A 111,774-nucleotide genomic window follows, 5' to 3' on the forward strand; every position below is an offset into this window, starting at 1 on the left:
CATTATTTGCGACTGGCAGGACATTGACTTTCTACCAAAACTTTAACAGGTCACACATGCAAAACAGATACACCAATTGATTGCTCATCTAAAGCAGAACTCGTTTCACACAATGCCACTGCAGCCAATGTGATCTGGAGAGCAACTAAGAAAACCTCAGTAGTGGACATGTGCTACTGCAGAGCGCCTTACAAATTAGCCAACCTGGCAGGTATTACCTCCCATTTTACAGTGACAAGAGCACAGCCTAGAAATAGATGTGTTTAACTCACTTCTCTCTAATGTCAGAGTAAGGCCTGGTGTCCTCATCCAATGATATGCCATGCAATAACCAGCTGCTATTGTCAAATCAACTGTTTTGTACCTCCCTAGCACTATGTAAAACCCTGAAAGAGATGATGAAAAGCATGTGTGTATATATGTACATAAACCCTGACACCTGTCCCTAAGAAATGGTTCTCTCTACCTCACTAACTGTATTTTGAAAACAAACTGAAAAATGTTGAAAGTATGATAAAGAAAAGTTTGCTCTCTGAACACCCCGAAAGAAACCCTCTGGTGTACAAAAAAACCCCAAAACTTTATGTTTATTATAATTTAGGAATATGAGCAGGAGGAAGGTATTTTATAATAGCTTAAAATCCATGGCAATCTCTCCTGTCTTTGTGTCAAAATTTATAGCATATGTGACAGCAGTAGGGTCTGACAGAATTTCTGATTCAATAACAGAGCTGAAGAAATAAACAGCTTGCTTGCAGTGGGGATTCCATTCACAGTTTCCCTACAGGAGAGAGTTAAAAGTGAAAGCAGTCAAAATCTACAATATTATTATTATTATACACTAACAGTGCAGTAAGAGTTCTTGTTCCCAGCTGAGCACACAATGATCAACAGTTATCATTTACACTGCCATCCACTCCACTATGGAACACATAACTTGAAATACCATCTGCTACACAACACACTGAAGTCACAGAGTTAGAAATGGATTTGGTCAAAGAATACTGAGATAGAATACTAAAAATACTTACTCCTTCCCCGCCAAATTTTTACTTTTGTTAAACTGAAGTTATTTGTATGAAAAAACTCTGCTTTGACCTAGCATCCCATTTAAATTCTGAATTTGATTCCAATCTAGGGAGCATTTGGATGCAAATCAGACGCTCCCATTTTAAGGTACATCTCCTGCTCCTCACAAAAACACGAACAGATATTTTTAGTAATTCTGATGACACAATGTTCCAACAGTGTGAGAAGGGGTACTACACAACCCAAGCATGGCCAGCAGAGACCCTCTGCAATCCTACAGACTTTGACATAATGAACTAAAATGAAGATATACCTTTTCATTGGACAGCTGCATCAGTCCTGTACTAATGGAGATATCGGCAGCAAGATGATATTCCATCCACAGAACTGCTCCGTGGCTCTTTCCTTTCCTGGGGAGAGATGCAGGATAAAACTTGTCACTTTACACAATCCTGGCAGCTTAAACCTGGCACTAGTGTTTAAGTGAGAGCTGCAAAAGCATGAACAACTTCCTTCCTTGAAAGAAAGCCGAACAGCTGAGTTGGTAATTGGGAGCAGAAACTTTAAAGTATTTGCAGAGATGAAATCCAAAAAAAGGCAAGGAAGAGAACATGTCATAACTACATCTGCTCAGCAGCACAGCCACTTAGCCAGCACTGAATAACATGGCATGAATTACACAGCATACGCCGAGAACTTCCTTTAGAGACCCCAGTTTCTACTGGCTCTGAATTGAGAGGAAATATTTACCACACACACTGTGTCACTTCAAGTGCCTGCTCCACAAGAAGCAGAGGTCATACCACTGTGCTGCCTGTAAACACAACTGCTGCAAAGGCACAGAGACTCCACACAGATGGCTCTGCAGTCTATGAAAGCTTGAATTTTGTTTAATGAGAAACACAGCAGTGTTTGAGCTATGTAAGCTCTAGATAGTTAAAAAATAAAACTTTCTTGTTTTTAAGTTCTTAACAGTGTTTCAAGTTTGAACAGAATTAAGTACAATCCACAGTTATGGTGGAAAGTATCTCAGAAGATGTGGCAAAATATAAAGAGTGCCAGGATTACAGTTAGAAGGAAGAATAGCATATACATTAAAAGCTATTAACATATATACAACAATTATATGATAATAGCATATAATTTTAAAGCTATTAAACATAATAAGTTATTAATTATTAAACACAATAATTTGACAAGCTATGTAGAAGCTTTTTCTGCAAGAACTCAACAGTAGACAACAAATAGAAACACTAAAAACACACAGGTAATATTTTATTTTCTCTAAACTATAAATTAATCTATTTAAATTTTAAATCATGTTGAAAGCTATTAAAATGGTATTTTTTTAAACAAAGGTATATTATCTAATCTAATAATATCAAACATTATTGTATTATTGTTACAGCCTACTGTGAATATCCACAGGAAGCTTGTGTCAGAACAACTTCCACAATCTTAGGTCACATTATTAAAAACTGCCAAGTACATTTGTACCAGTTAAGTGTAATACACTTAAAGGAGCTCTAAACTCAACTCCTCTAAAGAGCTTGACTAGGAGGTAAAGAAATGGATGATGACCAAGAGTATTGATTGCAGAAAACTGACCGTAAGAGCTTTACAGAGCCCTCTGTGCTGAGACAGTGCTGTGGCACAGTCTTTGTGAAGTCAAATGTCAAAACTTCCTGGGGCTCTGAGAGTGACTTGCAGGGATATTCCCACAGCGGGTGAGGTTCTGCTTCCTTGGATTCCCTAAAATTCAGAGAATCCTGAAAAAAGGAAGGAATAAATTTAATTGAAAATAACAGAAATGCAAACCCAGAGTATTCAAGCAATAAAGCTGCAAGAGGGCAGGACTGCACTTCTAGGGCACAAGGGAGAAAATATCCTACATGCATGAAACCAAATGCTGCGACTGGGGCCCTCAGCCCTGAAACAGAAATGGGCACTCTCAAAATACAATGCATTGAAATTTTCTTTTCCCTCAACACGAATTCCACTCTACAACTGCCTGTACTCCTCCATATTAACCTAGAGCAAAGCTCTAGAAACTGATACAAATGAATCTCAAACAATGGTGTTCTGCCTAATACACAAGTTTTTCAACAGTCACTAAATGCTTTATTAAGCCAAACTGAATTTTTATTTTGCTAAGACTTGTGTCAAAACTGATTTTCTTACTTTAATCATATAATCCATAGTCCGGACATCAAAACCTTCACAGGTGCCACATGGACTCCGGATTCTCCATAAGTCCTGCAAGAAACAACAGGATTTTGTTTGGCTTTATCAAAGGAAATGGGAAATCTTGAAATAATTTTAGCTGTAGCTTAGACATTCAATAGCAAGCCACATACTATGCATAGATTGCTAAACCATTACAACTACTGCAAGAATCAGAGGATAATTCTAGGAAAAGGTTTTTTTAAGTTGGTTAATTCTTTAATCACTGTTTTCAGCTCCTCTAAACAACATTTCTCACAATTTCTGTGTGTTGGTTACTTTAGAGCAGCTATGGATTTGCCAAGATCTAACCCTTACAGCCCCTCCACTTTCACTATCCAGCACAGGTAAGTGCTCCCAGTAGTATCAAACATCTCACAGCCTACCAGAGAACCACACTTCCCTTTAGCCCCACGAAGTGGAGCGAGATCATTTTAGCCACTCCATACCATGCCTGTCATTGACTTTAGCAACCCACTGGACAGACTCAGTTCAACATTTACCTTTTCTTAGACCCCATTAATGGTCTCTTATTAGAACACAAGCATTCATTAGCTGTGGATGTATACATTTTTTTACCTGTTCATTGTCACACTTAATCTCCAACGTTCCTGCTTTACAAGCTGGCAGCAGCACCACTCTACATTTAAACAAATACTGCTATAATTTCTGCCTGACTACAGCATGAACTAGAGGGATTTATCCAGAGTCTCTGAGTGGTACACCCAGCAGAACTACCAAAACAGACAGGCAGCACCCTGCTCCCTAAATGCAATTACAGATGAAACAAGTTTCTTAACTTCCTAACTAATAAGTAATTCCATCAATTTTTTTCTCCTGGATCCAGGTTTTGCTAATTGCTTAACCACAATGACATATCCATTCTGAGAGGACAGAACAGCCTACAGAACAGGTTCTGCAGGAGACCTTGCAACACTGTGTCTGCTCCCTCTGTCTAAACAAGAACTGGTAAATGCAGAGGTTATTTTTAAAATCCCACAGATTCCAGTCTTTGAGTCTAGATTCACCACTGAAAGAAGATAATGTAAAATTAAAACAATAGCTTTGGGGTAGACTACTGCAACAAAATAAAAGTTAAATGTTCTACCAAAAATTTTATGTGGAATCATCTCTGAACAAACCCTGTCCATGAAAGCGTAAAACTGAGGCTTAGGTGACATGAATGTCACTCCACATTCTGCTGATTGCTGAATAATCTTTAGTCATCATTCTGCATGCTTTGGTTTCCTCATCCAGAACATGAGAAGAATAATGCTTACTTCCTTAGAAAACGCTGTGAGTTCTAGGGAAGTAAATACTCTAGATAAGAGAGCATGGAATTATAATTTACTTATTTCAATCTGATTACTCTAAGTATCTGCTCCCTATTACAGGATTCAGATTTACATTATTTACTTAAACTCTGTACATTTTTACAGAAAACTAAAAAAATGTGCAGAACAGTTGATTAGCCCCGGAGGGGAAAAAGAACAAATCCATTCTCACATGCACAAATCAAAGGCAGAAATAAGAGAACAAGGTTAAAGAGCATTCAAATAAAGAAACTTAAGGGAGAGAAGGCTCAGACTCAAAAACTACACAGCTGGTGAGCCAGAAGGGAGAAAAAACTACAAAAACGACCTGGCATTTTTAATAGATAAACTGAAGGCTGTGTTTATGTGAAAACTGATTAGATTATAGGTGTTTTTATTTAAAGTATGTACATTTATTTACACAACGCCAGACTACAGAGTTCACTCAAGCTACTGGACTTTGCATATTAATGATGAAAGTACTTAATTCCTATTTTCATGGCAGGTAAACACTTCACAATCTTTTGTTACGAAGTGCTGAATAAATGAAAAAACTACATTTATAACTTTGTAAAATATCTGAAAGATAAATTTTCGAATTATTTTTAAGATGTGCTCATATTCAGAACTGTGCCCAGCCTCAGGCAGTTTAAAAAATCCACATGCAATTGGGAATACTGTCTACAGTCTTAAAAAGCCTCATTTCAAAACCTGATATGTTGCAGAATATCTACTTTATACAATATATTTATGTATAATATACATAATAAAATAACTAATTTAAAAAATAACCACAACTGTCACATGCTTCACTAATCTCTAATCTAAATAAGTATCTTAAAACATGCATTTTAAATGGCAAAATTACTTGAGTTAATTTCTTGACAAGAGATGGCTGAAATAGCAAAATTCACCCTTCAAGATGGCAAATACTCTTTTCTCATGTGGTAAGTACAGAACATACTGGACAGAATTAAGATGCAGTAAGTTGTAGAGTACTCAGTTTTAAGTGGATTTGTGTAAATATGTGAACAATCTCACCTGGAATTCCACAACCATCATGTGCAAAGAAGCAGACTGAGGTAGGACAGTGACATTGCTGGCAAGGTGAGCGCTCACAGCTGTCCTGGCATACCAGAAATACAGGTTATGCCATGGCAACAAACTTGTTGTGAAAAACGGCTCTCCCACAAGGACAGAAATCTTGGCAAAGGAGGGAAGAGATAAAAAGCATTATAATAAAGAAAAACAACTCACAACACAGGCTGTTTAGATCTTCCAATAGTGCCAGTGCAATACATTAAGTGAAATCATCTAGATTGCTCCATAGGGATTTAATTACTGTACACTGCATGTACAGGACTCTGGACACTGTTGTGTGGGTTTAGCTACCACATTTTAAACTGAATTTTCCTGCAACAAAGTTTGTGAGAAAATATTGCATTTTGAGTTTGGAAGGCTTTGTAATGAGTCACAGAATTCTGAAGTTCTGAAGTATGTTATTACTTCCAAATAGATTGCAGTCTTCTTGAGTGGCCTGTGAAAGAGTTACAGCCTTGTAGAACCAGTTAAACTGCCTTAACTACTGGGGCAATTCTGCAGCAGGGGAAGTCAGACCCATCAAAAACAAAGCAACAACCCTCCCTCAGTCTTTAGTCTCCCTCAGTTTTAGTGGCACACGGTGTGTACCATTTACTTGTTACATTTTAGATTAATTGGGATATAACAGAATTCATTGTGGTTACAATTAATATTTACCTTCTGCTCCCTACCAACCCCTGAAATTCAGTATAATGGACAACTGTAACATACCTTTTTATCTTCCAAATGAGAAGGCTTCAGCAACTCAGGACGAGCTTCTATTATTTTAATTTTATCTTCAAGATTATTTGCTTTAAAAAACTAAAATCAAAAAGTAACACACTGTCTTTATGTAAAGCCACAGTTGAGACCAAAATAACAATTTTATTGAAAAGAAATTAGAAAAAAAACCCAGCAGCCAAAAGAAATTTTAATGAAACTGCCTGCCATAACTCATGAGGATGACACAAGTCTATTCTTGAAGGCTGCATGCACCTAGAGCCAACATGTCACATCTAGGGAACTAAAGCACGTGCCCTCAGTATTCTTTAAATTATCTATATAAAAAGGCAGGTAACAAAAAAGGTGCCTCACCTTCATTAAGCTGTACTTTGAAGCATATGAGAAGGGTAATCAAGAAAGGTAAGAATCACTTCACCTATGAATGAATATTTGGCTTTTCTTTGAGACCAGGTTCCAGTCCTCCCTTGCCCACCATTCCTGGTTTTGCACTTCTGAGCCACAGGCTGAGCCAGATCTCTTTCAAATACACTGTGTCAATGAAAGGAGTCACAGCCAAGTGGTAACTCCAGGAAGCTGCTTCCAGTCACTTCTCAGGCACCAGCTGCCTCTCCTGAACAGCCTCCACTCCACTGGCAGAGCCTCCGTGCCCTTCCCTGAGGCAGAGCAAACAGCAGAGCAGGCATTCCCAACCTGTCTCAGCTGGAAGACAGAACTGCTGGATGCTGCTTGCCAGGTAAGACTGGTGCAAGCTTTGGGATGCTCTCACTAATCCTCAGAAACAAACAGCCTGGCTTTTATCACCAAGGCAATGGCAGCAGCAGAGCAGCAGCTCAAGCAGACAAGCCAAGAGGCATCTGCAAAGGAGAAATCCTGCTTTAACAGAAAATGGAATACTCACTTTTTCCATGACAGAACAGGAGACACCAGAGTTTTCTAATGTAAACACCTAATGAAAATACACAGTTAGTCACACTAGCTTTATAGTTTTTAATTAAAACCATATGTAACTGAAGAATGAAACAACATTTTGATGCCCTACTGAGCACAGTTCATAAGAACCGTGCATATGTATTCCAGAGCCCACTATAATGAACTTTTTAACAACGAAATACTGCTCAAAACTACAGGCTAAATACTTCTGTTTTCACAGCTATACAAGAAAAAAAAAAAACAAAACTCAACAGAATGCAAATACTTATTTTCCATTTTAAGCTGCACACAGCATACTAACATTTGTCCTAAGCACATATTCACTTATGAACAAATGAAAGCATATCACCAGTGTGCCAAATTGTGAATACTGCTTAACATGACCTGACTATCAGCTGGAAAGTGCTCAGAAGCCTTTTGCAGTAAGAAAAAAATTCATCAAAATTGATGAATTGTTAGGCAATATGCAGCAGTCCTCAGGATTATATTATATTACACATTTCCAGATATTCAGTTCAACTTTAACAGATTTTAGTTTAAAGAGCCCCCCATCAAGCAGGGCATTTATGTGTGTGAGACAGCCAGGCAGCTCTCAATTACACACAGACCCAGTATTCTTACTGCTTCCTACTTGGCTCTTATAGATCTTCCACTCCAGATAAGGTAATAAATGTAATTATGGAACTGCAAACAAAAGAAAAATACCCTTCCAGACATTTAGGTCCATAGAGTTTTTTCAAAAAAACAAGATAAAGATGGCAAACAGGAAGCAGTGAGGAATGAGGAAGAGCACTTTCCCTTAAAACTACACATTGATAAATGTCAAATCTGGTAATTATTATCTTCTTAGACTTCAGCTTGACCAGAGGTGAATTTAACCTCCCCTTCAACACAATGTGAGCCTATTCCTCACTTGTCCCTGAAGAGGCACTGCAAATAGTTAAATAACGAGCTGGGAATGAACTACATGAGAGAAAAATACCAAGCTAAAATGCAAAGATCTGAAAAACAGGAAAATGCAAAGATCTGAAAAACAGTACTGTACCTGCTTTGCTCCAAGATAATGAGCCAGCACAGGCAGCAGACTGCCATCACTGATACAAAGGCAAACACTATCTGTTTTCAGAACCTACAGAAAACAAATAGTCATTGTTATTCCAGAGGGAGAAGTTTTCCACACTTTATACATTTTCATATCAAGTAACTGTAAAAAAATTCTCAAGTAATGCCCTTGGCTTAGGTCTGAAAAAGTTTGCTCAAAAATGTAATGGATGTCTTTATTCAACTACCAATGCCATGTCTAACAAACACACAGAGCTACTATAAATTCTATGCAAAATTGGCTGCTTACCATTAAAAAATTTAATACTAAAGTTTTCAAGACAAAACTGTAATTTCCATCTGCCGATGGAAGAAAAATACACTTTGTGAGCAAAGTCCTTTGCAGGGGACAAACAAATTCCATAAATAATTACATAAATAAACCAGTATGAGCATCCATCAGAGAAGCCAATGAAACCTGCAGGCAGCAAGCACTCACTTTCCTCAAGGACTTGATGTACTGGCGAGTTCGGTTCTGGTCATTCAGCTCCCCAAAGCGGGGCCTGTTCCAAAGCACATGGGCACGACACCTACAGACTGGACTCTCCACACGAACATCTGCTTCAAGCTCCTCTTCATCTGCTCCATTCTCCCCTTCTCTGTGAGAAATGTCAATGTAGCATCAACTACAGCATCAGTAAGATGTTTTTGCTAGCAGGCACATTTATGCATTTTGGCTGATATGCACAGTAATGAATACAAACTCTGCTGTCACTTTTTTGAAGTTACTGGTTCTCCAGAGACATTTCTGTAACTCTGCATTTCCAAATGAAGAGAGGTCCAAAACAATTTTCACCTTCTTTAAAAGACAAAACCAAGAACCATCCCACACTTTACCAGTAACTGTGATGATTAGGTACTTTAGGCTTTGCCCTTTCAGCAAACAGTTACTTGTTTGGATTTTGAGTTCCTAAGTAAAAAAGGCACAGCAGATTCAGACATTTTAAGCTAGCACTGGTTTTAAAAATGTTTGCTGCTATTGTCATTACAATCAACATGATTAAGCTCTTTTCAATCTGAGCAAAATGCAATAATTTAAAAAAGACAGTGCTGACTAGAAAAATAGAATATGGAAACAGAATGGCAATTATTTCACTTCTTTACCTGTATGCCACTTCAGCTGTGCTGTATTTTAGGATTTCCAGGAATCAACCATGATTGTTTTATGCTTCTTTGTCAGAGAAAGCAACCAAGTACAGGGCAGGAGCTTGCAGTCCAAGTGAGTTTTTATGCATAATGTGTATTTTCCACTTGTGCATTGCGCATGAAGCAGTCTTTAATATTTTTCTACCCTTTAGGTTCTTATCTTGCTCTTCTACAAAAGGAGATACTCTAAGAGCAGCAAATACTCCAGCTTGGAGTAAGAGAGTAGCCTTTTTCCCACACAGATTTTTACCTGGCTTTCTGCAGGTTGTACCACACAGAGTACTCATCACGACAGGCAGTCAGGTACAACTTCTCAGCCTGCAGAACTGGCTCCTCACGTGGAAGAAAATAAACACACTGCATCCAGTGATCCCTCCACTGAAAAGGGTTGATACACAAACCTCAGGAACTCACTCATAAATAGCAAATGGAAAGTAAGCAAATAGCAGGAAATCAATTAGGAAGAATGGGCACAACTTTGAAAATGCATGATTAATTTAAAGAATCTTGCTCAATTTAGCAAGGCTGAATAAAGACCAATATCACATATTGAATAATATAGATGTCTTGCAACAGAATAAACCTGAGACCACTGGCTTGCTCGCTAGCCAAGCTTCTATTGCAACCAAATGAAAAACAACCCAAAACTGCTTTGCATTTATTGATGCTGTTTACCCTCCACAGTTCTCTTGTGTTAGAAACCTGTATCGAACTGCTGACAGCCTCAGGCACCTAGAATTATGTCACTTAGTGTCACTCTGATCACAGCACAACTACTTTGTGTTTCAAAACGCTGGTTTTTGCACTGCAAATATCCTATGCTGATCAGTCATTCTAAGCTGATTGAACACCTCCAAATTGATAATTTCAAATTTTATTCTCAAACAAGCTAAGAGTAGACAATAATTCTTTAACTTCCTTTTGGCTAAGTTCATTCTACGGGTAAATACATTCACACAAAACCACAGGAATCTGACTTAATAGTGATAGTATTTCTGTAATTATCCATATCAATCCAGCACCTTCCTACACCAGCCTTTTTTTTTTTTATGAGAGTATAAATATACTACCATAAACATAACACTTACTTGGAAATTTAACAGAAGAACTACAAGGAAGCAAACCACAGGCTAATATTTTAACCAGGGATAGAGACTATTTAAAGAAAAAGATATTGAAATCTTTATTTCTTTAACATAAAAGAAATAATAGTATCTGGAAGACAGCTTCAGTCTTTAAGCTTTACATAAAAGATTACTCTTAACATTTAATATTAAAGAAAACCTAAAATGGGCACATACCATAGCTAAAAATTCTACATTTAGCATCTTCTAATACATTAAATATTAGCGAAGTTCCTAAGCAATTTAAGGCAGAGCTGCTTAAACCCCCCAGTACTCCAAAGAGTTGCTCAGTCACCTCACAATGGTATCCGAAGGCTCAGTATTTTACCTGCAAAGCAGAAGTGGGTTTTACCCAGTAGGGAGCCATTGAGCAATTTATCATCCCAGAGGGGTCCATGTCAATATCCCACCAGGAAAGTACAATTTGTGCCTTGCCAGATTTCACAGGCTCCAGCTGCACTCTATAGTAGGTAGAAGCACTCTGTACTGGCTTACTGAAGTCCACACTGCAGGGAAGCATGAAAATTGTAGAAAGAAATATTAGACAGGAAATTGTAAAAAGAATTCTTCAGAAATTCTCACCACTTTCTTAAGCTCAGTACACAGCTTATATCAAAGGCATAACAGGATAACTTTATTTTGAACAAAACAATGTCTCCCTTACCTGAACATTTTTACCACATCACTAAGGGTACTGAAGTCACTTGAAGGCATCTGGTTCAGCTGGATATCACAAACAGAAGGAACACCTGGACAGTTCTCCATTTCTGAAGGTGGAAGAAGTATTTTTTCACCATCCTCTGCTTCAACATGAATAGGAAACAGTTTCTTCCAGGACCACATTCTTCTGGATTCCACTAACTGGACATACACTGTTGCCCTGTGAGGCACTGCCTCACATCCCTCCTGAGTGTTCAAAACAAAGGGTAAACACATTCAACAAGTTTGACTTATTAACATGAGTGAGAATTAAATCAATTGAAATGCAAACCCATTTAAAGAAAAGTTGGACTGGGAGCTTTGAAATCCAAAATGCAAGTTATTTTAGAGACTTTTGTAACATCAGAGCGATTTGTCTCTCTGTGAAATAGAATACACATATCTATCCTGTTCAGTGTGGTTCAGCAAGGCCAGCTTACTCCATTAACCATGCAACATTATCAGTTTACTAGTCCCAATTAACTTGCATTTCCATTCTTGTTCCGAAATAAGAGATCTAGCCTGAGCTTCTCAGGGCAGGAAATTACTAAGCTATCAATAATATAAGAAAGGTGCTGATTGCAATGAGGAAATAAGAAAAATAATGGCTCAAATATTTATGCAAGGACAACTTTGTATCCATGTTTAAGGAGTGGAAAACATCCAAGTTGTCCTAAAAATCCCACTCTGAACTGAGAGCCAACCATGAAGTCCAAAAACAATGCTTTTACAGAGAAGACTAATTTAGAGTTCTATATGGAGAGCAGTACAAAGTTATGGAGTGCTGTTGTCTTTATATGGTGTCTTTTAAACTGGTAAATGGAAATGTGGAAACCGAAATAAAGTTCTCCCATCCACATTTTAATGAAGGGAAAATATTAGAAAATGTAAAAGAGAAAGCGCCAAAATTATACCCATAGATTATAAGTCCAAAATATAGGATATTATTTAAATACGGTGTTTAAAATATTTTCACATGCAAAATACATATGGAGTAGTAAGAGCACAACACAAAAAAAAAAAAAACAACCAAAAATGAACCAATTCATTCACCTGGGAGGTGAAGCTCATCAAATTTAGGAGAATTTTTTTAAATATCTTGGGACAAAGTTGTTATTAAGGAGAGCTTCAAATCAGAACTGGATGCCTTTGTAAAAGACATTTGTTAACCAGCAAGTTATTGGTTTCAACACAAAGTAACTAGATGTCATTTCAGAGCCTGTGACTTACAATATGAACTCAAATAGTTTTATTCTAGGAACCAATGTAGTAAATTATTGACTGAATAAGAAACCAGCAGAGCTGATGGTGTATCTACCAAGGGATACAGAAGCCTAAGTACTGTATAATCTCTATCCTGCTTCAAAAATAGGCAGAAGAATTTCTCTATTGATAGATGTGACACACTTCCTATTTTCTTACCTGTACAAGATATTTGTGTGCGTGCTCATAGGTTGGTAAAGCTCCTTCTCCAATCAGCTCTGTATCAAATAATTCTGTTACCAGGATGTTTGCCCGACACTGCATATCTCCATCTAAAAGACACAAATTAATACTGTAATGTTAAATCTTTATGTAAGTCTTTCAAGAAGATGCTATCCTGAATACACAAATAATTAAAAAACATATTCCTGTTAGAGAGTCTGCTGAAGACTGGAAATTATTTTCCATTTGAAATACAAATGGCTACTGAGATATTACCAGGACACTCTCTTCCAACATAGATTTCCAGTGTTACTTTCTAGAATGTAAAGTATCACAGAATCCTTAAGGCTGGAGAAGATCAAGACCAACCACTAACCCAGCACCACCACCATGTTCACCACTAACCCATGTCCTCATGTGCCATACCAACACATTTTTAACACTTCCAGGATGGTGACTCTACCCTTTCCCTAGGCAGTCTTTTCAATCCTTTACAATCCTTCCTGGGAAAACAAGTTTCCTCATCTCCAGTCTAAACCTTCCCTGGCACAACTTGAGGTCATTGCCTGTCATCCTGTCACTTGTCACCTAGGAGAAGAGGCCAACCCTCATCTGGCTACAACCTCCTTTCAGGCAGTTGAGGTCTCCCCTGAGCCTCCTCTTCTCCAAGTTGAACCTCAGTGTACTCGATGCACTTGTTTTAATCAGAAAATGTATAAGAAATAAGAATAAGACCCATTCCTTCATGGTTTTCAGGTACTTGCCTGTTTTTTTAAGCCTAGCCTATTCTTCTCACCTGGGCCAACTATGACTTCAGTGGAATGCTTGTTGATTACTTTGATCTTGTCAGAAAAACCATTTTTCTCCACTATCTTCACAGCAGCATTAGCCATGGGCTTGAACACCTGTGAATAGCAAGAGTGTAACAGAATGGTACCCCTCAAGTCAGCTTTCAAGAATGGAAGGGCACCAATACAAAATGCAATATATTTAGTTCTGAAAAAAAAATTAACATCTTCTTATTTTTTTCTGTGTTTGAAGTTCACTACCATGAAACAAGGAAACGAGTCTCACTTGAAAAATTCAGAGCTTCACTGTTAAGAGAGTTATCAGCTGCCTCCAAAAGCTACTCCAATTTAACTTGAAACACAAGAATACACATGAATATTGTAGCATTTACATTAAACAAACTAATTTCTTTGTAAAAATAAAGATATATATGTACATGCATCAACAGAAGCCCCTAAAGACTTCCACGTGCTCAAATGAAGCACACTATGTCAATGAAACCAAAACACCCAGCACTGAAATACTCACTGAAGTATGCCAAAAATCTGCTTGTATTAACAGGGTAATTGTGAAGAGAATTTCTGTTTCATTCAGAACAAAAATAACAGAGATAGTACATAATCTGAAAATAAGAGCATCACAAAGAACATGCTGAATATGTGCAACCCCTAACCAATGCTCACCTCAATGGCATAGCAGAAATCTGCCCCAGCTGAAGCTGCCATCATGGACAGGAGTCCTGTGCCAGTCCCTATGTCCAGCACAATTGCCTTCTCACCTCTCTCTTTTACTCTGTTCACTGCAGCACGAATACCTTGGTAGTATTTTACATTCTGTGGAAAAGAAAAAAAAAAAAATCAGCAACCTTTTATCCATTTATGTTTTTAATTTCTGTGCAGAAATCTTGCATTATTTGACTGTGAGTTTATGATCAGAAAAAGGCTTACAGACACTCCTCAAGCCAAACAGTCACACCAAAGCCATCTTCAGCAATAACAACTGTATCAGGCAGAATCAGCCCATTTAAAGTACATCAGTATTTATCACAATGTTCATATTAACATTGGTCAATCAGCTATTCATAACATATGTATGATTTCCAAGTGTGATGTATTTTCCTCAGCAAATAATAATCAGATCCCTGGGAGATACTACAGGTTTTCTGATTAATTTTCCCCTGCGGGACCACTCAAATAATCATATTGTCCCTATAACAGTACAAGAGCTGAAGTATCTTGGTTTAGATTCCTCTCTTCATCTACTCAAAAAGGTTCATACATGAGAATTAACCAGTGGAAATCCTCGTTTTTAGTTACAGGACATTAAATGGAGCTATAAGCACACCAGCACCAACAACAGGAAAAAAATAAATGCTGTCAGCCACAAGATACAGATTGATATATATGCTTTTATTTTCTTTATAACAACCTACTGTAAGACATTCCTTTCCTAATGATTTATCAAGCCTTTCCAAGGAATACATGACTTTTAAACATTATACATTTGGAAGGTCTGCTGGACCCCCTTCTGAACAATTCTAGTCAACAACTATGATACATATAATTCCAGTTGTTGTTTTAATTACTCAGACACAACCTGCTGCCTCTACACAGTTTATTAAATGCCTGATCCCACTAACATGTTTTAATTCAAGATGAATTCAAGATTCATTGTGGAGACGCCACAAAAATCTTTCAAAACATTGTTGATGGAAGGCTGACTTAATGGCTAGAGGAAAAAGAACCTTTAAACTGTTCACTCCAGACTTCATCATGCCTGTACATATGGTAGAAATACCACAGAAAAATAGACTTCACTTATACTCCTATAAAAACTAAGATGCCCAGCTTCACTTTTACAGCCTTTGAAATTTCATCTAATGAGCTCTCTGTCAAAAATGTCAAACACAGAACAGCAAAACTGGCTACTGAATATAAAAATGTTCTGCAGTAAACAATAGAACATTAAAGTCAGATGTAAGAAGGCATCTGTTGATCTAAGAGCAGGTCTGGTACCTTAGAGAATACAAAAATGTGATCATTTAATCTTTCAGATAAAGCCATATAATCACACAGTGACAGCTATTCAAGAGAAATGCAATGGCTCTTTTCCCACCATTCAAAAGGGTTTTGTTTCTGTACTTACTCTGTCCTTATCATGAAGCATATCTGCATAGCGTGACCTGCAATAAAAGATATTCCAGTTAAAATACTCATTCATTCTGCAAAGCAACTGGGCCCTGTGCCCACAAATGCACAAACAACTGACGCACTCCTTGAGGACCTAAAGTGTTTCCCAAATCTAAGGGACAATGTAATTTCAGTGATCTGGCCATCAGCATATAAATCAACTCATGAACCACTGGCACAAATGCTCTGCACAGCAACGGGCCCAAGGCACAGACAGACCTACGGACAAACAGCTGCGAAGCAGCACCTGAGACACACAGAGAGCAACGAATGACAGACTACTAACGACCTATTTTTTACCAAGACTTAAACTTCTTTGGTTGCCATTTCTTCATGGGTTGCACTTCTCAGAAATACCCCAAAATATATCTTCCCACCTTCTCTGGCTATTACACTAAGTTCTTAAAAAGCTAAGACACGAACAGACAACTGGCAGTTACATGTTGCACTGGCATTTAAAAGCAATTTAGTCAATGCATTTTGTCCCAACTCAGTCACTGTCAGTATCAGGATCAGCCCCACAGAAAACATTCTTTAAAGTTAGAAGAAAACTACTTGGAGAATGGTTTACAACATTCTACATTGACAGCTCTGCCCTGTACACCACTGGGCACATTTACTGCCATTTAGACTATTCCACAGTCTGTTCACCTCACACCCTTGGGACTTCGACACAGACCCCCAAACTGCCCTTAAAAAAATGTTGGATTTGCTCATTTTCTGGTGTCCTGTAAGGGAACAAGCTACTTTTCCAAGCATACCTTGCAATCTCCTGGTGGTAGTCATAGTCCTCACCCTCTTCTAGCCACTCCATCGAACCAGTGGTTGGATTGGCTCTTCCACAAAAGGTCTTCATGATCAATCTCAAGTCGTATTGTGTTATTTATATATTATGTGCAGCTTTGCTTTTGCTTCAATACAATACACCAAATCCCGGCTGTGAAAAAAACCAAACCAACCATAAAACTTTTAGTAAACACAAGTATCACTTTAGCTCTTGTACATTCCCCCCGCTACACCTGCCTTGGCCAGAAGTACTGGTGACCACTTTATGCTTTTTTCATAAGGACATTTCAAGCTAAAATCTGTCACCAAGTCCTACACTGAAAAGGGATCCTGAAGATCATCTAGATGTAACCCCTGAGAACACAGCGCAGAAAAGAAACCAAGACCGCACTAAATCCTCACGGAAGAGCATCCCGTAAGTGAGCACATCAGGCCGGCGGCGGCCCGTCTCCCGGAGTCCCCAAAGCCTGCCCCGGGACCGGCACAGACCCGAACCTTCCCCGCCTCAGGAACGAGCTGCGACGGGGCACGGCCAGAGCGTTCTCCGCCATCCCCTGCCCGGAACCAGCGGGCTCGTCCCTCCTCAGAGCCCCAGGCCGGCAGCTCCGCAAGCCTGTGTACCTTTCCCGGATGCCGCGTGTGCCCACCCCGAGCGCCGCGTGTCTCTACCCCGAGCGCCGCGTGTCTCTACCCCGGGCACCGCGTGTCTCTACCCCGAGCGCCGCGTGTCTCTACCCCGAGCACCGCGTGTCTCTACCCCGGGCACCGCGTGTCTCTACCCCGAGCACCGCGTGTCCCTGCCCCGGAGGCCGCGGTCGCTGCCGCCGCTGATCCCGAGCCGCGGGCCCGGCGCGCCCCGCGCGGGGCCGGCGCTGCGCGGGCGCTCCGCCCCTTCCCGCGGGCGCCATGGCGGGCGCGGCCGTGCTGCGCGTGCGGCGGAAGCGCGGCGGCCCCGAGCCGGCCGAGGCGCTGCTCCTGGCCTGCAAGCGGCGCCGGGCCGAGCCCGTGGAGACCAACCTCTTCAAGCTGGTGGTGACCGTGTCCTCCAAGGTACCGGGCCGGGCGGGGCGGAGTGGGCCGGCCGGTGCTCCTGGAGGGGTTTGGAAAGCAGCGGCTCTCTCTGGCTGCTCCTCGCGGGTCTCTCAGGCTCCCCTGTGCATGCGGGGGTCCGGAGAGTAGCCCGGCCCCGGGCAGCGCCGTCCTGTGCCGGTAACCGAGGGCACGGCGGCTCCTCCCGCGCTGTGACAGCCGCGGGCAGGGCAGGAGCCGGGTACGGGCCGCAGCACGCAGTGATCTCCGTGACAAGCTGTGCGCAGCACTCGCTTTTCTGCCCTTAGAGACTGTTCTTCACTTGGAAACTTCAGAACAGTCAATAAGTGAAGCTTGAATTCCTGCTGTGTGAGATGCTGAAGCTCAGCCCTACAAGGATAACAACCACCATCCGCCATTCGGCCTTTTATATTGAATAAGACTGGTCCGTCTTGGGAAATGGTCTTCTTACTATAAAGTAAAGGATATTATGCCCTAAATTTAGGTCCGTTGCAGTCTTCCAAAGGCGTGTGTTTTTGTTTGGACAGCTATTCTGTACCACGAAGTTGTTTAAAAATCAAATTGAAACAGTCTTAGGACTTCTGTTCTATATCTTGTGCTTTCCTCCTCTCATAACAAGAGAATATTATGATTGTTATGTTGCTTAAAGCAATAGTAGAAGTTACTTGAATGTTGTTAGGATTATTGGTACTGCAGTTCTTCATCCCTTCTAGGAAGGAGTATGACTTGCTCTGTTGATGTTATCGTTATATTCCTCCTCCTTTTTGTTCCTTTCCCCCAGCACGAACCAGTTCAGAAGTACGTTAAAGATGCCATCACGCGAGACAAGGCAGCTCAGAGCCTGCGCCCCTCTTTGGGAAGCAGCCAGCGAATCCTCCGGGAGCTGCGTTGTGCCAAGCAGGCGGAAAGGAAGGAGAAGCGGTACCGGGTGATATCCAGCCACCGGCCCGACTGCTCCGACGCAGCTGCACCTGCCACGCACGGCCGGGCTGCACCCCACGGGGACAGCTCCGAGTCTGAAGCACCGCAAGATGCTTCCCCAGAGGAGAGTGCTGCTGTCCATAGCACTTCAGACTGCTGTGGGAAATTCCAGCTGTTTGATATTGTACAAGAAGAGGAGATGATGGGAGATTCCAGTGTAACCACCGCAAACCCACAGGTCAGCTATGAATTTGGTGTACTTGAAGTACTTTGGTATGGCTGTTGAGTGGTACCTGTGGGCAGACTGCAGTGGGAGTTTTCTTGCACTGTAAGCATTCCACTGTTTAATAGGAGCTTTAACCAGATTGCAAGTTGGAATGTTTCAGGAGGATCGTAAATGCACTAATGTTGAAACAGACAGTGTGCAGAGCTGCTGCTTAAGGAAGGGCTTGTACCACCCTATTTTTTCTTTGCCCTGGTCTGATGTATAAGTTCTCTTTTCATCTGAAAACTGTTGGCTGTAAATAAGACTTTACAACTTTGCGTGACTTTAGTAGAAATACTAATTTATTTTTTTTTTCTCAGCAGAAGACTGATCCAGATGCAATTCTCTGCAATGCAGTAGAGATGATCCGTGAGCGTTTAAATGTTTCTGAAGATGGTAAAAAAGAACAGGGTCACAAAGAAGATGAGTATGTTTATGACATCTACTATAAGGAAACATCAGCCCCTGATTGGATTGAAAATATCCTTTCTGTACAGCCCTATAGAGAAGAATATGAATGGGTAAGGGTGTGGAAAAACCAATCTTTCTCAACTAGGAAGATCACAAATAAAAGATGTTTAAAGTCCTGCTCTTAAAAGCTGCCATGCCAAGAAAGGTCCTTTAAGATAGACACTACGTGTATGCTCAGTGACTTCTGTGTTAGGCCTTTTGTAACTGCCAGTCCCACATTCCTGCAGGTTACTGTTGATCCCAGGATATCATATAACAAAATGGAAGGGACGGTGCTCATGCAGTGAGAAGAATCTGTCTGGTTTCAAGCTGACAAGTAAATTTAGCAACACGAAACTTGAGTAATTTACGTCTTGCTTGCAATTAGGAGGCAGCCATTAAAATGTCATTGTAAATATGACTGAATGAAACGAAGAGCAGGGGGGCCACACACAGCTTTTACAGTATTTGAGGACTTGACTTTAATCTTTAGGTATTTTTTCATTAAAAATTCTTCAGTGACTGTGGAGTTAGGAAGTTTAATGTAAGGTTTGGTCTTGGGTTGTATAGTTCTGTGATCAACAGAGTTGTATACTGGGAGCCTGAAACTACTTTCTCTCCTCCCTGATCTATTACACTACTACTGAAGTGAGGAGGATTAAGCTAGACATTAACATTGAAATGCTGGAGTGGAACATATACATGTGTGACTTCACTGATTTTTCACCTAAAGCAGATAACATTGAAGTGTTATGGTGAATGTAGTGAGAACTCAAATTCTTCTGCAGTGTGCCCTGTGTCACTGCAGAATTCCTCCTGCCTGCCATCAGTAAGTATTACCTAGCTCTTTCTGATCTGTACAGTATTGCACAGGTGGATGAAAACCCACTTAACGTTCACTATAAACACAGACACTCAGCATTATGTTTTGCGTTGACATGCAGGTAAATGATGATCCTGGTCCAGAGGAAGTATATGAAGATGAAGATGATGAAAATGATGAAAATAACTGGCGTAATGATTATCCTGAAGAAGATGAATTCTTACCTGAGGAAGATGGAGAAAAAGGTACACCTGTCATAAATGCTGTTTGCTTTCCTGCTGTGCATGTATACATGCCCTCTTTTTTACGTGCTATCCCTAAAAAAGCAACTTAACTGAGCACTGCTGGGGTAGCATTCTGCTCTTACGGTGGTGAAATGTGTGTAGAGGAGGATTATCTTTCTTGGAACTAGAAGATAAATTAGTGGTTTTGAAAAGACAAAATTGAGAAGTCAAATTGAGGCTGCTGGAATTGCAAAGGTTGGCTAGCTTAGAGAAGGAATCCATGACTTGGGTCCACATACTGTCTCTGCCTTCTGAAGTCCCTACCCCAGAGTACTTCAAGCACAATTCAGACCTCAGCTCATACAGAAGTTGTTCAGTCTTCGTTAGTTTCTCAAGAAGCTTAAACTAGTCTGATTCACTTCATTTTTTAAGTAAAAATAAGAGATAATCTAGAAGTGTTGATGCTTTCTCTACAGACTCTGAAGAGAGCTTCAGTGATGAGGACCAATGCTACAGGAGAAGAACATGGGACAAATATCGACAGGAGGTTTTGCAGGAATTTGGATATGATGAGACCGAAGATTTGGGTTCTGACTAACAGCCTGGTTTTGGAAAGTGAACATTTGCTGCTGTAGGAGAATGTACTATCTGAGCAGCCAGCTTCAGCTCGTGGCTATTAAACAGATGGGTGTGACTATGGCCACTTGACAAGACAAATTTTTTTCCAAGCATAAGATGCTCTATGCTTTAAAATAGAATTTTCTGCCCATGGCATATGTTGAGGTTTTGAAGGGACCTTTTATTTATTTTTGTTTTCCCAAAGCTGCATGCCCAAGAGTTTGTACCTGTAGCAAATGTACAGACATGGAGGTATTGTTGGCAGCAGCCCTTCCTGATCATGACTAATACATCAGGTTTCACAAGAAGATCGATGTGTCTGCCCTGATGGCAAGTGGAAGTTCTGGAAGGCACCCTATCCTACTGCTTTCTACTTTATTTGTTCCTAAGTGTCAAGTGACTTTCTTCACAAGTGTTTGAGCATATGAAATGCCTTGAACTGTCCATTACTCTCCTCAGGAGTTTTACTGTTGGAGTAGAACAATGTGCATTTAAATAATAAATAAAATTTTTTTGACCACGTTTTCTTTACTCATTTAAAGATCACAGAAGTTGGTGCAGCTGAATGCAGGTCACCATTTTAATCTGCATTTGTACATCTTTAAACAATTCCACTGTACTTGTTTGGACACATGAAGTATTTCAGCACTCTCCTACTTGAGTCTATAAAAAATAGGTGATAGGATTAGCTCTTAGCTGATCAATGTCATTCATGAACTGGAGGCTACAGCAGTACTTAGGCCAATTAGTCTTGTCTGGTAATGGCAAAGTAGTGGAGGCGAGGTATTTTTGTTTGCTTCAGAGAAAGGTTAACACGGCACTGCAAAAATCCAAATATCCCCACTATTATTCAAGTCACTGATGTAACTATGGTGCACCCTTTGAAGTGTGTATTGCTTCAGCCATAATCTTGTAATTACAAGATTTAGTTCAGCTTAAATGCACAAAACCATACATGTGGCCAAACTCAGGTCAACTGAGACAGACATTCTGAACTAAGGTAAAAATATCAGGTATGTTTTTGAAGTACATCTCACTTTGCCAGACAAACAGGCTGGCTTCTTGTTGCCTTTTGCTGCACCAAAATTCAGTATCAAAACTGTCCTGATTTTAGGCTTACTTTAAGCTTTTACTTCTGTTTTTATTTCTAGCTTTTCCCCCTGCTACTTAGCTGTCAAGATCTAGTATCTGCCACAGAAATTCTGCTATAGAAGGAAAAAAAAAAAAAGTGGTTTCTGGGAGGTTTTAGATGGTCACTTTCTAGTGAATAGCACTGAAATTTATAAGGGGAATTTTTTTGACTGCTGACGTAACTCAGCTACTGTGTCTTCACTGAAACAGTTCACAAACAAATGTTTACAGGCTTCAAACGAACAGTTTAATTTTGGAAGTTTCATAAAACATAGCAGAAATTCAGAAAGTACTAACAAGTTAACAAGAAAAAAATCAACAACCATTAATAAAATCTTCAGTGGCGAGGTGCTTAGCTGATTAAATCCTTGCCACAGTCAGATACATTTCCATGTAGCATACAGAATAAAATCTTTAAGGGAGAAAGGTTGGTTCAGTCTATAAATAATGGAGCAGAACTTAATTTATCATTAGGGGCAGAAAAACAAATGAAGTAGTTTGTTGTGACCAGTTTTCTGGGAAAAGAACCGAGTACAGCAAATAATTTCATGCAAACATCCATCAGAATTAAGCTGGAAATGACTTCATCTTTGGAGTCAAAGTGGGTTTCAGTCTAACATAATAATGCATTATTTCACCACCTGGTTCTGCAGAAATCTAGTTTGATCCATTAGCTCTTACGATTTTCATACCAATTCTGAAGAAGAAACCATATTGACACACAGCTTATGTGAGTAGGTAATCATTATCCAATGAAAACCTGCCCTGAAAACATGCCACAGTTTAGGAGGATGACACAAGGGCATGATTCCAACATTGGAATCCATCTGCAAGTAAGAACATTTTCAGCATTTCTGAAAGACCACCGAAAACAGTTTTTCTGTGTGTTCCAGTTCCAGCTCTTCCCTTTCATTTGTGTAATTGCATTAGCCTCCCTCCTGCTTCTGGTAATGGCTTAAACTTTATTTGGATTTGATTTCTGGTTTCTTTTCTGCATTTGGGTCCATCTCTGTTAAAACACAGTAACAGAGCATCTGCATGTTTCGTGTGACTGCACCTGCAGAGAAATTGGAGATAGATTAGAACAACAGCCACCTATTTCACCTCTAATTACAAAACACATCTAAATGTGTGGCTAATGAAAGCTGTCAGGAATGCTATCTCACTTCTCTTTAGGGAAACAAACAATAAAAGCTAGTACAATAACTGTGTGCCACTCATTTTTAACAGAACCTTAAACTGTTCTGTTGATATCCTAGGGTGTTCTGCTTCTTAGGCACCATGCCAAGTAACTGAAGTAAAATTTTTTTCTCTGTAATGAAGAGTGTAAAACTGGTGGAATAAAGAAAGAAAACTAATAGCACACAGGGAAAGCTACAAGATTACTGAGTATTTACATACTGCAGCACCACATCCTGCTTTCAGGGTAAGGTTATGCTATAAACCTTCCTTACCACATCCCATCATGGCTGTCTCACATAGTAACAATAACAAAAGAGCACCGATGAAGAAAAATTTAAATTTGTGTAATTTAACTGCTGTAATTCAACAGAAGGCAAAATTCCTTTCTTAACTGCCATAAAATCTATCTATTTTCAAATACCTGATTCAGTAAAGCTGGACAGTTTGTGCTACCAAGAATGTTCATACTTTTTACAGTCATCAGTCTTGGTTCAAATAAAGACTTTTTCCTGATGTTTTGGCTATTGCTGAACAGTCTTTGCACAGTATCAAGGCTTCTTTTCTTTCCTTTTACTCAGCTCTTCCTGCAGCCAGCAGCATGGGAGAGGGCAGGGAAGTTAGGCAGGAAGATGGCCAGAACAGCTCACCCAAACTATGCAAAGGGCTATTTCATGCTATCTGATTTCATGCTCAGCAATAGAAACAGGTTGAGCAAGAAGTGTTTGCTTGTGGGAATGTTTTCCCATACAACTACTGCTTGGAGACTGGCTGCACACTGGGCTGCCTGTGAGATGTGTGACAGACTGCTCTTGCAGCAGCAGGGTTTTTTCCCCTCTTCACTTACTAAACTTTCTTTGACTTGACCAGCAGGTCTTCCCACCTTTGTTCTTCCTGTTCTGTCCCTCGTGCTGCTGGGGGTGCTGGTGAGCCAGCCCTGGGTATTCAGCTGGGTCAACCCACCACAACCTTTTCCATCAACAGACCAAGAGTCACCTACTTACTTTTCCTCTTTCCTAACAACATCTCCAGCTAACAAAGAAACTTACCCATAATCTTGTTAATAAATTGAGGTCTCCTTGATGCAGGTAAATAGACTCCCAAGAAAAAGAATGGAATTCCAGATAAAGCAATGGCAATTCCAATCATTGAATTTATAAAGTCACTATAGAGTGGCACTACCACCAGAAATACTGTGCATATACAGAATATTATTGGGAAAGCCAGACTCAGCTGCAGACAGAAAAAAGAGAACACAATGTTAATGAAATATTCACTGTCTATTGTTACAAACAGTATGATACAGACTTTTCTCTCTGAAACCCCCTTTGTGAAATTCTCTGTTCTTCCTCATATATCTGGCTATTTAGGACCATAAACAAATTGCAAAATTATTCTTAATGGAACTGTTGCTAAAAATTGCAAAAGTAATCAAGTATGGTAACCCTGCTGTGCTGAAAGAAATTGCACAGTGGCATGAAGTGTTTTTAGACAAAACCAGTAAAACTTGGGAAACAAGAATTACTGCCTTTTTTCAACAGTGTCAAAGTATGAGGTTATTAGAGGATCACATACCATCAGAGCTAAAGGTGATCCACAGAGTTCCTTAACTTGAGCATTTCCAATCAGAGATTGCTGCTGCTAGATAAAAGGCTAACTACTATGTTAGGCTATTGAGACATTCTCCAGTGGGCAGACAGAAGGGGTACTTACTGAACCAGCATATAATAGAGCATACTGACACAACAACCTCTTGTTCTTACCTAGCAGACAAGCTAACCTTCATGGTACAACATCAAATGGAAACCATGCTTTATGTCCTGATCAATCTGTAACCTTTAGACTTAACATATATGGTCCAGGTTTTAGACAGTACTTTTATATTATATGAAAGGCAGGGATTTTCAGTAATTGTGTAATAAGTATTACCTTAAGAGGTCTTGGCCGATCTGGTTCTTTCCAACGTAGATATAACTGCCCAGCAATAGACAGACCAACAAAAAACCAGTAACTGAAGCTGAAGTAATTTATCAGCTTGAAGACATCTTCCACAGCCAGGTAAATAAGGGTCATAAAACACTGTTAGAAAACAACAAGAGTAAGAATCTAAACCCAAAGGTTTCAAACACTGTTTATCCTGGTTTTTGCCTTTAAGTACCACCTTATACTCCTTAGTGTCTGGCGTAATTTTATGCCTCAAAAAATTACTCTCTCAGCAATCACCTTGATGATAGTATATTTTATCTCGTGAATTTTTTTAAGTTTTCTATAATTCATGTTCTTCTTCTGAAAAAGTTGTCTTAATTCATTGACTGGATCACAGTAAATTACATTGTGCTTCAGGGGACTGGGTTTCTCAGCTGCATTTAGATGCAATAAGGATCTGAGAGAAGCACTTTGGGTCCTAGGAATTATTTAGTCTTGAGCAGCAGAAATCTTTTCTATACAATAATGTAAATTATTAGGTGCAGTTTCAGTTGGCTGAAAAGGCAATAGTCCATTGTAATCCATGGTATACAGAACACATTTCTAATGGCATGGCCATCTGCTAAACTGATGTTCTGATTTCAGCATGAAATAGAATATGTACATGGACTCGTTCTTTTATACTTTTCTCATGTTATTTTTTTAAACATATATATTTGTGTACATTTTTCTAGCCCTGTGTTGAAGCTCCATTTTGAGGGAAGCTGTGCTGTGTGTCCCATCTAATTAGTTGAAAAGAAAAGCAATAACTTGCATTGAAGAGCAGTGCTGGCACAGGTGTGAACCTCTTTATGTGGATCATAGACAACAGATCAGGAAGGTGACCTTCCCGAGATCCTACAAAAAATAGCCTGAAAAAAAGCAGTAAAACACATGTTGAGACCACAGGCAAGAGAGAATATATTACAGAAAATCAAAGAATAACACCAGTCAAAATAAATATTTACAACACTGAATTTCTGTCCTTTAAACTGGAACCTTCTTATAAAGATGTACTGTACAACAACCATTGAAAGGCAGGTAAGCTTTTAGAAACATGCTGTCAACAACCATTTTAAAAAAAATCATCCTACAGGTAAAATAGGCAATACCTACAGTAACTGAAACAAATTTCTATTGTTTCATAAAATTCTACAAGCTAGCACTGAAAACATTCCAGCTTATGGAAGAATAGTTTTCAACCAGAAGAGATTGCCAGGTCCCCAAAATGATGTCACTCAACCACATGCTCAAAAAACAAACACACACAATTTTATTACCAGCTGTTCTATATTGACTACTTCACCAAATGACCATATTTCTTCTCAATAGAGGCATTGCAAATTCAGTGGATAGGAAGAATATTAAAATGCCTGAATAAATCTATTTCAAACTTTTGCTAGTTACATCCACAATCAGTGCTCAAAGAAAAGGTTCTACACAGTATCCTAAGCTTTCTGATTGCAGCTTCATAGTGGTAGCAAGTTTTTTAGGGTTTTTCCAAGTACAAAGTTTTAAAATACTGATTTTAAAAGGTCAGTAAGTTTTAGATAAATACATTTGAAAACAAAAACTTGCTAGAATTATTCTGTCAAGTAAAATGGAAGGTAATGCAAACAATCAGAAGGCCTGAGGACTCACCACACAGACAAAATTCATTTGATATGACAATTTTTCTCTGCATACACTCAGGAATACTTTGGGGAAACAAGGCGGTGTTAAGGGTGTACGTACAGACACACACACAGACACACACAGAGGTTTATTTAAATCTGTGGTTTTATTGTGGTTATTCATTATAGGTTCAGTTTAAAAAGTATTTTTGCCTCTCTCATAACAGATCAGCATAACAGTAACATGTAAAAACATTTACGAACATTTGTCAAACTGAAAGAGATATGCACTACCTTGATGATGCTAGAATTGAAGCATTAAGTCCACCAAAACAAGAAAAGGCTACAGCAATGGGAATTGTCCAGCTGAACACACCAAATATCCTGTCAGCAAATGTCTGATGAAAGGGAAAAGAAAAGGAAACATGAAATCATCTGCAAAAAAAAAAAAAAAAGTAAAATAATGACATCACAGCTTTTGTAATACACTTGTATGGAAAACAATAACATAGTAAGGACAGTCCATAATGCAGCACAAAGAATCACACAGCTGTCTTCTTTATATATGGATTCTAAATAAGCACAAACTTCTTTAGCCAAGCATCTGAAGTCATATTTTCTGCTCACAAAGGAAAAGAAAGTGTTTTGAGAACTTTCTTCCCAATCCTAATATATTTTATTATCTAACTGACCTACAGAACACAAGTGAACATTCTTTGGATTACTAAAAATATTACCTAACCAAACAGGGAAGTGTCATATTGCAGTGAATAACCACTGCCAACATCACAGCTACTCTTTATAGATTCTATTCAAGGAACCTTTAATTTCATTTTTTTGCAGTTCCTAAGCAATATCTTTTCCTTTAGCTTCACTGGCAGGGTCTCTGGACTCTACTCTCACAACTTGGCAAATAACAGAGCAAGTGGTCTTATCACTTGCTCAATACTTGATGTTGTTAGACAATATTGCAAGAAACTGTGGTGACTGTCCATGGTAAAGCTCTGAAACCAAGAAGTCAGGAGCATCAAAGTTTCACAGCAAATGGTAAGAGCCACTGATTGCCAGCAATCTTGGATCTAAAACAAAAATGGGTAATTGCAATATACTTCCTGGTCTATTCTGTTCAACCTCCTGGATGAAGAAAAAAGGGAGAGAGACTTTAAGTATCAGACAACACATTTGAAACATGAAGAAATTTAATTCATGCAGACTGACAGGTATTCCACCTCCCATCTTGGTCTGAGCATGGTACATATCTCGACATTAGCATGAAGTTAGGCAGAAATGCCCTCACGCTGTGTTCAGAGGACATGGGGGGAAGCCTTCCTACCCATCCCAAGTCTACCTACACATAACTAAATCAATTCCATGATTTCTTTTACAGAAGCAAACTAACAGTCATAGCAGCAAAAGAATCATGTCTACATTAGACAGCATGAAGTCACAATTTAAGGAAACAGAAAGGTACATACTCACGTATAAGTAGTATTCAAACAAAGATTTGAACATCTTACATCTTAGCAAGTAGCAGTAAGCTAAACCTTTTATGAACCTTTCTCTAAATCACTTTCTTATCTCTCTCTTGCCTTATAAATTTCAAGACCTTCAGACACAAAAAGCATAGATAGTAATTCAGCTTTCTGCAGGTCTGTCTATTATAAAAATTTTTCTTCGGTTTTTAGTATTTTAATATTTTTAAACACCTTGCCCTTGACCTCCCCTTCAAAGCACTGGTCTTCATCATAACATTTATGAGCTAAGGAGCTCAATCAAAGGTGATAAACACTCAGAGCTGGCCTTTATTTGTACCACATGAACTTATCTCTATTTAACAGTGGTCAAGTTTTGATTTAATTACTCCAGGAACCAGATCATCAATAGCAGGGTACTACAAACTGTTTTCTTAATGTTTTTGTAGGTCAAAAAAGCCTAAAAGACCTAATACAGTTGATTTGGTTTTGTTTTTTTTTTTGTTACATGAGTGCTTGATTTTCATGAGACAAACCTTATAAATAATGTCAATCTTTATGTCACAAGATGCTAAGAAATTCACTGACATAAACCAAGGCTTAGCAAGTTATAGTTTCCTGTTCTTTGTCTGTATGGAAAAAATGCTTTGTCCAGCAGATTATCCAGGTTATGGGTCAGAATCCATCTCTGCTGTGCTCCATCATTAGCACTAAAAAGCAGGATATATTCCATCCTTTTGTGCAATTTAGTTGAGCCTCAAAGGCAGACAGGATTTCCTGCTGCTAAAGTACAATGTAAAATCACATAATCACTTCAAGGTAACTTTGCCTAAAGGCTCAGAGTCAATGCATCAACTGTGTCACCCTGGTTCTCAGAAAGGCACCTCTCTTCCTGAGCTATTTTAGTCTATACATCTTAGCACAGCTTCCCTCAAAATGGAGCTTCAACATGGGTAGAAAAATGCATGCAGATTCCTACAGATATTATATTAAAAAAAAAACATAAGAAAAGTATAAAAGAACTAGTCCATGTACATATTCTATTTCATGCTGAAATCAGAACATCAATTTAGCAGATGGCCATGCCATTAGAAATGTGTTCTGTATACCGTGGATTAAATTTTCAGGCAACTGAAACTACAACTAATAATTTACATTATTGTATAGAAAAGATTTCTGCTGCTCAAGACTAAATAATTCCTAGAACCCAAAGTGCTTCTCTCAGATCCTTACTGCATCTAAATGCAGCTCTAAGAAACCCAGTCCCCTGAAGCAGAATGTAATTTACTGTGATCCAGTCAATGAATTAAGACAACTCCTCTAGAACAAGAATGAGGACAAGATGAAAATTCTAATAAGCAATTGCTGTAATATTTTAAAGGAATATTTAAACCTGAACTGCTGATTTCTGAAGCCAAACAAAGTGAAATTACCAGACACAAAACTCCTGGAGGATTTTTTGGTTTAATATATAAAGTTAAGATACAGAACAAGATGTTAGAGAATTAAGATGTTTAGTAAAATTGCCTAAAGGATAAGCATTTAGATAAGTAATATTAACATCTAAAGCTAAAGAAGAGAGAAAAAAACTATTAATGTAATCTTATGCTGAAGAATGCAAATTAGCCTATATACCATTTGGAGAAATTTTTCCCCCCAAAGATGTTCTTTTCAAACATTTTCTATTTCCTTTTGAAACATCTGGTAATGGGCTAGTGTGGATGACAGGTGCAGAACTAACTCAAAGGCTATTTCCATCCTGTAATGCATATCCAGTTGTTCTAGGAGATGCTAATACTGTTCCACACATCTGGGAAAACAACAATCATTCACATGAACAGTAAAACCCACAAGTTATATACAGACCAAAATGCTACAGATTCAATGTGTTCTGGATGCAGGCTATGTTCTACATCAACTGTTGATCCAGTTCAAAGCCTAAATAAGTGATTTCCCTAGAGCTGTACAAGTCAGACTCTTCAAAAAAGAGAGTAATGGAGTGACAACCTCTACCAAACACTGTCATTTCCAATGTACTTTCTGATGCTGTAGTTGGGATTCCTGACAGAGCAAAGGGTGGAGAAACTTCAAGAGCTAAACTTGAGGTGAGGCAATTCAAAGGACTATTTTAATTGAGAATCATCTAAAAAAAGTTCAGCTTGGTTTGCCAAGTAGATCTATCTGCCTGCAAAATGATCTTTCAGCAAAACAAAGTTGAAAGGTACCTGAAGTTTGCCTAATCTATCTATTGATATTAACCAGCTTAACATGAACATAAAGACCCACCTGCTTTTAGGCAGGTGTTTTGTGACAGTGTTTCACCTTCATTTATAACAAAAATCAGCCAAGTTCATTACTACTACTCAGACACTTGAGTACAAATTCATAAATCTTTCAATACCCTCCTTTCAACAGATGCCAAGAAATGTCTTCTTTAAAGCTCAGCTACAGTCTCTTGTGAACAAAGACAAAACCAAAGATCTCCACAGTGTTTCTTGCTAAAAGAGTTACTGAAGTCTAAGTAAAAGCAGCCATAAGAAACATTCACTGCATGCATATCAGAGGATTATTTTGCATGAGAAGGCAGGGTAGAGAAAAGTACAACATGAAATCAAGTTATCAAGCACGCACACTGAGTGCGCCCCACCAAGAAGGGAAAGGGGGAGGGAAAAGTAGAAGACTTAGTGGTTGCTTTCTGCTAAAACCACAATTGTACAATCATGGATCCTCCACAAATGAGCCAGACCTGGGCTTTGAGCTGAGCTCCTCACAATTCTACTTGAACTACTACTACTTCTGGGAGTTGTGAAGTGTATTTATAAAAACAAATGAGCTGACAATGGAGGAAAGAATAGAGCATTCACAAAGGTATGTGGAGCATGACAGAGGAGCCTACCTGGAGGCAGCTATAAGCAGAAACATTTAGTCCACCATAACAGGAGAAAGCCACCACTATGGGGATGGATATCATCTCAGGATTCTTCTGAGAAAGTCTAAAGAGCAAGAAGGATTAAGAGATTAAATTGTCATCTCTGCTATAGTCTGACAAATCCTGTAGTCCAGACTTGAACTATAACTGCCTCTAACAGCTTGGAAACAAAGAATTCAGAGAAGTGCTTTTGTAACACTTGCAATTACAGATACAGTCCTTTAATGCCCTCCCATCCATTGACTATGTAAGGTATACATAGATACACGCACGCTGTAGGACATGCAGCTGGAATTGTTCCCTTTAGTTTTGATTTTTTTTTTCAAACCAACATCAGAGAATAATAATGAAGGAACAGGCTTTCCAGCCATGCACTTCTCAGTTGAATTGCCCTTATTTAATCATGATTACAATGTCACCTTACTCCCAGGATGGTCAAAAACTGAACTACAGCTTTGTTTCAAGGCATGAATGACTGAATAAACTACATTTTATTTTTGTCTTGGGTTAGTTTGATCTCATGATCATCAGCTGGTAAGTTGTGAATGGTTTGCAAGAACACTTTTTTGTCCTTTTAAAGGTCCAAACAACAGTTCTATACAAACAGGTTGAACTAAAAGCAGCAGAAATTCCAGCATAAAGAGCTGCCACAACAAAATACACAGGATACTGCCTCACACTCAGTAATTCAGGCACACAGATGAGCAGCAAGAGCCACATTCATATTACAAATCACAAGATGAAAAATATTTCATCACACTTAGCTGCACATTAGACATGTACTTAGAGGCACACAAGAAATGTCAGACTACGCTGAGCGCATATGGAGCCAAACGTGAGGCTGGCAAAGCACCACACAGTATTGATTGGAGGGACAAATGGAGAAATGCAAAGAGAATGTAGCCTAACATGGAAAAGAAACTTATGCCAAAAAAATACCCAATGATTATGAGGTGTTTCTATTAGGAAAGTTTAAAAGGCATCTATAGAGCCTCTTCACGTAACTCATTTCAAGATCCTATTGACCAGGAGCTTTTTCAGACCAAGTTCTATTGACATTCTTACATGAAAATCATACAGAGCAGTAAGAGGATATATATATATATATATATATATATGAATAATCTGACTGGGATCTTGGAAACACAATTAATTCTGCTTTAACATTTCTCTTGAGGTGAAGTATAAATACATTCACACATTACAGGAAGATCTGGCAGTCAGAACTACAGCATGTTTTCTTAATTTTGAGCTTCTGAGGACTCAAAGGTGCTATTGCCTAAGAGAAACAAACTCTTAATTTATGGCAATCAGGAAGCTGCACATGCAAAAAAAAAAAAAAAAAAAAAAACAGCACCTGAGCAGAAGAAGTTTTCTCCCACTGCCATAGATTACATTGTCAAGATACTGTATGACATCTCTCCCCACTGACCAAATGAGATTTAATTCCACAAATATTAAAAGAAAGGAAAGAGTGCCCATCAACCAAACCCCAAAAACTGTAAAGGTGCAAAAGAAAACAATTTAAAATGTGTCTCTTGTAATTCTCACTTCAATTACCATGATGTTGATCAATTCTACTCAAACAGACATAATTCTCTCATTGTATTATTGACAACCCCTTTACTGGGAGAAGAAGGTACCAGTGCAGTAAGAAGTCCAGCATAAAATTCCCACTTCATTTTTAGGTCATCGAATACAATCTTATGGCAAGAGAACCAGCACTACTCTGCTGCATTAATACACTGCATTCCTACTTGCATGTAAGATGTCTCTTCTGTACAGCCCACATTAAAATTTCCCATGTCCGCTCCAACACTAAAACAGTTCCATTTATATTTTCATGGAGGTACTGAAGATATTTGAGCTAAACCTTCTTAGGTGTTTATCCTCTTCTTAGCATCTCTCATAGCTAGCTGTAAAACAAGGGTTCAGTGTTTCCCAAGTCTCTTACCTATCTCATACTAAAAATATAATATAGCACTCTCAAGTTTAGCTCAGCTTTTCAGCTTGGACTCCAAAGCCAGAGAACTTCCATGTAGCTGCCATTGGGAATGTTGCACTCGCAGTCAATTACAGCTAGCTCCAAGAAGGCAAATAACTTACTGAACAACTCTCCCTCAAAAAGCAACTGCCTGCCCCTAATGAAGAGTTCTTCACTTTTAAGGTATGGAATGTGCTCTTCGAAGAAACCTTACTGGGAAGTGCCTGTGCAAGCAAAGAAGAGGAACATGGCTAAGGACAAGCAGATTTTCCTTTTCAGAAAAGAAGCTAATGAAGCAAATGAAGGAAGAGAATACCAAAAGGCTAAGAAGAATTTAAAAATTTCTGTCTGAATTCAGTTAGAAAAAAAGATTCGCAACACTTATTAAACTACACCAAATAAGAATAAAACAGCTAAAACACACAGCCTCCCACATTCCAGTTCATTGAGGGAGCATGGCAAAGCAAAGCAAGCCTGCTCTAGAATATAAGAGCACCAGGGTGAACTGATGGATCTACACTGGACTCACAGGATGATATTCAAAGAGGCAACTGAAGTCATCCTCTTTATCCCCAGTTTGCTGACAAAGTTGTACAGCTCCAAGAAAGATGACAGCTGGTTATGCAGGACAACCAACTGTTTGCTTCAACCAGTTTTAGCTCTTCCAAGTAAAAGAAGTAAGCTGCCAAGTATCACCTATTGTAGGAACTCAATCAGGACCCACAGACATGACCAAACACAGGAAGCAGGTACCAAGCTGTGCACTGGCAGCCAGTGTGTCTCCTGTCAGGAGACAAAACAGCCCAGAAAGTGCTTGTGGAGCCAACTGCCACTCTCACAGACAGAAAACACAATAGTAGTCTCAAACAACATAAAAGAGGTTATTCAGTAACAGTGAAAGATGAGATAAAATGTCTGCTCTTCTTTATTTGTGTTTGTACTACAGAGTAATTTTCATCTGCATAAAACTTCACAGTAAAGGTTATGATGGTTTCCATGAGGAGGTAAAACAGAAGTCAACTGTGAAACTCTGACAGGAATCATTGAAAAAGTGAGTTTGACATGATCAGCAACCATCTGAAGAGCATTTGCAGAACTTTTAAACTGGTTGTTGTTGTACCACTTAAATTTCTTCAACAAAAAAGCTTTAAAAATCAGTTTCTTAGCCCCAACACTGGGACTACACCACATGAAGCCAATTGTGTTGAAAAAGGAGGGCATTTCATCATTTCTTTTCCCATATAATCCCTTGGTATGATTCCTTCTGCCTCACAGCCACCAAGAAAAACAGCCCACAATGTGATCTGGAAAGACACATTCATACTCCTTTTACTCAGAATTTTTAGTCCATTCAGAAACCGGAAAGAGCTTCACTCCACCCCTTTACAGTTCAAAGCCTCTTCACTGAAAAGGAGAAAACTACTTCACTTCTTCCCAAAATAGCAACAAGGAGGCTGAAATGTAACTGCTGCTTGATTACACCAGAGACTCTAAAATGCAGCAATGTTACTACCATGTTTCTGTAATAATTCATCTATATAATTTTCAACCTACAGCAACTTTCACCAACTGCATAAAGGGCAATAAGCAATCTGTATCTTGTACCACAAGTAGAATATCTGAGCAGATGAAAGTGCCTCATTTTCATCAGATTTTTCTGAATAGCTTAATTCTCACCTCCTTTCTTCATTCATCCACTGAATACAATGCTCTAAGTCTTCTTAAACATTCTACTGAGGATAAAACTCTCTTACATCACCCAGAGAATCAGGTTTTTGCTCATACCCTTACCAATGATTTTTTAAGCAATCTCAAACACTCGTCTTTAACACTTGGTCAACTTACCACTGCCACAGCATCACTAGAGAGAACAGCATGAGCATCCAGCACTGTATAGTAAGCTATATTGGTCATAATATAGATAATAGTCACAATTGGCATAGACACTGCAATAGCCAGGGGCAAGTTCCTGTAAGACAAAAAAAAACCCAAAACTCCAAAACCCACAACTGCAGATAAAGAAAAATTACATTAGTAACAGATTAAAGTTATTGATTTGTATCATTTACAATACACAGAAAAGTAATGAAGCCAGCATAAAGATTTCCCAAAACTTATCTCTGTAATCAGAGTTTATTTTCTTTTATAACTAGAAATTCTAATATTGAAGACTGGAAAAAAATATTATTTTTATAGTAACTTAAAACCTAAATTATGTGTAAAAATGGATTCTCTGAATGAATCAGAATGATTGCTCTTCAAACACTCTAACTTCAAGGTTTCCAGATCTGTAGTAACAGCCTTCATACTTAAATGCTTTAAATTATTTCCTAATGTCCATGTTAACTACCACATTTAGAACCCAAAGAGGCAGAGCTCTGAGGTACTACATTCCTTCTCCCTGGGGAATGGGGCTGTCCTTTCAGCACTTACTTCTGGAACTGATGCAGGGAGATTTATTAAACCAAACCCCTGTCCTTCTCATCTGCACTCATCACTGCAGAGAACAAACTAACTGGGCTGCACAACAGAGATGCAGAACTAAAATTGCTGAACAGCTATGAGCCCCAGCACGTGGTGTATCTTACTAGCAAACACAGGTCTAGAAAGCTTTACAAAAACAAGTCAAGAGGAACAGGAAACTGATAACCTTTAGATGTGAGCAGGTAAGAGTTAACTGTGAGATAGACTCATAGCTGTGAGCATGCAGCTCCACAGAAAGAAACTACAGACCAGAAACAGATTTTTAATGTCAGGCTTTGGCTTTTCTCAGTCTTAGTCTTCCCTCAAACCTCACAGGAATATTCAAACGTTTCAAAAGAGGAAGCAGAATTGAGAGTGTTACTCTCACATTTGCCCAGTTTGAAATCAAACACAGCAGGGTGACACTGGTGTGTATTTGCTATGAACATTGTTTTCAATAACAAGAACAAAAAATCTGCAAAAAACAAAACCCCAAAGCATAAAAATTATCAGTCTGACTGAAACTTTCCTCAAAAACTTCCTGAGGCCCAGAAGTCCAGCTGTTTCTGTCTGCTGCCATGGAAACAGAAAAACAAACATACTCCACAATCCTCCATATAAATCAGTAAATTAGTAACTGGGAGTTCTGACTCCTCTTTCAGGTTGCATATTCTTAGTAAGAGACCCATGAATCCCAGCACAGAGAAGAAAAATAAGCAGAAAACTGTGAATTTAATTCAGAAATATTTGACAATGTAACAAAAATCTGAAATAGCATTTTAAGGACTTTGCATCATGCAAAATTAAAGCCAAGAGTAAGAGTGTCAAACGTAATTTGTGGATTGCAACTTTTGGGTGGACAAGCATGAAGGCACTGTCAATCAAGTGAACATGAAAAATATGTAATTCTTGCAGTAATTTTGTGGAAGTCTGGAATACCTCATTATTCCCAAGAACTGTCAATGCAGAAAGCTGAAATTTAAAGTTCACTTTACCAGCTACCATTCTACCATGAATGAAGCTTGTATGAGGCAGTGATGCCTATCTAGAGCAAATGATTATGAAGAAATTTTATCAGCTAAATATCCTTTGAGAAAAGTTGTTTTTCAAAACAATGCATCTAATAGAAGAGCTATCAAACTGATAACAGAGAACACTATACTAACTTTAAAAAGAAAAGGCACTGCAACAATACTCAAAAAAGAAGCTTTTCAGCAGAAAAAAAACGCAATTTGAAGGACCAAATGACAAATGTCTGACAAAAATACAAAATGTGTGTCTTCTGAATAAGTGTATAAAATCTTTGCAAGAGGATATTAAGAAACAAACTGTCAATCTGGAATTCAATCTAACTAAAAATAGCTATGTTTTTTTTAAAGTATTTATCCACTATTTTAATAGGTAGCTTTCCTGGTTAGATAAATGCCCAGCATAATACTCAACATCCAACTTAGAAGGGAATAAACTGCAAACATCAAAATCAGTCTAGAGAACTAAAAAAAAAAAAACTTCTCATTCTTCTTTATCATTCAGCTACAGCAATCTGAACTGTTGCTTATAACAGGATGCAAAAATTATCAAAAAATTTATTCTAACATAAAAGTGTCTGCTTACAGACTCACAATTGGGCAAGATTAGCCAGTCACACTCTTAGAGCATAAATTAATGGAAAATATGAAGATTCTTAAATATGAAATCAGAATGACTGCACAGGTAAACACAGACAACATTTAGGTGCCACTGCAACAATTACACCTATTATAATAAATCGTAACAACATCTTGAACTGAAAGCTTATCTAGCACTTAATACAGCATCCTGCAATTGTTCCTTATTTGTTCCTATGTTTTAATTTCTTTTTAACTTTCAATGGAGTTTAGTAAATCTTTGCAAGTGGCCACCCACAGCCTTACCAGTAGAGCAGTTCTACTCATTTCTGTGTAAGCTCAGAATTTATTAGTGAATAATAGCCACAAACCCAGCAACTTGGGAACCATCCACATTTAGAAAGCTCAAATCGTTTACCTTTCAGGGTTTTTGATTTCTTCTGTTACATAATTGAGTGTATCCCATCCAGAGTAAGAAAACAAGGCAGAATATAATGCAAGGGAGATTTCTCCAATATCAGAAGAGGATCCCTCAAAGGAGTTCTTAAAGTGCCATATGTGTCCTGTGTGGAAAAGATGCAGTGAAGGACAGGATAATAAAATACAGTAAGTAATATTTTTCCATGTGCCACACAATTACAAAAACACCTCAGAAACCTAATTCCTTCAAATCTGCTTATTAAGACATTTTTTCCAAATCTACTTCATGTTTTAGACATGAGAATAAGCATGGCATTTGAAACTACTAAAGATTTTTCGCTGTGTATGATACTGTTCTACAATTAAACATCTGGTTTGTCCACAGTAGCACAAGAAGTTCAGGAACATTAAGTTCAGACTAAGCTATAAACAATTGGCAATGATAGTGTGGGGGTTTATAATATATATATATATATTTAGAAAATAACCCACTCTATTCTTCTATATCCTTTTAAATTTTCAAACATGTTGCCTATGCAGAAAACAAAGATTACAAGTGACTTATATAACTATGACAAGAGAACCCCACACAAACACCTACAGGGATGTTTAAGGTTTTGCTACTAATAATAGAAAACTGAGAAAAATGAAAAGATAATAAAGTATTTCTGTTAAGATAAAATTTTCCCAAGCTAAAAGTATGTGTTTTTTTGACCAGTATTTGTGAAAACTTGTGCAATCTTCTGACTGTAAGCAAGTCAAGACAAGTTCATCAATCACAGTTTAATATTCAGATTCTCTACATATAAACACACACAAAACCACCAAAAACAGAAAGGCAAGTTATTGTGTAACTCCAAAACATGCCCTATACTATGTATCCTGAAGTGTTTAGACTCCATTAAAACTGTAATATTTGAAGCCTCTAAAATATCATATTTCTCTTTTCCACTTTTTATCCCAATCAGACATTGCTACTCCTTTGGCACAGGTGGAGTAACTGCTGAGTTAGGAAGCGAAAATGGAGACAATGTCAAGGAAATTAGATGTGAACAAGCATGGTATCTGCGAAACAAGGGATGGGCAGATGTGCTAAGGACTAAACCTGGTGCTCACATATGAATATTCTTTATTGGTTCACAGTAATTATCTTGCTCATGAACTTTCAACAACAACCAGTTAGAGCAAAGGACATAAATTGTCAGGTTGCCAGGGAAAGACAGCCCTTTATGGCAGCTTTGAACACAGGATAATTTTCTTAAGCTAACACACCAACAAATTCTTCCCAAAGGAAGGGTTAAGAACAAAACTAAGTTGAGAATTTCTCTTAACTTGAAGACACAATGCCCAACATACACACACTTTCTAATTCTCAACAGCTATAATAGAATTCAGGCTTTGAGCAAAAACAGAGCTGTAGCTTCACAAATCTACCTACACATTCTTAGCACATTTGTGCCTTAAGTTCAGATGCTTTCAGTCCACAGATTCCTTTTGTAAAAAAATTTCAATTGATCTCACTGTGAAGTACAGATGTTCCTTAGATAAATTTGTAACTTTCACCACTCCCATTGTATTTTGCTGTCTCTGTGTATTGCTGTTTTCACTTCCTTTTTAATTCTGTACTGCAGGCTGTAAATAACACAACATTGCTGAGCAGTCAATTACCTTCTTTTACCAAGTTCAAAGTCAACTGAGATAAGATGGATATCTCATGACACAGTATCATAATAATGCCTGACATTAGTACTACTGGTATTTTCAAGGTGGCTGTATTCTACTTTTTTTACTGAGGGATTTCATAAAACATATAGAGGTAGTTTACAGTCCTTAGATCAGTCACTCAGTTTTAATTGATAAGCACAAACCTTTGCTTCAATTTTACAAGCTTACCCTGGCATATTTTAACAAGTCCAGCGATGATGATGGCAATAAGAGCAGCGACTTTAGCGTAAGTAAATACATCCTGCACACGCGTGCCCCACTTAACATAGGCACAATTTATAAATGTTAAAAGACCTAGAAAAGGAAGAAAAAAGAAAAATTAAAAGACTATTTGAACAATGCTCAGTTTAACTCACTTTTCAAAGCTTTTATTTGTCATCTAAATATGCACTTGTTATACTGATACTTAGGTTAAATTAAGCCAAATACACAGGTACTGAAAACACACTGGTTCCAACAAACCAGCAGGAAACAGATGTTTTAAACACTGTTTCAACAGACAGAAGGAAATACCCTCCTGTTCTCTGACAACATTTTCCTAATGTTACCCCTCATCAGCTGTACTCTGCAACTACCTTGAAACTAAAGAAACTGCTACATGAAATAATTCATTTCAATGTACCAATATTGGTCTAATAAATGAAATATTATTTAGAAATTCCATTGGGCAAACATATTAGAAAAGTGTTTGAAAAGGTTTCTTTATGCTTCATTTTTAGGTTGAGGATGAGTTCAACATCCATGGAGTAGCTGCAATGCCAAGTATGGTTACAGGTACAGTACAATACTCTTTTCCAGTTCTACTGGAAGAAGAGAACATACTGAAGAGAGAACATATTGATTTTACAAGGGCATGTAATGAGAGGACAAGGGGTAATGGCTTTAACCAGAAAGAAGGTAGATTATATTGGATTAGATTAGGTGTCATCAAGAAATTATTCCATGTGAGGACCATGAATCACTGGCATGGGCTGCCCAGAGAAGCTGGGGGTGCCCCATTCCTGGAAGTTTTCAAGGCCAGGTTAGATGGGGCTTGGAGCAACCTTTGATAGTGGAAGGTGTCCCTGCCCATGGCAGGGAGTTGGCATGAGATGATCCTCAAGGTCCCTTCCAATCTAAACCATTCTGTGGTTCTAATGAGCATGTGCCTTACAGCTAATACAACAGTAGTCTGGATTTTTACAAACTGGTAGGAAGTAATGAGTATTCTGAATGTCTTTAGTCCTCTATCCCAAAATAAATTAGTCAGACCTATTTCACAAGATTGCAATGAAACTTGAAGTGAGAATTCCAGATCTCACAAATATTTTGTAGTTGCTGACTAAACTTACTCACATGATCAACTTCCCCAAGACAGTTCTCATGACTCTCAACATTTTGCTTTTGCATTCATTACCTTTCTCTGAAGTGGACAGCCAGACAACCTTTGCCTGAACTCAAGGGCTGTATACTAAATAGGATTCAGTATCTTCAGTATTCTTAATTTAACAAAATCCTAATTTGGTACATATTTTTCTTAGCCAAATTATCACTCTATAGTTGAAACCTCTGTATTGGAAACAGTATTTCCCCCAAATCTGAGTTTTCTCTCTAGCTAGATTATTTCCTTTCCCATAATCCATAAATACCATGATACTATTGAAATAAAAATGATCTTAGCACAGCTACCAAATTGAAAACAATAACTTTTAAAATATAACAAAAGAAAGGTAATGATCGGATAAGTATAGCACTGGTATGTTACTCAGTCTGGATAAGCTGGATGAGGTTCAACTGAGTGTGGCAAGAAGAGGGGGAAAAAAATCCAGTCGTATCAAATTTCAAAAGTCAGGACTGCTGCAACTCCCAAAGAGCCTTCAGGAAAGAAAACAACTCTGCTCTTCAGTATGAGTGACTGGAGTATAAACCCGCTCGCTGGGTTTATTTCAGCCATATTTTTTAAAGCAACTTTCATTGGGATTAATTATTATTAGTGAGTTAGGGCTAGGTCTCTACTTCAGATAAAATGATACTCTGATACTTTTTAAGAGAAAAAAAAAAAGAAAGGTTATCAGTATTCTGAATAAGCTACATCTCTCTTTCTTTTGCTAAAAATACTCTTTTATTCAACTTAATTATTATTTAGCCACTTAAAGTTTCTGAGAACTGTCAAGTTTAGTTCTGTAGCACCATATGACACCCCACTGCCAAAATGACTGTCAAAGTAATGCTGTTCTCACACTAGCTCTAGTATTGCTATTACTAAGATTAAAAAAACCCAACAAATAAAACTAAAAGTAAACCCCACAACAAACCCACCCAGTCTCACATTCAATCTGTACCAAACCAATGTGCAGACTTCCACTCCCAGCAGCTTCATTATTAAGGGATTAATCATATCCAGAGCTAGGGATGTGACAAACAACATCAGCCGTGCCAAGACAGGGAGAAGCTTTAACAGCTAAATGAAGCTGTAGAGCAGGGGTGAGTCTTAGCACTGACACTCAGAGCAGGGCAGAACAAGCATTTAAACCATAAAACAGACTGGTAAAGTAAATTGTTCCACCTGCCTGAGAGTGATCCTGCTGTCATGTGTCTCCACTAAAAAAAGAGGTGCTAAATCCTCTTCATTAGCAGCATACGTAGAGGACATCACACTGTTTTTATATACCTACTATATAATTTTAATTTAATCACTTTGTCTTAATTTTTTGCTTTTTAACAAGCTCCTTTTTATATGGGCTAACTGCCCTCATAGTGAGGGGATACCTTAAATGGAAGAGCAGATTCTCCCACACCCCTTAATTTGTGCCAAGATACCTTGGGACAATACCTGTTTAAGGAATGTGAACATGACACTACAGGCCCTTCACTCATTTGGAAGAAGGAGGAAACAGAAATTATTAAACTGACAGATCTCCTGGAAGAAGTCTGTGATTATTTTTCCCCCTACCTGGTCCTCAACCAGGATGTTAATGCTTCCACAAAAGTAAAAAAATAACAAAAATGGAAGAGGAAGCTGCAATCATCATAACCAGATACAGAGGTCAACTATCCAAAGTACCTGCTACTGCTCTGTCGTTTCCCTTTTCTTATCCTTTATAGACAACTCTAATAAGGAACATTAGAGCTCTTCCAACAGATGCCTCAAAAAGGAACCAGCTAGAAGCAGCACATATACTTGCAGCATATTGTTGGCAGTACAAAAGTCCAAGTTCCGTGTTAGCTTTTTGACACAAAATCGTGTCAATACAGGTGACAGGCTCAGTACATGGATCAGTACATCACAAAGCACTGTCCTACAGACTTGCTGAAATACAGTTTTCACTGTTTACTGGAAATGTAGAATAAGTCTATAAACACTTTTAAGAGGAAACACCTAAAGTTAAATAAGACACACACACAATTCAATCATACAGTTTCATTCTCTTGATGTCCTAGTTTGAAGTGTGTGGGCAGCTGTTCCTCTATATTGACTAACAGAGCTGGCTATATGAATACAAATATTTCAATATTTTATGTGCATGCAAAATTTCCACTTTTCAAAACAGCTTTACCACACATACTGCTGTACTGATCTTACAGTTAATCCCAAGTATAATCTTGAATGAATGATTTTTTGAAACCAGGGTAGTAACTGAACCATGTAACCATTGAGAAATTATTGCAAACCAAATTATATCAGAACTTATAGCATAAGAGCCATTCTGCAATAGCTTTTAAGACCACACCAAGAGTATCCCAAGGTTTGATTTAAAATACCTCTCTCAAGGGAAAACAATTTTTACCCCAGTTTTTACCAGGCAAGTAAGCTTGGAAGAGTTCAATACCTGGTTCTGCTTCCAAATAAGAAACTGGTCGTTCACTGACTTGAACACCTTCAAGTTTCTCATGTGCTGGAATTGTTCTTTCCCCCAGTGTAACTCAAACCATTGCAGATCCAGTATGCACCAACTGTGAGTGTGGGTAAGATGTTTAATAAAACATACCCTGGATAAAAACTTACCATAGTAAATGTCAAGAAATACTTACATTCACAGGCAGCTGCTATGAGACGACAAGCCACATATGGAGGGTCACAAGAAGGGAAGAAAGGCTGAACTATGTAGTTAGCAAAGGTGATGGCAATGATTGCCTGACTAGTTGGTTCAACAATCAGGAGTGATGTCCACAAACGAATAAAAGCAATGAAGCTCCCAAAAGACTCCAAGATATATGCATAGCTGGCTCCTGACTTTGTAATAGTGGTTCCAAGTTCAGCATAGCAGAGAGCTCCAAAGACTGAAAATATCCCTCCAACTGCCCAAATTATTAAAGACAATCCATAAGATCTGCTGTAGATGAGAACTCCTTTGGGCGAGACAAAAATACCTGAACCAATCATGTTGCCTACTATAAGGCTTATACCATTTATTAAAGATATTTCTTTCTTCAGTTGCATTGTATTTTGGTCTCCATCCTGTGCTCCTCTTGGATCTCTCTTGGTCCTCTCTGATTTATTGACGGGGCTGTATTCAGCCAGTGAAATTTGTGATTTTGTATAATCTGTCCTTTCTGCCATTGTGGAAAGACTGTGAATTCTCCACGACTCCAAATCACAATCTAAAACAAAATATAGACAGCTGAAATATTTTTTTTTTTATCCCAGGACTTTCTTGCAAAATTGTCTTTCCACCTTTCTACTCTATGATTTACAAATATAAATTAAGGTATTTCCTTTTGTTGCTTCATGTTTGGTTCTTTTTACACAAAGTCAAATTCATGCACAGTTAAACATCAGAACCAACCCAGACAAACCAAGAGACAAATTCCTATATAACTTAGAATGAAAGAAGAACCGCTACCATCAGGAAATCAAACAAAACTGTAGGAAGGACAGAATTAAAGGACTCCTATCTTGAGAAGACCAGAAGAAAGACCAGAAAGAAGGACAGAAATGTTATAGAAAAGGACGCACCACAAGACCAAGATGGAAGCTCTAAGCATGAACATAGCTGCACTGCAATACTAATAATCCCAATCCAATTACTGGGCTCACACAGGTAATTTATGAGTGATCTAGTAACATCAATGCACTGAGGGCTCTTGCTGAGGGCCACAGGCAGAGGTACTCACTTCACACTGCCCTTGATCCAACCCTTGACTTCTAACTACACCACAGCTCTTCATTCCCTCCGTGAACTCTTTATGCAGATCTCACGCCGCTGTACTCGGTCATCTAAAAGTACAGACTGTACATAAAAACCCACAGTAGTTTCAATCCAAATTCCTCCATTAGGAGTTGTATATAACAGTATCTAAGGACAAAGAAATTAACTTTTTTTCCTCTGCTTCAGAACTGACTGACTGGAAAAGAGCCACCTTCTTCTGAAGTCTCCAGAAAATGCTCCCATGCCTTCCAAAAGCAAGTTATTGCTAATAAAATCACTCAGCTCAAGAAGACATTGATAAATCTGAGTAAGACCCATTAGACCCATTTTACAAAAGTTTAAGATCACTAGCTTATTAGTTGCATAAAAAACCAGGCCCTACATATCTACCAGAATTATTTTCATGAGCTACGTCAGAGAAAAAATACATGTATTAAAATCCCTGATTCTGTTACAAGATCATTATTTCAGTGGAAACAGAAAAGAGGCTTGGAGGAGGAGAAACATACAATAATCCTAATATACTGCAGCTAAAAATACTTTCAGAATAATCTCTAACACTGCCAAAGCCTGTGTGTGTGAGTGCTGTGGCTAATGCAGGGTTCTGCCTCCACACAAGCTAACCAACACGTGGATTTCCTCATCGCTCACCCTTGTGCAACACAGCGTCTTCAACTCTTTTTTTTTTTTTTGCTGATCACTGCAGCTGTGAGGAATGTTTTTGCTGATATATGTAGATTTTTTTTTTACTGAAATGATTCTGCTATTGGTATAGAAAGCTATTATATGAAACCAGGACAGAGTGACCTGAAACTGGGATCACTTCATTTCACCAAAAATGTATCTTCTGGTAAGGCCTATAACACTGCAGCCAGGTACCAGATAGCTGATGAAGGCTAACATGCAATTAGCAATGTACTAACACCGCATTACAGGGTGGCCCTCCTTTAAGGGGAGGGAAAGAGGAACCATCTGCCAAGATCCCTTTTCTCCCACTGAGCAGAACAGTTGTCAGTTGTTCGACCTGGGATGAACTGCAAGTTATTTAATGACCAAGGTGAAGTACCAAACTGCTAAAAGCTGTGTTTGCTGTGCTTTTATACAATACTCGCTCATTAGCAAAGATTTCTGGTCCTCTTGCTTCTGTCTTCCTTAGCTCTTGATTGCACAAAACAACTCTCATTGTAGCACAGCTTTACACACACACTTTGGCTGTTCACATACACCAGATGTAAGACTCCTATTTCTGAACACAATGACTGGCCCTATGAGCAATATTCAAGATTGCTCTATACAGGCAAACAGCATCAAAGTCTTCAGGGAGTTAAGCACCAACAGAGCAAAGGCTGTAAGTCCAGAAATGCTTATTCATGGCAATATATATATTTAGGCACCTCATAGTTTGAACATTTACATGGGAAAGGCTTAGAGTTTATCTAGGTTATGTTTTTCTGGTGAGAGAAGAATCGTTGCCCTACCATACATACGCTTAACAGACAGGAAGCCCATGCAAAAAAAAACAATTCCTACTGTAAAGATCTAATCTGCTCAACCAAGTCTTTTGTGCTTGCATATACATATATACCATCTTTAGCACAATATAAAATAAATCCTATCAACAAACTTTTGATCAAATAGAATTGGTTGTAACATCAGTTAAAAAGTTAAAAAAAAAAAGGACAAGGTATATTTATCATGTAAAAAAGTATGAAAGAGAAGTTACTGTGACCGTTTTTTTCACTTGATAGTTTATCAGTATGGTAGTAAGTCATATTTTCATATTTTTCGTATTTTTAATTATTTTCATATTTCCAAGGAAAAAAAACATAAGTAAGCTCTCAACAGGGACTTTGATCAGTCTTGATTTAGGCTGGGAGTGCACGAAACCACTGCAGTGAGAGGAACATCTGGTGAAATTTATACAATTAGCCCCAGGAAAAGACAGAAGCAACAATCATAGTTTGTCACCTTATTTTTGATGCTGGGGCAGAAAAGCAGAAACCTCTTCAAAGGAGGAAAAATAACGCCAAAAAGGCACCTGCTACACCCATGTGTACTCTTTAGGTGGCACTTACAGCCGCACCTGATCAGATGGTAGTTAATACGCTTCATTTAAAAACACATAAAACAATCAAAATCACTACTAAACCAGACCAGCGAGAAAGGTGTGCTGGCCTGAGGGTCTCGCCAAGCCCACTTCAGTGCCCTGCCACAGCTCGCCAACAGAGCGGTTATAATTCTCTGCACCCACCACCGAAAGGCACGAGAGGAACACGTGGCTTCACAAAGCCACCCTCGAGTCGCCATAAGCGCGACCCCAGGGGCTGCGGCCGCCGGCCTGAGCGCCTGAGGGGTCCCGCCGCAGGAGGGGGGTCATTTGCAGAGGTGTCATTTCTACTCTCGGAGGCCGCTCCGCTACCCGCAAGCGGTGGTGACCCTCTTTCTCCTTATAAAACAAGCGAGGTTCACACAGCCCCGCGAAGGAAGTAGCTGCAGTCACCCGCCTCAGACGGGGGCTGTCAGAGTCGGGGCGCCCTTTAAAGACAATATAGAAACGCACCCGGCATTAATCCTGCTACCACCGCACACTTGCGGCAGCGCGGGTCGCCAAAGCCGCCGCCCCAGATGCTCCGCAGGGCAAGGCGCTGCCGCCGCAGCCTCTGCACTGAGGCCGCTTCTTGCCCGCCTTCCCTCAAGGTGAAGGGAGCTGAAGGAAAGCGAGGAAGGAAGCCGAAACCCCACCCGGGCTGTGTCAGCCGGAACCGCGTTACCTCCGCTCCCGCGGAGCTGTCTCGGGATGCTCTCCGCCCGTTGCCACCCGAGACGCGATGGCGGCCCCTCAACCCCGCCCCCCCACGCCGGCATCGCCGTCGCCGCCTCCCCGCCGCGCCAGCCCGGCATCACCGCCTCCGTCACCGCCTCCCTCGCTTCCTCGCCCTTCCGCGGCAGAAATCCGCTACCTTCCGCGTGGTCTCCCCGAGGGAGAAGCCGCAAGGAGCCCATCAGCTCCGCGGGGGTTGCGCGGGACCGTCCGGCGCCCGCTGGTGCGCAGGGAAGTGTTTGCAGGGCCGCAGCTGCCCCCCGCCCCGCGGGGTTCGCGTCGGCCCCTCCGCTACCGGTGGGTGAGGAGAGCCGCGATCGCCTCCCCCGCCGCAGCCGGAGCGGGGGACCAGCCTCCCGGCTCCCCGCAGGGGCAGGATGGAGAAGAGCCCAAGCGCTGACGGTACGGCACGGCGCCTTTGCCAGCCCGGCCTGGGGGGCCCTCACCCCGCGTTCCCTGAGGGCCTCGGGGGCACGGAGCTCTCGTGGAGCCCCGGCGGACGCCGCACGAAGTTACATCCACATGAGTTACACCCGCATGAGTTACATCTCCTGAAAGACCCTCACGCTTGAGACTGAGGGGCCTGAGAGCGTGGAAACCCTAAAATCTGGTGATCTTTTGGGTTTCTACTGCATAGGTCCTATGCGCCAGTCATAGTGGATATGGAAATGAAAATAAAACGGTACCATCGGTGTGCTCCAGCCTCCAAGAGGCACACAGCTACACCCAAAATTTGGCTTCGTTAAAATAGTAATGGACTTCCCAGGATGATTATTAAAAGTGACCCATGGTGCCTGATCATAATAGCAAGGAATTGGCCATTCAGCAGATTCATCTGGGGTGTAATGAAAGCTTTCTTGTCTTCCACTAGCAGATTAATAGTTCTACCCTGTCTAAGCCAGTGAACCCCAGGCCACAGCCCCCTCTTAATGGTCTTTTATTGCCTTTTTGCTGCTCCCTTCGAGGCAGAGGGATGGTCAGTGCCTGGAAAGACAACAGGGCCCAGAAGACAGGGTAGTCTCACTCTAAATAATTTAATTACTCCTCCCTTCCCTGGTCCATGGTTGTTATCTACCGTCTGACAGAGATAAGTAAGACTTGAAGTTTTTCAAGACAGTAAAAATCTTAGGGGCAAATAAAAATTATAAGGCTGTAACAGAAGAGGGAAAGGAAAACTATGCACTGTAATACGCATAAATGTGCTAGTAAATGCAACAGTGGAGTCCAATTTTGTTGCCACAAAGTTTACATTTCTGATTTCCATTCTGCTTCCTCTCTCAAAGTTTGTGTGTTTCATCAAGGAGTTGTTTTCCTTCGTTGTCACTGAGACAATCAGGCTACCAAGCAACTGCTGCACTCATCTAGATCTCCAGATATTCATTACACTGTGTTTGGATAAAAATGAATTAAGAAAGGGGTTTTTTATTATTAAAAGTTGGCTTTTTAAGTACACATGAAGAAGATAGTAACAGTATCTTTATTTCTAAACCATAACTTTATTTCTAAACCATAAAGCACCATAGCAAACAAACTCCCATTTGCAGGAGCCTGATCATCTCAGCTCTTTAATTATGTTTGTCTCAACTCTTTGTTTGGCTTTTGTCAAATACAAACTATTCTAAATCTATTACCTGCTAAAGCTACTGACAGTGTTGCAAAGCAGCAAACAAAACCAGTCTGCTGCCTTCTGGGATCTTAACAGCCCTGATAGGCGACTCCTTTGTTTTTAAGCCACTTATACAGCACTGACAGAAGATAAAAACATAGATGACATCTCCAGAATATAATCGAATCCTTACAATATGGAACTGATTGTTCTTACAAAGATAATATGAACCAGAAGGCACTCATTTGATGGTAATAGTGCTTAGTGATTCTACAAAAGTGCTAGTGCCCTGTGTTCTGTAGTGCCGGATTTTCAGGTAGATGAGTATTTGCAACAGTCGTCTCACACGTGAATCAAAAGGTGGATTGAGTGTGAATGAAAAACATGCAGCTGATTTCAGTTGTTGCCAGACTGCATTTTTAGCTCTCCCATGATTGAATCTACTGTAGACAGCATTCACTCCTCAAAAAAAACGGACTCATAAAATGTGAGCTAATTATAAACTTGCCTTTAGGAACGAGAAATATTCGAGAACTGACAAGGCATAGGAAACAAATTATTAGGCATATACTGGAAGTATAGAGAATGACATTTTACTTTAGAACTTTGAAAAATATTTATTTGAAAAAGTGCCCATTTGAAGGTTTCAAAATAGAAGTTCAGCACCTGAATTATGAGAACTTAAAACACTGTAGAGGTTGGTATGAGAGATCCAAGTTAGGACAGCATTATAAGGCTAGACAATGCTTCTGAAATGTTTGCATGTGAGCAGAAGCAAACCTCAGAATAATCATCCAGATAGATATTTTTGTTCATTTTGGTAAGGTTCTTATTTTATAAATGACTTTACCCATTTTACTATGGAAGCAAAATGTAAGTGGACTCCTTTATTTCTTCTCTTGTCACAGATTACATAAATTGTGTGGCTCTTCCCTGATGCTCCATAAATGGCCACTGGTAAGTTATGTTTATACAGGAGTGTGTATTCTCTAAGTGCTAGCAGACAAAAAAACAGCTAAAAACATTTTGTTTCCACTAGGGTTTTATCTGATACTAATTTAATCAAGTTAAGATCTTATCTCCTTCAGCTAATGAGAACAAAATGAGACTGAGTTTTGGTTAAGTCTGTGGGTTTTGCCCTATCTGTTTTTTTGTGTCTGACTAATACTGCCACTAGATGCATCTTAGAAAATGTAATTCAACTCAAGAAGCTTGAAGAACAAACCAATTAAATACCCCTGAACAAACCAAATTGAAATAGCATCAGATTATGGGAAACCAAATCAACACAATATTCATTAAATGGTTTTAGAACATGAAACAAAACCAAGGTAAAAATTGCTATTAAATCTGAGTGAATTTGGAACCTTATACATCAGCACTGTGCTTGTTCACAAGGTTATTCTGGTGAATTTAAGCATATCCTTACAGCATAAGTCCTCCAAGAATGTGCTGCTCATGCACTTAATGGAAGAATGAGCATGCCCTGAGCTCCTTAAGGGTCAGCACTGAAGGGGTGCTGTGTAAATGTAAGCAGTACTCCTTGGACCTTGGAGCTTGTGGTGGAAATATTGCTTCCAGCCATGTGTTTGATGGTTTATGCTGGTTCCTTTTGAAATTCTACCATACAGACTGAGTCCTGAGACTACTCTGATGTTCATTTTGAAATGTACATTCTGTGGACACAGAGTTATTCATAAGGGTCATGAAATTATTCAGGACAGTAAATCTGGGAGTTTAGCCAGATCCCAGCAAATGACAATTTTTATAAGTACTTAAAAGCAGACATTATTTTTTGTTAGTTTTTCAGCCTTAATAATTTCAAGAAACAAACACAATATTAGCCATGTATATCAGAAAACAGAATCAGTTCAAAAATAAATGTAAGTGCACCTGTTTCTTTTCTTTGGTTAAAGCTGAGTGACTTTGTTTACATAAACAAACTCACTGATCCTTTGCCCTTTCTTTTTACCTTCATCTTTCTACCACACAAATTTCTGCAGTAGCTGGTTTAAGCAGGGTAACTGTGACTTACAGATGAAGGTGACTATAAGCACCAAAATGCTATGCAATTAAAGGAAAAGGTTTAAATTTAGGCTTCTATATTTACCTTCCCCTGCTTCTAGCTGCCTGTCTCCTCCTACTCCAGTGGCCTTCAGCATTTGACTGGTGCTGGCACTTGCTCAGCCCCCTCTCTAAGGCAATTCTGCTCACTGAGCTGGCAGAAAACAGTGCTTTTATAAAGGTTGGTTTTTTACTATCAAAATCACAGAAGTACAAACATGGAGTAAGCTAGGAGCAGAGGAGGAGGTGGTAGAAAATATCCCTTTAAGGAACAGAAACTGTGGGATGTCTCTGTCTTGTCCAACTGCAGTTATTTAATACTCTGAAGATTAACATTAGTCAACAAAACTTAACATTAGTCAACAAAACTTAACATTAGTCAACAAAACTTAGCTTCTCTATACTGAATTTTTTTAAAACCGACTGTAAAATAAGCTCTGACATCCCATCTTTTAATTTTATTTGTCCTATCTGGTTCTGTTGCCTTTCAGGTACCCTTTTCACTGCCTTATCTACTCTCACCAAAATTTATTCTTTGCTTACACATATCTTTGTTGCACATTATTGAAAGCTGGTTTTGTTCAGTGCAAAGCAGAAGTGGGAATCGATATCTTCTAAAACATGGACCAGTTTTCAAATGTTAACTTAGCTAGGAGGGCAAAAAAACACCAGCAAAAATAGCTCCATCTTCAGGTAAACTTTAAAGGTCTCTAGGACTTTTTTATCACTATTTTGATTAATGTCACAAACTTTGTATTTTAATTTTACATTTATCTTGCTTATATAATATTCTCCATTAAAAGGGGAAGGTGCAATACGTAAAGTTTTTCCCAGTCAATTTTGGGAGTTTATTTGGAAAAAATAGTCCCTTGTACATATACTTGTTTTAAAACAGATGGTTTGACTTAATGTTTTAGACAACTAAATCATTCAGCTTTGAGACTCTATCTTTTGATTGTACAAATTGTCTTATCTTTGTTGAATTAACTTCATAAGCATCTAGCTATTTATTAATGAGAGTGAATGAATCACAGTCTTTGTTTTCCTGGAAAACAACATGGGAGTTAGAATCATTGTTTCACAAGTCTTATAACACTGCAGGGATTTTTAAAGATAATGCTCTTTGTCCATGTCTAATTTGAAGACTATTAAAAGTGATTATGTATAAAAACAAACTAAGGAGGATTTGTAGATGTAAAAAATAGCATCTTAAGGATAAGTATTTTTTTTCTTTCTTGTTTCAGGTCCCAAATTAGCATGTGGGTACTATGACTGAAGAATATGAAGTCCTTAGTTATAACTGTAACAGAGTTCCACAGCATTTAAATAAATTTCTTCTGGGTGAGACAGTTTTAAAGACATCTGTTGGGTTGGGTTGTTCTTTCATCTTAAGTAACTCTGGCCTTCTAATACAACTGCTCAGACTTTCTTCAAAATAGTAAAGTTCCTCTCTGTTATAAATTCCCCTGTATTATTGTCAGTCCTTTGTTGATATACTTGTGGTATCTGTCTCTCTCTCTCTCTCTCTCTCTCTCTCTCTCTGATTAAAAGCAGGAGTATTCTTAGTTTCTGATCATACTCAGCAGTAGTTACATTGACACTCTGTTTGCAAGCAGCTGGTTACTAGAGGCTGAAGCCAATGTCATCATTTGGTTTGTATTATCATGCTGAGTCCAAACTTTGCCATTGAAATACAGCCAGAGGTTCCTTAGCAGAGCCACTTTGAATGCAGCATATTACAGTGCAACTGCATCAGTGCTGATCCTACTCTTCCATCTTTGCTTTTAGTGCACTCCTGTTACTTTTCTCTTTAATTACTGAATTACCCTGAAATGTTTGTACAATACAAATAAACTTGGACCTTTAATTAAAGTTCTCTGCTATTTTATTTAGGGAACTTATTACAACACAATACTTTACAGTGTAGGAACAGTTGTTGCATGAACAGAAGTAAGGACACCCTTTATTCCCTAAACTTTCAGACTTCTGGGGGATTCTGTAGTTGTATTTGATCCAAATTTAGGTTGCCTTTAAAAGTAAAGTTTTCAAAAAATAATCTCAAAGACCTTTCGTATAGATTCTACACAGTGTGTGCTAATCAAATATGCCAATGCATGTTGATCTCATTCATTATGCCTCTAAGGGGAACAGACTAGTGTACATGTGGTAAGAGTGACAAATAAGGTCTCATTAGCATGCCTTGTAAAAGAAAGAAAACCATGTTGTTTCACAAATATAACATCAGAACACCTTTGAAGTTTTCACTCAAGTTCTTTCCCAGGACTCCATGTTCCATGAGCAAAATTTTCAGAATGTCTCACTATTTAAAAGTACACCTTAACAGCTGAGATGTAAAATATCTTAATGCTAAAATAGTCTTTAAGAGTGGGGATTTATTGCCAGTCCATTTGCCTTTGCAGTAAATAGGATAGCCCTATTAATGGGTTTATTAGTCTTTTGTCTGCCAGCATAGTTGTTCCAATTTCAAATCCATTCTTTGCTATTATTAGAAGGCATCCAGCCCCAAAATAAAAATTATAGTTGACTTTGCTAACTTTTCAGAAATGATTTCTCAGCAGGCTACTTGTGAGTGTTTTGCACTTTGCTCCTTTGTTCCCCACTTGGCTCTTGATTACTTGGTGTGTACAGTGTCCCACAGAGCAAATTGTAGTGGACTAATTAAGAGCTACCAAGGGTTTCTCAAGTTATGCAAGATCCCCAGAACTATGAAAAGCCTTTTCAGATTCCCAGTCACATACTGTGAAGTGCCATAAATCAAACTTTAGAAAACGCTGAAAGCTGTGCTTCAGTGACTTACAGGTATACTTTAGTTCCAGAAGAAAGTATTTACTTTTGTTAAAGTTTACTGCTAGGTTTTTTAGCACTGTTTTTTCTCAGTTGAAATCCCACAGGCTATGAACATTCTGAATACCAGTAACATTGATTTAATGACACATGATCACTTATTGGTGACATTGGTGACATTGTTGTCTCTACTTTTACATGCGTCTGGAAGACTAAGTGAAATGAGAGCAAACACTTGGGCTTTACTGTTAGAGCTTAGGCAGGAGGACAAAGGAAACTAAACCTCATGTGTCACATTACACTCTGGAGGTCAGGGAGTTATTTTTACCTCACTGTCACTAGTATGGGAAAATGTGGAAGACCTCAGCTTATGTGGAAGCTATAGGAGATGGCCGAGTTCTTTGTTAAGATGGGTCATCAGTGTCATCTCATGCAACAAACCTTATGGCTGGAGTCCTGCACCCCGCACATCAGTCACTTGGTCACTTAGGTTGCTCAGAGACACACTACATGAACAACTCTGTATTTGTCCTTACTACAAAGGACAAATTTTATTACTGAAGTGTTGTATCATTAGGGAAATTGTTATTTTGGATTATTCTATGCTGGAATGACATACATTGTAGATAACCATGAGGTTGTGTCATTAAAACAAAACCCAAAGATTTAGATTAGGTGATTGTACTGAAACAATTGGGAGGCAGCTACACTGCGTGCTGTTGGAGTTAAATCCAATGCCTAGCATACGGTAAAATTACAGCTGTGAAATCCTGAAAATTGCCTTTTATTTTGTTTCTTAATAAGGGTTCCTTTGTCCAAGAAGAACATCTGTGATTAAATACTCAGCTGTAAAAACAAACAAGAAAAATCCTGTCTACATGCCCAAGCATATCTTGAAGTCCCAAACGCAGAGTGCACCTTTCCCTCTGCAGCTGTGTCTGTGCAAAGTGACTGGTGCAGCTCATTGGCACTGTTACGAGCAGGAGAGGCCTGGCCACAGGCCAGGTGCTCCTTCTCTTGCTACTGAGGATGGACATAACACTGAACAAGAAATGACAGCTTTCACTAATGGGGTCTAATTTGGGTGAAGAAGCTGACAGTTACCATAAGATTTAAACCAAAATAAATAGTCTCAGACCACCTAAGAATGCAGTGGACTTGGCAGTGTTAGGTTTACAGTTAGACTCAATGATCTTAAAGGTCTTTTCAATCTAAATGCTTCTCTGATTTTAAGAATTAATTAAATTGCTATATTGATATGCTAGTAAATGGAATACAGGAAAACATTCTTACTAAACACATTCAACAGCTGAGGAGTTAAAATGCCATTATATATCTCACAGAAAATTAAATTAATTTGAGTTTTGAAAGACATAATATAAAACAGCATCAAAATCTCTCCTCTCTTGTTCATTTCATAAATTGTTTACATAAGTGAGAGTTTTCTGTAAACAAATAAATCTGCAGGTTTGAATACCAGTACATGATCGATTGCAGTGGAGAGAAAAGGTTTTAGCCAGAGTTGCCAGACTGCATTTGAACCAGCTCTGCAGGAGTCAGAGCAGAAGGGAGGAGAGCAGAGCAATGCCTTGTTTTGCAGAAAGCCTCCCTGAGTTGAACTATTTCTTTGGCTGTACATCTTTTAGTCTCATACAGTGTTTAATAAAACCTGTCTGAGACAGGCAGTCTATCAGAAAAACAACTGAATTTCTGTGTGAGGTCATACCTGTTCAGCACAAGTAACAACCTATTTTTTTCCTGTTACTTTGTTTGCATTTTAACATAGTATGTCATAATGGGTTCTTTTTTACTGTTCCTGTAGCTTCATGTGAAAAGAGGGAAGAAAATACATGAATGTGAAGTAGCTCTCTCACATTTAATGGACTGGACAGAAATCTTGCTGGATAAAGATTGCATTTTAATAAAAATGGAAACATTTTCATTGTATTTGAGAGAAGATGACCAACCATGATCTTCTGAGAAGCAAAAAATGTAGGAGAGCCTTCTTTTCTTTTAAGAATTTATAGCAACACTGTAAAGGGTGGAAATAATCTCCAGGGCTCTTTAATTATCTCTATTCCATTGTCCCAACAGCTGACTTGATAACAGACCCATGCCTTCACAGGTGGGTGTTAGTGGAATAAATAGTGATTGAGTTACAGGGCAGTTATAAATATCCATGTTATTTAGCTCCAAGCAAAAACAGGTTAAATCACTTCAAATGTTTATAGCTTGCATAAATAAACTGAAAGGCTGAGGGAAAAGGCTTAGTAAATCACTGTTGTTTGCATGAATTTTGACAACTAAAGAACTCTCTCTCAGGTAAAAGAATGTTCCATGAATATTGCTCATTTCTCTGGGTATGGGGAAGGAGCCTGTCTTCATGATGGCCTTTAAATCTTTTTTAAGCCCCTGCTTGAAAGCCAGTCCAGAAGGACAAAGCACAAGAACAGACCAGGTACTCTGTTTCCTCACTGCATGTTCAGCGCCTCCACTCCAGACTCTTTTGTGTGCCCTTCATCTCCTGTTTGCTAGACCAAACACACACAGTTTTATCAGCCTGTCCCGAACCTGAGGTTTCCTCACTGCTTATCAAGCTTTCCTCTCTTCTGGCTTGTCCTCAGTCCATGCTCAGAGCTGAGCGCTGTTCTCTGACAGCTACAGCACTGCCTGCAGGGAATGGCAAACAAGGGCTCCTTTGGCACCTGGCACACACAGGTGAGCACATCGTGCTCTCCTTCCACTTCCCTGCTCTTCTGACATAAGCCTATCACAGCACATGGAAGTGGCATAAAAACAACTTTCTTGGGAACATATTTTGCAGCTGTTACCAGGTCAAAATTCTCATACAATTGGGTTTTTTTTAGTATTTTCCAGGTGTATTCCTTAGTAATTTTTCTTATTTTTTCCCCCACCAGGTAATGTTCTAATGAACTGGAAAAAAACCTTTGAGCCCTTTTTGGCCAAAGGACAGCAAATTTAATGTTAGTAGTCATTCTATTACCTAATATGGCACTTTTTTCTTGGTATCTAAAGAAATAAGTAACTGTACAGCACTTTCTAAAGTACAGCCAGGTTACTTCTGAAAGGGTAAAATTCAGGCATGCTTTCTGCTTGTATGAATATTGCTTTTTGTTTGTGGAAGGTTCAAGTACAGCAGTTAGAAATAGGTGTTGAGATACTTTGGCATATTACCACATTTTCAGGGGTAAGTTCTTATTCTAAATTACTGCCATTTAATTCATCCAGATTGAAGGAGTCCAGAAGTTCTTTAACTGATGCATGTCTTCTCTGAAAGAAGAAAGGTCATTCTTAAAGCCCAGAAAAAATGGCAGTTTGAGGCTACAGAATTCTGTAGTATTACTTGACATGTATTCTTGGCAAAGAGAAATAAAGGCAGGAAATAAAATACTGATCACAAATCATATCAGCACAAGAGCTGGAAATAGTATGTCTAAGCTTCTGATCTACCATTTTTGTGGGGTTAGCAAAATTCTTTCAATTAACATGTTCTTGCAGCTGTGCTGAATTTAATGTAACCCAATTAAATCATTAACTATGTTATTTTCAGACCTTGTCAGATAGTTTAATTTATGGTGGATTTACCTTCAAAATCCATGAGTTTTGTTTAACTCAGCTGCATACCATCTGTCAAGTCAACCATGTGCTCAGTTAATGGAATGTAGTTCCAGACGGGCAATGAAGGAATTGCTTTTCTAGGAAAGGAACAAAATCAAACTGTGCTAGGGCCTTTTGAGCACCAGTAAAGTATTTTGCAAAGTGGGGGAGGGTTGGGCACGGCTGTGTGGAGGAAAAGAATGAAAGGGAATATAGTGCAAGGCAAGATTTCCTGAGGCATAAAAGACCCCAGCAATCCTGGAGACAATATGTATTACTGGAGGAGAGCATAGTTAAGAGCTGTATAGCTCTGAAATCAATAAATAGCAATAATGAAATCTAAATTTTCTGTGCGTGTCTTGATGATGTGTGGGTCCTTCCCTAACATACCAGGCCCACAAGTATTTATTTATGCACTTAACCTTCCTTAAAAATCTTCACATGTGATGCTCAAGTGACTAAGCCCGGGCAAGCATGAGAATTTTACAAGGTTATGTAGGATTCAGACTTCAAACAATAAAATGAGAACCCTTGAGGTTTAGTATGTTTTCATTAGTGCTTTAGGCTTTGTGCATTTTAGACCACTTATGTGGTGTAAAATTCTTCTGTATATGTTAGCAGTCCATTAATGCATTTTTTTTAAATTTTGTAGATTAGTATTTTATGAATATGCACTTGTTATCTTCCTCTGATGTTCTCTGGAACTGTTTTTAACAGTCACTGGTAACAACATTTGAGTGGTATTTACAGCTTTATTTGCCTTGCTCTCTACTGGAAGGACTAATTTCTTAAACATTTAATTCCAGTACCTCAGATTAATTTTCCACAAATCAACTTCAAATAAATTCTAGTGCAGACATTCTTACACTGCAGAAACCATCCCATCTCAGATAAAAGCGTGGTATAGTTAGGACAAAGGACAGTCATCCTTTTGCAAATCAGCAAAAGATAGCTGCAACCAATTGCAATCAAGAATAAAATTATATTTCAATACATCAGAAAAATAAACATCTGCCTACTCTACTCAACATTCCTTTAATAAATTGAAATATCTTCATAAAATTTGTATAGCTTGTCATTTTAATGTCTATTAATTCTTTTCTGAGTAACTGCAACAGAGTTTTACTAATCAGTTTATATGATCAGTCCTGAAGTGACTTGGTTTTATTATTCTCCTTGCTGTTTTCTAGAGATACCCAGGTTTCATATTTCCTTCCTGCAATTCCAGTTGTTCTTCACATTCAAGTCTTGTTTCTTCCCATAGATACTAAAGAACAGTTTGATTCTTCTATCTTTACCCCTGCTCAGTGCCATTTATTCTACATTGTTTTGTGATATCAAGATAACTGCAGAAAACAGAGGTGAGGACCATAGAAATCTTAGCTAATGAACAAGCTTGGGCATGAGCAAAATACCATAAGCTTTCAGCAGTTTGATATTTCATACCAGTGATCAACATGAGACATTTTTAACAGGTCACACTACAAGCCTTATGAGAGTATGTATTTTTGGTGAGAAAAAATGCTGCTAGTTACAGGTCTAGGGTGTGTTTTAATTTGGTAGCAAAACTTTTCATATCAACGACAGTTTCATTTCAACCAATGTGTACCATCCCTTCAAAAATGCCACACTGGAAAAGCAGACAGCTTGTTCTCCCACTGTTTTGATGCCAGTTCTTCTATTAACAGTTAAGACTAGGCTTAGGTTTGGCATCAGATTATATTTTCTAGAAGCAGCTGCCTACTTGAGAAGAGCCAAAACTCTTTCTGTGTCAAAACCACAATGACAAAAAGTCAGCATAGCCTGCCAGCCAGCACATCTTTCACAGGAGTATATAGTGTCCAGCAGAACAACTAAATGGAATGGTTTTGAAAGCTGCTATTAGGTTTCAACAGTATTGCTAATTTCTGTTTTAAAGGTCTGTAACTATTTCCCACAGGTGAACGTTCATCTGTTTTACTGAGTATCTTATGCCTTCTAAAGAGGCAAAACACCATGGCAGCAGTTCCTTTCCTCACAAGCAAGACATCCTCTTTAGCAGAGACTGTTGAAATTTCCCATTTAAAGTGAAAAAAAATTCAACTGTGAAATAGATATTTAGCTCCTTAATAAGCAAAAATTTATCAACATATTCTGATAGACATTGCTTTTAATTGTAACAATATTTTAATTCAAGGCAGTCTCAAAGGTCAGTGAAGTTATGTTAAAAAAAAGTTTATGGTTCCAGCAGCATCATAGCTGGATATTTTGATGTAACACATTTCTTATTTCTTAACTGTGCCTAGACAACACATCATTACTGCATTTGCAATCAGCCAAATGACTGAATTCAATGAGAATTTTGAAACTGCAGAGAGAACAAAAGCAACACAGGGAAACAAATAACATGGTTTTGCATTTGAAATACCTGTAGATGGTATAACAAGTTCTCATGTTAATCTGGTGCCATGAAGCTTGAAGAAACCTCACTGGGCCTTTAAAAATCCAGCACCTTATATCATTATTTTCATTATGAAGAAAGTAATCTTATTATTTCTCTTTCAAATTATGCTGGTTTTTGCTGGGATAGAGTTAATTTTCTCCATAGGAGCTAGTATGGAGCTGTATTTTGAATTTGTAGTGAAAACAGCATTGACAATTCAGGGATGTTTGGTTATTGCTGGGCAGAGCTCACACAGAGCCAAGGCCTTTCTGCCTCACCACACCAAGGAGGAGGCTGGGGGTGCACAAGGAGCTGGGGGAGGACAAGCTGGGACAACTGACCACAGCTGGCCAAAGGGATACTCCAGACCGTGTGGCATCAAGCTCAGCTAGAGAAGGAGGAAGGGGAGGACGTTTGGAGTGATGGCATTTGTCTTCTTAAGTAAACATTACATGGGATGGAGCCCTGCTTTCCTGGACATGGCTGGACACCTGCCTGCCCTTGGCAAGTGGTGAATTAATTCCACATTTTCCTTTGTTTGTGTGCAGCTTTTGCTTTACCTGTTAAATTGTCTGGCTCTCAACCAACACGTTTTCTCACTTTACTGTTGTGGAGCATAGTTGTCTGCTGGGACAAATGTTCTTTTCAGCATCCAATGTGAGGCTTGAAGGGTTCAAGGTAACAACAGATTTTACTGGAATGTGCAGGATCACATTTGTAGCTGCTGTTGCTGTTGATCTGTTGACAGACTCCTGTGCTTGCCATGGGAGTTGTTTGCCTTCTGTACACAATTGTCTGGTGCTTGTTAGTGGCTGGGTTGTTTTCACTGCCTGTTGTACCTCTTATCTTCCTCCACTGTGTCTGGGAACATTCTGATAACAGCAATGTTTCTGCGCTGCTGTACTGGACAGGCTGAAACTCCATGTGAACTCAAGTCAAAGGGTCCATGACCCTTTGGATGAGGATGAGTTCAAGCAGCAGCAGGAATTTGTGACCGTGGGTGAGTCCAGTTCAGAGCAAGAAAAGCTCCCAGTATTCCCAGGCTGTCTCCCATTAGAGTACAACCATGACAACAGTTCAGCAGAACCACCACTTCAAAATTATCAGCTTGGCACCTCTTCTGCCTGGTTTAGTTTTACATTTGAGCTGCAGACATATTTAGAGAGATACAGGGATGTAAAGTATTGATGTTTTTCCATTTAATGAGTACTCCAAGTTCCACATCTCCAAAGTACTGATGTATTTTCATATGACCATTTGTGAGGAAAATTAAGTAATTTATATGCATAATATAAAACTTCCAAGTCTTACTTAAGGCCCTACTGAAGAAATAGTTCTTGATTCTCTGAAGCCTTTCACTGTAACAGCTTGCACAGACATGAGTGCAGTGAAAGGCAGTAATTTTTTTCTCCTCATTCAGTATTCTGTTGTTCATTATCCTTATTTGGAAGTACTTATAAATAGCCATTCTTCCATACTGTGACCTCCAAAAAGTCATGATTCATTTTCCTCCCTCTAAAAAAAAAAAAAAAAAAAAAATCAAGGAAATAAGGTGTCATCTCACTTGAACTCTGTTTGCTCTGGCACATATTGCACTTTTCCCATCTCTGACGTCCAAATCAGGATTTGTTATACCAGTCTTGGCAACTTCTGTTGGCAGCAGTTGTCTTGACCTTTTAATCCAGTTAGCTTTTCTCACTACAGTACTCAAATCATGGGCTGTAGGAAGAATTGCCTTTGGTCAATGGGTTGTGAGACACCAACACGAATCTTCACCATCACAAATTGCTAGAGCTCAGATGCGTAAACAGACTTTGAAAAAAATCAGTAACAACAGCCTGTTTACCTTGGAAGGACAGTCTGGGCATGAATGACTTGTCCCAGAGGACTACATCTGTTCACTGAAAGTGCAGTCACTACAGCTTGTGCTGCCCTCTCCCCGAGGCAAAGGCAAGTGTCCAGCAGTGCCCGAGCGCGGCCGGTCAGCGTGGGGCAGGAGGTGATGCTTTCATAATCCATTCGGGATAGCGTCTGCTGCGAGCGGAGCACGTCCAGGATGTGGTTGAGGCGTCCCTCTGTCATGCACTTCAGTATGCTCTGTCTCTGGCAGGCAAGGATTTGACAGCAGTTTCCTTTGCTGCAAGGACCTTGAGTGAAAAGGAAAACAAAATGAGATAATCCGAGTGCTTTTTTCATCCAGAAATTGTTAGCAAGTGATAGCGTCAACACCAGAAATATAAACTCAGTAGAGGAAGGAAGGAGGAGGAGTTAGTTTGTTTACATTCTATGTTTGAAACTAGTCCAAAAGTATTTTCATCTCATGTTTGAAACTCACAAAGACCAGATTACAGCAAATAGGTGTTTCTAAACCTCTGGGTGCTCAGGTTGTGTGAGGGGAGGAGATTTTCAGGCCTTGCCTTATTCATCTATCATCTGTATTTGATTTTTTGCAAAGCACCTTGGCTGGACACAGATGAGAAAACTTTCTCCTATAAAGGTGGAAGGACAGCTAACAGGTACTTCAGGGTAGCAAGAGAGTTTGAAATGTGTAGCATGAAACTAGGAAAATGAATGTAGGTCAAACCCAAAGTAATACCAAAAGTAATACTTTTGATAAAATGGTTGAGAGTTTTGGGTTCTGCCTCTTTTCATGAGGTGATTAGAACACCCAGTGCTGACATTAGGGTTTTTAGTGTACAGTGAATAGCATACACCAAGAGAAAATTAATAACCAAAAGTCGTGTTGCTTTGGAGAGCATGCTTCTGTCATTCTGATTTCTGAGTGTTGCCAGGAGAGTTCTGGGATGAACTCTTCCTTCATGGTCTAGTCTGTTGATTTATCCAGAAATTATGTCATCACTCAAGTAAATTGCCATGGAGATGGACAGCCAGCTAGGCTGAGAATTGTTATAGGCCAGTTTGCAAAAAGTTAGCATATAAACCTCACAAAGCTTCACCCACAGCCAAAGAGTCTTCACAAATCAAAAGCTGACCCTTTCTGCCTCTGTTCTGCATTTGAGGGGATGAAGGGTCCCCTGTCACTTGTTTCTGTAGTCAATAGCTACTTTTGCAGAGGTAGGCAATACACAGCTTATGATTGCAAAAGAATATTCCAGACCTAAACAAGTAATGTATTTCACATTCAACGTGTGCTATGTTTTTTGTATTTTATTAGGGCTTTTTCAGAACTGTTCTCAGCCTCACTGTGGCCCTGAAAGAAAAGAACAAGCCAATGTTCTCAGTGGTCAGTGCCTGAACTTCTGAGAACAGAGGAGCAGCTGTACACAAATAGAGAGACATTTGTATCGAGTTAGAATCAGTTATGACTCTGAATACCTGAAAATGTGCACAACATTTAGAAATATCTGTTTCCTCCAAGTTTTAAACAATTGAATCACTAAGATCTGGCCAAGGTGAGTACTGCCAGCTCAAAGTGGCAATGGTGCCTTACCTGTCACTGCTTGTCCAAGGTGCATTGGTTGGGGTCTGTGCTGAAGAGCCAGTGCTGGGGAGTTATGCTGACTGCTTTCTTTGCCTGCAGTTGAAACAGATGAAGGATTTGTGCAAAAGGAGCTTGATTTTCTTCTCTCAGAGCCTGGGTGATCTAGAAGAAGTTCAAGATGAGCAAGATTAGACCTTTGAATTGAACAAGAAAACATTACACATATGTCAGCCACTACAGCACACAGGAACTGAAGACTGACTTGAGATTGCTTTGGCTCCTGTTAATACATCATTATTCCTAGGAAAACTTTGGCATATATTACTACACACATCTGGCTTTTCCAAGCTGTCTGTAGGGATTTGTTATTGTTTTGAGTTATGAAACATTTTATTCTGTCCATAAGTCTGATGGCTATTGATCAGAACTGAAGTGCTTGGAAATGCAGATGTTGCTACAGGTGAATCGACTTCTGATGTCTCAGTTTTTGTACCTGAGGTCATGAGAAATACAGGCTATCTCTTCGTGACACAAATTTAAACACTTAGGACAAATCCTCATTGGAAAGGTAAAGAAAGTTATCTATATAAGAACAGGAATTATCAGGAATTAATCATATGTTCCTGGCAACATTGCCTTTTTAAAACATATCTCAATTTCTTAGCAGATTACAAAAAAAAGCAGTTATTCCTGGTGGCACAAGGGACTTATTATCTCAAAAGCAACAGATAATATTTGATGTGTGAGAGAAAGGCAGTTCTACATTTACAGCTCAGTATTCAAAAAAAAAAAAAAAAAGGTAGGGTTTTTTTTGTTTTTTTTTCTTGAATTATACATCTAAGTGGAAAGCTTTGTGGTATCTTTGGTTTCCTGCAGTGAACTCATGGTTCAGATGATACCAATAGAGAGCACAGCTTTACTCTGAGAAGTGACAATTTTACATAAAAAAGTACATTTCTATATGGAACAACTAGTAATATTTGTCCTTTTCTTGTAACAGCTGGAGCTGAATATAATTCAAGATGGTGACCTTTGGTTGCTGCATTCTGTGGGGTAGTACTTGACACACCCATCTCAATATGATCTCTTCCTGGTGTATTTGCACTGCTATCAAGTAGAGCAGTTGACAAGCTTGGCACTACAGGAGGAATTTTCTTGCTGATTAAGCAGTTGTCTTTTTGTGGACAGATGATCTGAAAGAGATCAAAATAGGAAGAGTTATCTTCTTGGAAACTTTTGTTCCAAAACCTTTCCTAAACAGGAGAGGTTCAAAACAAACCCTAAGAGGAGTAGGTTGTTTTTGCAAGAGCAACGTCAGAGTGAGCTGCTTGGAGAAAGGTAAAACAGTGGGGTTTGTTGGATGGAGTTATCCTGGCTAGGAACATTTTGCCCAAGTGTTTGCATTACAGAGTGTAAGGGCTGTCAGGAGGAATAAGCAGCTGATGAAGTACTCTGGAGACTCCTGTGCCACGAACTCACCTCTGAATTGCACGTGCCTCTCTGCAGTGTGTAGGTCTCTGAGCCTTTGCATGCATTAAGCGCTCTCTCCTGGAAGAAGAAAGCCACAGTAACTGCAGTAAGTGTAGCTGTGGTTTGTGCCACTCCCAGCTGCTAGGAGCAACAATTTATAGTGATATAACTTCTACTGGCAACATGTATTATACTGTAAGGTACACTCAGTGAAGAGCAATAGAGTGAACGGGCACAGAATCTGGCAAAATTCTACCCTGTTACTCTTTCCAGTGTTTCACATTTATTTTAAAACCCAGTGTTGACTCATGCAGGGGAAGGTGAAAATAAGCTTGTATTGAGAGAGATTGGGCTAGCTAGAACATGTTTGCCTTTAAGTAGCCAAACAGCATGGCCATCCTGTGTTCAGTGTGCCAAACTGTCTGCAGTAAGGATGTGTCAACACTTGGAACTTTTTTCCAATTTGTACATCCACAGCAGATTTGTCAAACTATTATTTTAGATTTTATACCTCAACAGTCATGAATCAATTTCCCAGAAACTTCAGTTTCATTTTCACAGTAATTTTTGACTTATCCGTGTTTGAACAATAAATAATGTTCACTAATAAAATAAACCTTCACAATCTAACAAATTAAAAAATAAAACGTTGCTCAAGGGAGATTGAAACATTAAATTATGGAATATTTGGCAGTACTATCTTAAATAAACTTCAACAGTAGTAAAAATTACTTTGACTCTACCTATGCCACCTATTAAAACATTGATCAAGGCTGTTCTATGAGCCCAGAGTGTGATTGCAATATACAGAAATAGTCCCACATGCATCAACATGCACAATACACACTAATGAAACCAACAACACAGCATGGGTTGTGTAACTCCAGCTAGAGTCAGAGTCCCTGTCCAAGGGCCAAAACATGTGTCAGTGTTTTCCCTCAGTGCCTACCTTAACCAGCGAGGATGCAGCTCTGTTTGTGGCAGTCACATTTGTGCCAGAGTTCCCATGGCAGTGTGAGCAGATATGTGCTCCATATCTGCTCCATCCCCTTGTCACTGGCTGCTCCCCATCCCCTCCTGTGGTATTAGAGAGCCCTGAGACCCTGGGATGAGCAGTGTCTTGGCCTGAGAGCCTGGCAATTTAGAAGCAGTGAAGGGTACAGGGCAGTGCTGTTACTGGTTTCGCTACCACAGGTACCAATGCTGCTCAGGTTTTGAACTAAATGTTTTCTACCCAGTAATGGAAAACAATTGTCCTTGGTTCTAGTTCTAATCTGCAGTACTTGAGCTGATTTTTGTTCTCACTCACATGGGTTTGCCAGTCTGACTCCAGGTGGTGACTAGAAAGAAGTTGTATTTTTAAAATAGCAGGTAGCAATTGACTAATATTCTAGAGAACCTCACAATATATATTCTACAATTTCTGAATGAACCTGAAGTGCCAAAGGGCACTCTCCATCTCTCTGGTATGACCAGTAAAACAATCAAGATGAAACCTTCACTGTTGGGTCAGAAAGATTGCAATTGAATGAATCAAATAAGGTTGTAGGAGAACAAGACATTTTGCACTGACCTTTGCATCCATCACATTGTAGATTGCTGCAGAAATTACTTCCTTGTTTATACTACTCAAAACTCCATTTAGAAGATGTACACATTCTGCAGGGGTAATAAAGCATTTTAAATACTACATTGTGTATGAAAGCATGTATACATTTAGGCATCATCATATTGCCACTAACTTTATTATTATATTAAGAAAAAAGATGAAATAGAGGAAATAAGTTTAATACAACTTCCACCTCATACTTTACTTTATAGTAAACAACATTTTGGAGACAAGTCAATTTCTGGTAGGAAGCTTCATTTGGAGGAAACCTTAAAGGTAGTCCGATGATCTAAAGACTATTTCCACTTCAGTTGTTCAGAGTGTTAGAGCAATGTTGCTATAAAGAACATCTGCCTCCATTACAGATCTTGCACAGAAAGAAATCCTGAATGTTACCTGCAGTAAGTGGTCTATAATCTGGTTCTTGATGCCAGCACAGAGCAATGAGGTGCAACAGTCTATTCCTCTCAGGCAAATTGCTTGGTATGATCTTTTCTGAAATGCCTGGCCGCACACTGCTGCAGATTGCTCTCAAAGCATCAAGCAGGGCTGTTTGACCTACAATTTAAAAGAAAATATCACCGCCAAAAAATATTAAAGACCTCTTAAAATGACATCCAATGTAAGTCATATTGTGTATTTTAAAACAAAGACTGCTTTTTTTAAAGGAAAAATATATTAATGCTCTTGTAAGTAGATATGCTAGCCTTTAACAGTAGCTAGAGCTGCTTATTGCAACAGGAGCTTTCAGGATAAAGAACTCTGTCCAATACTGAGTCACAAATGGTTATATAAACTATATGCACAAATTCCTCAGGAATACATTTTAAGCAGAGTTTTATATAAAGCCTTATATTTGCAGTATGAGAATAGAACAAAAGAATTGTAAAAAAAAAAAAAAATCTACTTTGAGGAGCCTCAAGATGGCAGCCATAAGCTGTATGGGCATTTAGATATTATTCCATGCAGTATTTTTTGAAGGTCCTCAAGTCGGTAAAATACAGGAGTCCTTCAATCAGTTTTGCCATGCAGAATGAAGCCCATAGCAAAGAGGCCCTTACTGATCTCCACTTCCATGAAACAGGGATTGTTCCTAGGCAGTGACAATTATTATATAATGCTTTGCAAACTAAGTTCTCTAACACTGCTCACACTTTCATCTAAGAAAGCAAGATTCACTGCTTCCTTGATATAATTAATCATGAACTGGCATTTCTGGATTGGTATTTGAAACTCACAGCAACTGTAAATATGAGTATTCTGCTCATTCAATTAGCTACTTGTCACTGATTTTAACATTGCAGCTGACAAATATAAAGTGATATTCCTTCTCACTGATGGTCCATGGAAAACCCAACTCAGTGGCAGTGTTTCAGCAAGCACAGATTGATGATACTACTGGGGAAAGAAGCTCTGCCTTTTCCCTTCAGAAAGAGCAGCTTCTTAGGAAACATCTAGGATTTGGTGAGGAATTGTAGTATTTACATCCTCTAATGTGGAGCTTTGTGCTGTAACAGTAAGAGAGGGCAAAGGGACATCTGAAAAGATTGTTTGTATCATAATTTCACTACAATCAGGGAATTTGTGAACAAGATGTTGACAGCACAAAGTCTGACATGAAAAATAAATACCTTCAAAAGGTTTCCGTCTGCTGAGGCTCTCCCAACACAGGATTCCAAAACTGAAAAAAACCCAAAAAACAACAAAATAGTGAAACAGCATCGTTAGTTTGCAACCTGTATCTATGTTCTCAGTTTCAAAAGCAAGTTTATTGCTTTAAGAGAAAGGAGTTTTTCAAGACAAAGTCTGTCCAAGTCTTTTCTAATTCGATGAGACCTTTTTTCAGTTTTCAATTGAGTTGCTCTTATAAAATCATCAAGTTGAGGGGGTTTTATGGTTTAAATATAGGTTCAGTTGGAATTACATTTCAGGTTACTGCCTTATCTCTTTGATTTGTGAATTTTGGAAGCTTCTGTTCTCCTTTCTCTATCATTATTGTTTTGTTTTCAGGTATTTTCAATATCAACTGGTCTTTTCAGCAGGTACCAAAAAGCACATCAGTTATTGTACAAAAGCTTGGTTCTGATGCACTGTGTTTCTATTTTCTTCAGCATATTTTGATGGGGCTCCAAATACCTTTTTCCTTTTCCAACATCCTAGGAGGAATTGCAGTGGGATCATAGATCTATACATACAACCCACAACTCAGATGCTATAAAAAAGATCAGTAATCAGAGGCACAAAAGGGGAGGCTGCTGGATGAGAAAAACCAGTCTACAGATAAGTCAGAAGCAAAGCAATCAAAAGGGGAAGAGGCAGTTCTAGGATAAACCTATCTGCTTTTTTATATATCTTGCTGGAGTGATTACAGCTTACAGTGGTTAAAAGACCCTCCTCTTCTGCCTTACTGTCACATAAGAATCTGGAAAGTATTAATGTAATGTGGACATACATGTAACTTAAATGCACTTTGTATTTCATGTATGACACAATTTTTTGCTTTGTTGCATCACTTTAGATGCACACGTATCTCATGCATCTGAGTCACATCTCAGCATATTACTATATAATGTATTATATAATAAAGGTATACAAGAAATCATATATGAATGCAATTTTGGAAAATTATTAATGCTACCTGAAAGCAAGGCTTCACTCTTCCTGTGCAAAACTTGTGTTTGTGAACAACATGAGGTTAATAATTTATAGGTGTCCTCAAGTGTATGCATTATTTGACTCATCTTAGAGCCTGCCTCTATGACAATAAAGGAGGTTTTTAAATTTATAGGTTTCACAAAAGCTCAGAAATCAGAAAAGTGGTCTCCTTAGAAGTTATCTAAAATATTAGTCCACAGCTCTGAGTGCTGGCCATGACAGTGTGTGTCCATCCAGACCAGTGGCACCTTGAGGTCCTCTCATTTATTGAGGCAGACACAATGAATGTAACATTCCCAAAAGGGACATGTGGCAGAGAGAAATCTCCCTCCTTGGTAAAAATCACTTTGTTAAAAAGTACAGATGCTTCAGTATCTCAGCAACCTATCCCAGCAGAGATTCCACAGGATCTTAATGGGACACTGCTGAGGGAAAGGTCTTATTTTTATCTGGCCTGATCTAGGCATAAACAATTCTTTCTGAAACTAAAGCCAACAACAGTTCACACTTATAAACTATGTGAAGCAGTTATGAGGATTCTAAATATAGCTGAAAGTTTTGGCAGCTGTTACACTTTTAAAACATTTAGGTCCATTATATAAACATTTATATGACTGACTTTGAGAACAGTTCTTAATCTTGGTATCAGATTCACCAAATATGGGAATTTAAAATCTAATTCACTGCTGTAGTTGGCCTCATGCCATACTATCCTACTGCATTATGTATGTCTGGCATTTTTACTGTCATGTCTTTGAAGATAAGTGTTTTGGCAGCATTGTAGAGTGCAGCATGGACTAGGTATGATGTGCCCTTAGAAACTCCATTCACCTGTAAATATCACCTTTCTGGGAAGGGAGGCCTCCTTCAAGTATTTCAGGAGGAAGATACACTAAATCCTGGAAGTTTCTCTGCTGGCAATTCTGCAGGTCTGACCTCAGTTGCTGTTTCCTCCACTTGGTTAGGCCATAATCTGATATCTATGGAAATGCAAGCAAAAGTAATTTTAGTAACAATAAAACAAGTCTTGGTATCAAATGTTGACTATTAAAATCAATATATGCAACAATAGGACAATCACTGGATTCTATGTTAATAGACTAAAAGTAGAAGCTCCTACCTTGGCTCTGTACTGCACATCCAAAAGCACATTGGAAGGTTTCAGGCTGCAGTGGCAGAGAGCAGCTTCGAGGCTGTGAAGATGATGCAGCCCTTCAGCCACATCCGACAGGATCCTTATGAGTAAGGGAAAGGGAAGTTCTGGGTACAGCTGATGCTAAGTAACACAAAATACAGGTTTTGGTACAGTGAAATTGTTGCTATTGCCATTTTCATTTGACAACAATCAGAACCACAATACAGAAGCACAATGCAGAAGCTGAAGAACAGATTGGAAACTGTTATGGAACAGATATGGACTACTGTCCATAATTTACATGCTGCTTGTTCTTTGATCTTGTAATTAATTTTATCACCTCAAATATGATATCTTTTATCTACCTCATGGATGAGGGAGTGGAGGGATCCATTGTTCATCCATTCAGTCACTATCCCCACAAGTCCATTGCACTGGTAAATCCCAAGGAAAGGCAGGAGATGTTCAGACTCATAGTGTCTGACACTTGCTATGTCCTGAAGTAGCAACTTCCACTCCCTGTAAGAAAAAAAAAAAGTCAGAGGCAGGTTAGACTGAAGGGAACTTCAGCAGGAGATGAGAGTGTAGGATGTGGAAATGAGAGAGAACCCTATGGTTGAGCACAAGCTAGTATTATTTTACCAATAAATCCAATATCATGTAATCTTCCAAACAATTGTAAGAACATGAAGCAGCCATGTAGTGTATTTTTTCTAATATAGAATGAAAGACCTCTGGGTGCTTTAATATAAACATAAGAGCATAGTTTGAAGCAGGATTGCAGTGTGAAGGTAGGAAAAAGCTGGAGTATATGAAATGCTGGATTAAGAATAAAACAAAGATTTACCTTTATTGTTCCAAATAACTTGTATTCTTTTCCTATTAGTGACATCCACATTTGCAAGGAAATGATGTGTTCCATGCTCTCCATGCACATTTCACTGCTGGGTAACCCTGGCCATTACCTTCCCTCCTCCCATTTCCCTGCTCTCATCTTTGCATGCTGATTTAGATTAAATTCAACTGAGGTTTCTTCAAGGACCTCTAGAAAAATAACACCTTAGCATACTGGTATTACTGATCCAGGTTTGTAGACATTATTATAGTAGATAAATTATTGACTTCAGGATTAAGCTCTACTTTATAAAAAATTGTAAAAAACCATAGAGCTTGTTTGTCAGTAAAATTGCCTCCACATTGCCTCTTGGCTGGTCAGATTTCTCCATTTCAGGAATGGAGATGTGCTTAGGGATCAGGTGCTCCTGGATGTGCCAGGATTTGTTCTGGTGCCAGCACTGCAGGTCTGTGCTGACCACCTGCATGGTGGGTTGGGCAGATAAGACCCATACCTGTCTGTAGTGTCCTGGCTGGTCAGCAGCTTCACAGAGATAGGAGTGTTCCAGGAAATATGAAAGGCTTTGAGTGCAAAGCCTGAGCCTGTCCTGATCAAGGTAAAGCTTTCCAAATCTTCCTGGGCTACCACAGGTAATGGATTGGTCATTTCTTGATGGCTGGCTTGGGGAAAAATATGGCAGAAAAGAAAAAAGTTTTAAGAGGTTTTTTTGTCACAATTACCAAAGCAAGTGAAGTTGCACCACCCCTTCCTTCCCTAATAACAAATCCAACAGCCTTCCTTTCACCACTCTGTGTCAGGCTTTCCTTACAAAGAGAAGAAAAATGTACTAATTGCAAAGGAGTGTCTGGACCATAATTTGCCATCTGAAGCTGCAAGGTGCTAATTAATTGCTCATCATTATTTCCATCTGATGCCTTTAAAGTAGTAGACCAGTATTTATAATATGAAATGTGATTTTAACGTGATACTGAATTATATAGACAACAAACTAGCATCTTACAGTTGCATATCAGGCAAATAATTTCTCCACTTCTCATAAAAAGGCAATTATTCAATAATTGATGTCAGCATGTTCTGCATCATTCTTGCATATCATCTTTAATACATCATAAGTAAATACAAAAGCAAAGAAAGAGGAAAATTTCCTGCTGTTGTGACCTGTCAGAATTCTGCTAAATGGAGTTGTTTCTTTGTAGCTGCCAGTAATTTGGGCAGTGCAGAGTCTGTGCAGGATCTCTCCAGGGCCAGCTGCACTTCTCAGACCCTTTGCATGGCAACGCACACGGATTAAAGACAACTTCTGCAAAGCATCACTGTGTTGCTGCATGAGTAACACTTCTAATTACATCTGTGAAGCTCCATTAGACTGGAGATAGCCAAAAAGTGAGTGGTAGAGGAGGAAAACAAGCAATCTAAGATAACAGATGGCATAAACCAGCTGGCACTGGTAAGGATTACTGCAGACCAGTGGTCAGTGAGTCAGAACTCCTCAGGCTGGAATACTCCCTTTGGGGTCAGTAGACCAGGGCTAGAAAAGGAAGCAATGAGGGCACTGAAGCAACTGTGAAGGATTGTTGAGTGAGAATTGTGTCCTTTGAGTAAAATAGAAACAAAAGCCTGAAGATAAGTTTGCCTGTGATCTTGCTTCTAGTTAATGAACATTTTATTGTTGGTTAATCTCAGTCCTGTCCTGCAGGCACATTCACAATATAAGCTCAGTTTTGCCTCTAACAACAATCAAAATGCAAAAAGCAGCAGCCAATTTACCAGTTGAGCTTTAACCATATTTGATTCTGGGAAGAAAGCACAGTTGAACTTTTTGCTTTTTTGTTAGATTATTGTAGTTTGAAAGCAATAACTGCCTTGGGTGCTTCTCTGAAGTTTCCTTAAGAGATGAGGCTGACAGGTTAACAATTTCATAAAATTTGAAAAGGTTCCTCTGAAGGAAGATAATTTTCTAAATAAGCTATTTATTCCTTAAAGTTGCAAAGACAGACCTCACAAATCTACCAATCCTGAATGCAAAGGAGGTAATCAAAATGCTGGCAGAAGCAAAATTATGTCTCATTTTTATTCTATACAGCAATAAATAATAATTTAAATAACCAAAAAACTTTACTCAACTCCAACCATAGTGCAAGGAAGACCAAATAATGGTTTTACCACCTAAGCCACCTTAAAGTATTTATTTTTATCTAAAATTGAATCAAGTAATAATATAAGCATTTTTTAAACTCTTGCTAACTGGCTACTTAGACAAAAATTAAAGCTAATCATCAGCTCCTATTTTGGATTTCCAAAATCTAATAAAACGGGAGATTTTTAAAATCAAAACAGAAACCACATCAATCTTTATTGTTACAAATCATGTCATGACATGCTAAGGACCATTCTCCCTGTGTCTGAGTTTCTACATCTTTATATTGCAAGGTACGAAGACATTCTTTCAATAATTCTGCTCTTTTGAATGCTTCTTCTCCCGTATCTATTAAAAATCTCATTATCAACCCCCAAAATCAATATTCCAGAGATGACCTATGCAAGGAAACAGTTTACATTATTTCTTAGTAAGACACTGAAAGTCTTGGATAACTTTGCCACCCTTGCCCAGCTGTGCAGGCAGAGGCACGAAGAAGGCTGCTATAAAGCCATTTATTTCAAGTTTCTAATTATAAGGTAATTTTTAAAAATTAATTCATAGCAAAGACATTTCCTTACTATGAGACAAAATACAGATGTGTCAGGGAAAGAAACTAGAAATAAAAATCAGCTTACCTCTGGAAACAGAAACATAAAACGATGGGATGATGGAGTGAAACTGCTGCGCTACCCAGCGTGAGTTGGCTTTGAACCGCATTCAAACGCAGCTCGAGATTTCCTGCCGGTGAGTCAGCTGGGCTGTTGATCTCTACTTTATTGGCTGCATGCAAACATTTAACATTTCCTGGTTGGATACACAAACTGTAACTCTTTAGTGACTTAGATAAGAGCGATTACAGAAACAGAGGTTGGACAGCTGCTTCTTCCACACCAAGGAATACCAAGAGGGAAAGGTATATAATGTAAAATACCACATTGGATACAGCCCAGGTACAGAATTATGTGGAGCTGTGCTCAAACTGCACAGCTGATACTGATCTCTGCAGTGGGTCAAGCTGACAGAACAAGTTAAAAACCCTGTAAACTTTTTAAGCCAAGTTGATCTTAAAACAGGAAATAAATGCTGGGTTTGTGGCAGGAGGGTGGGCAGGCACAGGGTGATGTAGTGTTACAGAGAAGTCAGGTTCAATGGGCTGTCAAACAGCCCTCCCAAAGAGGATGTAGGGGTTAGGGTGAAAGTCAAGCTGGTCATGAGCCAGGAGTGCGTGCTCTTAGTACAAAAGGAGAAAATTACATGCTGGGCTGCATTAGAAATGCAGTCAGGAAAGTGAGATAAGTCATGGTGCCTCAGTGCCCAGAAATGGTGAGGCCACTGCTGAAATACTGGAATCAGCTTTGGGGCCCTCAGTTCAAAGAAAATGTTGACAAACTGGAGAGGACACAATACACAGCTACCAAGATGGGCCCTGGGGCACAAACCTTACAACCTCGGCAGATGCAGCAGGGTGGGGAGGTATCAGATAGAATCCTACAGCTATTTGAAAGTCACCTATGAGGACAGAGACAAAATCTGCTTCATAGAGGCAGATAACCACCAGTGACATAGGCAGGGTTCTCAACTTCAGAGGTTCAAGCCAGATGCTAGAAAAAAATCACCAGGTGAGTAATGCAGTTCTTTATGGGCGCTCAGGTTTCAGAGGCTCCATCCTTTAAAGGTCCTGTAGACTTTGCTAAACAAAGCCATGGCTGAGCTGAGCCAGCACTGCCAGCAGTCCTGCCTTTAGCAGGGCTAAAAAAAGCTCTGCATACCTTTAATTCTGTGAAAACCTCACAGGGCCTAATTGTGCTCCTGCTAGGCCTCTAGTATACACATTCCCACTGATGGTTCTGCTGGATGCAAGGTGGAAACTTAGAGAGAGAGCACTTGTTTCAGTTGATCACAATTCATGCAAATTTCTCTATTTATAGAGTCTGACTTAAAACCAGAGTCAGTCAATGAGATTCTGTCCACAGACTTCTGTTGGTTTTGGATCAAATCCTAACCTCTCCCCCTCCCAGGGAGGGAAGGAGCAGAGAGGCAGTTAGCTCATCCTCCTGTGATCACAGGAAAGTCCCTTATGGCATAAAATCATGTGGCCAGGGCTGTGTGGCCTGAGGAAGCACCCTGCGAGTGGGAGTTCACAGTGTCCTGCTGACAGTGTAACTCTGACCAGCACCAGCTGTCTCTGCCCAGCACACCCCTCCTAAAGGGAAATTTAGTATGAGGGAGCAGAAGCAGCAGAGGAGAGAAAAGTGGCCTGTAGCAATCCTAGAGAAAGCTGGAAGCATGTCAGGTTGTGTTGCTGGCCCCACAGGATCCTCCTCCCCTTGGCTTTGATTTATCAACACCATATTAATTTTTGTCCATATTATTCTATACTTCTGTGGAAAGTACATTAAAAATGTTTTCCTCTTTATAAGGTGTTGGCCTGTTTGGCTCAGACTGTGCTGCAGGAGAATCACAAACTCTTCAAAATCCATACAGCAAATTAAAGAAAGTTCTTCAGAGAGGCTTTGTAGATAAATTTGAATGACTCCATTTTACAGAAATTCTTTGACATTTAAAGTAGTTTTAGGTACTTCTGTATTTTTAGAATATCATGTGATGGGGAAACAGAGTACTGGAACAATACCACATTTGTTTACTCCTTTTGACTATTGTTTTCCGCTTAAAAGAAACCCTTAGTATAAAATCAGAAAGCTTAATTTTAATCCATATGTGAAGTAAGCCGAAATTTACAGGCCTATTTGCAGTGAAGGTCTGACCTAATTAAACATCATTATCAACTGAACATGTTAATTAAAAAAACCCCAAAAAACCAGTATTTTACCTAAATAGAATTTATCCAGAGAAATTTAAAGCTTCCCACATAATATGAAAGCTTATAAACAATGGGCAAGGAAATCCTCTGTAGGCTCCCACAAGGCAGACATGTCTTGTGCAGAAATCAGACAGTTAAGAAAACAAAAGTTTAGTTTCACTGTCAATTGTTGCCTTTGCTTGGATGTTGGTTTTCCTTGTAATAATGTAAAATAATTGGAATAGGACCTTGCAGCAGAGAATAATGGGTGAGACAGACATTGAATGATTCTCATCTCCCATTCATTGCGCTCATTCACTGCCGTACAGGCGCTCAATACACAGAGGCTAGAGGAGGAGGGGCACTCCTGCCAAAACCAGCAGCTGCTGATGCCCAGGGACTGTGTGCTGCTCTCAAGGACAGAGAGAGACTGGAAATAACACTGAGTGCACTTCCAGCCATATGGAAGGGGAAACAGCAATGAGCAGAAAGATAATCTGAGGAGCAGCACTTAAAATGATCATTATGTGAGTGCTTGCAGGATTCCTTTTAGTGAGTGAATCCAGCCATCACAGAGGGTTTGGCAGAGAGCATCTGATTATAACTGCAGGAAGAATTCTGAGACAGCAGGTTCCTTCTTACATGTACATTCATGCTAAAGTCTTTCAGCAGAATCATGGACCTAAAAAAACGCTGAGACCAGTTTTTATTCTGTTCAGAAAACAAACAAAACTGACCCTCAGGTTGTCAAAGAATGAGCAGTTAAAAATCATCATATTTATTTATTTACCTTTCAAAGTATCCAAATAAGGTCTTTTAAAGCCTAACCAAAAGAATTTTTGCTTTTTTAATGCAGACTTCATTTTGTGACTCACTCACAAGCTAAGACAGTTCATAGGGAACATAAATGTGCTCTTAACAACACCTTAGCATCCTGAAAGCAGGAATAATAATGATACCTAAAGAATAACAGTTTAAGACACAAGTGGTTTATAAGTCTTCCCATAAGGCTTATAAAGACATAAAAGACTTTTAAGACATAAAAGTCACAAAGGGTGGACCCAGTTACAATCAAATTTAGAACAAAATGAGGGTTTTACAAGCAGCAGCATTAAAGGGCCATGGCATAAGACAAAGCACAAAGAGTGTGTATAGTGAAATAATGACACAGGACCATAAGATTAAAGCATTGAGATGACCCAAATACCAAAGCCTCTCATGCATATTCAGTAAACACTACACTCAGATATTTCAGAAGAGTTCCCAGCATCATTTCTCAATCTGGCTATTCCAGTTGAGCATTTGGGCAGGATAACTTTTGGCAAAGAGGTTCTAAGAGGTTCTAAGGTGCTGTTTTCTTTGGCATCTTATCTATTTCAGGAGGATTTACAAGAAGATAATGTTAAAATGCTGTAGGTTTTAGATTTGCAGGATTCAAATGCTATGTAGTTCAGTTTTATATAAGCTGGGCTATAGTGCATGAGTGCAGCCAATGATTTAATCATCTTGCTCTGGAAGACAGAACTCCACACAGGCCCAATACTCACTCACTCTAATGGGATACTTTAAGATACAAAAAATCATGGTCTCCCTTTTCCATTTCATGAATTTGCAGTTGAACTGAGCCTTCCTTTTCTATTTTGTTTTTTTTTTGTTTTGTTTTGTTTTGTTAAAAAAAAATGTTTCTTCAAATGCCCCTACCATGGTATTTTGGGAAATATTCACAACAATCATAATGCCATTAGTGAGATGACTAAACAAAAGTTACCACAGCTTCTGGCCTTAGGCAATTTCCATAAAGTGAGTAGCGTCAAGCACCTCTGCTAGTTAAATTCTACCAAAGAAATGTATTGATTCATTACCCAGTCATTTATACACTGAAATCTTAAACAGGTATGACACAATAATTAATGTGAATTGGAACAAGATGAAGAACTCCCAGACTGCAGAGAGCTTAGGGGACCATACTTGTTACAAGTGCCCTAGTCCTCATCCCAAGCAGCTGTGATCTGTTTTGGAACACAGTGTCCTAAACAGTATTAAGATGGGGTGGAGGAATGCAAAACCTCCAGGTCTGTCAATTATGTACCTGCAGATAAGTAGTTCTAGTAAGCTAATGATGAAATGTCAGAGGCCTGCATTCTGTGACCTTGCTGTGAATGTGTGGCAGAGGTGAGGCTTTAATAATCACCTTTCAAAGCCTTCACACATACCAAGCAAAACCCAAGCTCTTCTAGGCAAAGACGTGGTGAACACTCCCTTAGGCTCGCTCCCCTAAGGATACCTGTCCCAGGGTGAGGAATACTGCAGCCATATTCACCAATCCCCAAAAGAAGTCTTTCCTCTAGGAGAGCATAACACAAATATATTTTCCAATGCCATGCCTGTCTCCTGGATTTTTCCAGCAGAAAGTGAGCAACATTTTAATTGCCTTGATTCTGAGTGTTGCTTTTTCTCTACCTGGCAATTCTGGAGTGTGAAAATATGCATCTGGGCACAAATCGTCAACAACAATTTTTTTTAAAATTGACCTTGACCAAATACTGTCTTTCATGCAAGGCTGATTTGGGTTCACTTGGAGATTTTTTGTTTGGTTGGGTTTTTTTCAGAAGTTGCAACAACATGTAGATGAAAAGCATCTGAAACATACAGATTGCTTCTGATTTCCTGTAAGTGTTGGTATAATCAAGCCTGCTTGGAGGCCACTCAAATGTAATGCCATGGAAGAAGGACTTCTGAATTGCTGCAGTAAACGTCAGTGGGCTTTCAGTCATCTAGGAAAGCACTCTGCTTATGGTGAAATAAATTCTTTGAATTTGGTTATTAGCATACCGAACTGGAATTAAGTCCAACACTGCCAGAGATGAGAACTTCCTTCTCTTCTGTGGAAAGCAGCCAACTAACACAGAGGATGTAAAAAGTGAAGAATTTACCTTGGTTTCCCAACAGTTCAACAGTTCTACCCTCACTAGTTGTAGAACCCTTTGCATACCAAAAGAGCCTTTGTCAACCTTAAAAATTTTACCTGGGCTAGAATCCAGCATGAGTGATGTGAAGAGACAGCACCTAAAAAAATGAAAGTAGGTATATTTATTAAAAATAAATAAATAAATAAATAAATAAATAAATAAATATTCTGCTTATGGAACTTCAATACAGTTCAAAAATTATGAATAAAGTAGTTTTAACAGATCTTGCAGTAGTCAAGGGGCTATGTTTCAGCTTTCATTTGGAGGTTGCCAAATCAAAACCATCTGAAACTCGATTCATTACAGACCCAAAACTTTGGAAGACAATGAAAAGAACACAAGACTTTGTTTATTACATATAGTTTAATTTACTGCATATTAGTTTGAATGGCTGAGTTTTTGAATGTTTGAGTTGGTAACATTGCAAACAAGCTCCTCAGAGGAAGGTGAACATTGCAGTTCCTTGACTTCTGCGTGGCATTTACTTCCAGTAAAATTTTCATGGCTTAGTCCATGGAGATCACTATCACTTCTCCTGTGAAAGTGATGAGAGAACAGGGACACACACACAAGAGACACACACAGACAGTGTCCAAACAGGCTAGAGAACCCCAGAGCTGTGTGCCCCGTGATGCCTCTGCTGGTAGTCCTATAGTTTAAGAAAATGTTGCAGTAATGCAGCATTATCTTTTGGGATTGATATTTTGACTCTTTTAACTTGTCAGTGATCAATCCATTTTAATACAGGCAAACAAACTCCACTGAAAAGTAAACAGTTCTAATAATATCGCTGGACTTCTTTGACTTTTGCATTTTAAAGCTGAAAATAGCAGTGTGGTATGAGTCAGAATAGCCTCTACTGGGTGGACTTTGTTCTGTTGTGTTCTTTCCAGGAAGTGGCAACAAAGAGAAATGACCTGTTGCAAATTTCCCACTTGTACTTCCAGAGACAAAAAACCCCCGAGGCTTATCCATGTCCTCAAGTGACAAATACTCCCATTTCCTCTCAGCTTCAGTGGCACAGGAAAGCAGGTATCAAAACAGACAGCTCTATGGCAGACATTGAAAAGGAAACTCTTTTAATTCATGCAAAAGCTGATAACCCCTAACATTGGCAAGCCTGGGGAAAATCTGTGGTTTTCCCAGCTTACACAAATGCCAGCTGTAAGCTCAGGTCCATGATTGTGAGAAACAACTGGCATTAAGCGTATTTGCACATCTCCAGGACATGTTCTTCTCTTAAAGCAAAACACAGCAGCAGACATTTGGCAGTGCATACACCAAACTCAGAGGCTCTCTGGATTAATAGTCAGGGCTGTGCTGCCCCACAGAAGCAGCTCGGGGAGATGAAGGAAGGCAGAAACAGAAGTCACACAAAGGTCAGAGGGGAATGTCCAGTGCCACAGCCCAGAGGGTGTGGGAATATCCCCAGGCACCAGTACATGCTGGCAACAACCAGGTGGAAAGGAGCTCTGCAGGAGAGAACTTTGGGGTGGTAAGCAGCTGACTGTGAGCAGCAAGGAGCCTTTGTGGCAGATGATGACAACCATCCTGGGCTGTGTTCAGAGAAACACTGCCAGTAAGTGAAGAGAGATCTTGCTCAGCACTGGTGAGACCACATCTGGAGTGGCATCCCCTGCTCTGGGCTTCTCTGAGCATGATGGACGTGGAGTAAGTCTAGCAAAGGGTCAGGAAATCGACCAGACAATTGGATTATCTAACATGGGAGGAGAGGCTGGGAGAATAACGATTGCTTAGCTTCATGAGAAAGCTCAGAGGGATCTTTCTGATGTGTGTAAACACCTGGTGGGAGGAAGCAAAGATGGAGCAAGACTCAATGTTGCCCAGTGAATGCACAAAAAACAGTAAGAAGAAACTGGAAGTACAGGAAACATTTTAAACACTTAAACAACATTTTATGGTGTTTTCCTATGTTTAAACATAGGAAAATATCATAAAGGTGACTGAACAGTTAAACACGTTGTCCAGAGAGGTGGAAGTCTTCAAAGGTGTTTAAAACTCAGCTGGACATGGTCCTATAAGCACAGATTGGTTGAATTCTTTGGTTTTTTTTAAAAAACAACTTTCTGCAAAATAACTGTGAAATGTAGCTCTAAGAAAGGATGTGACATCGAAGACTTTCAATTGTCCAACATTATTTTTAGCATTGCACAATTAGGAAAAATCTCCACCGTTAACCTGTTAACCCCGTTTGACTTGAGTACTTACATATAGCTCCATCATATAACCAAAATAAGCTTATCTAACAACTTTTAAAATATTTCTTCCTGCCCCATGACAGTATGACAAAATTGGAGTCAGAGGCTCATGGGTTTCATCACTACTTTTTCTTGCTTGCCTGTAGAAAACAATTGCTTAATTTCCCTGTCCTATATCTCTAATAGGGTCAAAAATTATTTGACTTGTGCTATCGCTGGTCTTACTTAGCAATGGAACTGGTGACTTTGCTCTGCTACTCTAACTGTAGAAACTCAGTTCCTGAGACTTTTAAATAGAATCAGTTAGTTCTCTCTGCAGTGAAATAAAAAGGAATAAAGTTATCAGAAGTGGTGACAATAAGATAGACAGAAATATTAAGTCCTGACACAGCAACAAAGCAGCTGAGGGTTTGAACTTAAATGCAGTTCCTGAGCCAGTGGGCAGAGCACATGGGTGAAGGTCCCAGATGAGGTTGATGAGGACTGGGGGATTTTTGGTGCTCTCAGGCCCTGACAGAAGATAAATCCCAGTAGTCACAGTTCATCTTCATTTAAAGGTAGGCTCTTTGAAAGTACTTTGTTTGTATTAAAAGGTCTAATGTAGATTTACTAGGCTGCAATGAATTTTTAATCTGTAATGGTTTAGTAGGCTTTGGTAAGGTCTGTTTCTGAATGTCTAACACTAATCTTGAAAAGAATAATTTTAATAGCATTGTAAACCATAATGCTGCTTTCTTGCCGTTCTCATTAGATGTTGGCCAAAGCTACAGAATTTAATTCTGTTATCTTTTCTGAAAAAGTCTCTGATTTTAGTGTTCTGTCTTCTCCATTCTCTTTTTGATGATAAGCCTAAAAATGCATATTTTGACACACTAGTGAATAAGTTTTGTTCCTTTTAGCACAGGGAGTGCTTCACTCCCTGTGTTTGACATTGGAAGTTTTGTGTCTGTAATTTCCTTCAGTTATGATTTATTTAGAGGAACTTCATCAGCTGGTAGACAACCATGAGGAAAGTATTAGAGAAAACAAGTTTCTCTAAGTAGTTTCTTTTTTTCTTGCTTGCCTGTAGAAAATAATTGCTTAATTTTCCTGTCCTATATCTCTTGCAACTTGATATAATTTAGTTTTGTCCAGCTGCCACATTACTACTACTTCTCTCTTATCCTTTGATACTGGGAAAAATGTGGTTGTGTTTCTTTTCTGCTTATTTTGTAAGTGGGGGTTTTGGCTGAATTTTTGTAGCCTAACTTGCAAACATCCACTTTCACTCTGAGCATGTGGGAGCTAATTTTAGTTTCACTTTAGAGGGAAAGCTCTCCCTTTCAGCACAGGGGAACAGAACTGCTTTTCCTTTTTACCAGTTCCACTTACAAGTTGAATCCCAAGATGCTTAGCGGTGTTGCACATGTAAGGAGGAAAATAAGGACAAGAGCAGTTTAAAAAAACAGGTTGGAAAACTGTTGGTTTGTTTTATGCCCTGGAGCATTTCACATGTTGAGAACGGTGTCTCCCTTTCTGGACTGTATTGAGTAACTGCTGTTTTCTCTTGCTTTCCACAAATTTGCTTTCTCTTCCCTGTTTTTACCTCATTGCTTGGGAAGATTATAAACTGTAGCTGAAGCAAGGCTGCTCTGCATTTACAGTGCTTAGCACAGAAAGTTTCTGATAGAGATCAGAGAGTCACTGTAGCAGTGCTGAACAAGCAGGTTAGAAATGAAATGACAGAGATACACAAAGTGGAAAGTTCTACCAGTAATAGTAACAACAGTGAGGTTTGTAGGGGAGTGGGGGTGACATGGTAAACTAGAATATGGTGTTTTCTAACATTATCTAAGGAGATATTTAAGCAGGGAGGCACACGTGAACTGGACTTTGAGCTCACAGCAGAGTTGGTCGGTAAGGAAGGGAGCAGGAATCGTCACTTCTAAGGTCAGAAGAGATAATTTTTGTAAGGCTGTTGGAGGCAGAAGGGTTAGAGGGTTCCAGCAAATTTCTGGGTTATTTTTACACTTAGCCCCAAAGAATGTTACAAACACAGTGCCAGTATGGCAGAAGAACAAAGCATTCTAAACATATAAATCCAGATTATCATTTGGCTCAACCATGAAATATGTTGCAAGCATTAAATGTTTTGTAAAACTTCCAGAATTTTGTGAAACCAGAAAAGCATTGGTGCCAAGATTTACAAAAGGTGAATCCTGACTGACAGGATTAAAGGGAAAATATGACTACAAAGGAGTTTGGTTGATGAAGTCTTAAAAAAAAATCACAGGAAAGTGAGAAAGTATTCAGCTGAGAAGCAATCAGAATATATATTCACAGAGTAGCTGCATAGATAAGCCTTGTTAAAAGTTTTACTATACCATGACATTTAATATAAAAGGTTTTACAAAAGGGGCCCTTCACAAACATTAGGCAGACATGAAGTGGAGGAAGAGCTAAGGAAAAGCAGGAAAAGCTAAGAAAGCAGGTGTTGGGGAGAACTGCCATTTATTGGATTTGTCACTAGTAGGGCTTCACAGTGGTTTGTAGAAGACCTAATATCCCTGTCCTCTAATCTGAGAGTGAATGTGAAAGCTGATAAAATTTTGTGACTGATACAAAAAAAAAGAGGTGAAATATTAAAAAGCAATACAGAAGAGAACTAGGTTGTTTACTTGCTGGGCTCATAAAGGCATTTGTTGTAAACAAATAAGCTGAAGCTACTCCATCATGTAGCAAAAAAAAAAAAAAAAAAAAAAAAAAAAAAAAAAAAAAAGTGAGCTTGCCTGCTTGCCTGGACAATAAGGACAATAAGACTTATCCTAGAAGTCAGTACCTCTGAAATGAAGGTAAAGGAGATAGAAACAGGGTGGTGATGTTTGTGTGGAGAGCACCAGCAAGGTGGAAGTCCATACACAGCTGCAGCACATCTCTGAAAAGAATGTAAAAAAAAACTGAATAAAGCAAATAATGGTTTGCCAGAAGCTTTCAGGTTCAGCAAAAACACTTCACAAGACACTGGAGAATGTTACGTTTCATTTATCAAAAAGAAAACAAGAAATAGCTTGTTTAGGGGGTTAAACTTTTCCATGAGAAAGGAAAATGGGACTTTCACAGAAAAAGTAAGAACACAATGATGACCAAATGCCTGAGACAGAAACACATTGTGAGATAGGGACACACCTTTTTAACACTGTGTGATTGATTATAGGAATCTGCTTCATTTTGTTGCTTGTGGCTGGGGGGTTTGAGTGCAAGCTGGCTCTTGCTGCAGCCTGGTTTCACCAGGCAGGGTCAGAGTGAGACCACACAGCTTTGCTCTGTGCCAGCTCTGGGTTTTTGAACAGAGGGCGGTAATGCTGGGCCAGGGCAGGGGTCAGACTCAAATTCCTCATCATGAAATACATGGTCCCTTGGAGGACTGAGTGGAAAGAGAAGGTTTAGGCATGGGAGGGAAGGAGAAGGAATATTTTCCTTGTTGCCTCTGCTGACTTAGCAGAATTTGTGGTTCTTCAGGGCTTCATGAAGATGCTTTAGGACATTTGTATTCTTACATGATCAAGTAGAGTCACAAGCTGAAAACAAGCCTCTTGTTTTCCCAGTTTGTATTGCTTTTCCTTGCCACATGGATGGTGTGGAGCATAATGTACTGGCATTCTGCTTTTTACAGTTGGTTGATATTCTTCTGATCTGGCACAGGAAAGGGAAAGTGTCATCCTGTGGTTAAAGAATGGGGCTTGAAATCATCATGTCCCCTGAAACTGATGCCTCTGCCATAGACTTTGGGTGTGACTGTGGGCACAGCACCCAGTGGTTTGTGCCACAGGTTCCTTCCCAGTAAAATGAACAGAAATGTTTTTATGAGGGTAGTTCAGGGTTCATTTAATGCCTCGATAACCAGTGAAAACATAAGCTGTGGTATGTGTATGCCAGTAACTTCAAAAATAATCTTCTGGGGTTTGAAGCCCTCCTCTTTATTAGGAAAAAGAGGAATGTTTTTAACTTGAGGCAAGTATGCTTGTTTTTGAAAAAAAAATGTAGTTTTAACTTACCTGAAAGAGTACTAACAGCAGGTTTAATTCAGCCATGAAATAGCATCAGCTGTGCAGCAGAGGTCACTGCTGCATTACTTGAATAAATTCTACCATGTGTCTGATAGGCCTGATCAAAAGGATTTCTAGTTTGCAAGAAATATTTGGGTTTCAATGAAATTAATATTTCCCTGAAATTTTTATTTCTTTGAAACAGAGAATGAGCACCAGGTGAGCTATATATACAGAACTTGTACTCCCAGGATTCTGCAGCTATTTGAAAAACCCTGGACAGTTCACAGATGTAGAAGGAATTCTCACAGATATAAAACAGGCAGACACTTTCACATCATGTCTTTTACTGTTGACACACAGATAATTGACATGAATCAGCTTCAGAGAAGTCAGACCAGGTTTGTGTCTGTGTCTGTTCTGGAGACAGTAAGTTGGAGCACATTTAGGAGTCTACCACAGAAGTGAGCAGCTGGGAAGGAAAAGAATGGAAAAGAGACACATGAGTGATATTCTTTTGAGCAGTTAAAAAAAAAAAAAAAAAACAACCAGAAAACTACCCTCACAATATTTTTCCTTTCAAATTAAAATATTCTGAATGTGAAAACTATTATAAATATTATTATAAATAATGTGAAAGGACCCCATCCCTGGAAGTGTTCAAGGCTGGGTTGGATGGCGCTCTGAGCAACCTGGTCTAGTGGAAGGGGGGATTGGAACTAGATGGTCCTTAAGGTCCCTTCCAACCCAAACCATTCTGTGATCTTTTTCTCAATGTACACACAGTCAAATGGCATATTAATAAAAACCAGCTCATGTGCCATACATGTCGATTCATTTACTCCTTATGCATTGTACCTTAATAATAGTTATTTAAGTATAATTTTTCACTGATCATCTTATAGATCCCTGCAACACTTCAGCAGCATTCTGAATTGAGGTAGGATAGAAGAGTCTTAAGCTGTAGTGTCAGATCTGGTGCTAACACAATAGCATCAGGCACCTGAACATTTTTTTCAGGATGCTTGTCTTGATGAGAATTAATTCCACCCAATATTTTACCCTGCCCAGACTAAAGAACCTGGAAGAAAGATAAAGAATGTGATATTATGCCAGTACTTTCATTTTCCTCATTTAAGCAGAAAGAATGATTTGTAACTTTAAATTCGAGTATGTAAATAAACATTTTTAGGCAATCCTAAAAACAGTGAGCCTGTTGCACTTTAATATTTTTTTTTACCATTATCAGGGCTTATTTATCAATTTAATAATGGATTTAGAAAGTGTTTGGAAATGTGAACTTCCTCAATAGAGAAATTGAATGAATGGCCTTTTTCCATTAAAAGGAACAATAATCAAGCACAGCACCAGATTTCTCTGTTCCCAAACATAATCCTGTAAGAACGTAGCACAGGTAGGAGGAAAAAGAATTTTGTTAACCTCCTTTGTTCCCAGAGAGCAAAGATTTGCCTCTAGAATTTGGCTTGTGGCAAACCTAAGAGACAAAGCCTCACTGAAATGAAAGGGGTTGTATAGATTTAAGGGTTTCACCTCTGACCAAGAGCTGGCAGCACCAGTGCCCAAACCATTTCTGAACAGTAATTGCACAGAGATCATTTCCAATCACTGCTGAGCCAGGTTAGTATTAAAGTCAATTTCTGGGCTTTGTGACACAGGTCTGTACATTCTGGCTCCAATCTGGGAGGTTATTTAAGTGTGTCCCCAGTCTCCCTGAGGAGGGTGGTAGAATTCAGGAGGTGCATTGTGAGATCAAGAGTTGAGCTCTCCAAGCTCTCCAAAGAGGCATGACTAAATCTGCATCCCATGCTCAGTTCTCCAAGCAAGACTTTCTTCATGTGACTGATTCTTTTTAACTACTGGTTAATAGAATCATATCCTTAGGCCTTATTTTCCAACAGGAAGTTCTGGATTATTGGATCCTTAGTCCTTCAATACAAGTCACAAGATTTCTCTTCTCTTTGAGTGAACAGCTCTGCTTGGTAGTGTGAGTCCTCAGGCTCTCTGAAAAGCCAGTCCAAGTTATTTATCAAATGAGCCAGCACAAACAGAGAAAAGTATCAACATGAAACTCTAACAAATGTGGATCTGCCCATACCACTGGTAGTTCTGCAATGGATGCAGAGGATAGACGTCCAGTCATTATTGATCTTGCTGGATTCAGTTCTAGCTGAACATTGTTAAAGCAGGATTGAATAAGGATTCCATCATCAATTCATACATGGAGCTTGTATAACTCTTTCCTGGAACTGCACCAGATTTTAGAAAGTAGATTTTTGCATACTAGGATCACACATAAGTGTTGGCATGAGATAAAAATTCTTACAGTTAATAAATAAAACCAAAATGTCCCAGGAAATCATAACATAAGCACTGTTCCAGAGTGATTCTGGCACTTGTCCCTGGCCTTAAAAGTCCTTTATACTGTTCCATTATAGTCTGTTCTGTTCCTAATTATTTAAGAAACAAAACACCTTGGATAAATTCCCACCTGATGCTATAAGGGCTGTGGAGACCTTTACATAACTGTCCTTCAGCTGTGAAAGACAGCAAACCATTAGCAGCAGATCTGGAGAGCAGAGTAAGTGCTTTAATCAAGAATGGGAATAAGTGCAAGAATGTGTTGGTGATTTGAGCAAGTTGCACTGGGGATGTGCTGCAATCACACTTCCAGCTAGCCAGGAATGTCTGGAGCAGATGAAGTGTTCAGCTGTATGCAGCACTGACACTGCAAAGCAGCAGAGAGGAGCTTTTCTGGAAGCATCCAAGGGACTCGCGTGCTTTCCACAACCTTACCCGGAAACTTCTGTGTGTAGGAAATGAGCTATAAAAGATGATTAGTGATATAAAAACAAGCAAACAAAAAGATCGCTTTAATATTTCAGTTAGCTCTTAAGTAAAGCAAAAAAATGTGAGATATTTCCCGAGTCAATAGTTGTTCTTGCCAAAGGCTACTATCAGCACTCAGTCAAGAGCAGTACTTCTTCCTCATGATCCCTGACCATGCTGAAATAGTTTTAAAACCTCTTGCTCCTTGCCTGTGGTGTTTTCCTGCTTGTTCACCTTCCTTCTGATCATTTCCCTTGGTGTATCTTTAGTAGTTCCTCCAAATCCTCTCTCCAGTTTTCTCTATGTGGGAGCCCCAAATGCTTTTTTTCTCTATTTGTTGCTATGATTCATATACAAAATTATCCTCCATCCCCTGTTGAGAACTAAGAAAGCTACCTTTTAATTTCTGCCTTCTATCCAGAAGAGAGCCTTAGCCAAAAGTTACACTTGTGAATAATTTAACCATGTGTGAAATTCAGCATGGCTGAACAGAATGGTTGAGGTTGAAAGGGCCCTCTGGAGACCATCTGGTCCAAGCCCTGCTTAAAGCAGGGTGGGCTAGAGCAGGTACATGGGCCATGAGCAGTTAGGCTTTAAATACATGCAAGAATAGACTACAAACACATTCCAGTGTTCAGCCTCCTTTACTGTAAAAGCAGGGCTCAACTTTCTCCCACCTTCTGCAAGTAATTTTATTCAGATCCTTGTGGACGTCATTGTCTGGCGTGTCAAAGAGCTCACTTTGGGTTTAGATTGGTTCTAGGTTCTCACTCATTCTTGCTGCAGGACAAATAGACAAGTCTTCAAGACTCATTCTCCAACTGAATTCTTAGACTGAGATATTTTCATCATTTTCCTTGATAAAAGTAGGCTGGGCAATCCAGAAGGGTTTATGGAAGTGTGTTTCTTTTAAAGTCTTCCCAGCCTGCTACAGTGGCTTAGTCTTACTCTTTTCTGTCAGCTCACACCCTGTGTCTGCTTCAGTAAAAGTGCAAAGTGCAGAATAAAGAGCCAAATCAAGAAGCTGTGATTTCACAGCATTGTCCTATCTGGTCTCCACAGAGCTCTGCAACAGCCTTTAATGTTTTAACACTCATTATCATGCCTCAGCCCCTTCCTCTCTGGAATGAGCAATCCTAATTCTTTCAGTCGTTGCCAGTGTCACACCATTCTCAGTTTCCCTTCTCCATGGACTATATTTTCTGTATATTTATTATGTAAAAACAGCATGTGGCTTGGCTCTTGAAAGTGGGAATAAATCACTGATTTGTCTCATGTTTTCCGGGTAGACGGGATAGGATCTGAAGGCAACTTTAAGAAACCATGTGAAAGTATAGAATGGAAGTTCTTAGGGATAAGTCTGGGAGACGTTTTCATTATTCTTTGTTCTGCACTAAGCACACCAACTATTCCAGATTATCACTGATGATATCTAGAGCAGAACTGACCTTTTCATTCGTACTGGAAGTTTGTGTGTTTTACTTTGAAACCAGCATATACTTAATCCTTTGTGGTATCCTGTGCATATCATACTGGATGGGAAAAGCTTGCACTAGCATGTGAGTGATATCATTTGTGCATTTAAATGCCAAATTCATGTCATAAGCTATAAGCACTAATAACAAATCATCCATGGGCAGATTTATTTGAGTTTCTCTGGATAGGTTTAATGTTGGTTTGCCTGTTGTCTACAAAGCACTACATACTTCAAGTGACTAAAAGGACTTTTTAAACCCAAGTAGTGAATCTATGGCATCTAGAATACATATCCCCAAACTGTTTCTGGACCAAAGTCCCAAGCAGAAAGGTGAAGAGAGCAGGGCAGGAGCAGTGAGGACGAGGCTGTGCACAGCTCAGGCAAGGGCTGGCAGCAAGGGCTGGAGCTTAAATGCAGTTCCTGGGTCAGTGGACAGACAGCACCTGGATGGACTCCCCAGATGATGTTGATGAGGGAAATTAGGACATCTTGGTGCTCTCAGGATCCTGACCCATTCCAGCACAAAAAAGGGTTTTGCTTTTGTAAATGGAAGTCATGTGTTTAGCAGTGGTCTCAAGGAATGTGGGTGCAGCATTAGCTGAGAGAGCAGAACCAAATCTGCTCCATGGTGCCAGAAAAGTTTTATACAAGGGGGATTTGTAATTTGGAATGTTCCAAGGACACATGGTTTTGGAATGCTTTGGAACAAGAAAAAGAAATTCTTTTTCTGTATGGTGGTTTTGTGTTTTGAGGGTTTCTTTCCTTCCCTCCAGTTACCTAACACTATCTTGGACAGGCAAACTTAAATTACTTTTTTCACTACCTAAATTTCTGCAGGTAGGGTTTTTTTTATCTATATTTCCCTTTTTGCTATATATCTACATTATTATAAGTATGTCTTCAGCTTAACTCCACAATACAAGACACTGGTCTTTGAAAACAAAAATTATAATTGACTGTTATTTAGCACAGTATACTAATCTGTGTGTCTTTTATCTTCCAATACAGTAAGTATTTTATGGATAGCAAATAAGATTTCTAACTAAATAAATCCTTGCAATGAGGAGGATGCAGAAGAATAAGGATCCAATATGAGCTGAGACAGGACTGTCAGTTATTTAAATGTTTGTGTGTTGTGGGAAAACTGTTCCTTTATCTAAGAAATTTTATTTCTCAAAATATCTGTGCATACTCTTGTCTCATTTAGAGTGAATATGAACCTTCTTCAACATAAAACAATCTACGATTTCACTAGTTACTGGAGAGTGCAAACACATCTCCCTGTAGTACTGTGCTCAAATTAGTAGACTAGAAGTTAAAGAAGCTGGCTACCAATGTCCCCAAAACAAAAGGCAGAGATAATTTCAAAACTACTCTTTGAAGAAAAGCCACTTAAACTTATTTGAACACAGAGTAACACAGCCATTCTCAAGCTAATTTGTTTTCAATTTCGATTAAAACACGTGCCTGGCAGCAGTACTGTTCTATGAATCATGGTTAAAAAGTCCAGGGGAAAGAAGTTGTCTACTTGTTGTTGCAGTTGTCTACTGCACTTACAGGCAGAAGTTGTCTGCCTGTAACACAGGCATTGAGATAAAAATGATAGAGTGAAACTTCTTTTCTTTCTCTCATAAGATAAAGTGAATCTGTAAATCTCGACTAACGGATCTTTTTATTACTAGTCATTGGACTTTCTAGGAATATGGGCTTTCTTATTGTCTTCTATTTCCTTTCTGAAGATAAGAAGAGATCGAAGCTCTCTGCGGATGTTCTGGTGGATCTGGAGGAGTGTTCTTGTGGGTTCATTGTGTAGCTGAGAGCAGAGAATTGCAAACTCCTGTTACACTGTGTGTCTTCACAACTAGGACAGATTTAGAATTGCAAACCCCTGTTACACTCTGTGTCTTCACAGAGTCCAAATTTTTACTCTGGCAGCTGATAGACACAGGCTACAAACCCACTAACACAGATGAAGCTAGGTAGGGTTGGGTAAAGTTCCTAGATGCTGAATGATCTTTCAGTCAGAAAGGTTTTGCTTTTTTTCTTCCATGTCAGTAAAATTAAATGCAAGTAATACAGTAAGAAATTGCATATACCTTGCTGTTATGAATGGAAGCAAATTATAAGGTTGGAAGGAGAAAGCTTCACAGCAAATCAAAGTAGAAAGTATTTCTTAACAATGGATATACAGCCTATTTAAGGCTCCAGAAGAGCAAAAGATGGTTTAAATGGGCAGGAAATTCTCAGAAGGAACAGAAATTCATCTGGGGCACTTTGAAACATTTGAGTTTAACATTCAGTGCCTGTGGGACTTCCCTGGAACTCCAGGCTGTGGAAGCCCCTGTCCACAGAGAGCTTCTTTTGGCACCTGGGCACTGCTGCTGCTACCCCTAATTTTTGCCCTCTGAGTATAGCAGCTGGAAGAAAGGAAAATATTGGAGGTGCCAGTGAAGGAGTCTTAGGAATTCATAGTGCCAGAAGAGGTTAGAGGGTCAGACAAGGTGATAGGGAACAGCTCATCCTCACATGAGGCTTGAGGCATTTTCTGTCTCATGAAAATAATTGAGATCTTCTTAGTGTTTGGTGGCTTTATCATGTGTTCTCTGCTTTGCCCAGAGGACATGTCAGTGGAAAACCAGTGGGAATTTAGCTCTGTATGTTTAATTGCAGGAAGCACTCCAGCCAAATTCAGTCTCCTCTTGCCCAGAGAATGAGACCATGTTCTGCTGTGCCAAGCAGGCCAGTTTTCTTTCTGTCATCTGCTTTAGGGAGAGTGATGTGATGAAGTAATGAATGCTAACCTGCTCCTGCAATTCAGGGACCTGTCTTACCTGTCCCAGAATCCAGACTTCAGAACTTCAGTGTCAAGTTTCTGTTTAAAGTTTTTCAAGCCCAAAATTACAGTTATTACATTGTTCAGAGCACTGGCAGGACAGGAGAAAGGACTGACTACAGATCTTATTTCAGGCAGAAGAAAATTTACTTTATGTTTGACTTACATGGGATAAGCTAATCTTCATGCATATTGTTATAACCAATTTTTTCTGTAAGATCTAGAACTGTTCTGGAGACAGTTAAATCTATTTGAGCTGAAAGAAATATTAAAAATCCTGAGTTGCTCCTGAATCTACCTCCAGCATGCTCTGCCACAATTTTTCCTTCAACGACTTCTGTTGCTCCTTGAAACCATGTTGTCTGTGCTGCTTTCAAGGGACAGCAATCAATACTCCACTCCACACTGCTAAACTTCAATTTTTTTTATTTGTCTCATGCTACGAAATTATACAACATATCTTCCCTTTGTTAGATTCTTCCTTTTAGCTTCATTTAGAGTTCTGTGGCATGACGCAGACTGAAGTGACTAAAGAATTTTTGCTGATTTTCTTGGCCCTTCAGTTAGGACCTGAGAGCTCGAGTTAGACGTCAGTCTTTCCAAATGCATATATGTGTGTGCATTTATAACACCAAGAGCTTAGGCAGTACATTAATAACCATGGAGATGGAAATCATCTGTTTATCCATATAGCACACAGCAATATGAGGAAAAGTTAGCCACATTCTCCTGAATGGGCTTATTCTTGGTATGGAAAAATGAGTTTCAGAGTATTAGGGTAGTCTTACTAAAGTGATTTATTTCTTTGCCTTCTTGGACAGACTGAGAGGGGTCTTGATGGGGCTTACTTTTATAACTGTGAGAATCTGAGGGCAGGTTTAATGGCTGGGCAGCCTCACCTGGGATCTCCACAACCCCAGGAACCCATTTAAGCTCAGTCCTGGGCCTCTGGTCCCTGCCTGAGCTGTGGATGTGCTATTTTCTGTACCTGTCACTGGTGCTTGCTGCTCCTGACCTGGGCAGTGATCTTTTTTCACTCTGACCTTGTCACTGTGGTCCTGTTCATCAGTCACTGGCCTGCCCCTCCCCTCCCTAGAGCCAAGCTGCATATTGAATTCTGGGCTCGACCTCGGGCTGGCCTCCTTACCATGAGCCTTTCTCATGATCTGGGCTCTCAGATGGCCCTGCCTGTCCTCCCTTGACCTGCCATGAGGTGCCTTCAGGCAAAGTTTCAAGAACAGTTTTACAACTAACTAGTGATTTTCATGAGCACTCTTGATATTTTACTGTTCTCACTCAGGCTGAGTCAATGGAGTATTAACCATGAGGTATAAAGCCAAGTAAAACCCCAGCCTGTGCTATGATGACTAATATTATCACTGCAGCCACAGAACAAAGTTAATTGCTGTTCACTGCCTTAGAGAAGGTGCAAACAAGGTTTTCTTTCCAAAAAGTGTTTGCTGCTGATTCCAATTGACTGTCACAAGAAACAGTGTGTTGATACAACTGAAGGCAGAGAGTAGGTAGGGTGCAAAACCACTGACAGGAAAGCTGAACAAAAAGAATGTCTTAGCTTTTTCTGTTGCTGATGGTTTGCATTATTAAATCATGTTCTGAGAATCCTTTTCTTAATTTTAGCATGGCTTTGGAGGTTACAGTGGAACACAGTTTATAGAAATGATTTCTGGGTTGAGATTTTAAGGTTGTTCACAGTGGGTATGGACATGTACAGTGAGATTAAATTCACTGCAGGAGCACAAGGAGGTTGTTGCTTCTTCTCAGTGCCAAGGCTTCTTCCTTTTAACTGCAATGATGACTTGATTTTTAAATATAAATATTAATTGAAAGCAAATTCCTTGAATGGGTTTTTTTATAGCATTATAGTACAAGATCAAATATAGGTCAAATAGCTCTTGAAACTCCTCTGGAATTGTATGGTAGTGACATAACCTGTGACAGCATAATTGGATCTGAATCTTCTGCTGAGTGATCTTCTCTATAAATAAGTTTTTTATTCCAGATCTCAGGAGCTGAAATCAAGCCTTAGATAGCAATGTTAGGGTTGCAATAACATCAGCTGTCAGTTGCACTATTAACATAGGTGAGACAAACTCTCCCATGTGAACGCTCCAGTTAATCATTAAAGCAATGTTAGGCAGCTGTTGTGAGCAGAGTTTTGATATTCTAATTGTACCATTCTGCCAAAAACCTGGAAGTGTGAAGTGTTAGCAACTTGAAACTCTTGCCTCAGTGTTTTTGACTGAGAATGCATTATGACAGCACTCGAGTTTGCTTTTAGGCTATTTTTAAAAACAATTTATTCAGTGATTCTCAAAGCACTGATTATACTGGAATCCATAACAGCTGCCAATGTGTAATCTCTGAAACTAGCAGAGGATTTTCCCAGTCAGGTGACTTGAAATCACATCTTTAATAATGTCCTTATGCACTCAGTAATGACAAAAAGCTAAGGATTTCTGGTAGCTGAGAAGTGAAATGTGAGATAATACAGAGATGGTGTAGTGTAAAACATGCTGATCTTTCTAATATTGCCTTAGTGTCTGAGGTAAACTAGTTAGTTATCTTTGGAGTGGTGTGTGTATATTTATATTTGGGAATCATAGCAGCATTACTACTGTGCATAAACAACAGTGATATCACAGTGATAGAAATGAACACTCCTGATATTGGACTGGAATGTTACAAAGTGTTCGTCCTTAGTACAGAAAAGCAGGTGTGGTAAAACAAAAAAAAATCTGGAACATTACTGTTGTCTCTGTATATTTTTTAAATAATAAACCCTCAATTTCAAATAAAATAAACTCTCATTTCAAATGCAAACTCTCCTACATAGTACCTGGCATCCAGAAAGTACCCCATAGCAATCATAGCAATCTAGGACTCTCTTGTCACACCAGGTATTGTTGGGGGGGGGGGGGGGTAGCTACTTTGGCTGCAGTGGAATGGTTTCTGATTAGCTGGGCTCAGTAAACTATCTTCACAATATTTATGTATCTATAATGCAAACAATACTGGAGTGAGAGCCAGTATCTTGTTGAATGTTGCTGTATTTTGCTAATTCCTCAGGCTGTAATGACAAAATCTGAAATGGATCATGATGAGTTTCTCTTGTAACTGGACTTAAAAGGCCTTCACTGGTTCTTTTGGTTGCCAATGTCTCCCAGTAACTCAGACTGACCTTCCACAGGATGACCTCCCACCTCAAGTATCCTCATGGAATCTTTTCAGTGCTTAAAACCAGATGCATTATACAGCTCAATTTGTAATGTGCTGCCTTTGATATTTCAGTGTCTTAAATCTGGAATCAGGATGGACATCTGCTTCCCCAGCTACCAACCCTCTGCATGCAGTCACACTGTGTAATCTCATCCTGCTCAGCTCTTATGCTTGCAATGCTGTTTTTCTTGGAAATTGCATCTAGATAAGGTTGGTCAGTCCTGTTGTGAAGCTGTATGAGGTGAAAGCTTCAGGAGGTATGGCTGCAGGCCACTCAACACACAGATCAGTCCTCTGAGTGTGTCAGCTGGAGTTCACAAGGACCATGCTGGGTTTAGAGGAATGACAATGAAATACCACTGGAAGAGAGGCAGTATTTTTATGGAGGGTAATGTATCTTATTGATGCAATACCAATGTAACTGTATATAACTTTAAAAGCCCTCAAGAAACCATGAATATATAATTCTGGAATATGCTCAGTTTCTTTTGTGGTGTTAATATATACCAAGTGCTGAGATTTTCAGACTACCCAACCAGAGGCATGAGTAATTTTTGAAAGGGGCCTCTAATTATGTGGTAAAAAAAAAAAATCAGATGCTCTTCATTATGTCTGTAGAAAGGATCTGTTTAGACTGTTTGTGTTAGCTCTTGAAGCTGTAAAAAGTGTTGTGATCTTGTTTTTCTCAGTGCTGTACAAACAGCTTTGAAAAATACTCCCTGCCCATGCAATAGAACTGCAATCAGAGGACAGGAAATTCAGAGATTTCAAGTGACTTATAAAATGCCATTCAAGTCTGGAAATAACCATCTAGGTTGTTTTTATCCATCAGATAATGCTTTTGTTAACTAACAATGTAAACTCTTCCTTTCACATAGATTCAATAGCCTTCTGTTACTTCTCTGCATCTTTCCACTGGTTGTGACATCAGGAAGTAACTCTTCATGCTGGAGTGATTTTGTCAAAACATAGGACCTCTAAATCTTTCTTCCCATTGCTTTTAAAATCATATTCAGAGTTTAAATTAACACATTTAATATCTAGGTATAGCTGAAAAGTGCTCTGGAAGACAGGACAGACAGAAGCAAAACTCCTTCTGCAGCTGTAAGGTGGCTGTGGTGGTGTTTGAATGCTGAACAGTGAGCAGAAAATATCCAGGGAGTTGTAACAAGCTATGTAACTGAGCTAAGTCCTGACAAGGACAAAAGCCTTTTTATCCCTCTCATTGCTTAGTGCTGATCTTGCTGAGGATGCACAGGTCAGTAAGAGACCACAGCCCTGGGCAGAGCAGGTGCCCACGTTTCTGCTCTAACACTGTTCGCTCTCTGGGAAGGCTGGATGCCTTTGCAAAGCAACAGACCCATTCCATTTTTGAATGCTTGGATAGGAGTTTTTCATCTTTGATTATGTAGTGAAACTGAAATTGGAAATGAGAGGAATGTGATTGCAAAACTGTGGATACTGTTGTCTTCATTGAGTTCAGTACTACTTGCAGCTGAGCTTCTTATCTGAGTTGCCTTATATAAGGTTTTCCCAGGCCTTTTTACACACCTTTTTTTTTTAGCTAATAAAACACCATGAATAGGGCAGTTAGAATAAGGGTAAAGGTAAATGGAGCTCGCTGGCAGACATTTAATGAGTCAGGGAGGAGGAAGCCAGACAGAACACACCTGATCAGTATGGTCTTATCAGCATGGGTGAGGGCAGCATCCCAGTTTTGTCAGCATGAATAGAACCCTGAAGCTGAAAGGTTAAAAATGCACCTGCCAGTCTCAAACTGGCATGTCAGAAGTTGCTTGCCCTTCTTTTGTAAGGGGCTAAAAATGTGCAGATGCTAGGATGGAGAAATTAGAGTCCATCTGTGCTGTTGTCAGCAGTAGTTAGGGAATTTAAAGAGCAGCTGAAGATGTTTTGAAAGCAAGAAAGGGATCTCTGAATGTCTCTGCACATAAATGGACACAGCGTGTGGTGGGCTGAAGCAGACTGTTCAGATCAACTCTGAATTATTTCTGCAGGCTGCTGCTGTGAGCCTGAGGAAGAAAAGACTTGCAGCTATAACTTAAAGAAGCTGCTACCATAAATACAGCTGCAAGCACATTGAGGTTTCTATAATCTATTTGGTTTTATTTATTAAGTCAACGTTTTGCACAAACATTAAATACTCTTGCATCATATAGGGCTGTGTGGTTACTGTGTGAGCAGTTATGCACCTTGTTTTAGTTATCTTGGTTTCTGAGAAGAGTCTGAAGAGGTTATTTCAGGACAGGCTAGGAGTACATTCGTAAGAAATGGAAGGGACTGGCAGTCTATAGAGGTGTAGGTTGTACTTTTTAAACTGGTTAGTGTGACTGTGTTTTACTCTGTACATGGGCTTTGATAGATGTAGGATGGAGAGAAGCTAGTCTAGCTTAAAGTCTAGAAAAGACTTATGCCCATTTTTAGCATTAATTTGTTTTTTTCCATGCTTAGAAACTCAAGTATGTTATTTAGGAAAATGTAAAGTCCTACTATAAAAGCAGCGATCTGATCCTAGTTTGATTAATCTTTGCTTTACCAGGTTTCTTCCTAAAACTGTGAGATTACTGCCTTGGTGCATGGAAAAGCATTGTGCCTTTTCCTGTATTACAAAAACCTCATGCCATATCAATTATACAGGAAGGCTGATCCAAATGCCCTTGAAGCTGGTTGGAATGTTTACCTTTGCTTCGACAGGCCTTTCTGTTTAGGGTGGTGTGATTTGGCTCAGACCCCTTCTAAGAGAAAAAACCACAAGATGTTCCAAAAGTAAGGTGTTGGTGATGTTGACAGACACCTTACCCACCAACAGCCTCCCTCTTGTTAGTGTTTCAGATGAGGAGATTGAAGTGAGTAATTAACATGTATGAGCTGTATTTACAAGCTGAAAAACTTTATTGTTTTATGCCTTAATGACTGACTGCCTTGCTCAACACTGAATGAAACCTGTAAGAAAATGATCCTAGTTTTTGTGACAAATGGAAGGAACTAACTGGGTAAGGTTGTATGCAATTCTGGCAACTATCTTATGGTATCTCAGCTAACAAATTTCCTTTCATCTATCACTGATACTCAGCCAGAATTAACTCCACTCCTAGTGACACCTGAACACTAGATTGTTATAATGAAACTGTAAAGCTGAAATTCAGGCTCGTTTTCCTGTATTGCTCAGACACTTCTTGTATGTTTTGGAGTTCTTTCAAAACAGCCTCATGTTTGTAAGGCTACATAAACCAGCAGGGTTTTGTACAAGTTAGAGGGAGGTGGGACATGCTGGTCTCCCAGCAGGTGATTTCCTCAGTAGACAGGAAGGCATCTCTGCAGATGTGGGGTGGTGTCATTCAAATGCAAGACACCCTGATCTGTATTTCCCAGTTCTGGAGTGACTGTGGAGAGCAGTGTCCTGTGGAACAGGATGTGCCATGTGGCACCTCTGTCTGCTGGTGGAATCTGGTTGCTGCTGAAACCAGCAAGTTTCCTCCAAGGAGTTATTGCACCTAATCAGCTGGAGATATGGGTTTGTTTCCCCTCAGGCTCTTTTCTCCCTCTGCCAGCTGTACCCAGTGAAACTGCCTTCCTGTGCGGGCACATTCTTGTGATGCACCAAACACTCCTTCAGCAAGTTGCTGAAATATCCGCTCTGCACCAGTGAATGTGCCAGTATTATTCCCAAAGAAGTATTGGGCAACTGATTTCCAAAGACTTTGGCAGAATCCATAGAAAACTGGAGTTGATATCAGGTAGGAAAGGTTTGACATGGAGTTTTGCCTGACTCAGTTGTTTCATTTCCCAGCAGACTCCCAAATGCAAGCTCTCTGCTTTGTGCCATGTTACTTTTGACGAGTTTATACCTGTACCATGGCACAAAGCCATCTTTTGCAAGTTTTAGAAAAGAATGTTGCCTCTTGGATGAAGAAATAAAGAACAAGAAAAAAAATAATTTGGCAAGTTTCAGTGAGGAACTTTTGTAAGGAAAAACCCTTGGAGGCAGCATAGTTGCCGCATATGAGTCATCTGAAACACATAACATGAATTGGGTAGTAAAGTACTCATGCCCATCTCAGAAAATTAAGTTAATTATTATTTCTAGATGATTAGAAAGAGTAGGGGAGAATGGATAGATGTTTAACAAGTTGACCTTCCAAAGTTCATGGAAGTAATTTCTCAGTACAGGCTGAAGATAAGATCAGAAACTGTGAGACAAGCATGTCTTCAGAATAAATGCAGCATACAAAGAGTTTTAACACAGTCCAACAAATATGCTGAAACAGACTACTTGCTTAAGCTATTCCCATATATACTGGGAAATAAATGCTTGAATCTTGGAAAATATGCACATTTTCTGTAGAAACTGCAATTCTGTAGGAAATTGCAACATCTTGGAGAGATGTGAAACTTAGAGACAATGATAAAGATGCAGAAATATCTGTATCACAGACTGTGCCTATAGAGGCACAGGGGTTTTGGCAAAACAGCTGAGTGCTCTGAGGGGCACTCCAGCCTAGTGATGCTGCAGGGTTTAGCCACTGCAGCAGAAGAGATGCCCAGGTACAGAACATGCCTGAACAGAGCTTGGGTGTGTTCCAGGGTGTTCCATGGCTGAGGGGACTGACAGATGTCTCGGCCCAAAATGAACCCACTGAGAGCTTGCAAATGTGAATTCATTCCTGGGGGATCATGTGCTATAACTAAAAATGAATCTGTATTGTAAATAACTACTATAAATCACTTAGTCTATTGACTTAGAAAGATTAGCACTTTTTAATGAGGGGCTCAGTACTTGTGATCAGGCACAGAAAGGTGTGACACAGGTTGGTTGCCTGTAGCACAGCAAGAAACCCAGATAATTTTTGTCCTAGAGCAGCCCTGTGGCTGAAGCCCAGGCTAGGAGATATGTGTTCATTTCTTGCCTCTGTTATGGCAATTAATAAGCAGACAGTTAATCTCGGAACTGTTTCTGTATCTTTAAATGATTTAAAGTATCTGTTTGATAACCATTCACACCTAGATGTGAGTCAGATGGGACAGATTAACACCCTTTTAAGATTAGAGCTGTTCCTTATATTATATAATTATTGTTTTATTTTGTAAGAGGATTTCTGCTATTACATGTTCATTTGTGTGCCACTTGGTTATTTATTGGATGTTCTTTTTTGCTACACTTCTGTGTGTTTGAGGGGAATGGTGCAAGCTGAGTGTGCTCTCATGATGCAGCTCAGTAATGACACTCCAGCTTTTATTGTGTTCCAAGACTAACAGCACTTTGGTGACAGCTGGACAAGTTTGTTTACGCTTTCCCAAATGTCAGAACACGGAGAAAGCCATCAAGGCTTTATATTGAATGCACGTCATTTGCAAAATATGAAAGCACTGCAAAGCTGAGTGGGACTCCAAGTCCTCTAGCAAGGCTTTATGGGAAACTAAAAAAAAAAAAAAGGCATTTTCTAAAATGGTATTCCATTCTAATAGTGTATATTAATAGCACATTCAAAGGTGTAAAATTTCAGAAAAAAATGGAGGTATGAATGGCAAGCTTGCATAATTCTGTAAGTAAGTACAGCTAAAATTATTTTCTAAAGTTACTTTTTTTCTCATTCTGTCTTGACATCATTAACTAGCATAATAATTGACCTCATGGTTGATATTTGTATTCACAGGTTGAACTGATGAGTTGAATGAAGTGGCATGTGTACTCAGGTACACACTGGTAGAGCATGAGGAGGGGTTAGCACTGCAGTGTGGGTAGCAGATAGAGAAGCTTTGCTGCCCCAGCCCAAGAGTCTTGTCTATGTTTCCCAGGCACAATAAGCATAGGGAGTCTTTTAAAAGTCCTGGATATTACCTTTCTGCTGCTTTATATCCATTGTCCCCATTCCAGGTGAGGGAAAGGTTCATTACACTCCCTGGTGGTGCCTGTACTTTGTCTCTTTCAGAATAACAGCCACTCCTGAGGCAAACCTAGGAGAGACTTTGCATAAGCACCACATGAATGCTTTATTCAGGTGAAAGGATAAGAGCAGATCTAGATCAGGCCAGGGGATGGAGTGCAATGAGAGCTCTTTGAGCTTCTCTACTGTGTTTACCTAAGGCCACCTCCCTCCTGAGGTACCAGGTGAGAACATGCTTTTTCCCACACACATGCCCTTCAGTTATTTTGCTGAGGTTTCTTTGTGAACAAGGAGTATCCAGAAAGTCTCCAAGGTTTGCCACTTTGCTTTTTATCAGGCATGTGGCTGACTGCATTGGTTTGAAGAAAAATCTGTGCAATGCTTCTGTACTGTCCTATTACTTCACACTTTTGCACAATTCCTTTATGTTTTCTCATGCTCTGGCACAGGTCCAGGCAAGGAAGCTCAGTCAGAGTAGGGACAAGCCTGAACTTGAACCTAAGGTCAAGATAAATAGTCCTGTGGAACTCTCAGCTCAGTGCTAGCTGGTGGTGAAGCAAATTAAGTGCTAGGAAAGGATGGAAGCCAAACCAGACAGTTGATGCATAAATCTATGGTTCATCTGTGCTTAGATTGCTGAATTACATGCTGTTTTTCTCATCTCAGCATATGAGATGAGCATCTGGAGAAAAGAAAACAGGTTGATATAGGGTGTGGAACAATTTCTGTATTTGGAATAAGTCAGAAGACTGAGAGAAATATAATAGAAATGTATAAATATGATGCTGTGGAGAGGGGTCAGTTGGTGTAATCTTCCTTTAGTACAAGTACTAGAGTATTCATATGAAATTACTGGGAACCAGATGAAAATAGATAGAAGGAACTAGCTAGAGAACAAACCTCACCAGACTTGAGCCAGCTGGCTCAGCTGCACATACCTGGAGGCAGGGGAAGACAAAAGACAAGCATCACACACCTGTCCCGTTCTCTCCTGTGGGTGACTGCTAGTGGCCACTGCTGAGGGTGGGATAGGAGGCTGGGGGGACTTTTTGGGTCCTTCTGGCCTGCCCTGTGCATGTCCCCAGAGGCAGTGCAGCTGCACTGAGCTCTGGTTACCCAGAGGCAGCTCAGGCGCGCGTTCAGGCACGGTGAGCTGCGGCAGCAGGGCCAAGGGCAGAGGTTTCCCGTGACACGGCAGAGCGGCTCTGATCAGCAGGATCTGCAGTGATCTGCAGTGATCTGCAGGATCTGCAGTGATCTGCAGTGATCTGCAGTGATCTGCAGGATCTGCAGTGATCTGCAGTGATCTGCAGTGATCTGCAGGATCTGCAGTGATCTGCAGTGATCTGCAGTGATCTGCAGGATCTGCAGTGATCTGCAGGATCTGCAGTGATCTGCAGTGATCTGCAGGATCTGCAGGATCTGCAGTGATTGCTCACAGCCCTGCATGCTCCCCTTCAGGGTGGCAGGAGTATAAAAAAGGGCTGTAGGTAATGCCCCGGTCAGAGCTCCCAGGTTCAGATACCAAAGATAGCCCACGCTTTGGTCACCTTGGTGTCACATCATTCTGCCCTGCCGAGCACATTTCAGCCGGGGCTGATAAGCAGAGCCACTCAGGTACTTCCCTGTCACAGCACTGCTGCGTGGCTTCAGCCTTGAGGTAAAGGGTCACTTCATATTACAATGCCCAGGCTCTTTGGCAGAGGTTTTGCTTGATGATTCACACTTAGCATTTTCACAATCAAGACAAATATTGACCAGGCAATGAGAAACACCTCCTCCTTTTCATCTGTGCTTGGGACAACTCCTCTGCGGAAAAAACAAAACCTGCAGCTGGCCTGACAGCTGCCAAAAATCAGAGTGGATTAAAAATAAGTTATTTCTCATGATAAAATAATTATTAACAAGGGCATAAGACTAATCTAGAGTCTCTCAACTCTAATATAAGCTGCTTGAAAGACAAAAAATAAAGCACACTAAAAAAATAAAAAAACAAAAAAAAAAACCAACCAACCAACCAACCAAAAACCCAGCAGAACAGTAACAATAGAATGTGAATTAAAGTAATTCAGGCAAAAATATATCTGCAACAGAAACAGTAAGTTTTTTTTTGTAGAGTAGCTGGGGATGAGAAACAAGGAAGATCTCTCTAGTGAAATTTCTCCAAAAAACAGAAGAACAACTTGAACAAGATCTTGGGAAAATTGGATTTAAATCTGGTATAAGCTGAGTATGTCTATTGACAGATAATTCAGCACTGCACACTTGTTTCACTGCCCTATATTCAGCTTTAAGCTTTGACATGTGCAAAAACGAGTGTCTGTCAGTTAAATGTGGAATTACACAAATTGCAATGTATTTCTAAACCAAATGCTTTGGGGAATTAGTTACTGAATAGCTTTATTCTTCTGCAGAAATCCTGCCTCTTTCTTGCCTGTAAATCCACTGTGTAAAATCTTTCCAGACCTCATAGTGAATATTTTTATGTTCCTAAAACACAGAAACAACCCCAGAATGTATGCATGTGTTTCAAAATAGGACATTCTGTTTTACAGGAAGTACCAGCTCATTTCATGTTCCAGCTACCTTAAGCTAGTCTAGAAACAGCTGTCAATTACAGGTGAGAAACCCTGACCTCTGAAACAATTTTGTTACACTTCAATGCATTACTGTTATATTGTGACTAAGGGATAAGATTGTCTTTGTAGAAGATACTGGTTCACCCAGGTTTATGCAGAAGAGTCCCAGGGAACTTTAAATTGCACTCCTGGCAGTCAGTGTTGGAGCTACTGTGAAGGGAAATTGGGGTCTAAGAAAATATCACTCCAATGGACCTTTTAGTGTGCATAAAAGGACTCTTAAGAAGGAAGGACTTATGTGCAAAAAGCACTTTGAACTTAGGCTCTTAATGTTATGGCAGAAAGGAAATGTTGCAAGTCAGGAATATCAGATTGGCTAACCTGGATTCAAGCAGCTGCTATCTCTGATAGAATCAGGTGCTTAAGAGGAAGATTAAAATAAACCCTGAGAGTAGGAAGCTGCAGGATAACTCTAGTCCAGTCCTTTTCTATGCCTTCACAGCTAAAAAATATCTTGCTCTGCTGCAGAAAATCTTATTTTTCTTTGACAAAATTGAACATGCTGGCTGGATAGGTGTGGGTGCCCTTAGCTGTACATGTTTCAGAGCCTTTAAGGAATGCTACAGAATCCTTTATCTTAAGTGATTCTTGGTAAAGTAGAGAAAACTGAAGTTGGGTTAAAGAACTGCAGAATGGCTTAAGCTGTGGCAAAGGAATTAATACAAGAAACTCCAAAGGCTTGCTGCAACCCTGTTTATGAAAGTTTGTGTTATTGAGTTAAATGAGCTCATAGCATCACCTGCTTCTTTTCCACCTTTGAATTACTCACTTGTATTTGGAAACTACAGTTTTGCCCTAAGGGAAAGTATGTACAGAGAAGATGCTCAGCACTCACAGTTCAGCTGTACCTACTACTTCCAATTTTCTTCTCATAGTTTCAAGAAATTCATAATTTCTTGAGTGGAATAACTAACAGAGAAGGATATTTTGTGCTTTGGGACATATGCACAGACCATAGTATTCTACAGCAGTTTATTAAATTAATCAGTTGCTAAATGCCCATATAGACTAAAAGAACATAACTAAACAATGACTGTATGACTGTAGAAGCTAAAGGCTGTATCTTCAAATGAAGCAGCTCTCAAGAACTCATGTAAATATTTTGAATATATTGACATTTAGATAAGAGGAAAATTCCCAACCAGTTTCATGTGCAGTTTAATCTTTGACTAGGTCATGGATGCTGTTTGTTTGACATGAAAGTGTGTGTTTACTTTTCCCCAAAACATCAATGTTGAGCTCATGATGGAACTGAGGGCAGAGCACATGAGCTGAGCTTTCCTCTGCCTGTGGCATTTGGGAATGAAGAATCTGCAAAGATCCACTCCTGGGAAACATGCATACTGTAGTCCCTGGAGCCTAAGGACTGCACCTCTTTGCATCCTACTAATTTCTGAAAGGAAGCACATGTGCTGGGAAGTAGAAAGCACCCTAGATTTGGCTATCATCCAGCCATCTGAGGAGGGAAATGGTGATTCTGGCCTTTTTTCTGAGGAAATGCCTGCACAGCCACTTGGCACTCTACTACTTCTCTACATGGATACTTCACATGTAAACTATTCCTGCAAAATACCCACTGTTGGCTCCACTATTGTACTGGGAATGTCTCTTTCAGGGAGTGCTTATAGGGACTCTCTTGACCACTGCCAACACGCTCCATTCTTGCTCCCTAAGCCTGGACAGACAGGAGGTGTGGAACGTCCCAGTGAGGCAGTGGCACTAGAGCACACACTGTGTGCACAGGGCCTTGCTGCAGAGTAGCCAAGGGCATGACTGAATGCAGACAGTAAAGCTTCATAGCCCTCCTGGGCAGTGTGATTGATTGTCACCTGCCCAAGTTTATTTCTTAACAGCTGTTTTTAAGACAAAGTGGTGGAAATGGCTGATGCCCCTGGCCAGTGAAGGGTGGTGAAATTCTTTGGTTTCATCTCATTGCTTTAGGAAGACAACCGTCTTTGAACAGACGGGGAGTGATTTCAAGGTAATGAATTGAAAGCAGGGAAAAGCAAAAATCACCGTCTTACAATAGTTCCAGCAAAATGTAAGGTTTTGCTTTTTATTTTCTCAAACAATTTAGCAAGTTACTAAGACAAAACCATTTCAATCATGTATGTGACTGGGAGGTCAATGTTCCTGTGAACAACAAAAGGGTGCAGTGAACCTTTACTTCTCTTCCTTTGGACCCAGCTGCCTAAACAGTGCAAAAAGAGGTATGAACACATAAGAGATATGGCCTTGGCAGGGACATGGGAAAGTTGGGATATGTGGTCTGGGCCAAATCTTTCTTTAGAGGAAGCCATGTGAAAGCACAAACACATGCAGGAAGTCACACGTTTAACTGAGAGCAGAATTGGGTTTCATACTTCCAGAGTTGCCTAAGCTGCTTTTTCTGTCAGACCTATCAATTGTCTGGGATTTCCCAGCCTTTTTTACCTCTGTCATTCAGCAGAGCAAGTCACATATCTCAGACATCCAACTGCTCTCAGAAGTGGTATGGCCACAACTTGCTGCTTCTGACTGGGGAGTGCCACATTTACAAGGAACATCTTGCTGATGTGGTCTGGGTTGTGGAGTTGGTGACAAATGTAGATTTTCTTAGCTGAAGCAAAAAGAAACCAGGTAAACTGTCACAGTATTGATGTCAAACCATTTATTATCATTACATATGTGGGTCCTAGTTTTGGTATCTAAGCTAACATAAAACTCTAAATGTAAGCTTTTCTGGGTGATAAAGGTGGAGATGCTTTAGGCAGCAACAAAGTGAATCTGGGCTTTAGGTTCTGCACAGTGACCATATGGAACCAAAATATTTGATCAAATTTTCCAACACTTGATTTTGTATTTTGTTTTAGATTAAATGATGTGCATTCTGTGTGTGAGTGAGTGAACGGAACACTTAATATTCTCTTAGGCAGAAAACATGCAGAATTTTAGATTTCTGTTTTACCATAATTGAGAGAAACACCAAAGCATCAAAGCACTACTGTGGCCCATGGAGGATCACACTGGGAGTGTTCCTCTCATTATGAAAAACCAACAGAACATGAAGTTCTAGTGAATGAAACAATGTAGTTTGTCAGGATAATTTAGCACAGTCTGGTACACCTTAAGGCTGGCTAGAGGGAAGGGTGGATGCTGAAGAGGTGCTGTAGGAAAGGTTCTGCCATGAGCTGTCAGCAGCGATGAATTCTGACACCAGAGCTTAAGCTCCCCCAAATCAGGAGACAGAATCAGGGCTATCTGACAGATTTCATAAGTAGGAGATGGACAGGTAGAACTTACATAACCTGAGGTGAAAAATCAATGAGTAACAAGGAAATTTCTTTCTAAGAAAATAGGAGTTGGTTCAGGTGCAAAGTATTCCCCAGTACAATGTTATGGCTTTGTCCTTAAATCTGTGCACCAGCAAAATGGCTTTGTCAGTTCAAGAAAAAAATAGAAGTGAATTGCATGAGTTTGTAGGTCAAGGGCTGGCTGCAAGGCCAACTACAGATTGCTCAATCACTTCTTCTTCTGGAAAGTTTATCCAAAGTGTTGGGCTCAATCATTTGTTTGCGGTCAAGGTACACAAGGAGAAACTGTTATTTTGATAAGTGTCTGTTCTGTGTGATGTGTTTCTTGGGATATCAATAAAAAAGAAGCCCCCAAATTGCTATGTTCAGTGGTCTTATTGTACAAGCAAATAAAGGGCAGTGGGTTACTGTACATGAACGTTTTCCTATAAAGGATTGTACTGTGCACAAAACTATGATAGAGCTTGTGGTTTTGGGAAGCCATCCTGGCTTTATTTGCAAAGATAATAGAGAGTCTAGTTTTGTAAATTCTAGTAGGAAATGGACAGGATCTCCTGTCTTTTACAGAGAGGGCAACTTGATTTCTGCAGATTTGCACACATAGGAAGTATTCCTTATTTTCCTTAGTACAAAGCCAGCCAAAGCATTATACATGGTTTTGCCTTGTATCTATGGTATCAGCAAGTATGGACTTGAACATCTTTGTTCTACAATGTTTGATGTGCAACACTGCAATATATTGAAGACAGATTTGAAAAACCTAGTAACAGGGCACTCTTAAATCACCTAAACAAACAAATGCCTTATTTTCTCTGAAAGCTTAATTTTTCCATGGCTGACATGGACACATTGGTTACATGCCAATAAATATCTGAATAACGCATATAAAAGCCTTTGCTGTCAAAAAATCAGTATGAGTTATTTAAGAGCTCTGTGCAAATGCTACCTTGGATAAAGGCCCAGGAAACTTGAAAGAGTCCTTACCCCTCTCCCCACCCCCCCCACTTCAGTCTGACAGCATTTACTGAGTCAGATTTTTCAAAGGATTGCCTGGTAACTAAACTTTGAGTGAAACAATTGCTTCACATTTATTAAAACAACTTATTCTGGTGGAATTAAACCAGAGTTTTATATTAAGTATTCTGCTCTGATGAGAGTCATGAGAGCAGAAAAATCCTTCTCATGAACTGCTTTTATCTTTTAGATCACATGAATGAAAGTTTGCATTTTAACTGTGTATCAGCAGTCTGATTTCCTGGAAATTGTGGTTTCCAAACAGATGGCCTCAGAGATAAACACGTGCTTCATTTACTGCTTGAACTGAACACTTTGGGATAAAGGTATTTCATTTGTGAAGGGCATTTTAAATTTAGCAAGCCAGATCAATTACTCCCTGAATTGAGTAAGATACCTGGGATGACACCCCTGGTGGGTTCTGAGTTTTATGCAAGCAGTTTGACTCATTTTACTGCTATTGTGCAAAAGGCTTATAACACTTTATCTCACTGAAGAAAAAGAAATACAAACTGAAATCAATATTTTCAGACCCACTACATATCTGTGTTGTCCTGAGGGTTAAAAATGGAAATATTTGTTCAGTGCAGGACTTCTGACAGGCATGGGTCCTGTAAGCCTGCTTTTGCTGTAGTCACATTAGTCAGCTGAACATTACTAAGGAAGTTTCACTACATTCATTCAGGCGCTGGGAAGGGAAATATTCCTGCTGACTCATGCTTATTGGTATTTTCCTTGCTCCACCTCCAGTCATTTTGGCTCCTCCTCTCCTCTCTTGCTGCTGGTTGCCTACTATATTTAAACAGCTGTCTTAGAGCAGAGAGAGGATTCCAGGCTTGTAGTTTGGTTGGCTCTCCTGACTGTACAATCACTTTCATAAAGATCCCACCTCTCATCAGACCTGCTGCTAAAGGTAAGGAGGCTCCAAATAAGTAAAGAGAGCTCTGTCTGGTGTACCCTAACATCAGTTTCTGAGTATCACAGGGGTGTTTTTAGAAAAGTGTTATTACATACCACAAAGTTGAATTTTTTCCACATAGTTTAATTGTGTTTGGGGGGTCACTGGCCTGACATGTAAGAGTGATGATGCAAGGAGAGAACAGCTTCTGAAACTTGTAGGGAAGTATAAGATGTAAAAGCTGTCAAGATATCTGCTTTTTTTAAAAAAGTACTAATTAATTAAATATTAAACTGGTGAAACAAGTGAGTTGATGAGGAAATTAAGCTGAAGAAAACTATTGTTGCATCTCTGTTGGAATTGTTCTTTAAAACTGAATGTTGTGGTACCTCTTTTAATCTCCCCTAGTGTTAATACCCCAACTGCATTGCTCTCTTGAGCTCTCCCCATGTGCTGTTCAGGCCACACTTGGTGATTCTTTAGCAAAACCTCATGGCTGTTACAGGGAGAGCTATCTGCATATGGCTGATGTAACCTGGCTTTTTATTTCTCCAAGGCTCACAGAGTGTCCTTGTCTTCCTAAATGTATCTTTGCTTTTTCATTTGCTCACTTAAAACCTGTTTCAGGCTTACAGCCTGGAACTAGTAAGAGCCACCCTGACCGAGTTTGTGAGTTATAGTCCCTCTAGACACGAGGCTGTGTCAGGAAGGTATGCAGAGTTTGGCCCAGAGTGAGCTGGGAGCTTTTCAGCCAGAAACAATTATGTAACATCACACAGACACTGGAATGCTTTGGAAGCAGCAAGAAGCCAAGTTGTGAAACTTGCTGCATTCTCCCAAATGAGGAGAAGGAAAGGGACATTCATTTAAAGTAGGAAGCTCAAAGCAGGAGCCAAACTCAGTGTCACTAAGCTGACTAAGTGTGAGTGCCCAGCAGTCTACACTACATAAAAGGAGGGTGAGAAGAGCAGTCTTAAGTTTCTTGCTATCTCAGGCTTTTTCCTGGTGCTAACTAGTTCAGTATAGATTGGCAATGAACTTCAATGTCCTATTGCTTTCCAATGGCCTCTGCAAGAACAGGCTTTCCTCTGCTACACTGTATGAGCTGCCCAGGTTTTGAGGTATTGGAGTCTAAGACTACCAAAAAAAAAAAAAAAGTAATTAAAATAATTCACCTTAACATCTAATTGGCAGGAAAGGTGAATGTTTGGCCTGAAACTAAAATGCCTGAGATGCTCTGAGTTTTACCCCCAGAAGCCAAACCTTTATCCTACAGGATGGGAATAGCTATAAACAGGTTCAGCACCTGATTCACTTTCTACTTAAAAGTAAGAATTAGTAACTATGAATTATAAAGATGGCAGCTATAGGATGTGAAAGGGATTTCTTCCATTTGTAGAGAGATAAAAGGATGGTTAATCTTGTGTTGATAGAATTTTCAGGGTCAAATCTTTAGGAAACAAAATGTGTAACACTAAAATGGTCATTAGGGGTTTTGTGAACCCAGGTACTGAATAAACTCATGGTTAAAAATGGTCAGATGCGTGTACAGATCCAGTAATTTCATCAGACTAACAATTGTGCTCCTCTAGCTATTAAAGTTTGGTTTAATTGCAGAAAATGCTCCTTTTTTGTGTGTCAAAAGGTGCAGAAAGGAGGGGGAGGTGGCAGGAGGAGTTATCAGTAAGCGTGCGGCTGCTGGCTCTGTGCTTTATCAGGGTGGAGAGGGGTGGCATGGCACAATGGCCAGGAGCCAAGGCAACCTTCCTCTAAAGTAAACAGCACTGCCAGCCTGTCTTCTCCTGGCTTGTGCCTTTTTTGTCCCCTTCAGGCTCCCCCAGAAACACACTGGCACCCAGCAGCATGACGCTGTGCTCACGCCTTGCAGACAGGCTTGCTGGCTCTGCTGCTGCCTGCAACTGCTGCCATCTGCTCTGCTGGGCTGGTTCAGCAGCCCTTGCTTCCAGCAAAAATCCCACAGATGTGCATGCAGTTTTCCCATGCATGCTGCTGCAGGAAGCTGTGGAGCAGAAACCTGGAAGATTGCTTCCAGAGATCTTGCTTTCCTCTTTCAGGCTCCCAGTAGTTTCAGAGAAATAAGATGTGTACTCTGTGCTAGGAAAAATTAATAAGCACTTCTCTTCTTGTGTAATACAGTGATGGAGAGGGGGTTATTTGTTACAATGGAGAAGAAACTTCTGCTGACCTGCAGCTAGATACTGCAGTTTACTGGTTTGAGGGGAATACCTGACTGGTCACACCAGTGTCCTGTTCCTTTCGTGTCTCTGGCAGTCCCAGCTGCGGGTGCTGAATCCTAGTAATTGCAGCTCTGGAGCTATGTGGGAAGGAATTATTTGGGGGTAAACTTACACCACAGTCTGCTGAAGGTGGTGCAGGTTTTGGTTAATATGGCAGAACCTACCCAAAAGGC

General features: G+C 39.5%; 5 protein-coding genes and 1 long non-coding RNA gene across 16 annotated transcripts in view; 3 read left to right on the top strand and 3 right to left on the bottom strand.

Annotated features, from left to right (window-relative positions):
- Positions 1-561: 561 nt before the first annotated feature.
- Positions 562-17,399, bottom strand: PRMT7 (protein arginine methyltransferase 7). 4 transcript variants are annotated; one of them, XM_053987210.1, is made up of 18 exons: positions 17,336-17,399; positions 16,554-16,729; positions 15,749-15,785; positions 14,287-14,436; positions 13,611-13,719; positions 12,812-12,924; positions 11,355-11,596; positions 11,019-11,196; positions 9,817-9,944; positions 8,860-9,019; positions 8,365-8,448; positions 7,288-7,335; positions 6,378-6,467; positions 5,607-5,768; positions 3,211-3,285; positions 2,638-2,798; positions 1,343-1,439; positions 562-781 (listed from the first exon to the last, which is right to left on the bottom strand). In XM_053987210.1, the coding sequence occupies exons 2-18, from the start codon at positions 16,646-16,648 to the stop codon at positions 626-628; spliced, it is 2,085 nt and encodes a 694-aa protein (XP_053843185.1). In that variant the 5' UTR covers positions 16,649-16,729; positions 17,336-17,399; the 3' UTR covers positions 562-625. The 4 variants fall into 4 exon arrangements, with proteins under 4 accessions (XP_053843185.1, XP_053843186.1, XP_053843184.1 ...); XM_053987211.1 differs by having other exon boundaries at positions 17,358-17,391; XM_053987209.1 differs by lacking the exon at positions 17,336-17,399 and adding an exon at positions 17,200-17,280.
- An 85-nt stretch (positions 17,400-17,484) lies between these two features.
- SLC7A6OS (solute carrier family 7 member 6 opposite strand) lies at positions 17,485-21,449 on the top strand. 2 transcript variants are annotated; one of them, XM_053987030.1, is made up of 5 exons: positions 17,485-17,628; positions 18,410-18,787; positions 19,135-19,335; positions 20,209-20,332; positions 20,788-21,449. In XM_053987030.1, the coding sequence occupies exons 1-5, from the start codon at positions 17,485-17,487 to the stop codon at positions 20,907-20,909; spliced, it is 969 nt and encodes a 322-aa protein (XP_053843005.1). In that variant the 3' UTR covers positions 20,910-21,449. The 2 variants fall into 2 exon arrangements, with proteins under 2 accessions (XP_053843005.1, XP_053843006.1); XM_053987031.1 differs by having other exon boundaries at positions 19,138-19,335.
- An 835-nt stretch (positions 21,450-22,284) lies between these two features.
- On the bottom strand, positions 22,285-47,589 carry SLC7A6 (solute carrier family 7 member 6). Of its 6 annotated transcripts, none has more exons than XM_053987024.1 (10): positions 47,507-47,589; positions 43,429-43,998; positions 39,586-39,711; positions 37,691-37,835; positions 35,048-35,171; positions 27,112-27,215; positions 25,980-26,076; positions 25,169-25,318; positions 24,289-24,472; positions 22,285-23,117 (listed from the first exon to the last, which is right to left on the bottom strand). In XM_053987024.1, the coding sequence occupies exons 1-10, from the start codon at positions 47,547-47,549 to the stop codon at positions 23,023-23,025; spliced, it is 1,638 nt and encodes a 545-aa protein (XP_053842999.1). In that variant the 5' UTR covers positions 47,550-47,589; the 3' UTR covers positions 22,285-23,022. The 6 variants fall into 6 exon arrangements, with proteins under 6 accessions (XP_053842999.1, XP_053842998.1, XP_053842997.1 ...); XM_053987023.1 differs by lacking the exon at positions 35,048-35,171 and adding an exon at positions 31,186-31,282 and having other exon boundaries at positions 47,318-47,549; XM_053987022.1 differs by having other exon boundaries at positions 47,318-47,549.
- Positions 47,590-47,681: 92 nt separating this feature from the next.
- LOC128812575 (uncharacterized) lies at positions 47,682-52,398 on the top strand. Its single transcript, XR_008438773.1, has 3 exons — positions 47,682-47,769; positions 49,882-49,930; positions 52,282-52,398. It is a non-coding gene; the product is annotated as an uncharacterized LOC128812575 (long non-coding RNA).
- A 9,254-nt stretch (positions 52,399-61,652) lies between these two features.
- On the bottom strand, positions 61,653-73,893 carry LOC128812573 (receptor-interacting serine/threonine-protein kinase 2-like). Its single transcript, XM_053987029.1, has 12 exons — positions 73,825-73,893; positions 71,543-71,708; positions 70,559-70,712; positions 70,179-70,334; positions 69,890-70,038; positions 68,035-68,084; positions 66,800-66,961; positions 66,368-66,453; positions 64,804-64,872; positions 64,355-64,517; positions 63,334-63,486; positions 61,653-62,029 (listed from the first exon to the last, which is right to left on the bottom strand). Exons 2-12 carry the CDS (start codon positions 71,692-71,694, stop codon positions 61,725-61,727), a joined length of 1,599 nt encoding a protein of 532 aa, XP_053843004.1. The 5' UTR covers positions 71,695-71,708; positions 73,825-73,893; the 3' UTR covers positions 61,653-61,724.
- Positions 73,894-108,795: 34,902 nt separating this feature from the next.
- The window catches only part of OSGIN1 (oxidative stress induced growth inhibitor 1), an 11,255-nt gene continuing 8,276 nt past the window's right edge, over positions 108,796-111,774 (top strand). Inside the window, exon 1 of one of the 2 annotated variants that reach the window (XM_053987446.1) lies at positions 108,796-109,358. The gene's annotated coding sequence lies outside the window, so the exon portion shown is untranslated. The remainder of the gene's footprint in view (positions 109,359-111,774) is intronic. The other variant, XM_053987444.1, reaches the window with a different exon arrangement.

The sequence above is a fragment of the Vidua macroura genome, chromosome 11, assembly GCF_024509145.1.
Source record: "Vidua macroura isolate BioBank_ID:100142 chromosome 11, ASM2450914v1, whole genome shotgun sequence".
Lineage (NCBI taxonomy): Eukaryota > Metazoa > Chordata > Aves > Passeriformes > Viduidae > Vidua > Vidua macroura.

Excerpts from the sequence above, each read along its gene's own strand:
- PRMT7 (XM_053987210.1), bottom strand. The coding sequence starts at position 16,648 with ATGAAGACCTTTTGTGGAAGAGCCAATCCAACCACTGGTTCGATGGAG. Across the intron at positions 9,945-11,018 it reads AACCCACTTCTGCTTTGCAG|TGGAGGGATCACTGGATGCA; the intron begins GTAAAATACTGA and ends AACCCTTTTCAG. Across the intron at positions 5,769-6,377 it reads CTCATTTGGAAGATAAAAAG|ATTTCTGTCCTTGTGGGAGA; the intron begins GTATGTTACAGT and ends TCCTTTGCCAAG.
- SLC7A6OS (XM_053987030.1), top strand. The coding sequence starts at position 17,485 with ATGGCGGGCGCGGCCGTGCTGCGCGTGCGGCGGAAGCGCGGCGGCCCC. Across the intron at positions 17,629-18,409 it reads TGGTGACCGTGTCCTCCAAG|CACGAACCAGTTCAGAAGTA; the intron begins GTACCGGGCCGG and ends CCTTTCCCCCAG. Across the intron at positions 18,788-19,134 it reads TAACCACCGCAAACCCACAG|CAGAAGACTGATCCAGATGC; the intron begins GTCAGCTATGAA and ends TTTTTTTCTCAG.
- SLC7A6 (XM_053987022.1), bottom strand. The coding sequence starts at position 47,549 with ATGGGCTCCTTGCGGCTTCTCCCTCGGGGAGACCACGCGGAAGGTAGC. Across the intron at positions 43,999-47,317 it reads ACAGCTCCGCGGGAGCGGAG|ATTGTGATTTGGAGTCGTGG; the intron begins GTAACGCGGTTC and ends ATTTTGTTTTAG. Across the intron at positions 23,118-24,288 it reads ATTTATTAACAAGATTATGG|GTGCAGTCACACGAAACATG; the intron begins GTAAGTTTCTTT and ends ATTTCTCTGCAG.
- LOC128812573 (XM_053987029.1), bottom strand. The coding sequence starts at position 71,694 with ATGACCAATCCATTACCTGTGGTAGCCCAGGAAGATTTGGAAAGCTTT. Across the intron at positions 66,454-66,799 it reads TTATAGACCACTTACTGCAG|AATGTGTACATCTTCTAAAT; the intron begins GTAACATTCAGG and ends TTACCCCTGCAG. Across the intron at positions 64,873-66,367 it reads ACAATGTGATGGATGCAAAG|GAGAGAGCGCTTAATGCATG; the intron begins GTCAGTGCAAAA and ends TTCTTCTTCCAG.